General features: G+C 41.4%; 3 protein-coding genes, 2 long non-coding RNA genes and 1 pseudogene across 14 annotated transcripts; all 6 read left to right on the plus strand.

Annotated features, from left to right (window-relative positions):
* Window positions 1-5,646: 5,646 nt before the first annotated feature.
* LOC118392719 (uncharacterized) lies at window positions 5,647-6,813 on the plus strand. Its single transcript, XM_035784748.2, has 4 exons — window positions 5,647-5,988; window positions 6,099-6,227; window positions 6,329-6,378; window positions 6,473-6,813. The coding sequence occupies exons 1-4, from the start codon at window positions 5,655-5,657 to the stop codon at window positions 6,587-6,589; spliced, it is 630 nt and encodes a 209-aa protein (XP_035640641.2). The 5' UTR covers window positions 5,647-5,654; the 3' UTR covers window positions 6,590-6,813.
* A 12,167-nt stretch (window positions 6,814-18,980) lies between these two features.
* On the plus strand, window positions 18,981-20,805 carry LOC118392720 (uncharacterized; annotated as a pseudogene).
* Window positions 20,806-24,418: 3,613 nt separating this feature from the next.
* On the plus strand, window positions 24,419-25,510 carry LOC127906745 (uncharacterized). Its single transcript, XR_008062742.1, has 2 exons — window positions 24,419-24,773; window positions 24,923-25,510. It is a non-coding gene; the product is annotated as an uncharacterized LOC127906745 (long non-coding RNA).
* A 2,812-nt stretch (window positions 25,511-28,322) lies between these two features.
* LOC118392031 (uncharacterized) lies at window positions 28,323-30,246 on the plus strand. The gene is made up of 6 exons (XM_035783648.2): window positions 28,323-28,404; window positions 28,540-28,881; window positions 29,091-29,441; window positions 29,549-29,677; window positions 29,786-29,835; window positions 29,952-30,246. The coding sequence occupies exons 1-6, from the start codon at window positions 28,362-28,364 to the stop codon at window positions 30,066-30,068; spliced, it is 1,032 nt and encodes a 343-aa protein (XP_035639541.2). The 5' UTR covers window positions 28,323-28,361; the 3' UTR covers window positions 30,069-30,246.
* A 1,355-nt stretch (window positions 30,247-31,601) lies between these two features.
* LOC118392026 (uncharacterized) lies at window positions 31,602-87,908 on the plus strand. Of its 8 annotated transcripts, none has more exons than XM_035783644.2 (6): window positions 31,602-31,820; window positions 31,980-32,342; window positions 32,480-32,830; window positions 33,029-33,160; window positions 33,372-33,406; window positions 34,404-34,790. In XM_035783644.2, exons 1-6 carry the CDS (start codon window positions 31,667-31,669, stop codon window positions 34,539-34,541), a joined length of 1,173 nt encoding a protein of 390 aa, XP_035639537.2. In that variant the 5' UTR covers window positions 31,602-31,666; the 3' UTR covers window positions 34,542-34,790. The 8 variants fall into 8 exon arrangements, with proteins under 8 accessions (XP_035639537.2, XP_052315674.1, XP_052315675.1 ...); XM_052459714.1 differs by lacking the exon at window positions 34,404-34,790 and adding an exon at window positions 87,510-87,908 and having other exon boundaries at window positions 31,603-31,820; XM_052459715.1 differs by lacking the exons at window positions 31,980-32,342; window positions 32,480-32,830; window positions 33,029-33,160; window positions 33,372-33,406; window positions 34,404-34,790 and adding exons at window positions 47,891-48,253; window positions 48,391-48,741; window positions 48,940-49,071; window positions 49,281-49,315; window positions 87,510-87,908 and having other exon boundaries at window positions 31,605-31,820.
* Window positions 87,909-97,077: 9,169 nt separating this feature from the next.
* On the plus strand, window positions 97,078-101,586 carry LOC118392034 (uncharacterized). Of its 3 annotated transcripts, XR_004827285.1 has the most exons (4): window positions 97,078-97,352; window positions 97,855-98,291; window positions 100,755-100,878; window positions 101,215-101,586. It is a non-coding gene; the product is annotated as an uncharacterized LOC118392034 (long non-coding RNA). The 3 variants fall into 3 exon arrangements; XR_004827283.2 differs by lacking the exon at window positions 97,855-98,291 and having other exon boundaries at window positions 97,080-97,352; XR_004827284.2 differs by lacking the exon at window positions 97,855-98,291 and having other exon boundaries at window positions 97,082-97,245.
* Window positions 101,587-108,010: the final 6,424 nt, after the last annotated feature.

Consider the following 108,010-nt stretch of genomic DNA (forward strand, 5'->3'; position numbering starts at 1 on the left):
TGTACATCCCCCCTCAAGCCGATACCATGACGGCCCTCAAAGAACTTCACTGGACTTTATGCAAACTGGAAACCATATATTCTGACGCTGCATTTATTGTAGCTGGGGATTCTAACAAAGCAAATTTGAGAACAATCGTGCTTAAATTCTATCAGCATATTGACTGTAGTACTCACGCTGTTAAATCACTGGATCACTGCTACTCTAACTTCTGCGATGCATACAAGTCCCTCCCCCACCCTCCTTTCGGCAAATCTGACCACGACTCCATTTTGGTCCTCCCTTCCTATAGGCAGAAACTCAAACAGGTTATACCCGTGCTAAGGACTATTCAATGCTGGTCTGACCATTTGGAATCCACGCTTCAAGATTGGTTTGATCACGCGGACTGGGACATGTTCCGGGTAGCCTCAGAGAATAATATCAACATATACACTGATTCGGTGAATGAGTTTATAAGAAAGTGCATAGGAGATGTTGTACCCACTGTGACTATTAAAACCTACCCTAACCAGAAACCGTGGATAGATGGCTGCATTTGCGCAAAACTGAAAGCACGAACCACCACATTTAAACATGGAGAGGTGACTGGGAATGTAGCCAAATTCAAACAGTGTAGTTATTCCCTCTGCAAGGCAATCAAACAAGTGAAATGTCAGTATAGAGACAAGGTGGAGTCAGAATTCAATGGCTCAGACACGAGACGTACTGTATGTGGCAGGGTCTACAGACAATCACGGACTACAAAAGGAAAACCAGCCACGTACGGACACCGACGTCTTGCTTTCAGACAAATGAAACACCTTCTTTGTCCCCTTTGAGGATAATATAGTGCCACCGACGCGGCCTGCTACCAAGGACTGTGGGCTCTCCTTCTCCATGGCCGACGTGAGTCCGACAGTTAAACGTGTTAACCCTCGCAAGGCTGCCGGCCCAGATGGCATCCCTAGCCGCTTCCTCAGAACATGCACAGACCAGCTGGCTGGTGTGTTTACGGACATATTAAATCTCTCCCTATCCCAGTCTGCCGTCCTCACATGCTTCAAGATGGCCATCATCATGCATCGCGCCGAAAGAGATAATCACCTCTCTAGGAAGGACGGGGGTGTATGCTTTATGATTAACAACTAACAACCAAGTCCTTCTGCTCACCCGACCTAGAATTCCTTACAATCAAATGTCGGCCATGAGACTTCTAGTCATTTATAGTCACAGCTGTGTACATCCCCCCCTCAAGCAAACACCAAGACAGCCCTCAAGGAACTTCACTGGAAACTATATACGAGGAGGCTGCATTTATTGTAGCTAGGCATTAAAACAAAGCTAATTTGAGATCAATGTTATCTACATTTTATCAGCATATTGATTGCACGACACGTAGGGCTAATACTCCTGACCGCTGCTACTCTAACTTCTGCGATGCATACAAAGCCCTCCCACGCCCTCCCTTCGACAAATCCGACCACGACGCCATCTTGCTCGTCCCGGCTTTTGGGCAGAAACTCAAACAGGATGTGCCAGTGACGAGAGCCATTCAACGCCGGTCTGACCAATTGGAAGCCACGCTCCAAGATTGTTTTGATCACGCGGACTGGAATATGTTCCAGTCAACCTCCGAGAACGACATTGATCTATACGCTGACTCTGTGAGTGCGTTAATAAATAAGTGCATTGGAGATGTCATACCCACTGTGACTACTAAAACATACCCTAACCAAATTGATTATGGTGACTTGTTGTATATGCATGCAACCTCATCTATCTTACAGAGACTGGACTCTGTTTAACATGCTTTCTTGCGCTTTATTACAAATGCCACCCACCATAGCACATTGTACCAAATGGTAGGTTGGACCTGACTTTATATGCACAGAAAGATACATTTGTTTGTGTTCCTCGACAAACCCTTTTGGGCAAACTCCCTATTTACCTCTGCAGTCTGGTCTCCTTCACCACCAGCAGTTACCATACCTGGTGTGCTAGGTGGATGCTACTTAAAGTCCCCAGGACATTCCCAGTATTAGACAAGACAGCTTTCTCTTCTCGTGCACCAGACGCATGGAATAGTCTACAATCCTTCATCTAGATATGTTAGTGTCACTGAATTAATTTAAAATATTGATGGGAGACTCTGTTTTTTTAGGCTGGATCATGTTGTTGTATTGTAGTATGTTATAATTATGTAATGTATTGATTGTTGCTGCCTTCTTGGCCAGGTCTCCCTTGAAAAAGAGATTCTGGGTCTCAATGAGATTTTCCTGGTTAAATAAAGGTAAAAAAAAAAATAATAATAATACAGAAACCGTGGATGGGTGGCGGCATTCGCGAAAAACTGAAAGCGCAATCCATCGCATTTAACCATGGAAAGAGGTCTGGTGATATGGCTGAATATAAACAGTGTAGTTATTGCCTCCGCAAGGCAATCAAACAAGCAAAATGCCGTTACAGGGTGGAGTCGCAATTAAACGGCTCAGACACAAGACGTATGTGGCAGGGTCTACAGGAAATCACGGACAAACAGCATTGTCTTGTCTTGCTCGCTAACAAAGACTGCGCCCCCCCCTCTCCTTCTCAGTGGCCGACGTGAGTAAAACATTGAAACATATTAACCCTCGCAAGGCTGCTGGCCCAGACGGCATACCAAGCTGCGTCTTCAGAGCATGTGCAGACCAGCTGGCTGGTATGTTTCCGGACATATTTAAGCGCTCCCTATCCCAGTCTGTTGTCCCATATACTTCAAGATGGCTACCACCAAGAAGGCAAAGATAACTGAACTAAATGATTACCGCCCCGTAGCACTCACTTCTGTCATCATGAAGTGCTTTGAGAGGCTAGTCAAGGATCATATCACCGCCACCTTGCCGGACACCCTCGACCCACTTCAGTTTGCTTACCGCCCCAATAGGTCCACAGAAAACGCAATCGCCATCACACTGCACACTGCCCTATCCTATCTGGACAAGAGGAATACTTATGTAAAAATGCTGTTCATTGACTATAGCTCAGCATTCAACACCATAGTACCCTCCAAACTGATCATTAAGCTTGAGCCCCTGGGTCTCAACCCCGCCCTGTGCAATTGGGTCCTGGACATCCTGATGTGCCACCCCCAGGTGGTGAACGTAGGAAACAACATATCCACTTTGCTGATCCTCAACACTGGGGCCCCACATGGGTGCGTGCTCAGCCCCCTCCTGTTTGCAGGAGTTTGCAGATGACACAACAGTAGTAGGCTTGATTACCAACAATGACGAGACATCCTACAGGGAGGAGGTGAGGGCACTTGTAATGTGGTGTCAGGAAAACAACCCTTCACTCAACGTCAACAAAACAAAGGAGATGGTCATGGACTTCAGGAAACAGCAGCGGGAGCATCCCCCTATCCACATCGATGGGACAACAGTGGAGAAGATAAAGAGTTTTAAGTTCCTCGGCGTACACATCACGGACAAACTGAAACAGTTCACCCACACAGACAGTATGGTGAAGACAACGCCTCTTCGACCTCAGGAGGCTGACGAAATTTGGCTTGTCACCTAAAACCCTCACAAACCTTTACAGATGCACATTTGAGAGCATCTTGTCGGGCTGTATCACCGCCTAGTACGACAACTGCACCGCCCACAACCGCAAGGCTCTCCAGAGAGTGGTGCGGTATGCACATCGCATTACAGAAGACAAACTACCTGCCTTCCAGGACACCTACAGCACCTAATGTCACAGGAAGGACAAATATCATGAAGGATAACAACCACCCGAGACACTGCATGTTCACTCCGCTACCATCCAGAAGGTGACGTCAGTATAGGTGCATCAAAGCTGAGACCGAGAGACCGAAAAACAGCTTCTATCTCAAGGCCATCAGACTGTTAAACAGCAATCCCGAACACAGAGAGGCTGCTGCCTACATACAGACTTGAAATAATTGGCCCCTTTAATAAGTGGATCACTAGTCACTTTAGTATTGCCACTTTAATAATGCTTACATATCTTGCATTACTCGTCTCATCTGTATACACTACCGGTCAAAAGTTTTAGACCACCTACTCATTCAAGGATTTTTCTTTATTTTTTACTATTTTCTACATTGTAGAACAATAGTGAAGACATCAAAACTATGAAATAACACATATGCAATCTTGTACTAACCAAAAAAGTGTAAAACAAAACAAAATATATTCTTTATTTGAGTAGCCACCCTTTGCCTTGATGACAGCTTTGCACACTCCTAGCATTCTCTCAACCAGCTTCACATGGAATTATTTTCTACCAGTCTTGAAGAACTTCCCACATATGCTGAGCACTTATTGGCTGCTTTTCCTTCACTATGCAGTCCAACTCATCCCAAACCATCTTAATTTGGTTGAGGTCGGGGGATTGTGGAGGCCATGTCATCTGATGCAGCACTCCATCACTCTCCTTCTTGGTAAAATAGCCTTTACAGAGCCTGGAGTTGTGTTGGGTCATTGTCCTGTTGAAAAACAAATTATAGTCCCTCTAAGCACAAACCAGATGGGATAGCGCATCGGTGCAGAATGTTGTGGTAGCCATGTTGGTGAAGTGTGCATTGAATTCTAAATAAATCACAGACAGTGTGACCAGCAAAGCACCATAATTTGTCCTTAACTGACTTGCCGAGATAAATAAAGGTCAAATACACTGTTAAAAATCGAGCCAATATATGATTGCCTTGAGCCAGTAACTCTGAATTGCTTTATAATGTCTGAAATGTCATTCCCGGGAAGCTCAAGCTATGGTAAGCCAGAGGACACACTTCTAAGATTGTAGTCGGCCAATAAACTCTCTCGTTTCAGTGTTCCCTCCTACTGCATGAAAGGTACATGTAAAGTGCCGTCCTATATTAGGTGCATATAAAGTGTCCCACTGTCAGACCCACACACTATACAGTGCAGACGGGACTAATGTTACAATGATGAATAGAGAAGTATTTATGTTTTACATCAACTTGGGTAAGTGTAAGACATTTGAATTGAGTTCATACATTTATAGTATGTAGTTTGAATATGATAGGGGAAGTGGATGTTCTGTCTGTAACGGGTAGAAATGGTTTATCCATGTTTCTGTTTTTGATCCATTTTGTTTGTTTACTTTGACAGTTTGTGCTTTCACCAAACCAAAAGTAATCCAACCGACCCCTGTGATGGTTACTGAGCTGGGAGGCACTGTGACTCTCACTTGCTATTGTCCGGATGAGTCGGTGACCAGATTTATTTGGTTCAAGCAGAGTTTTGGACAGGAACCCCTCCACATGGCATCATCTCTTTATGTTGGCCAAGAGATGTATTATTCCAACAACTTTATCAAGGACTTTACTGAGACCAATCGTTTGAGTGTGAGGAGAGGAGACTACAGCTATAACTTGACCATATCCAAGACAGAGCCAGGGGACTCAGCTACATACTTTTGTTCCACTACAGACATCTATGAGCAAACATATGGAGAGGGAACTGTTTTATTTGTCAAAGGTAACTAAACATTTGCTTCTTTAATTTCAAAATGTGTGTCCCTGTATGTTGGTATGTTTGTACAGCTGCTTCATAAAATGCTAGTGATGAATACATGGCTTTTCATGTTTTTCACCCGCTTAGTCTTACATTAGTTACTCACTCTCTTCAGACTCAGAGTCCAACAGCATGTCTGTGCTCCAGCAGCCTGTGTCTGAGTCAATCCAGCCAGGAGGCTCTGTGACTCTGAACTGTACAATTCACACTGAGACCTGTGCAGGAGAACACAGTGTCCTTTGGTTCAGACATGGCTCAGGAGAATCCCGTCCAGGAATCATTTACACCCATGGAAACAGGAGTGATCAGTGTGAGAAGATCTCTGAGGCTGGGTCTCCTACACAGAGATGTGTCTACAACCTCCCCAAGAGGAACCTCAGCCTCTCTGATTCTGGGACTTACTACTGTGCTGTGGCCTCATGTGGGGAGATACTCTTTGGGAACGGGACCAAGTTGGACATTGACGGTAGGTGATACAGCTTACATTTTTGTTTATATCTACTGTATAGTCTACTGTGTAGAACATACATTTACTTGCTATTCTGGTTTCTTCTATTATTGTTTGAATTTCAACAGACTATAGAGCAGATCCTCTTCTCTTGGTGTCCTGCCTGGGTGTAGTATTGTGTGTCACGTTCACCTTGATCATTGTCCTGGTTTGCATCATGTACAAGATGAACAACACAACATGTGTGCAGTGCAGAGGTAAGTTACTATCCCTTGATATTCATTGATGTCACCATTTGTTGTTGTTTCAGTAGTGGAAGAAGTAGAAGTATCCTAATCTTTTTTGTCATTCGTTTTAGGACTCGTCTCACAGACCAGAGGTCCTGCAGTTACCAGGTCAGATGTAGGGGTAAGCAGAAATACTTTTATATTGTCTGTTGTGAAGCTTGTCTTTAACCAACTTAACTAATTGAATGTCAACAATGCTATTTTGTGCTTCACAGGACCAAGATGGAGACAGTCTCCATTACGTAGCTCTGAATCTGAGCAACAAGAAGAACAGGTCTAGAAGACAGAGAGGTCACATGGAGACAGTGGTGTATGCTGGGATCAGACAGTAGAATTGGATGAATGAACCAATGATAATTTTTTACTAGATAACTCTTTATTAACTAGTTCTAGCTTCATTAACTATCTATGAACGCATAAGCAGTCAAATGTGATGAAAACAGTGGTCATAGCTTTTTTGTTATTCAATGTTGAAAAAATTGAATGCATTGCTTCTCTGACAAACATTTTTTATTTTTTATTATAATAATAATAATAATTAGGGGTGGTGCTTATATTTGTCTTGGTACACAAGTGTGTAATGAAAATGTTTTTTTTATGTTTGTTGCTAACCCAACTCCCCCTGAGACACCCGCAGGGAGTGGGTTAACAGCCAGGGTCACCATTGTACAGCACACCGGGAGCAATTCGGGTTAAGTGCCTTGCTCAAGGGCACCTTTACAGATGATTATTATTTTATTGTTGTATTTGTTGTGACCATTTTAGCTACAGTAAACCAGTTGATTGCGTTTCCAACTGTTTGAATTTGAATACATTGAACCCACTGCATACTATGATGATATGGTGCGTTGTACAGACAGATGCTCTTAACTGTCTCAGACATTATGGTCTGTTTACAAAGCCTTGTGGTGAAGGTGGAAGTGTTGCAGTAACTTTCCACTGATGGAAACTAACCTCTTATAGACATTTAACACAGGAAGACTGACCTGCACCCACACTACTCTCCACTTTGTCCCTTAGGGCCCTGTATTGTTCACACACCTTAGTGTGAAACAGACTCTCAAGGGTCTCTCAACACAAATGTGTAGGTCAAAGTCTAGCAGTTCCACATTATGCTATGGTAAATGATTTAGGCTTCTTGCAACAGGACTACTCATAGTGAAAGTTGCACAATAGCCAATACCACAGAAGAATGGCAGGCCATAGTTAGGCCTCATTCTGTTGTAGTGTTAGTTTTTTTGTTTTTTTTGTTAAGACTACTGATTGCATGCCACACACAAACTCACATACACAGCAACCTATTTACAGGTAGTCTGTGGTCTGCTATGAACAAAACACGAGGTTGTAGCTAGATGTACTTTGGTGAGGCCTGTTGGGCTTCTGCACAGGACCTACCGGACTCTCTCTCTCTCTCTCTCTCTCTCTCTCTCTCTCTCTCTCTCTCTCTATGTGGTTTCCAGCAGGATGTCTCAGTGGTGTCAGTCAGTTGTTTCACATACTCTATACTTGCTCTTCAAGTTGCCCATTTGAGCAACAGTAGACCACTATTTTCATGATGCAGCTTGTTATCTGTATATATATTCAGATGAACTTTCTATTGGGTCATTTGACCAAGACATCTGAGGTACTTTGCCTAACACACATGACAGTTTTAAGTGTGATGTAAAGTATCATCATCATCTGGGACAAGAAGAAAGAGCCTCCTCATATTTATATCATGGGAGGGCTTTTATCTGTCCATACATTGGAGAATAAAATGTATATGAGATATTGCTGGCTAAGCAAATATCATATTTAAATCATGTGATGGGTGAGCTTCCTTTGCGTCCATACTTTGGAGAATAAATTGTATATGAGATAAGACTATTACCATGTTTTCTGTAGATGTTTCTCTGTGTTATGAAGTGACTGTGTGGTGGTCATAGAAGCCCTCGAGGATGACAGGGTCATAAAATGTGGCCAACAAGGTCACAACTACTGTATGACTCCCATGGACAACAACGGCAAGAACAACTGATAAGTGAAGTGATCCATTGATGCTTGTGGTTATGTCTTATACTTTCAGGTGGACAAGCGCTCAGGTGGACGGCTGTAGTACATAGTATTGTAGACAGTATGAGCTGTATTTAGGTCTAATAAAGGATGAATCCACACTAGTCACCTTCAGTTTCAAAAATAAAAAGTAACATAGTCATATTCAAACTTGCAATGTGATAAAGTTGTGCAACACATGTTCGAGCTGTACAACAACATGAATGGACAGTGTTTGTTGCATTCATGACCTACTGGCCAGCCAATCAAATCTGACCATCCAGATCAGACGGTACCGGAGATCAACCAATGAAAGCAAACACAAGTTTCCTTTCTCTTCTGTAGAGAGACTGCATTTCACACAGGTCAATATCATCACTTGAAGGAACAAGCAAGATGGACCAACTCTTCATCTTTCTTTTCATCTGCAAAGCTTGTAAGTAACATCTATCTCAATGTACTAATCTTATAACTGTTAAACATACCTCACAGGTTCTTAATATATTTGGTACATGTGCTTTCAACATGGTACATTTATTAGTAGAATTCAGGAGTATCTAAAACACAAATCATTTCTCAGCCTGCTTCTTTCCAGAAGGAGGCAATGTGACTATTGATTGCCACATGACCAGTGAGAACATAAACTACATGGTATGCTACAAACTCACCACTGACACTGTGCTTCAATACATTACTAAATCTTCAAAAAACCAGAGTGAAGTGCCATTCTACAATGAATTTGACGATGGGCAATTCTCTGTGTTGGCTGGCAATAACACATTTCAACACAACATTTCTGCCACAAAAAAAAATGACATTGGGAACTACTATTGTGGGAAGATAATCATGAATCATATACTGTTGGCTGATGGAACGTTGTTAATGCTGACAGGTGAAAATATGTACAAAATGATTTTGTTATTTTGTGTATATATGTACTCAAATATTTGTAATTAGTAATTTTATCACATTGTATCTGTTATTTAACTTTGTTATCAGGCACAACTTCAAAGAGAAAGACTGTTATACAGCAACCTGTGTCGGAGTCAGTCCAGCCAGGAGACTCTGTGACCTTGAACTGTACAATACACACAGGGTCTATTGGTTCAGACATGGCTCAGGAGAATCCCGTCCAGGAATCATTTACACCCATGGAGACAGGAGTGATCAGTGTGAGAAGATCTCTGAGGCTGGGTTTCCTACACAGAGCTGTGTCTACAACCTCCCCAAGAGGAACCTCAGCCTCTCTGATGCAGGGACTTACTACTGTGCTGTGGCCTCATGTGGGGAAATACTGTTACCAAGCTGGACATTCATGATAATTTCTTTCACTTAGTTTTTAATAGGAAACATTTGTCGTGTCATGTTACCTGAATAAATGATTATTACTATATTAATTTACTGTTGTATTGCTAGATAATGAGCACAATGAATCATGTAATTCTTTGGTTTCAGAGTATGATTTCCCCCTGACTCCCACTGCTCTTGCACTGGTCACACTAACCATTGTGTTTGTGATTGTCGTCATTCTACTGACATGTTGGATGTGCAAGGAAAGGACCAGAGGGCCTGAAGGTAGAGTCAGGCTTACTGTTGTTTTGCATGTTTCCTGCATATGACCAGTTACACTAATATCCTTGCTGTTGTTTTGCATGTGTCCTGCATATGAGTAGTTCCACTAACATACTTGCTGTTGTTTTGCATGTTTCCAGCATATGAGTAGTTCCACTAACATACTTGCTGTTGTTTTGCATGTTTCCAGCATATGACTAGTTCCACTAACATACTTGCTGTTGTTTTGCATGTTTCCAGCATATGACTAGTTCCACTAACATACTTGCTGTTGTTTTGCATGTTTCCAGCATATGACTAGTTACAGTAATATACTTGCTGTTGTGGAATTTTTCATTGACTATAGTTTTTTAAGATGTCCAAACCATATTGATGGTTTCAGCGAGATAGCTTGTATATGTAACAAGTTTTTATCTACTTGTTTTTAATTTGAAGATGCAACTGATAGATCACCAACCCCATCAGTCAATCAGGTAAACTCTTTGTTGTATCTCTTTTTTCCTCCATCTCAAATGGGTTTATCTAGTAGATGTGACCAGTATAATGTCTTGTTATGGCTCCACCTCTCTCACACAGAACCAAGACAGTGACGTGGTAAACTATGCAGCTGTGAGTTTCACCACCAAGAAAAGCCCCTCCTCCAGAAGAGAGAGAGCCCAGACCAGCAGAGAGGATGCAGAGTACTCTGAGGTCAGGTACCTTCAGCAGGAGTGAGATATGGGAAGAACCTCACCACATTGAACAGAATCCATATACACATCCATATCCACATCCATATACAATAGAACTAACTTTGAAGGCATTGTGATGACTGGTAAAACAACCGCTTTTAGTATGTAAATAATAGCTAAATAAAATAGGAAATAGCTCTACTTGTAACCTGGAGAAGCAACATGTATTAGAATATTCGAGGAGTAGACTTTCATTGTTTCTCCAATGTCTTAAATATGCAACTGACCTCTTAACTGAATAAATGTTGCTGATCAAAAATCACTGCTTAATTTACGAGTTTGTTGTTACATCCAAATGTATTTTCATCACATGTTATATGTTAACGTTTAGATATGTTAAACTGTCAACAATTTTTACCCTGAAGTTGAACTGTGAAGTCAAAGTGAAGACTGGGAAGTCCCTAAGTAGGTTTGAGTTTCCTTACTCACAACATGGGTTAGTTACCATCTGATCCAAACATCATATTTTCAGGTTGTATTTTCTTCTATCCAGTCTCGCAAAGTGACACTGATTCAATCTTCATAGAAGGACTGTTTCTGTTCCACATATGACCAACTGAACAGCCAATCAGGTGTTCAGCTGAACACATTTATTAGACCAATCAGACCCCACCTCGATCTAACCAATCAGACCACAGATGTGCGATTCAATGTCTTTTTACAAGTTGCACGCTACAAATCACCCCTGATCAGGAATAGCTAGGGGTGAGGACAAGATGGTTGAGCTCTTGGTCTTTCTTCTTCTCTGCAACTCTTGTAAGTGACACATTCCTAAGAAAGTCTACTTTCAATCTGGGTTCAATAATAAGTGTTTGGTATTCTGTCTTTTTCTCAATGGAAATACCTGATTTTGTTTCAGATGTGACTAAATCATCTGAGATTTCTCAGCCTGCTCCATTCCTAGCAGCAAAGTTGGAGGACAGCGTGACAGTTGAATGCCATGTAACCAGTAATGTTGATCACATGGTGAGGTACAAGATGACCACTGGCAAGAAACTCCAGTGTGTGGCAAAGGCAGAGATCGTTACCAAACATGCACATTATTTTGGTGACTTTATAAATGGCCGTTTTGGTGGATTGATAAAAGTTGGGATATTTCACCTAAATATGTCTTCAACAAAGCGGGAGGACATTGGAATGTACTACTGTGGAGTTTTGCACTTAAACTTCATAGAGGTTGGACCTGGAACCACCTTGATGCTTAAAGTTAATGCAATTACTTGTAAGAAGGGAACAAAGCTTGAAGTCATACGCTGAATAATGATATGCTGAAATATTCTTTACGATAAATCAGTTACATTTAATTTCAAAGGTGAGGAGTTGAATCGTAATACTGTTGTCCGGCAACCTGTGTCTGAGTCAGTCCAGCCAGGAGACAATACACACTGAGACCTGTGTTGGAGAACACAGTGTCTATTAGTTCAGACATGGCTCAGGAGAATCCCATCCTGATGCAGGGTAGCCTAGTAGTTGGAGCGTTGGACTAGTAACCCGGGCTGAGCTTCCTCGAGAAGGAGGCACAGGGGCTGAGCTTCGGTGGTGTGCCCGAGCAGTGAGAGAGCACGGCTCCAATCCCAGCCTTGGACGCGTCCACCTCCACTATGAATGCCAAAGAGGGATCCGGATGGGCCAGCACGGGAGCCAAGGTAAACAGAGCCCTCAGGTGCCCAAAGGCCCGGTCCGCCTCAACCGACCACTGCAACCATACCGGTCCCCCCTTCAGCAGTGAGGTAATAGGAGCCGCTACCTGACCAAAACCCCGGATAAATCTCCGGTAGTATTTGGCAAACCCTAGAAACCACTGCCCCTCCTTCACCGTGGTGGGTGTCGGCCAATTACGCACGGCTGAGATGCGGTCACTCTCCATCTCCACCCTTGAGGTGGAAATGCGGTACCGACATTTCTCAGCCTTGGCGTACAGGTCATGCTCCACAGTCGTCCAAGCACCTTGCGCCGCAGGGACACATGCTTGGCGCGTGTAACGAAGTATATCAGAATGTCATCAATATACACCACTACACCCTGCCCATGCAGGTCCCTGAAAATCTTTATCAACCCGTACGGCATGACAAGGTACTCATAATGCCCTGAGGTCATACTGAACGCCGTCTTCCAGTCGTCTCCCTCCCAGATATGCAGGTTGTAAGCACTCATGAGATCAAGTTTGGTGAAGTAGCGCACCTTGTGCATTGACTCAATCGCCTTGGCGATAAGAGGTAGCGGGTAACTGTACCTCACAGTTATCTGATTAAGGCCTTGATAGTCAATACACGGGTGCAGACCTCCCTCCTTCTTCTTCACAAAAAATAAACGCAAGGAGGCGGGGGAAGTGGAGGACCGAATGTACCACTGACGCAGATATTCGGAGACATATGTTTCCATAGTCATATATTCCATATATATTCCATATCCTCTGTCTGCCGGTGACAGAGGATACATGTAATTCCTGGGAAGTGCAGCGTCTACCAGGAGTTTTATCGCACAATCCTCCAGTCGATGGGGTGGTAAGTGAGTCGCCTTCTTTTTGGAGAAGGCGAGAGCCAAATCGTCATATTCGGGGAGAATGCGCAAGGTGGATATCTGGTCTGGACTTTCCACCGTAGTTGCACCTACGGAAACCCCTAAACACCTCCCCGAGCACTCTCGCGACCACCCCGTGAGAGCCCTCCGTTGCCGTGAAACAGTGGGATCATGACACACTAACCAGGGTAGGCCTAGCACCACGGGAAATGCAGAAGAGTCAATGAGAAAGAGACTGATTCTCTCTGTGTGACCCCCCCTGCGTCACCATGCCCAGAGGAGCGGTGGCCTCCCTAATCCATCCTGACCCTAATGGTTGACTATCTAAGGCGTGAACTGGGAAGGGCATAGCCTAAGGAACGATGGGGATCCCTAAACTATGGGCAAATGATCTGATTATGACTAAAACATCCTAAAGATTAATTCTATACATCGTTTGACATGTTTCTAAGAACTGTAATATAACTTTTTTGACATTTCGTCTGAACAAGTGATCGCACAATATGCATTTGGATTACTGGGCTAAACACGCAAACAAAAAAGAGGTATTTGGACATAAATGATGGACTTTATCCAACATAACAAACATATATTGTGGAACTGGGATTCTAGGGAGTGCATTCCGATCAATATCATCAAAGGTAAGTGAATATTTATAACGCTATTTCTGACTTTTCTGACACCTCTCCTTCTTTGGGAAATGGCTGGATGTTTTTCTGTGACTCGTGCTGAACTAACATAATCGCAAAGTGCGCTTTCGCTGTAAAGCCTTTTTGAAATCTGACACAGCGGTTGCATTAATTAAGGAGAAGTTTATCTATATTTCCATGCAAAACACTTGTATCTTTTATCAATGTTTATTTTGGGTATTTCTGTAATTTGATGTGGCTCTCTGCACTTTCACCGTATGTTTGTTTGAGACAATGCATTTCTGATCATAACACACCAATTTCAAATGAGGTTTTTGGAAATAAAGATGAACTTTTTTCAAACAAAACACACATTTATTGTGTAACATGAAGTCCTGTAAGTGCCATCTGATGAAGATCATCAAAGGTTATATTCGGGACGGGATATTCGGGATATTTGGGACGGTAGCGTCCCACCCAACAGCCCAAATTAAATTTAATTAATTAATTAAAATTCCTCAAGCATACAAGTATTTTACACCATTTTAAAGATAAGATTCTTATTAATCCAGCCACAGTGTCTGATTTCAAAAAGTATTTACAGCACCACAAACGATTATGTTAGGTCACCACCAATTCACAGAAAAACACAGCCATTTTTCCAGCCAAAGAGAGTCACAAAAAGCAGAAATATTGATAAAATGAATCACTAACCTTAGATGATCTTCATCAGATGACACTCATAGGACTTCATGTTACACAATACATGTATGTTTTGTTCGGTAAAGTGCATATTTATATCCAAAAATCTAATTTTACATTGGCATGTTATGTTCAGTAGTTCCAAACATGCGGTGATTTTGCAGAGAGCCACATCAATTCACAGAAATACTCATAATAAACATTGATAAAATACAGCTATTATACATGGAACTTTAGATAAACTTCTCCTTAATGCAACTACTGTGTCAGATTTCCCAAAAACGTTATAATAATCTGAGTATGGCGCTCCGAGCCCAAACCAGCCAGAGAAATATCCGCCATGTTGGGTAGTCAACATTATTCAGAAATAGCATTATAAATATTCACTTACCTTTGATCTTCATCAGAATGCACTCCCAGGAATCCCAGTTCCACAATAAATGTTTGATTTGTTAGATAATGTCCAAGAGAGCTGTGTCTACAACCTCCCCAAGAGGAACCTCAGCCTCTCTGATGCTGGGACTTACTACTGTGCTGTGGCCTCACGTGGGGAGATTCTGTTTGAGAACGGGACCAAGCTGGACATTCAAGGTAGGTGATATGGCTTGCATCTTTTTATATATTTTTCAAATCTACTGTCTAGAATATATATTTACTTGCTATTCTGAGTGTCCTCTATCAATGTTTGAATCTCCACAGGCCATAGGACAGACCCTCTTCTCTTGGTGTACTGCTTGGGTGTAGAATTGACTTTCTTGTTAATCCTGATCATTGTCCTTGCTTGCATCATGTACAAGATGAACCAGAGAAAGTGTCTGCAGTGCAGAGGTAAGTGACAACCTTTTAGAAGTTGCTCTTCTTTAACATTACCATCTACAGATATATCTGCATGGGAAGAAGGAGTTGCATCTTTATCTTTGAGGTGTTTCTTTTCAGGATCCATCTCTCTGACACCATGTCCAGCAGTCTCTTCTACAGATGCGGTAAGATGCGGTAAGGGGTAAGTAGAATTCCTTACATTTTGTATTACCATAAAAATATGTATGGACATGTTTATGTTAAATAATAACATATGGTATTATTTCCCCCTCCCACCATTACAATTGATTCTCACAGAACCAAGATGGAGACAGTCTCCATTACTTAGCTCTGAATCTGAGCAACAAGAAGAACAGGTAGAACTGGATGACTGAAACAGTCCAATGAATTCTCTTTTTATCAACTCTCCCTTTATTAACATTATTATCTGTATTACTGTAACACATAATTACTGTAGCTTCTTGACATGCCTAGTTAAATCAAGGTAAAATAAAGTGCATTGCTTCTCTGCCAAACTCATTTTATTTGTCACATGTGCTGAATTCAACAGGTTTAGACCTTACCGTGAAATGCTTTCTCACATGCCCTTAACCAACAATGCAGTTTGAAGAAAAATATGAGTTAAGAAAATAATATACAAAACTAAAGTAAAAAATAAAAGAGAAACAATAAAATAACACTAACGAGGCTATATACAGGGGCACCGGTACCGAGTCAATGTGCGGGGGTACAGTTTAGTCAAGCTAATTGAGGTAATATGTACATGTTGGTAGGGGTAAAGTGACTATGAATATATTATTGATTATAAACAGCGAGGAGCAGCAGCGTGATTAATGGGGGGATTAATGCAAATAGTCCGGGTGGCCATTTGATGAGCTTTTCAGCAGTCTGATTTCTTGGGGTAGTAGCTGTTAACTCTTAGAACTACCCATCCCTGATCTGGGAGAATTGTCATCAACTACACTAAATAGCATAGCGCAACGGTCAAAGAAAATTACTAGAAAATATTCATATTCATGAAACCACAAGTGAATTATAGTGAAACACAACTTAGCCTTTTGTTAATCACCCTGTCATCTCAGATTTTGAAATTATGCTTTATAGCCAAAGCAAGACAAGTGTTTGCGTAAGTTTATCGATAGCCTAGCATAGCATTATGTCCAGCTAGCAGCAGGAAGCTTGGTGACGAAAATCAGAAAAGCAATCAAATGAAATCATTTACCTTTGAGCTTCAGATGTTTTCACTCACGAGACTCCCAGTTAGACAGCAAATGTTCCTTTTGTTCCATAAAGATGATTTTTTTTTTATAGCCGAAATACCTCCGTTTCTTGTCCACTTATGAGTAATCCACCGGAAATTGCGGTCACGACAACGCCGAAATAAACTCCAAATTAGATCCATAATATCGACAAGAAACATGGCAAATGTTTCAATCGGGACAATTGGCTTTTCAGTAGGAGCGAGAGGAACAATGGCCGCCTTTGTCTATTACGCACAAATCACTCCGAGAGCCACCACCTGACCACTGACGCAATGTTGTCGTTCACGCTAATTTTTCTAAATAAAAGTCCGAAACTATGTCTAGTGGCTGTAGACACATTAGGTAAGCCATAGAAAAGGGAATCTGGTTGATATCCCTTTCAATGGGCAATAGGGATGCATAGGAACACAGGGGTTTCAAAATAAGAGTCACTTCCTGATTGGGCACAGGGACTATGGTGTTGTGCTTGAAACATGTAGGTATTACAGATTTGGTCAAGTACAGGTTGAAAATGTCAGTAAAAAAATATCTATAACTCAAATTTTGATGGGAAAAAGTTACACATGGTTGCTTTAAGAAAGGTAGATATAGCGCACACTGTTCTAACGCTTCATAGACTTATTTTCAATGAGAATGACATATCTATCACTCACATTTCTTTGTGAATTTGGTCAGGTCTCCAACATTTTGTACATATTGAAGCTTAAATGTATAGTGTTAAACAGTTTTTTTCTCTTCTCATGCCACTAACACGCCCTCAAATACACAGCAACCTATTTAAAGTTATTCTGCGGTCTGTGAACACAAGACAAGGATGTATCTGCGCTTTGTCAGGGCCTGCTGGCTTTGAACACAGGACCCTCTGCTCCCTCTTTCTCTCTCTCTCTCTCTCTCTCTCTCTCTCTCTCTCTCTCTCTCTCTCTCTCTTTCTCTTCTCTCTCTCTCTCTCTCTCTCACTTTCTCACTTTATCTTTTTCTCCCTCTCTGTCCCTCTCTCTCTCTTTCTCTGTTTCTCTCTTTCTGTGGCTTTCAGCCGGATGTCTCAGAACTCTTAGCTCTCTCATACTCTAGGCTATGCTACTTGCTCTTCAAGTTGACCATTTTAGCAACAGTAAACCAACTATTTTGATGAGGCAGCTTTTCTACACATAGTCGACTGAAATCTGTGAAAAAACACAATTAGCTATTTATTAGGTCATTTCACCAAGAGCTGTAGTTCTTAGTCAAACACAACACAGTTTTAACAGGGACGTATTATCATCACCTATAGGCCGAGAGGAATCTGCCTCCTCAATAACAACATCATGGGAAGGGATTATTTCCATCCAATCCAATTGAGCATAAATCCTGAATTAGAGATTTTTTCCCATTGATGCTTTTTAGTGAGGTGAAGTGACTGTGTGGTGATCAAGGCGGTGGCCCGTTCCTGTAGGTTCATGCTCTACAACATCCGCAGAGTATGACCCTGCCTCACACAGGAAGCGGTGCAGGTCCTAATCCAGGCACTTGTCATCTCCCGTCTGGATTACTGCAACTCGCTGTTGGCTGGGCTCCCTGCCTGTGCCATTAAACCCCTACAACTCATCCAGAACGCCGCAGCCCGTCTGGTGTTCAACCTTCCCAAGTTCTCCCACGTCACCCCGCTCCTCCGCTCTCTCCACTGGCTTCCAGTTGAAGCTCGCATCCGCTACAAGACCATGGTGCTTGCCTACGGAGCTGTGAGGGGAACGGCACCTCAGTACCTCCAGGCTCTGATCAGGCCCTACACCCAAACAAGGGCACTGCGTTCATCCACCTCTGGCCTGCTCGCCTCCCTACCACTGAGGAAGTACAGTTCCCGCTCAGCCCAGTCAAAACTGTTCGCTGCTCTGGCCCCCCAATGGTGGAACAAACTCCCTCACGACGCCAGGACAGCGGAGTCAATCACCACCTTCCGGAGACACCTGAAACCCCACCTCTTTAAGGAATACCTAGGATAGGATAGGTAATCCTTCTCACCCCCCCCCCCCTTTTAAGATTTAGATGCACTATTGTAAAGTGACTGTTCCACTGGATGTCATAAGGTGAATGCACCAATTTGTAAGTCGCTCTGGATAAGAGCGTCTGCTAAATGACTTAAATGTAATGTAAATGTCATTCTATGAATGCTCCCAACAAGTTCACAACTATGGGTCTCTTGACGTAGACAACAGTAGCTGTAGTGATGAAGATTAAGGGATGCCAAACTTGAATGATTATTTCAACATTTGTACTAAATCTATACTCTGTGACCCTGTACAATGTGAAGATTGTCCTTCCTGAATAAGGCGTCAACAAAAATGATGCGTCCAGTTCGGCCAATCACCTGTAACTCCATTGTCGAAGGGTTGTCTACACAGGTGTACTTTTTCCACTCAAGACAGGTTGTGAGGAGGATGACAACACAACTTGTGTCTGATATTTCCACTTCTTGTAGAGATGGGTAAGTGCAACTTTTATATTTCTCTGCTTATGAGATGTCTGCCCTTAATTTGGATGCTTGAGGTATCACATGTAATACTTTACAGACACTTTGAATATCTAAGTTGTATTTTGGGTATGTAACAGAATATACTACTGTATATTGTTAATGTTCCTTAATAGATGTAGTAGCTGGAGACACAGTGCACTGCTTCTATAAAGGCCATATGCATTTCTCCTGGTACAAGCAACCATTTGGAGATAAGCTTCAACTCTTCTCAACTGTCTTTAAGTTTGACAGGAACGCAACCTTTTACCATGAGTTTAAGGATAACCCTCGATTCTCAGTGGAAAATGGCCACGAAAAGAATCATCTAAGGATCTCAGACATGCAGCTCTCTGATTCAGGCACATATTACTGTGGAAGCGCTTATGGAAACAAGGTGGAGTTGGGAGAAGGAGCCATTATCTTAGTAAAAGGTATATTACCAGATATATTGTGAAAATATGAGCTATTATCTTAATCAGATTAGATTTTTATTTAGAAAACGTTGTGTTTGAACACAGTCTACAGTAATATTCTAGGGATTCAATGGGTTTATTGATCTTCTTGTCAGGTTCAGGGTCCAGAAACATGACTGTGCTCCAGCACAGTCAGTCCAGGAGTCAGTCCAGGAGAATCTGTGACTCTGAACTGTACAATACACACTGAGACCTGTGTGGGAGACCACAGTGTCTATTGGTTCAGACATGGCTCAAGAGAATCCCTTCCAGGAATCATTTACACCCATTGAGACATGAGTGATCAGTGTGAGAAGAGCCCCGAGGCTGGGTCTCCTACACAGAGCTGTGTCTTCAACCTCCCCAAGAGGAACCTCAGCCTCTCTGATGCTGGGACTTACTACTGTGCTGTGGCCCCATGTGGGGAGATACTCTTTGGCAACGGGACCAAGCTGGACATTCAAGGTAGGTGATACGTCTGACATTCTGTTTTATAATTATCTACATAATCAAAGTTCGGATACTTTTGTTTTCCTATATCCTTCAGATATCTTTGTATATGAGAGAATAAAATATGACTCCGATCAGGCCGAGTCTTGTTGGTGTCTCTAACATTGTCATAGCTTTATCCCTCAGTGTCTCAGTGTCTCCATCCCTATTTGATATTTCACAGATGGTTGTAAGGAGGACCATCTTCTGTTCATGTATTGCCTTGGCGCAGCGTTGGGTCTGTGTGTCCTCCTCATCATTGTCCTTAGTTGTGTTTTGTACAAGATGAGCAAGTGCATAGGTAAGTGACAATATTGTGCAAGATCCAGTATGCTTATCAATTGTTGGTACAGTTACATTAGTTGACATGTTTTGGTCAAAATTGGTCAAAGAAGCTCTTCATTGTATGATGATGATGATTATATTGATTAATGTGTTTTATTAAAAGGAACCCAACTTCATTCAAGTACTCCTGCAGTCCCCAGTCATGATAACCAGGTAACCTGACCTCACACTTGTTTAGTTGTTGCTGAATCAATGTATTTTTCCTTCAATCAAAATATGAAAATATAATTTTTTTAGAGGATTGTTTCACTATACCACAATATTTAGTATAATACCAAATATTTGGATTTACATTTTTGTTATCGCTCTCAGGATCAAGAGCGTGGTACACTCCATTACGCCGCTCTGAACGTTGTCCACAAGAAACCAAATGCCGGGAGACAGAGGAGTGCCACGGAGACAGACACTGTGTACTCTGGGGTGAGACGCCAAAACATGGACTGAAATGTCAACTTGTCCTCTTTAATAACTTGCACTGATTATGTGTTTTCTACACTGTATGTTTGACTGTGGCCTTTTTCATTGTAAGTTACAATTACTTCCATTGATACTGTTGTTCCATTTTGATCAAATAAAACATTCAACTACTTTCATAGAGAGGAATTGTTTGATTTTCATTCATATTTTCTCTGTCCTTAAATGTCACATTTTCACCCACAGATTCAGTGTGCAACAACCATATCAAGCCTATGCTCAGGTAAAAAAGGTTGGTTGCAAAATAACTGTAAATATGTATCTATTGCTGGTGTTTGAGCCTCTCAAACTGTCATATTTTAGCTGTATCCTGTATCTCAGATCTCTGTGGTTTTCTGACTGCCCTGAATAGATGTTCCACTCACGTAAACTCAACTCTAACCCCCAGCAATGACCATCAGTCCTCACCACACTCTCTTTTCACACTCCATCAAAACCACCAACATCCATATCACTTAGAGCCCAACTCTCTCTCTCTCTCCATAACAAAAGACTGAACTAAAAATGTACTTCTTAGCTAAATATACTTTGAACCGAATTGACATGGTTGAGAGATTGATTTCAAATATGACAATGTTCACATTGTAACAGAGCAGTTGTCACAAACCATGGACAAAATGAGAATTGGTATAAGTGCACCTTGCAGAACTGCAATCCGTTTCTTTTTCAACAGGGAGCAGCAGTGAATGTGGAAGTCCCCACAACTGCCTCAACAGTAGAGTTGGCAGCAACTAATTTGATGAAGTATCATTAACAGCGTGCTTTTCTGTGATAGTTCATGTGTCTAGCCGAAATTTGCAGTCAATCAAATTCCGGAAAATACTATATGCGGCTATGAAGAATCTATAACAAGGTAATATAGTTGTTACATGCTTATTACACATCTATAACATGATCGAAATCATTTCCAGCATCTTTAAATAGCAGCCACCAAACAGGCTAAACAGTCGTCATCCCTGGATCATGACTACTAACCTCAACATAGTTGTAATAAAGTGTAGCTTAGTAACAAGGAGCAACAATCACTCAAAATGAAACAGGCAGTAGAGAACTGTATGACGAAGACTCATTTGTTTGACTGTGTAGATTTGTAATATAGTTCCAGGGAGTCCTTGCATAAGTAAGGCCCACAACCTACTGTTTTAAAGTCATATCTCCAATGAAATGTCTTGACCTTCTTTTAGATGTGTTGATAGCATGACACACACATCCACCCACACACATCTAACAAGTTCACAGGTACTTGCAGTCTTCTCTAAGTACGAGGCTATATCTATTCTTTGGTCAGGCCTGTTGGCCTTGTACACACAGGACCCTCCTACCTGCTCTCTGTGTCTCTGTGGTTTTCAGCAGGATGTCTATTCTGGTGTCAGTCAGTTGTTTTCACATTTGTTATTGTTGTTCATGTTTCTACTGACAGCTTGCAGTCACAGCAAACCAGTTCTTTATAAAATTACTTGGATATATATAGTTATCTGAAATCAGTTACAAACCACAAAGAACTGCTAATGAACTCTATTTGAACTCTCCAAGTTTAGCATCTGTGCCATGTGCGTCATGTGTAATACAGAACCATCTATTCTATATTGATAGCCTCAGAGGAAGGGGCCATTTTATTATGATGTCATGGGAGAACTAGTGCGTTCTCAATCAGACAAGTGTTCTAGGACTACTGCAGGGTTCTCTGTAAGGAGACCAATAGAGGAGGATCCTCCTTCTGATAGATTGCCTCCTATGAGAACAACAGTAACCAGACCAGTGATACAGAGTGGATAAAGTGTGTCATGTGTATTGGTTATATTAGGCTGGTGAGTCCAATCAGTGATGTACTCACAGGTGTTACACTAAAGTTAATGCATGTTTCTGTGAATGATAGGCAATGAGACTGACATACAAAGAATGAGACTGACATGACTTGTTTCATTCTGTAGGTGTTTATCCCATATACACTTCCACTGTTCTACCCCTGGTCACCTTTCTACATTTACATGTTAGTCATTTAGAAGATGCTCTTATCCAGAGCAACTTACTGGATTGAGTAGAGTTAAGGGCCTTGCGCAAGGGCACATCCTCGGTGAGGGGATTCGAACCAGCAACCTTTCAGTTACTGTCCCAATGCTCTTAACAGCTAGACAACATGTTCAATGTATAGAAGCCCTCCTGGAGTACAGTAACTGTTGATTGGTCTGTTCAAAATAATAATAGTTTTCCTTCAAATACTATATGTACATTTGGTTTTGCTTGTCTTCTGCAATGGAGAAACATTTAATAGAGTGTAACTAAAGTAAGGGTGAAAAAACAAATAGCCTACTATTTTGACCCAGGGCTGTCCAGACAGGTGAGAAAACAAATAGCCTACTATTTTGACCCAGGGCTGTCCAGACAGGCGAGAAAACAAATAGCCTACTATTTTGACCCAGGGCTGTCCAGACAGGTGAGAAAACAAATAGCCTACTATTTTGACCCAGGGCTGTCCAGACAGGTGAGAAAACAAATAGCCTACTATTTTGACCCAGGGCTGTCCAGACAGGTGAGAAAACAAATAGCCTACTATTTTGACCCAGGGTTGTCCAGACAGGCGAGAAAACAAATAGCCTACTATTTTGACCCAGGGCTGTCCAGACAGGTGAGAAAACAAATAGCCTACTATTTTGACCCAGGGCTGTTCAGACAGGTGAGAAAACAAATAGCCTACTATTTTGACCCAGGTTTCTCTAAAGAGGTGAGAAATAAAATAGTCTAATATTTTGAACCAGGGTTATCCAAAGAGGTGAGAAACCCACAAACCACCTGTCGTGGAAATTTCCTGTATTACCAAATCATGAGAGAGCAAACAACACACAAGTCAGAGTATATTATAAAGTCCCATCTTTAATTATATATGAGCTTCACCATAGCCCTGTGACTCTCAGATCAATTCAGTGTCTATAAATGAATTCCCTGAGAGTGCTTACAAAACAGTTCTTAGTATCATTTATAGCCAAGACACACCCATCTCAACTCACATGACGAATAACAGATCTACAAGAACATTACACAAAGAAAGATGTTACTTGAGAGAGGAGTATCCCATAGCCAGACAGCATTAGCTATAAATTATCATTCAGTTTGGTCTCCTAAAGGAAGTTCCTATCTCGTTCTTGGTACCACTTAGGACCAAAACATTACCTCATCTAATGGCATATATCAATGGTCAATTATAGATACTCCCATCTTAAATACAACCCCTCCTGGACAAGCTCACAGAGGGGAGTGACTGGCACACAGACATTGTGGAGCCAACTAACTGGTTCCCCATTAATCACGCCATCCCTTCACATGGTTTAGGAATAGTTACAGACACATTCACAGATAAGACAAAGCTGACCTCTCCCCACTCTGGGCCCCAAGTAACTGAGCCCAAGCAGAGAAGGGATAACTGCAAACTGCCAACAGTATTATTCAAAAAGAAGACATTCTAATGACAATAAATAAGATAAAACATTTTAATTATCTATGTTACCGAACTAATTCTGATTCTGCTACCACACACCAAACAAGTAAAATCTTCAAGACAGTTACTTGCATTCTACAGCTTCCTGTATCTCAGTGAGTCCAGCCAGTAGACTGTGTGACTCTGTATGGTGCAATAGACCACAAGACCATGGTTGTCTGAATGAGGCGTCAACAAAGAAGATTGGGTCCAGTTCAACCAATCACCCATTAGCCCTTTGTTGAAGTGTTGTATACATGGGTAGACTTACTTCACTCAAGATGATCTATTCAAAGATGGTGTCCCTGTTGATGATGTTTCTAAGTCTCAAACAAATGGAAAAGTGATCTAACTTTACCAAGGACTTCAGTGGGACTAAACGTCTGAGTGTGAAGAGAGGAGTTGACAGCTTTAACCTGACCATATCGAAGACACAGTTTATTTATTTTTATTTAACCTTTATTTAACTAGTCAGTTAGGGGACTCAGCTACATACTACTCTGCTGCTATTTAAATGGACAAAGTCAAAGGTAACCTAACTCAGTTCTATATTTTGGATATTAATTTTTCATCCATGATATTCTAAATACACATTATAAATTGTGTATTGTAATTGTAATAAATCTAAGCAGGACAATACAATTTATAGACCATGATATTAATAAGTCACTCTTTTCAGATTTAGAGTCCAAGAGTATGTCTATTGTACAGCAGCCAGGAGACTTTGTGACTCTGAACTGTACAATACACACTGAGACCTGTGTAGGATAACAGTGTCTATTGGTTCAGACATGGCTCAGGAGAATCCTGCTCATGAATCACTTACACCCATGGAGACAGGAGTGATCAGTGTGAGAAGATCTCTGAGGCTGGGTCTCCTACACAGAGCTGTGTCTACAACCACCCCAAGAGGATCCTCAGCCTCTCTGATGCTGGGACATACTACTGTGCTGTGGGGAGATACTGTTTGGGAACAGGACCAAGCTGGACATTCATAAGAACTGCAGAGTGAAGGAAAAGCATCCAACAAGTGCTCAACATATGTGGGAACTCCTTCAAGACAGTTGGAATATCATTCCAGGTGAAGCTGGTTGAGAGTATGCCAATAGTGTGCCAAGCTGTCATCAAGGCAAAGGGTGGCTACTTTGAAGAATCTAAAATATTTTGGTTACTATATGATTCCATATGTGTTATTTCAATGTTTTATGTGTTCACTATTATTCTCCAATGTAGAAAATAGTAAAAATAAAGAAAAACCCTTGAATGAGTGCGTGTGTGCAAACCTTTGACTGGTAGTGTATGTCAGTAGAGTAAATTGCTCTTCTGAAATCCCTGCATATGTTGCTACTTTTAGCATCAATAAATGTCCATTAAACAACTGATACTGACTAAAATAGACATGTTCCTTCTCCTGTGTTCTGTACATAAAGTATGTCTGTATGAATGTGTGCAGAGGGCTTCTGCAGACACAACCTACTGATAAATGCTAAACCCACCCATGCATACACCCACACAGCGAGATGTTCACAGGTACCTGCACTCTGTGGTCTGCTGTGAACACAAAACAAGGCCGTCTCTACGCTTTGGACAGGCCTGCTGGCCTTTTACACACTCTGTGTCTCTATGTGGTTTTCAGCAGGATGTCTATGTGGTGTCACTGTTTTCTCTCATTCTTTCATTGTTGTTCACAACCATGACAATTAGCAACACAGTCCACATATATACTGTATGTCATGTAGCCTATATCTTGTCACGTACAAGATCATAGGTTTAATTCATTCAAACTACAATCATTTGTTTACAGAGTTTAAAGAAGAAATTGTATCAATGTAAACTAGGCTACAGTGAAGAGGCCTAACCACCGAGGTACACCCCTACTAAACTCTCAACTAGTAGCCTACATTTGAGTTAGCACATGAATGACAGGGATAACACTGACTTTCATTCTGTAGGTGTTTCCTCCACATACCCTCACAGTAATGCTTCACCCCTGTTCACTGTACAGTTGTGGCAAAAAGTTTTGAGAATGACACAAATATAAATTTTCACCAAGTCTGCTGCCTCGGTTTGTATGATGGCAATTTGCATATTCTCCAGAATGTTATGAAGAGTGATCAGATGAATTTCAATTAATTACAAAATCCCTCTTTGCCATGCAAATGAACTGAATCCTCCCAAAACATTTCCACTGCATTTCAGCCCTGACACAAAAGGAAGGGCTTACATCATGTCAGTGATTCTCTCGTTAACACAGACGTGAGTGTTGACGAGGACAAGGTTGGAGATCACTCTGTCATGCTGATTGAGTTTGAATAACAGATTGGAAGCTTCAAAAGGAGGGTGGTGCTTGGAATCATTGTTCTTCTGTCAGTCATGGTTACCTGCAAGGAAACACGTGCCGTCATCATTGCATTGCACAAAAATCGCTTCACAGGCAAGAGTATTGCTACCAGTAAGATTGCACCTAAATCAACCATTTATCGGATCATCAAGAACTTCAAGGAGCGCGGTTCAATTATTCTGAAGAAGGCTTCAGGGCGCCCAAGAAAGTCAGGCAAGCGCCAGGACCGTCTTCTAAAGTTGATTCAGCTGCGGGATCGGGGCACCACCAGTACAGAGCTTGCTCAGGAATGGCAGCAGGCAGGTGTGAGTGAATCTGCATGCACAGCGAGGTGAAGAGTTTTGGAGGATGGCCTGGTGTCAAGAAGGGCAGCAAAGAAGCCACTTCTCTCCAGGAAGAACATCAGGGACAGACTGATATTCTGCAAAAGGTACAGGGATTGGACTGCTGAAGACTGGGCTAAAGTCCTTTTCTCTGATGAATCCCCTTTCAAATTGTTTGGGGCATCTGGAAAAAAGATTGTACGGAGAAGACAAGGTGAGCGCTACCATCTGTGTGATGCGCTACTGTGTCATGCCAACAGTAAAGCATCCTGAGACCATTCATGCGTGGCGTTGCTTCTCAGCCAAGGGAGTGGGCTCACTCACAAATTTGCCTAACAACACAACCATGAATAAAGAATGGTACGAACACATCCTCCGAGAGCAACTTCTCTCAACCATCCAGGAACAGTTTGGTGACGAAAATGGCCTTTTCCAGCATGATGGAGCACCTTGCCATAAGGCAAAAGTGATAACTAAGTGGCTCGGGGAACAAAACATCAATATTTTTAGCAAGAAACTCCCCAGACCTTAATTCCATTGAGAACTTGTGGTCAATCCTCAAGAGTCGGGTGGACAAACCTGACAAACTCCAAGCATTGATTTTGCAACAATTGGCTGCCATCAGTCAGGATGTGGCCCAGAAATTAATTGACAGCATGCCAGGGGGGATTGCAGAGGTCTTGAAAATGAAGGGTCAACACTGCAAATATGAACTCTTTGCATCAACTTCATGTAATTGTCAATAAAAGCCTTTGACACTTATGAAATGCTTGTAATTATACATCAGTATCCCATAGTAACATCTGACAAAAATATCTAAAGACACTGAAGCAGCAAACTTTGTGAAAATGTATATTTGTGTCATTCTCAAACTTTTGGCCACTACTGTACATATCAGGATATGTTCTATGAATAACAGTCCCCCCTATAGGTCATCACGAGTACTGCCTGTAGCTGTTGCATGGGGTGGGGATAAATCTATTTAAAGCACACGTTTGATACCAAGAGCATGGAGGTAAATGATGTGTAATGTATTTATTTAAAATGTACTGCATAGTTACCAGATAACATTATATTTTCAACCCACTTTAATGAAGGACATACATTTATTCTCTTTAAACTCTGCATCGGTATTGGACATCTTTGATTCAGTTGGTGCCTAAATAGCAAACTAAACAATTTAGCAAATATATATTTATCATCTAGACACCGCAAAGTGTATATGCTTCACCCACCCTCTACATAATATCCTACACAGTAAGCATTGGTTCACTTTGCATGGATTAATTTAGTGATTTTCAGTTACGAAGACCATGGTTGGCTGAATAAGATGTTAACAAAAATGACGCGTCCAGTTCGACCAATCACCAATAACCCCATAGTTGAAGTGTTGTCTACATACAGTAGGTGGACTTTTTCCACTCAACACACAGGTTGTGAAGAGGACATCTTCAATGATTGCACTGTGTCTGATACTGGCACTTCTTGTAGAGATGGGTAAGTCCAACTTTGATATTTCTCTGCTTAAGGGATGTATACTCAGGTACTTAATTGATGCAATTCATCAATTCTTTTTTTTGGCATATAAAGGACTTGTGTAAGTAATGGATTATGTCTCTGTGTGTATTTTAGCTGCTGCACAATCCTCGGAAATTCATCTTGTTACAGCCAATGTTGGAGAGACTGTGACTTTGCACTGCTTCTATAAAGGCAACATGGCACGGTACTTTATGTGGTACAAGCAAACAATGGGTGACAATCCTCAACTCTTATCAACCTTTTACAAGTATAACAAGAATGCAACATTTTACCACGAATTTAAGGGTAACACTCGCTTCTCAGTGCAAAGCGGTGAAGGAATGAATCACCTAAAGATCTCAGACATGCAGCTCTCTGATTCAGCCACATATTACTGTGGGAACTCGTATGCCAACCAGGTGGAGTTTGGAGCAGGAGTCATTCTCACTGTGAAAGGTACAACATCTGAATTTACAAACAAATGAAATAGTAACTCATTTTCTGCACTTATAATGTTAAGGGATTTTTCCACATTACGTTTTGGATACAATGGCTTAATTATGCTGTATTTGCATAATCAGATATGACTGTGTGTGATTTCAACAATGTTAACTTGGGACACAACATTGCAGACAGTTGTACTGACTTATAAACATTCTTGTCAGGTTCAGGGTCCAGAAACATGACTGTGCTCCAGCAGCCTGTGTCTGAGTCAGTCCAGCCAGGAGACTCTGTGACTCTGAACTGTACAATACCCACTCAGACCTGTGTAGGAGAACACAGTGTCTATTGGTTCAGACATGGCTCAGGAGAATCCCTTCCAGGAATCATTTACACCCATGGAGACAGGAGTGATCAGTGTGAGAAGAGATCTGAGACTGTGTCTCCTACACAGAGCTGTGTCTTCAACCTCCCCAAGAGGAACCTAAGCCTCACTGATGCTGGGACTTACTACTGTGCTGTGGCCTCATGTGGGGAGATACTGTTTGGGAACGGGACCAAGCTGGACATTCAAGGTAGGTGATACGGCTTGTATCTTAATTATATTTTACTGATCTACTGTGTGGAATATACATTGCCTTGCTGTTCTGAAGGTCCTTTATCAATGTTTGAATGTCCACAGGCAATAGGGCAGATCTTCTTCTCTTGGTGTACTGCTTGGGTGTAGGATTGGCTTTTTTGTTAATCCTGATCATTGTCCTTGCTTGCATCATGTACAAGATGAACCAGAGAAAGTGTCTGCAGTGCAGAGGTAAGTGACAACCTTTTAGAAGTTGCTCTTCTTTAACATTACCGTCTACAGATGTATCTGCATGGGAAGAAGGAGTTGCATCTTTATCTTTGAGGTGTTTCTTTTCAGGATCCGTCTCTCTGACACCATGTCCAGTAGTCTCTTCTACAGATGCAGGGGTAAGTAGAATTCCTTACATTTTGTATTACCATAAAAATATGTATGGACATGTTTATGTTAAATAATAACATATGTTATTATTTCCCCCTCCCACCTTTATAATTGATTCTCACAGAACCAAGATGGAGACAGTCTCCATTACGTAGCTCTGAATCTGAGCAACAAGAAGAACAGGTCTAGAAGACAGAGAGGTCACATGGAGACAGTGGTGTATGCTGGGATCAGACAGTAGAACTGGATGAATGAAACAGTCCAATAAATTCTCTTTTTATCAACTCTCCCTTTATTAACATTATTATCTGAATTACTGTAACACATAATTACTGTAGCTTCTTGAATTAAGTGCATTGCTTCTCTGCCAAACTCATTTTAAATGGACTTGCTTGTGACAAGATGAATAAAGCATTTAACAGCAGTCAAGACAAAGGAAGTTGAATGTATTTATTAAGGCCAAACTCAGGATCTTTAAAGGTGCAATATGCAGAAATCACTATGCCATTTCCTGGTTGCTAAAATTCCAATAGTTCACCTAATTTCAGTTTATGTGACAAAACAACCAATGTGTAGAGAATCATTGTACCATCTAAACCACTGTGAAATATCTTTTCAATAAGCAATAATATTGTATTTTCAGCTGTTATAAACTAGTTTACAAAACCGAAAGTAAAAGATGCAAAAACTAAACTTAAGAACAGGAAGCTTAGAACTAGAGCGCCTAGAATAGATCTAATGCTTCTTAGACTTGCTTTCAATGAGAAGGAAAGATCTATAACTCACATTTCTATGGGAATTTGGTCAGGTCGCCCAAAAAGTTACATATTGCTGCTTTAATAGTAGTGTTAAACCGTTTTTTAATCTCTTCTCGTGCCACTAACATGCCCTCAAACACACAGCAACCTATTTACATTGTCTGCAGTCTGTGATGACCACAAGGTGAGGATGTATCTGCGCTTTGTTAGAGCCTGCTAGTTTTGTACACAGGACCCTCTACTCTCTCTCTCTCTCTCTCTCTCTCTCTCTCTCTCTCTCTCTCTCTCTCTCTCTCTCTCTCTCTCTCTCTCTCTCTCTCTCTCTCTCTCTCTCTCTCTCTCTCTCTCTCTCTCTCTCTCTCTCTGTGGTTTTCAGCCGGATGTCTCAGAACTCTTAGCTCTCCGATACTGTAGGCTATACTACTTGCTCTTCAATTTGACCATTTAACAACAGTAAACCAACTCTTTTGATGAGGCATCTTATCTATACATAGCTGACTGAAATCTGTGAAAAAACACAATAAGGTATTTATTCGATCCTTTCACCTAGAGCTGTAGTTCTTAGTCAAACACAACACCGTTTTAACAATTAAGTATTATGACCTATAGGCCTAGAGGAATCTGCCTCCTCAATAACAAAATCATGGGAAGGGATAGAATCCCTTATTGAGGAGGGATAGAATCCCTTGCCATGATGGTTTTCTTCATTGTTAAAACGGTGTTGTGTTTGACTAAGAACTACAGCTCTAGGTGAAATTACCAAATAATTACCTTAGTGTTTATTCACAGATTTCTGTCCAACTGAATGTCTTAAATTAGAGATTGTTTTCCATAGATATTTTTTAAGTGAGGTGAAGTTCACAACTATCAGACTCTTGACGTAGACAACAGTATCTGTAGTGATATAAGAATACGGGATTCCAAACTTGAATGATTAATACCTAAATTTGTCCGGAATATATCAGGATATGAATATACCTATAATAAAATCTTTCTGTGTCTGATTCAGTCCAGCCAGGAGACTCTGTGACTCTGGACAATGTGAAGAAGATTGTCGTAACGGAATAAGGCGTCAACAAAAATGATGCGTCCAGTTCGACCAATCACCTGTAACTCCATTGTTGAAGTGTTGTCTACATTGGTGGACTTTTTCCACTCAAGACAAGTTGTGAGGAGGATGACAACTGCAAAGAGGTTCACACTGTGTCTGATATTTCCACTTCTTGTAGAGATGGGTAAGTCCAACTTTTATATTTCTCTGCTTTTGACATGTTCGCCCTTGATTTGGATGCTTGAGATATCACATGTAATACTTTACAGACACTTTGAATATTCTAAGTTGTGTTTGGGGTATGTAACAGCAAATATACTATATTGTTCATGTTCCTTAATAGATGTGGTAACTGGTACTGAATCCTCATCCATACTTCAGGACAGTGGTCTCATATCAGCCAACGTTGGAGACACAGTGATTGTGCACTGCTTCTATAAAGACCACATGGACATGTATTTCTCCTGGTACAAGCAACCCTTTGGAGATAAGCTTCAACTCTTCTCAACTGTCTATAAGTTTGACAGGAACGCAACCTTTTACCATGAGTTTAAGGATAACCCTCGCTTCTCAGTGGAAAACGGCCAAGAAAAGAACCACCTAAAGATCTCAGACATGCAGCTCTCTGATTCAGGCACATACTACTGCGGAAGCGCTTATGGAAGCAAGATGGAGTTCGGAGAAGGAGCCATTCTCATAGTAAAAGGTACATTTTTGTATAACTTAATTTACATATATGCAGTGTAAATATGAGGTATTATCTTATTCAGATGAGATGTTGAATTGGAAAATGTCTACAGTAATATTCTAGAGATTCAATGGGTTTATTGATCTTCTTGTCAGGATCAGGGTCCAGAAACATGACTGTGCTCCAGCAGCCTGTCTCTGAGTCAGTCCAGCCAGGAGACTCTGTGACACTGAACTGTACAATACACACTGAGACCTATGTAGGAGACCACAGGGTCTATTGGTTCAGACATGGCTCAGGAGAATCCCTTCCAGGTATCCTTTACTCGCATGTAGACAGGAATGATCAGTGTGGGAAGAGCCCTGAGACTGGGTCTCCTACACAGAGCTGTGTCTACAACCTCCCCAAGAGGAACCTCAGCCTCTCTGATGCTGGGACTTACTACTGTGCTGTGGCCTCATGTGGGGAGATACTGTTTGGGAACGGGACCAAGCTGGACATTCAAGGTAAATCTCATTTAATCTGTAAATATCCCCAACAATACAGTATATTTGTGCAAACAGCCTACCTCCAAATGATCCCATACATTTGTCTCAACAAGCTATACAATATCACCATCAGCTTTTGATGGCATACTTTACTGTTTGGTGATCTTCCTAAGCGCTCATGAATACAATATGAATTCTCTGATACCCTTTCCACAGTTCCAGATTATCATCCTCCATTTCATCTGACTCCTACTGTTCTGGCCTTGGTCGTCTCCAATATCCTTCTGGGGATAGTGACCCTTCTACTTGTCTGGGCGCTGTGCAAGACTCTGAACAGAGACAGCAGAGGTATTACGTTATATGTAATGTATCCAATGTATATAATGTTATAGGTGATGTATCTAAAGTTTCATGCATCTCTATGCAATGTACATTCTGTAAATATCAGTTAAATGACAACGTATAAGCATGGTTAATTAACTACATGAGTTTAAAAGAGATAGATTGTCATATAAAATAATTGCTTATAAAATCTTCCTCTATTTCAATCTCTTTGAAGGGAGGACAGGTGTCCCATCGTCCCAGGGCAATCAGGTAAATTTTACAACATTTATAAATATAGTATATTTGATGTATTTTCAAGAAACTGCCATCTAACTTTCTTTACAGCTAGTATTCAGCTTATTAGTGCTTTTTATGTTATTAAGCTGTCACATCTGCTCCTGCAATGCCCTCTACTGCTCATCCTGTGTCTCCTTGACCTGCCGCCACTCCTCCAGTACTCTCTCTCTCTCTCTCTCTCTCTCTCTCTCTCTCTCTCTCTCTCTCTCTCTCTCTCTCTCTCTCTCTCTCTCTCTCTCTCTCTCTCTCTCTCTCTCTCTCTCTCTCTCTCTCTCTCTCTCTCTCTCGCTCTCGCTCTCGCTCTCTCTCACTCTCTCTCACTCTCTCTGTGTGTGTGTGATTGTGTTGGCGTAGACAGGTATACTGGAGTCAGAGCAGATCCCCACCAGCTGCAACCTGTTCCATAATCAAGACCTCTACAAATACGCAGCCCTGCCACTTCCATACTGCCAGATTGTAATCTCTGCCTATTCTGCCCGATCTGACTCTGGTCCCTGTCTCCTGTCCCATGTCTCGTTATCCTGCTTCTCTGTCCTTGATTTCCCACTCTACTACTCCCTTGAATTCCACCCCAGACCTGCTTACCCTGTCTCAACCCCTCCCGCTCCAGCCTCAGCCGCCGCACCTGGTTTCAGAACCCGACTGAGTCTCCCCTGACCTGCACTCCATCTCCCCCCTGTGTTTCAATAAATGCCTTGGTTGCTTCATCCCCGTCTCCTCATCTGAGTCTGCTCTTGGTTTCCCCTGTTCCACTCCGCGTAACATAAGCTTTCTCGGAAGCAATAGGTCACTGTACTAGATATAGCCTACTTATCTTCGTGATCATTGAACTTCTGTCTGTCACTGTTCCACTGGCTGTCAGGTCATTGTAGTGGGTGTACAGTGTTTTCTTCCACAGGAGAATAGAAACATTATATAGTAGATCATGCTGTCATCATAATGTATTTTCTCATGGCTCCACCCCCCTCAGAATCAAGACAGTGACGTGTTGAACTATGCAGCTGTCAGTTTCACCCCCAAGAAGAAGTCCTCCTCTAGAACAGTGAGAGAGAAGACCAGCAGAGAGGATGCAGTGTACTCTGATGTCAGATACCTTCAGCAGCAGTGAAATATATCACCACTGTGACAAAGACACCAAGAAGCAACATTTTATTATTTAGTAACTTAAATTACTTAGTAATTTACAAGTCAACAAAGAAAACTTTAACACTGTCTTTGTTAGATTTACATAATGATCCTGTCCAGCCTTAAATAGCCATAACTTTTGACAGTTTGTAAGAAATCATCTGATAGAGAATCCCATTTTTGCTGTATGACTGTGCATTTTTAACATAATAAACCATTCATTTATACACTCCGTTCATCTCTATTCTCTGTCTACAGAACATCTCTGCCACCACATATACAAATATACAAAATGATTAAAAGGAATATCAGTTTAGCTGAATATGTGTCAGGCTCCATCACACCACTAAAAATGGAGGAACACCAACACACATCTATTTCTTATCACAGAAGAGGTGCATTTTTTATTTAACCTTCATTTAATTATGTTTAGTCTCGTAGAGATACAAATACATTTTTTCAGGAGAGAACATGAGAATCTCTCTGACTCCACATACCGCACATATAGATATACACTTTGCTTTATAAGAAGTGAAGTGCCGGTTTACGCACCTACCAGGCAGTAGTGGTGCATGGGTAAAAATACTGGGGAAGCCAAACCATATTACAACCTATGTGTTGTGATAATTGCATTGTTTTCTCTATAACCTATAAATTCATATGCCTTGAGACCGTGATACACAAGCCTAACGGCCGAGACAATAGGGGGACACATTGGCAGCATAAATTCACATTTTCCGACCACGAAACAACTATTGATTTAGAACCACGGAGAGTTACCGCAAGTCGCAATGAAAACAGGAACTGCCTCCACCATTCCAGCACCATTTCAACTTCAACATTTCACCCCCAAGCCATACGACTCCTGAACAGGTAATAAAATGGCTACCCGGACTATTTGCATTGTGTCCCCCCCCCTCCACCCCTCTTTTACGCTGATGCTACTCTCCGTTTATCATGTATGCCTAGTCACTTTAACTATACATTCATGTATATACTACTTCAATTGGGCCGAGCAGCCAGTGCTCCCGCACATTGGTTAACTGGGATATCTGCATTGTGTCCCACCACCCGCCAACCCCTCTTTTACGCTACTGCTACTCTCTGTTCATCATATATGCATAGCCACTTTAACCATATCTACATGTACATACTACCTCAATCAGCCTGACTAACCGGTGTCTGTATGTAGCCTCGCTACTTTTATAGCCTCGCTACTGTATATAGCCTGTCTTTTTACTGTTGTTTTATTTCTTTACTTACCTATTGTTCACCTAATACCTTTATTGCACTATTGGTTAGAGCCTGTAAGTAAGCATTTCACTGTAAGGTTGTTGTATTACCTGTTGTATTCGGCACATGTGACAAATAAACCTTGATTTGAGTAGATTTGATCACCTCTGCTTAGTCTAATACAGTGACAACTAAAATATACCAAAAACGATTTAGTCCAATCAACATAAGCTAAATATGATGTGGCTGTCCATGGTTCTGATTTCTGTGTGATTCTGCATCTCACTAAGTACTGTACTGTATGTGCATATCTAGACTGCCTAGTCCATTTCTCCTGTGTTTTAGTAGCTATTTACTGGAAGATAACTGATAATGTCTTCTACCTTGACTCTGCAGGCAGTTAGATTTGGGTATGTCATTTTAGGGTAAAATGTAAACAGGGGCGGCGGATCTTTTACAAACTCAAACGCTAGATGCGGATGTAATAAATAGAGTGGTTTCAGTTTTCTTCGTACAAATGTTACTCTATCATTGGAATGCTTTAAACTACAAAATATTATGACCCCCATCACTGAAGGATAATACTCTCAGGAACACATATGCATCTTTTGTTTCCCTCTACAATTCCCAGATGTCAGAACAGACTGGACAAGACCAGGCACTAACTCAGACTGGGGGAAAAGGAACATCATCAATGATGATGAAAATGGATATGTGCAAAACTATTTGTGAAATATGACTCAGAGTCATGTTCTGGTTTCAAAACAGACTTCCAAACTCTCACAGTAGCTCAATGTATTGTAGTTACGTGGTAAGAAACTGAAGAAAAAAAACATAGCTCAATCAAAACAGTCTAATCTATAGCAGATAACTTTCAACACACCAACTCCTTTCCACTACTTTCCTTTCCACACACCCACTCACCATACTGGACAACAGCTACCTTCTCGCAAAAACCCCTGAAGAGACCTGTCTACCTTTGTAGCTGTAGCTTCAGACATTTTAGGGTTAGGATTAGGCTAGGGTTACAGCTAGGACTAGGGTTAGGGCTGAGGTTAAAGGTTAGAGTTAGGCTAGGCCTGGGGTTAAGGGTTAAGGCTGGTGAATAGTTCATTTGAACATGTATAATCCATCTGTAGGGTGAAGCCTTGCGGTCATCTAGGAACCCCAACAAACTGAAACACCTATGTCAGCTGTTCCCAAACCTTTTTGGCCTACGACCTCATTTTGAGATCCAACATCTTACGAGGCCCATCATGTAAAAAAAAAGTGATGCAATCAACTGCCAATGTTTATTTTTTAATTGTTGACAGTATTTTTTGACAGTATTTCAATCTGAAGGAAGTAAGGTTTGAAGTGACTGAAATGCGTCAGAAAGGTATTGGGAAGTTCAGAAGATCATCAGGCAATAAAGAAAAGAATGTCGGCGTTGATGATGTTTTTTCCCCCCAATCTTATTTAGTGCCTGGTCTTGTCCACTCTGTTCTAATGAGTCATTGGTGATTGTGGGCATTGTAAAGGGAAACAGAAGAGTATTACCTTTCAGTGATAGGGTCATAATAGTTTGTCACACATTTGTAAGAAGATAACAGAAACCGCTCTGTTTATTACAACAGCAACTCGTGGCTACAGGAGGTTACTGACGTAACCCCAGTTCTATGAGCCAAGAGCGATTTAGTACATTTTATTTCAGTTTTTTTCTGAAACACTGACCTATATGAACCCAACCGAACCCAAACACCTATTTCCATTTTGATTCAACAAAAATATGATACATTTCTGTTTTTACAATCCACAGAAAACATCTGTGTCAATTTTGCTTTCCGCAAATAGACATCATGGTCCAATACTAACTACCACGCACCCTACCAATGAAATCCCTTTTGATCTCACTGTGATCTCAGCGTGAATGACGAGGTGTTCTCTGACTCACAACCAGACAGAGCAGAATAGATTTACACACAGAATGGTGAGAACCTTCCTACCAGCTCTACTGCTCTATGAATTGAGTAAGCAAGCTACTGTTAAATCTATAATGGAGACAGAGTAAGATTGACTGCATCCATCAAGTATAACCAGAATGTTCAGTGCATCACTTCTTCCTCATTTCTAACATGTAAATGTGATATCAATGATTATAATCATTAATGTAGGACTTAGTGCTTTGTGTTTCAGGTTTGGTCTCTGTGTTGGTTTCTCAGTGTCAGACTATGGAGGTCCGTACTGGGGATACCATCACCTTGCAGTGCTCCAATCTTACAACGGCTGTGGGACACACAGCATGGTTCAAGCAAGTCAACGGATCAGAGCCTGTGTGTATCTCGTCTATGTACGGCTTTAACTCAACACCTGATCTCCACAATGGTTTTCAAAGGAGCCATTTGGAAATGTTCAGCAACAACACCACTATCTTTCTCAAAATCACTGAATTTGAAATAACTGATTGTGGCCTGTGTTTCTGTGGATTGTATCCACATAGTCACGTGCTCTTTGTCAATGCAACAGTTCGAAAGAATTCAGGTTAAGTGTCCAGCTTTTTATCTGTCTTTTGTTACATTTGAACATGTTTATAGAGCCTTGTCAGGAGTTATCATGAAACAAAGGCAAACCGTTGGTGGACATCTTTTTTTTAATATTATATTTTTGAGGAAAAATACTTCTTTATTTTTTACTCATCTCAATGTTATAGGGTACAATGGAGGTGAGGAATTACCAGAGTCATCTAAAGAGAGTGAGTTTATCTTTCTTTCTCATGTAGATTTAAAAAAAAAAGAATAATTAAGAAACAATAACGCAACATTTTTTTAGTCTTTCATTAAAGGACCATCAAGTGATTTAATAAAATGTCATCTAATAGGACACTGTAATGGAACTATCAGTCTAGTAGGAGAGGATGATGATGGAACCATGTACCTCCTTCCCCTGGTTGATATCCTGGGTGTTGTGACTGCTGTTCTACTGATAGTCATCCTCATCCTGGTCATCAAGATCAGACGAGACTCAAACAGACACAACGCAGGTAGGAACCCACTTCATGATAATATGGGACCTGTGAACTACACTTCAAATGTGGATGTTTTTCCCATGACAAACTGTACACTGATGATCCGAGTCAGTGTGTACACTGAATGGAATGATCCATTACACCGTTCTCTCGTCTCTCTTTTATATCATATTTAGGACCTGGTTCTCAAAGGCAATCACACAATGATCAGGTAAATACTGCATGATTAAATACTGAAATATTAGCAGTTCAGAAATCGTGGAAATAACATATCTTGGTTATGTCATGGTGTTTGCAAATCTACAAAACCACGATCCAGATGCATTGAATTATGCCGCCCTGAATTTCACATCCAAGAAGAGGATGATGGAGAGGAGAAGAGAGAAGGAGCTGGACCCCCATGTAGTGTATGCTGCTACAAGATGATAAAGTGGAGGAGGATGGAAGAGGAGGACAATTAGTTGAATACATTGATTTGCCATATCTTAGAATACAAGTTTAAATCTTGCTGTATTGTATCTGTGTAGTTAAGTTAAATCTATTGAAACATAAAACAATCTCTGTAGTGTTACTTTGTTAGTTGTACCTTAGGCCTACTGTAGCCTTCTGCAAAGTAGTTAGGCCACACAGCTCAGTGGTACAGGGTGTGGTTAGAGAGGAGGAGTTAGAAATCAAATCACATCAAATCAAATCACATTTCATTGGCCACATACACATGGTAAGCTGATGTTATTGTAAGTGTAGCGAAATGCTTGTGCTTCTAGCTTTGACAGTGCAGCAATATCTAACAAGTAATCTAACAATTTCACAACAACTACTGTACCTAATACACACAAATCTAAGTAAAGGGATGGAATAAGAATATATACATATAAATATACGGATGAGCGATGACCGAGCGGAATAGAGAAAATGCAATTGATTGTATTAAATACAATGAGATGAGTAATGCAAGTGACTAGTGATCCATTTATTAACGAGGTCAATGATTTCAAGTCTGTATGTAGGCAGCAGCCTCTCTGTGTTAGTGATGGCTGTTTAACAGTCTGATAGAAGCTGTTTTTCAGTATCTCGGTCCCAGCTTTGATGCACCTGGACTGACCTCGGCCTCTGGATGGTAACGGGGTAAACAGGCAGTGGCACTGGTGGTTGTTGTCCTTGATGATCTTTTGGGCCTTCCTGTGACATCGGGTGCTGTAGGTGTCCTGGAGGGCGGGTAATTTGCTCCCGGTGATGCGATGTGCAGACTGCACCACCCTTTGGACAGCCCTGCGGTTGTTGGGGTGCAGTTGCCGTACCAGGCGGTGATACAGCCCGACAGGATGTTCTCAGTTGTGCATCTGTAAAAGTTTGTGAGGGTTTTAGGTGACAAGCCAAATTTATTCAGCTTCCTGAGGTTGAAGAGGCGCTGTTGCGCATTCTTCACCACACTGTCTGTGTGTGTGGACCATTTCAGTTTGTCCGTGATGTGTATGCAGAGGAACTTTCCACCTTCTCCACTGCTGTCCCGTCAATGTGGATAGGGGGGTGCTCCCTCTGCTGTTTCCTGAAGTCCACGATAATCTCCTTTGTTTTGTTGATGTTGAGTGAGAGGTTGTTTTCCTGACACCACACTCCGAGTGCCCCCACCTCCTCCCTATAGGATATCTCGTTGTTGTTGGTAATTAAGCCCACTACTGTTATTGTCATCTGCAAACTTCATGATTGAGATGGAGGCGTGCATGGCCACACAGTCTTGGATGAACATGGAGTACAGGAGGGGGCTGAGCACATACATTTGTGGGGACCAGTTTTAAGGATCAGCAAAGTGGAAATGTTGTTTTCTACCTTCACCACCTGGGAGCGGCCCGTCAGGAAGTCCAGGACCCAGTTGCACAGGGCGGGGTTGAGACCCAGTGAAGTAACAACTGTTTAATGGCGGCAGAGGAGTAGTTGCCTCTTTTGGCCTCTCTTAACTTAGATCTCTGTTGTGTGTATGTCAGTGATTTGGCCATTTTTATATTGGGTGACCATGAGGGGCAAAGAACCCAACAGTAGACAATTGCATTATACTGATCACTTCTAAAGACAAATAAAGAGTTAAACCAAAATTGCCTTTATCATGATGTTATTCCCCCCATAGTATTTCCTGTCTTGGCTTTGCACTGGTCACAGCCCCCTATTCCGAGAAGCCCCTTATAAGGAGAATATGATTGAGGTCTGAAGTAGAGGAGGGGCCAGTGAAGGTACACATGACTTCCTGTGGTGTGAGTGACAGGAAGGAGCAGCTCAGTGTAAAGTGAGACCTGCTGAGGTGAACATCACTGTGTCTCTCATAGACTGACACTGGGGGGTGAAATGTCCCTTATGTGCTCTCTCTCTCTCTCTCTGCTCTTTATATCTCAAAGTCTCTCTACTCATTTTTAATCTATCTCATTTCAGATCTTTTCTCCTCTCTCAGTCTCTCTGCTCATTTATATGTGCAAAGTATGTAAAGAATACAAACCATTTTTCAAACCCTAAACTGTGCAGGGTTTCTTCAACTATGGGTCCTGAGTTATGAGAATACATCTATAATACACTGCGGTCTGCTGTGAGCACAAAACACGCACCCTCTACATGCACCCTCTACATGCACCCTCTACATGCACCCTCTACACACCTGAATAAGGTGTTCACAAAAATGACGTGTCCAGTTCGACCAATCACCAATAACCCCATAGTAGAAGTGTTGTCTACATGGGTGGACTTTTTCCACTCGATACACAGGTTGTGAAGAGGACATCTTCAAAGATGATGGCACTGTGTCTGATACTGGCATTTCTTGTAGAGATGGGTAAGGCTCTCTGATGCTGGGACATACTTCTGTGCTGTGGCCTCGTGGGGAGCTCTGTTTGGGAATGGGATCAAGCTGGATGTTGAGTGTGGTCACTCTGATGATCCACAGATGAGAATCCTGGTCCTTCTCTCCATCATAAGAACTGGAGTTCTCCTCTGCTGTCTGACCATCTTCATCATCATCTACACCACCAGGAAATACATCAATCTAAGACAATGTCGATGGACTTTTGCAGTAAAAGTCGGAAATATCATCACTATGTATTGAAAATGTGTATTTGTTGAGATTGCTGAGTTGTTTCATATTGCATTTTCTTTAATTAATGGCCTGTGACCTCGTTTAAAAAGTTGGATGTCAGTTGGTTAAATTGCTCTTCTGAAATTCCCTGTATATGCTGCTTCTTATAGCATTTATAAATATCCATTTAAACAACTGATACTGACTAAAATAGACTTGTCCCTTCTCCTCTGGTCTGTACATACAGTATGTCTGTATGAATGTGTGCAGAGGGCTTCTGCAGACCCAACCTACTGATAAATGCTAAACCCACCCATGCATACACCCACACAGCGAGATGTTCACAGGTACCTACACACTGCGGTCTGCTGTGAACACAAAACAAGGCCGTCTCTACGCTTTGGACAGGCCTGCTGGCCTTTTACACACTCTGTGCCTCTATGTGGTTTTCAGCAGGATGTCTATGTGGTGTCACTGTTTTCTCTCATTCTTTCATTGTTGTTCACAACCATGACAATAAGCAACATAGTCCACTTATATACTGTATGTCATGTAGCCTATATCTTGTCACTTACAAGGTCATAGGTTAAATTAATTAAAACTACAATCATTTGTTGACTGAGTTAATTGTTTTTGTTAATGTATACTAGGCTACAGTGAAGAGGCCTATCCATTAGGTACACCCCTACTAAACACTCAACTAGTAGCCTACACTTGAGTTAGTACCTGAATGACAGAGATGAGACTGACTTTCATTCTGTAGGTGTTTCCTTGACATAGCCTCACAGTAATGCTCATCCACCCCTGTTCACCCTACATGTCAGGATATGTTCTATCCCTATAGGTCATCAGGAGTACTGCCTGTAACTGTTGCATGGGGAGGGGCTAAATCGATCTAAGGCACACAACTGAGTTTAATAACAAGAGGATACAGGTATATGTATGTGTAATGTATGCTTGAAAATGTACTGCATACTTACCAGATAACATTATACTTTTCACCCAATTAAATTAAGGATATTCATATATTCTCTTTAAACACTGCCTCGGTATTGGACATCTTTGATTCAGCTGGAGCCTAAATAGCAAACTATACAAAGTTGAAAAAATATATATAATTATCATCTAGACACCACAAAGTGTATATGCTTTACCCACCCTCTACACAATATCCTACACAGTAAGCATTGGTTCACTTTGCATGGATTATATGAGTGATTTTCAGTTACGAAGACCATGGTTGGCTGAATAAGGTGTTAACAAAAATGACGCGTCCAGTTCGACCAATCACCAATAACCCCATAGTTGAAGTGTTGTCTACATACAGTAGGTGGACTTTTTCCACTCAACACACAGGTTGTGAAGAGGACATCGTCAAAGATGATAGCACTGTGTCTGATACTGGCACTTCTTGTAGAGATGGGTAAGTCCAACTTTGATATTTCTCTGCTTAAGGGATGTAGACTCAGGTACTTAATTGATGCAATTCATATAGGTATTTTTGGGGTATATTAAGGACTTGTGTAAGTAATGGATCATGTCTCTGTGTGTATTCTAGCTGCTGCACAATCCTCGGAAATTCATCTTGTTACAGCCAATGTTGGAGAGACTGTGACTTTGCACTGCTTCTATAAAGGCAACCTGGCACTGTACTTTATGTGGTACAAGCAAACATTGGGTGACAATCCTCAACTCTTATCAGTCTTTTACAAGTATAACAAGAATGCAACATTTTACCATGAATTTAAGGGTAACACTCGCTTCTCATTGCAAAGCGGTGAAGGAATGAATCACCTAAAGATCTCAGACATGCAGCTCTCTGATTCAGCCACATATTACTGTGGGAACTCGTATGCCAACCAGGTGGAGTTTGGAGCAGGAGTCATTCTCACTGTGAAAGGTACAACATCTGTATTTACAAACAAAGGAAATAGTAACTCATTTTCTGAACTTATAATGTTAAGGGATTTTTCCACATTACATTTTGGATACAATGGCTTAATTATGCTGTATTTGCATAATCAGATATAACTGTGTATGATTTCAACAATGTTAACTTGGGACACAACATTGGGAACTGATTTACTGACTTATAAATCCTCTTGTCAGGTTCAGGGTCAAGACACATGACTGTGCTCCAGCAGCCTGTGTCTGAGTCAGTCCAGCTAGGAGACTCTGTGGCTCTGAACTGTACAGTACACACTGAGACCTGTGCAGGAGAACACAGTGTCTATTGGTTCAGACATGGCTCAGGAGAATCCCATCCAGGAATCATTTACACCCATGGAGACAGGACTGATCAGTGTGAGAAGAGCCCTGAGGCTGGGACTCCTACACAGAGCTGTGTCTACAACCTCCCCAAGAGGAACCTCAGCCTCTCTGATGCTGGGACTTACTACTGTGCTGTGGCCTCATGTGGGGAGATACTGTTTGGGAACGGGACCAAGCTGGACATTCAAGGTAGGTGATACTGCTTGCAACTTTTGATATATTTTACTAATCTACAGTGTAGAATATTAATTTACTTGCTATTCTGAGTGTCCTTTATCAATATTTGAATGTTCACAGGCAATAGGGCAGATCTTCTTCTCTTGGTGTACTGCCTGGGTGTAGGATTGGCTTTCTCGTTAATCCTGATCATTGTCCTTGCTTGCATCATGTACAAGATGAACCAGAGAAAGTGTCTGCAGTGCAGAGGTAAGTGACAACCTTTTAGAAGTTGCTCTTCTTTAACATTACCGTCTACAGATGTATCTGCATGGGAAGAAGGAGTTGCATCTTGATCTTTGAGGTGTTTCTTTTCAGGATCCGTCTCTCTGACACCATGTCCAGTAGTCTCTTCTACAGATGCAGGGGTAAGTAGAATTCCTTACAATTTGAATGACCATAAAAATATGTATGAAGATGTTTATATTGAATAATAACATATGGAATTATTTCCCCCTCCCCCTTTGTAATTGTTTCTCACAGGACCCAGACGGAGACAGTCTCCATTACGTAGCTCTGAATCTGAGCAACAAGAAGAACAGGTCTAGAAGACAGAGAGGTCACATGGAGACAGTGGTGTATGCTGGGATCAGACAGTAGAACTGGATGCATGAAACAGTCCAATGAATTCTCTTTTTATCAACTCTCCCTTTATTAACATTATTATCTGAATTACTGTAACATATAATTACTGTAGCTACTTGAATTAAGTGCATTGCTTCTCTGCCAAACTCATTTTAAATGGACTTGCTTGTGATAAGATGAATAAAGCATTTAACAGCAGTCAAGACAAAGGAAGTTGAATGTATTTATTAAGGCCAAACTCAGGATCTTTAAAGGTGCAATATGCAGAAATCACTATGCCATTTCCTGGTTGCTAAAATTCTAATAGTTCACCTACTTTCAGTTTATGTGACAAAGCCATCAATGCATGTCTAGAGAATCATTGTACCATCTAAACTCATTTCAAATATCTTTTCAATAACCGCAAATATTGTATTTTCAGCTGTTTAAAGCTGGTGTACAAAACAAAAGAAAAATACGCAAAAACTAGACTTAAGAACGGGAAGCTTAGAAATATAGACCATAGAACAGGTCTACCATTTCTTAGACTTGCGTTAATTGAGAACTAATCAAATCAAATATATTTTTATTTGTCACATGCGCCAAATACAACAGTGAAATGCTTACTCACAAGCCCTTCACCAACAAGGAACTTGAAGCTCTCAACCTGCTCCACTACTGCCCTGTCGATGAGAATGGGGGCATGCTTGGCCCTCCTTTACCTGTAGTCCACCATCATCTCCTTTGTCTTGATCACGTTGAGGGAGAGGTTGTTGTCCTGGCACCACACTTCCTGGTCTATGACCTCCTCCCTATAGGTTATCTCAACATTGTCGGTGATCAGGCCTACCACTGTTGTGTCATTGGCAAACTTAATGATGGTGTTGGAGTCATGGTTGGCCAAGCAGTCATGGGTAAACAGGGAGTACAGGAGGGGACTAAGCACGCACCCCTGAGTGGCCCCCATGTTTAGGATCAGCGGGGCAGATGTGTTGTTTTCTACCCTTGCCACCTGGGGGCGGCCCATCAGGAAGTCCAGGATCCAGTTGCAGAGGGAGGTGTTTAGTCCCAGAGTCCTTAGCTTAGTGATGAGATTTGAGGGCAATATGGTGTTGAACGCTGAGCTGTAGTCAATGAACAGCATTCTCACATAGGTATTCATTTTGTCCAGGTGGGAAAGGGCAATGCTGAGTGGAATAGAGATTGTGTCATCTGTGGATCATTTGGGGCGGTATGCAAATTCGAGTGGTTCTAGGATTTCTGGGAAGATGGTGTTGATGTGAGCCATGACCAGCCTTTCAAAGCACTTCATGGCCACAGACGTGAGTGCTACGGGTTAGTAGTCATTTAGGCAGGTTAACATGGAGTTATTGGGCATAGGGACTATGGTGTTCTGCTTGAAACATGTAGGTATTACAGACTTGTCCAGGGACAGGTTGAAAATGTCAGTAAAGAAAGATCTATAACTCAAATTTCGATGTGAATTTGGTTGGGTCGCACGAAAGTTACACATTGTTGCGTTAAGAATGGGAAGCATAGAAATAGCGCACTTAGAACAGAACTACCGCTTCATAGACTTGCTTGCAATGAAAATGACAGACCTATAACTCACATGTCTATGTGAATTTGGTCAGGTCGCCAAATAAAGTGACAAATTACAGCTTTAATTTGTAGTGTTAAACCGTTCTCATGCCACTAACACACCCTCAAACACACAGCAACATATTTACAGTTACTCTGTGGTTTGTGATGAACACGAGATGAGGATGTATCTGAGCTTTGTTAGGGCCTGTTGGCTTTGTACACAGGACCCTCTGCTCCCTCTCTTTTTCTCTGCTCTTCTCTTTCTCTCCTCTCTCTCTCTGATCTCTCTCTCTCTACTTCTCCCTCCAATCTCTCTCTGATTCTCCTCTGTCTCCCCCTCTCTTCTTTCTTTTTCTCTCTCTCTCTCTTGCTCTCTCTTTCTCTTTCTCTCTCTGTCCCTCTCTCTCTCTCTCTCTCTCTCTTTCTCTGTTTCTTTCTTTCTGTGGTTTTCAGCCGGATGTCTCAGAACTCTTAGCTCTCTCATACTGTATACTATACTACTTGCTCTTCAAGTTGACCATTTTAACAACAGTAAACCAACTCTTTTGATGAGGCAGCTGTTCTATACATAGTCGACTGAAATCTGTGAAAAAAGACAAAACAAAAGACTACTTTTTCGGTTATTTCAACTAGATCTGTAGTTCTAGATCTGTAGTCAAAAAAACCCAGTTTAGTGAAGTATTTTCATCACCTATAGGCCTAGAGGAATCTCTCTCCTCAATAACAACATCATGGGAATGGATTCAACCCATCCAATCCAAATTAGTGTACATTCTGAATTAGAGACTTTTTTCCATTGATATTGATGTTTTTTAGTGAGGTGAAGTGACTGTGTGGTGATAGAAGTCGTAGTGGATGACAGTGTCATTCTATGAATGCTCCCAACAAATTCACAACTATGGGTCTCTTGACGTAGACAACAGTAGATGTAGTGATTAAGAATGAGGGCAAATTTGAATGATTAATACAGCATTTTTACTAAATCTATAATGATAAGAATATAATACACTCTTTGTATGTCTGATTCAGTCCAGCCTGTGACTCTGTACAATGTGAAGAAGATTGTCCTTCCTGAATAAGGCGTCAACAAAAATGATGCGTCCAGTTCGACCAATCACCTGTAACTCCATTGTTGAAGTGTTGTCTACATAGGTGGACTTTTTCCACTCAAGACAAGTTGTGAGGAGGATGACAACTTCAAAGAGGATGACACTTTGTCTGATATTTCCACTTCTTGTAGAGATGGGTAAGTCCAACTTTTATATTTCTCTGCTTTTGACATGTTCGCCCTTGATTTGGATGCTTGAGATATCACATGTAATACTTTACAGACACTTTGAATATTCTAAGTTGTATTTGGGGTAAGTAACAGCAAATATACTGCATTGTTCATGTTCTATAATAGATGTGGTAGCTGGTACTGAATCCTCATCCATACTTCAGGACAGTGCTTACATATCAGCCAACGTTGGAGACACAGTGATTGTGCACTGCTTCTATAAAGGCCACATAGCCATGCATTTCTCCTGGTACAAGCAACCCTTTGGAGATAAGCTTCAACTCTGCTCAACTGTCTATAAGTTTGACAGGAACGCAACCTTTTACCATGAGTTTAAGGATAACCCTCGCTTCTCAGTGGAAAACGGCCAAGAAAAGAACCACCTAAAGATCTCAGACATGCAGCTCTCTGATTCAGGCACATACTACTGTGGAAGCGCTTATGGCAACAAGGTGGAGTTGGGAGAAGGAGCCATTCTCTTAGTAAAAGGTAAACTTACAGATATATGGTGAAAATATGAGTTAATATCCTAATCAGATTAGATTTTTTTTTAGAAAATGTTGAGTTTGAACATAGTCGACAGTAATATTCTAGAGATGCAATGGGTTTATTGATCTTCTTGTCAGGTTCAGGGTCCAGAAACATATCTGTGCTCCAGCAGCCTGGGTCTGAGTCAGTCCAGCCAGGAGACTCTGTGACTCTGAACTGTACAATTCACACTGAGACCTATGTAGGAGACCACAGGGTCTATTGGTTCAGACATGGCTCAGGAGAATCCCTTCCAGGAATCATTTACACCCATGGAGACAGGAGTGATCAGTGTGAGAAGAGCCCTGAGGCTGGGTCTCCTACACAGAGCTGTGTCCACAACCTCCCCAAGAGGAACCTCAGCCTCTCTGATGCTGGGACTTACTACTGTGCTGTGGCCTCATGTGGGGAGATTCTGTTTGGAAACGGGACCAAGCTGGACATTCAAGGTAAATCCCATTTAATCCGTAAATATCCCCAACAATACTGTATCTTCATGCAAACAGCCTACCTCCAAATTACCTCATTATATTGTCTCAACAAGCTATACAATATCACCATTAGCTTTTGATTCCATATTTTACTGTTTGATGATCTTCCTAAGTGTTCATGAATACAATATGAGTTCTCTGATACCGTTTCCACAGTTCCAGAACATGACTCTCCATTTGATCTGAGTCCTACTGTTCTGGCCTTGGTCGTCTCCAACATCGTTCTGGGGATAGTGACCCTTCTACTGGTCTGGGCGCTGTGCAAGACTCAGAACAGAGACAGCAGAGGTATTACTTTATATCTAATGTATACAATATATCTAATGATACAACTGATGTATCTAATGTTTCATGCATCTCTATGCAATGTACATTCTGTAAATATCAGTTCAATGTCCATCATATAAGCATTGTTAATTAACTGCATGAGGTTAAAAAGAGATGGGATTGTCATAAAAAATAATAGCTGGCCTTCCTCTATTTCAATCTCTATGAAGGGAGGACTGATGTCCCAACGTCCCAGGGCAATCAGGTAAATGTGTCAACATTTATAAATATAGTATGTTTTTAGTTTTTACAAGAAACTGCCATTTAACTTTCCTTACAGCTAGAAGTCAGCTTATTTGTGCATTTTATGTTATTAAGCTTTTTTGGACGTAATACGTCACTGTACTAGATGAAGCCTTCTAATCTTTGTGATCGTTGTTGATTTTGGAACTTCTGTCTCTGTTCCACTGACTGTCAGGTCATTGTAGTGGGTGTACAGTCTGAACAGTCATGTCTTTTGTAGAGTGTTGTAGAGGAGAATAGAAACATTATATAGTAGTTCATGCTGTCATCATAATGTATTTTCTCATGGCTCCACCCCCTCAGAATCAAGAAAGTGACGTGTTGAACTATGCAGCTGTCAGTTTCACCCCCAAGAAGAAGTCCTCCTCTAGAACAGTGAGAGAGAAGACCAGCAGAGAGGATGCAGTGTACTCTGATGTCAGATACCTTCAGCAGCAGTGAAATATATCACCAGTGTCACAGACTACAAAAATAAGTTTGACTATTTGTAGCATAATAAAACTGCTTTTAGTACCAAAAATTACTATGGAATTTTCAATGTAACAAATAAACTGTTGTTTTAACATGGTCTGTATGCTAGATGTATATAAAGATCATGTGACGTCTTAAATAGCTTCACTTTTTACAGCTTGTTATTGTAAGAAATCATATGATAGAGAATCCCATTTTCGCTCTATTACTATGTGTTTTTAACATAATAAACCATACATTTTTACGTTCTGTACATCTCTATTCTCTGTCTACAGTAAATCTCTGCGACCACATATACAATGTGATTAAAAGGAATAGCAGTGCCTTTTTATTTAACCGCTTTTTAGTTATGTTTTGTCTTGTTGATGTACAAATTTGATGTAAAACCTGGTTCTCGCAGACCGTGAGAATCTCTCTGACTCCACATACCGCATAGATATACATGTACAGTTGAAGTCGGAATTTTACATACACCTTAGTCAAGTACATTTATACTCAGTTTTTTTTTACAATTCCTGACATATAATCCCAGTAAAAATGTCCTTTCTTAGGTCAGTTAGGATCACACCTTTATGAAAAAGATAGCGCCATTAGCCAGGAGCAAGAGGACCTGTTCCCCCCCCCGAGGCCCAACGAATGCCAACCTTGCACTCTGTCGAAGACATCCTTTCTGAGTTGAGATCCCAACGTACAGAACTCAACCTGTTAGACCTATAGGGGCAGTATTTCATTTTTGGATAAAAAGACGTGCCCGTTTTTAGCGCAATATTTTGTCACGAAAAGATGCTCGACTATGCTTGGAATTGATAGTTTTGGAAAGAAGACACTCTGACGTTTCCAGAACTGCAAAGATTTTCACTGTGAGTGCCATAGAACAATATCTACAGGCAAAACCAAGATGTTTGAGTGACCAGGAAATCAACAGGATTTCTGAAGGCACGTTTTCCATGATCTCCTTATATGGCTGTGAATGCGACAGGAATGAACGGACACTTCCTATCGTTTCCCCCAGGTGTCTGCAGCATTGTGACGTATTTGTAGGCATATCATTGGAAGATTGGCCATAAGAGCCTACAATTACCAAGTGTCCCGCATGGTGTCTGCGTGGAAATTGGTGCGCAAAAGTCAGGTCCCAGTATTTTTCCATCCGAATCAGAGAAGAATGCACGCTTCTAGGACTGGCATTTCAATGAAGAGATATATGACAAAACACCTTGAGGATTGATTCAAACAACGTTTTCCATGTTTCAGTCGATATTATGGAGTTAATTCGGAAAAAGTTTGACGTTTAGGTGACTGAATTTTCGGTTAGTTTCGGTAGCCAAATGCATAGTAACAAAACGGAACGTTGTGTCCTACACAAGCATCTTTCAGGAAAAACTGGACATCTGCTATGTAACTGAGAGTCTCCTCATTGAAACATCTGAAGTTCTTCAAAGGTAAATTATTTTATTTGATCCCTTTGCTGGTTTTTGTGAATGTTGCGTGCTAAATGCTAACGCTAAATGCTAAGCTAGCTATCACCACTCTTACACAAATTATTGTTTTTCTCTGGTTCTAAAGCATATTTTGAAAATCTGAGATGACAGGATTGTTAAGAAAAGGATAAGCTTGAGGACAGGCATATTTATTTCATTTATTTTGCGATTTTTAGAAATCGTTAACGTTGCGTTATGGTAATGAGCCTGAGGGTGTATTCACGATCCCGGATCCGGGATGGGTAGGATCAAGAAGTTAAAGTGGCTAGTGATATATTTTACATCATTTCCCATCAATTCCCATTATTAAAGTGGCTAGAGTTGGGTCAGTGTGTTGGCAGCAGCCACTCAATGTTAGTGGTGGCTGTTTAACAGTCTGATGGCCTTGAGATAGAAGCTGTTTTTCAGTCTCTCGGTCCCAGCTTTGATGCACCTGTACTGACCTCGCCTTCTGGATGATAGCGGGGTGAACAGGCAGTGGCTCCAGTGGTTGATGTCCTTGATGATCTTTATGGCCTTCCTGTAACATCGGGTGGTGTAGGTGTCCTGGAGGGCAGGTAGTTTGCCCCCGGTGATGCGTTGTGCAGACCTCACTACCCTCTGAAGAGCCTCACGGTTGAGGGCGGAGCAGTTGCCGTACCAGGCGGTGATACAGCCCGCCAGGATGCTCTCGATTGTGCATCTGTAGAAGTTTGTGAGTGCTTTTGGTGACAAGCCGAATTTCTTCAGCCTCCTGAGGTTGAAGAGGCGCTGCTGCGCCTTCTTAATATTATAATATAATAATAATAATATTTGCAATTTAGCAGAAGCTTTTATCCAAAGCGACTTACAGTCATGTGTGCATACATTCTACGTATGGGTGGTCCCGGGGATCGAACCCACTACCCTGGCGTTACAAGCGCCATGCTCTACCAACTGAGCTACAGACGCTTCACGACGCTATCAGTGTGAGTGGACCAATTCAGTTTGTCTGTGATGTGTATGCCGAGGAACTTAAAACTTGCTACCATCTCCACTACTGTTCCATCGATGTGGATAGGGGGGTGTTCCCTCTGCTGTTTCCTGAAGTCCACAATCATCTCCTTAGTTTTGTTGACGTTGAGTGTGAGGTTATTTTCCTGACACCACACATCTCAGATTTTCAAAATATGCTTTTGAACCATAGAAAATCAAGCATTTGTGTAAGAGTATTGATAGCTAGCTTAGCATTTAGCGTAGCATTTAGCACGCAACATTTTCACAAAAACCAGAAAAGCAATCAAATAAAATAATTTACCTTTGAAGAACTTCGAATGTTTTCAATGAGGAGATTCTCAGTTACATAGCAGATGTCCAGTTTTTCCTGAAAGATTCTTTGTGTAGGACAAATCGCTCCGTTTTGTACATCACATTTGGCTACCGAAAACGAACCGAAAATTCAGTCACCAAAACGTCGAACTTTTTTCCAAATTAACTCCATAATATCGACCGAAACATGGCAAACGTTGTTTAGAATCAATCCTCAAGGTGTTTTTCACATATCTCTTCATTGATATGCCGTTCGTGGAAGCCTGCTTTCATCTCAGAATCCCATGGAAAAATACCAGCAGCTGAGTTTTGCGCACCAATTTCCACGCAGGACACCGTGCGGACACTTGGCAAATGTAGTCTCCTATGGTCAATCTTCCTATCATTATATGCCTACAAATACGTCAAATACGTCAAAATGCCGCAGACACCTTGGGGAAACGATAGATAGGGCAGGCTCATTCCTGTCGCATTCACAGCCATATAAGGAGATAATGAAAAACAGAGCCTCAGAAATCCTGCTCATTTCCTGGTTGCAGTTTCATCTTGGTTTTGCCTGAAGCTTCTGTTCTAGGGCACTCACAGATAATATCTTTGCAGTTCTGGAAACGTCAGAGTGTTTTCTTTCCAAAGCTATCAATTATATGCATAGTCAAGCATCTTTTTGTGACAAAATATTGCACTTAAAACGGGCACGTCTTTTTATCCAATAATGACACAGCGCCCCCATAGGATGAACTGGTTAAACAATGCTACCTAATATAATGTTTACATACCCTACATTGTTCATCTCATATGTATATGTCACGGTTCATGAATCCACTGCCTCCCTCTCTCTTTCTCTTTCTCTCTCTCTCTCTCTCTCGTGTTTGTGTGGGCGTGGTTCCCAATCTCGGCCTGATTGTCTGCGCCAGCTGGAACCACTTATCTTCCCTTTATATGTTCTGTAACCAGTGTTTCTTGTTGTCAGATCGTTGTTACTTCCCTGAGGTTGTGTCGTGTGTCTGTGCTCTTCTCTCGCCGCCCTTGTGTGGATTATCTGCTGTGCTCCTTCCTACCCATCCGGACACACTCCCCTGGATTTCTCAGCACGCTATCATTGGAAGATGCGCCCTAGTCCCTGGGTCGGATTCCGTCTGAGTACAGTCTGTCTGTCCTGTTGCTGTTGTAAACTGTATTCATTAAACCATCGTTGCTTGCATCTTGCATCCGCCTCTGTGTTGTCACAGAACGACAGCGGTTGGAGTAACCCATCTGGATTCAAATACCCAAACGAGCTCAGGATTCTTCACCAACAAGCCCTGCGACACTCCAGAAGAGGCAAAAAGTTTTTTTGAAAGACAAATGGTGTACAATATTTTATGTACACCATTTATTTTAATTTTATGTGAACGCAGCTGTAACTATTATCCACTTTTACCCAGAGATGACTTGCACTAAAGTGCGATTACTGTTCGATGACGATGACTAGCACCTTAAATCTATTGACATGGAACTGCCATGGTGTAGGGCATGCAATAAAACGGAAAAGGATACTATGTGATCTAAAAAATTACAAGAGACACACCTCTGTGATGCCGAACTTGCCAAACTCCGCAGAGCTTGGGTGGGAGAGGTGTATTTCTCATCTTTCAAATCAAACAGTAGAGGTACAGCCATACTTATCTATAAGAATGTTCCATTCATAAATGCCAAAAACATATCTGATCTGGAGGGGAGATTTATTTTGATAACTGTGTCACTTCATGGTCAACTAATTACTATCTTAAATTTATACGCCCTTAACACAGATACTCCTGCTTTCATGTCAAAAATGATAACCCTGTTCAATGAGTATTGTGTTTCCTTTGGCGTGGTGGCTGATTGTACCCTTAACCCAACCCTAGACAAATCATCTCAAGTACCCTCCACAAATCCGAGATCTGCAAAGATGTTGAACTCTCTTACTAAAGAGATGGGACTGATAGATATCTGGAGAAAGACTAATAGCTCATCTATGGACTATACATATTACTCTAATGTCCATAACACCTACTCCCGTATAGATTACATTTTTATCCAAAAGAGTTTAATCAATTCAGCCACGTGTACAATCGGACGCATAGCACGTTCAGATCACGCCTTTGTCCACCTCCGCTTTGACCTCTGCACAAACATCCCGAGGTCAAAGAGCCGGAAATTCAACACCTCCTAGTTATCAAACGAAGCGTTCCATACATTTGTAACTACATGGATAGACAACTACACACAAGACAACAAAGATTCTCCTGTTTCTCCGGCCACAATGTGGACGCTGCTAAAGCCACACTAAGAGGTCATATAGTTGCATATGCTTCCTCTAAGAAAAAAGCAATGAAAGCACACAGGCTAGATCTCGAGAGGGAGCTGGAATGCTGTGAATAAGTACATAAACAATCCCCAGACAGCACCTCCTGGAGTCAACTTAAAGCAGCCTAAGTCAAACTGATTTTGGACTACACTCGGGATGTGTAGTAAATGTGATTTTCTGGATTTTTTAAATCATATTGTCTGTCGTAGTTGAAGTGTAAATATGATAAAAATTACAGGCCTCTTTAATCTTTTTAAGTGGGAGAACTTGCACAATTGGTGGCTGACTAAATACCTTTTTGCTCCACTGTATGTAGGATATGTGTGTGTATGTGTATGTATGTGTGTATGTATGTGTGTATGTATATGTGTATATATATATACATATATATATATATATATATATATATATATATATATATATAAATAACTATTATTTATTATTTTTATTATTCTTTTTTTAATTTTATTTATTTTATAGCCTGTCACATCTGTGAATGTGCAATGTGTTGTTGGTTGATTTGAAAAACAAGAAAACTTCATAAAACTTTAAATTGAAAAAAATATGTGAAATGTCAGAATAATAGCAGAGAGAATGATTTATTCCAGCTTTTAGTTCTTTCATCACATTCCCAGTGGGTCAGAAGTTTACATACACTCAATTAGTATTTGGTAGCATTGCCTTTAAATTGTTTAACTTGGGTCAAACGTTTCAGGTAGCCTTCCACAAGCTTCCCACAATACATTGGGTGAATTTTGGCCCATTCCTCCTGAAGGAGCTGGTGTAACTGAGTCAGGTTTGTATGCCTTCTTGCTCGCACATGCTTTTTCAGTTCTGCCCACAAATGTTCTATAGGATTGAGGTCAGGGCTTTGTGATAGCCACTCCAGTACCTTGACTTGGCTGTCCTTAAGCCATTTTGCCACAACTTTGAAAGTATGCTTGGGGTCATTGTTGACTTGGAAGACCCATTTGCAACCAAGCTTTAACTTCCTGACTGATGTCTTGAGATGTTGCTTTTTTCCCCCTCGTGTTGCCATCTATTTTGTGAAGTGCACCAGTCCCTCCTGCAACAAAGCACCTCCACAACATGATGCTGCCACCCCCGTGCTTCACGGTTGGGATGGTGTTCTTCGGCTTGCAAGCCTCCCCCTTTGTCCTCCAAACATAATGATGGTCATTATGGCCAAACTGTTCTACTTTTGTTTCATCAGACCAGAGGACATTTCTCCAAAAAGTACAATCTTTGTCCCCATGTGCAGTTGCAAACTGTAGTCTGGCTTTTTTTATGGCGGTTTTGGAGTAGTGGCTTCTTCATTGCTGAGCAGCCTTTCAGGTTATGTCGATATAGGACTCGTTTTACTGTGGATATAGATACTTTTGTACCTCTTTTCTCCAGCATCTTCACAAGGTCCTTTGCTGTTGTTCTGGGATTGATTTGCACATTTCACACCAAAGTACGTTCATCTCTAGGAGACAGAGCTGAGCTGAGCCTTCCTGAGCTGTATGACGGCTGCGTTGTCCCATGGTGTTTACACTTGCGTACTATTGTTTGTACAGATGAATGTGGTACTTTCAGGTGTTTGGAAATTTCTCCCAAGGATGAACCAGACTTGTGGAGGTCTACACATTTTTTTCTGAGGTCTTGACTGATTTATTTTGATTTTCCCATGTCAAGCAAAGAGGCACCTAGTTTGAATGTAGGCCTTGAAACACATCCACAGGTATATGTCCAATTGACTCAAATGATGTCAATTACCCGATCAGAATCTTCTAAAGCCATACCATCATTTTCTGGAATTTTCCAAGCTGTTTTAAGGCACAGTCAACTTAGTGTATGTAAACTTCTGACCCACTAGAATTGTGATACAGTGACTTATAAGTGAAATAATATGTCTGTAAACAATTGTTGGAAAAAGTAGATGTCCTAACCGACTTGCCAAAACTAGAGCTTGTTAACAAGACATTTGTGGAGTGTATGTAAACTTCCGACTTCAACTGTATATGATTTACATTAAATGCTCTCTTTGTAAGAAGTGCAGTGTCAGTTCACACACCTACCAGGAAGGGTTTTATTTGTTGTATCTCCCACAAATCAGAGAAAAAAGGTTCGTTTCTCCGTAACTGTCAGGCAAGAAGTCTACTGATGACAGTACTGCACCAGTCCATTTGGTTCAGGGAAGGCGAGAGTAACCACTCAGGAGGGACTGCAAGATGACCCCACTATTCATCTGTATGGGGATTCTGCATCTCACTAAGTACTTACTGTATGTGCATATCTAGACTTCCTAGTCCATTTCTCCTCTGTTTCAGTAGGTATTTACAGTAAGATAATGACATTGTCCTGTACCTTGACTCAACTTATTGACATGGCTTTACTGTAACTTTTACGCACATTTCAAATGTATTGATTTATGTCTACATCATTTTGCCAAACATGAGCCCTTTACCTCAGAATGATTTACACCATGAGCAAATATTTCCATCTCCAACTTTGTCCTCTATCCAGTGTGTTCTAGATGGTACCATGTATCCCATTATATCTCAGCCTGTGCTGGCAGAATTGGTACCTCTAAGGGGATCTGTGAGTATGGAGTGCTTCTCCATGGTAGACACAGTGCTACCCTGGAAATGGCTGAAACACATACTGGGGCATAGACTTCCATCTAGTAGGTGGCAAATAAATGTTGTGCAGGGGTATTTTGTGCAACGTCTATTTGCGCCTCTACAGGATGGAAACTACAAGTGTAATGGCTGCGCTCAATGCAATGGCACTTAAAAATGTAGATCTTTCAAACACCCCCAAACAGGGAAAGATACCCCAATCACATTCTCCACTAAGGCAGTTTATCTTCTAACTTGTCCTTGTGGTGAAAATGATGTGGGTAAAAACCATGCGCGAATTTAAAGTATGAATCTCAGAGCATTGTATCTCTGTTAGGTACTCATACTTTTTTTTTTTTTTGGTGGGGGGTCTTATATTTAAAGACCATTGCTCTATTCGGTGTCAACGTAGACTTTGATCTGAAGCGATTCTTGTTATTTTGATCTTTTTTAAATGTTCTATTTATATCTGTAAATTAACCAATGATATCAAGCCACACCCGGCCATGCTTACAGACACCTGTATGTGTCCTTTGACAATCTATAAACTAGTGACAAGTAGTGTTTGTCATTATATGTCACGTGTGCTCCCTCTAGGTCACCAGGCTGCTCGTTATGGTGTACACCTGGCACCATCGTTACTCGCAACTGCGCGTCATCTGACTCACATCACTTCCCTTATTACCTTCCCTATATATGTCATTGCCTTTGGTTCTTTCCCCAGTCGCTCTGTGTTGTTCGTGTTATGTTGCGTTTTTTTATTAAAACACTCACTCCTTGCACTTGCTTCCCGGCTCTCAGCGCATGTCGTTACAGAATAACGTCAGGGAGTGTTTCTTGTATTGATTGTGTCATTATTAACATTATTGTTGTCTATCAACAATGACAAGCCACCAGGGTCTGAAAATATAGATGGAAAATTACTGAGGAGAAAAGCAGATGACATTGCCACTCCTATTTGCCACATCTTCAATTTAAGCCTACTAGACAGCGTGTGCCCTCAAGCCTGGAAGAAATCTAAAGTCATTCCGATACCCAAGAATAGGAAAGCCCCCTTTACTGGCTTAAATAGCTGAACAATCAGCCGGTTAGCAACCCTTAGTAAACTTCTGGAAAAAAATGTGTTTGACCAGATACAATGCTATTTTACAGTAAACAAATTGATAACAGAATTTTAGCATGCACAGCACTTACACAAATGACTGATGATTGATCTTGATAGACTTCAGTGCAGCTTTTGACATTATTGATCGTAGTCTACTACTGGAAAATCGTATTGGTTATGGCTTTACACCCCCCTGCTATAATGTAGATAAAGAGTTACTTGTCTAACAGAACACAGAGGGTGTTCTTTAATGGAAGCCTCTCAAATATAATTGTTACTGTAATTTCATTATGCCAATGTGCTTTCATTAATTGAAAACCCTTTTTTTGAATTTGTAAGATTTTGTAAGATTATTGTTTACAATAATTAAATAGACGGAGGCCAGTTTTTCAATAATGGGTAACAGAATTTATTCTCGGAGCGTGCTGTCATTTCACCACGAGCAACAGTTTATATACAAATCATGACGTCATTTCATTGCTTTAACAGAATCCCCTCCTCTTGACCGGGACAAAGTGAGATGAAAAGTTCATTCTAACTTACTAACACACTCCCAGGTAACTTTTGACCCCTCAACATTATCGATCACCACTGAGTTGACAGTTCTAATTAACAGAAAACTTAGGAATGCACTCACTGTCTTATCTAAAAACCCCAGAGCTCAGTTCCGTAGGTTCAACCATAGGCTAACGACCTTATGTGTTTACACAGTCCACAACCCATTAGTTTCTTCTTAGTTGGAATGGTGTTCATTAACTTTAATTACTCCTTGTCCGTGTCTCACAATCCCTTCTTATGAACTCATATTGTTAATCAGATATAATAAAACAGAGTATAAGTTTTACTTAGTTACAGTTCCATTTTAAATGATTTGTTCAGTCATTTAATCATAACTTTCCCAACAATGATCCAGTTAGAATCAGGAATTCCCCAGGGTAGCTGTTTAGGCCTCATTCTTTTTTCATTTTTTTGCTACTGACTTTGAGTAAAGCCAGAGTTTCTATATATGCGGATGACTCAACACTATACACGTCAGCTACTACAGTGACTGAAATGACTGCAACACTCAACAAAGAGCTGCAGTTAGTTTCAGAGTGGGTGGCAAGGAATAAGTTAGCGCAAAATATTTCTAAAACTAAAAGCATTGTATTTGGAACAAAACACTCACTAAACCCTAAACCTCAACTAAATTTTGTAATAAATAATGTGGAAATTGAGTAAGTTGAGATGACTAAACTGCTTGGAGTAACACCAGACTCTAAACTGTCATGGTTAAAATATATTGACGCAATAATAGCTAAAATGGGGATAAGTGCTCTGCCTACTTAACAACACAAGGCAGGTCCTACAGGCCATAGTTTTGTCCCACCTTGACTACTGTTCAGTTGTCTGGTCAGGTGCCACAAAAAAAGGACTTGGCTGAGAACAGGGCAGCACTGCTGGCCCTTGGATGTACACAGAGAGCTAATATTAATAATATGCATGTCAATCTCTCCTGGCTGAAAGTGGAATAGAGATTGACTTCATCACTACTTTTATTTATGAGAGGTATTGACATGTTGGATGTACCGAGCTGTCTGTCTAAACTACTGGTACACAGCTCGGACACTCGGACACCCTCTTCACAGTCCGCAAGCCCAAAACAGACAATGGGAGGCACACGATACTACATAGAGCCATGACTACATGGAACTATATTCCACATCAAGTAACTGACGCAAGCCGTACAATTAGATTTAAAAAACAGATTAAAAAACACCTTATGGAACAGCGGGGACTGTGAAGCAACACATACATTGGCCCAGACACATGCATACACACACACACAAACGATAACATACGCACTACACATACTACATGGAGTTGCAACCTTTAGTTTAGGAAACGCTGACCTGAACCCAACCGAACCCAAACACCATTTCCATTTTGATTGAACACAAATATGCTACATTTCTGTTTTTACATTCCACATAAAACGTCTGTGTCAATTCTGCTTTCTGTAAATAGACATTGTGGTCCAATACTACCACTCCCCCTACCAATAAAATCCCCTTGGATCTCACTGTGATCTCAACGTGAATGAAGAGGCTTTCTCTGATTCACAACCATACAGAGAAGAATAGATCTACACACAGAATGACCAGAAACTTCCTACAAGTTCTACTTCTCTATGTACTAAGTAAATAAGCGACTTACTGTTTAAGCTAACATGGAGACTGAGAGTAAGATTGACTGGATCCATCAAGTATAACCAGAATGTTCAGTGCAGCACTTCTTCCTGATTTCTAACATATGCATGTGATGTCAGCAATAATAATAACTAACTTTGTTCTCTGTGTTTCATGTTTGGTCTCAGCTTTGGTTTCTCAGTGTCAGACTATGGAGGTCCATACTGGGGATACCATCATCTTGCAGTGCTCCAATGTCTACAAAGGCTTTGGGACACACAGTATGGTTCGAGCAAGTCAATGGATCAGAGCCTGTGTATCTCGTCTCTGTACGATTGTAATTCAAATCAAATCAAATCAAATCAAATGTATTTATATAGCCCTTCGTACATCAGCTGATATCTCAAAGTGCTGTACAGAAACCCAGCCTAAAACCCCAAACAGCAAGCAATGCAGGTGTAGAAGCACGGTGGCTAGGAAAAACTCCCTAGAAAGGCCAAAACCTAGGAAGAAACCTAGAGAGGAACCAGGCTATGTGGGGTGGCCAGTCCTCTTCTGGCTGTGCCGGGTGGAGATTATAACAGAACATGGCCAAGATGTTGAAATGTTCATAAATTACCAGCATGGTCGAATAATAATAAGGCAGTACAGTTGAAACTGGAGCAGCAGCACGGCCAGGTGGACTGGGGACAGCAAGGAGTCATCATGTCAGGTAGTCCTGGGGCATGGTCCTAGGGCTCAGGTCCTCCGAGAGAGAGAAAGAAAGAGAGAAGGAGAGAATTAGAGAACGCACACTTAGATTCACACAGGACACCGAATAGGACAGGAGAAGTACTCCAGATATAACAAACTGACCCTAGCCCCCCGACACATAAACTACTGCAGCATAAATACTGGAGGCTGAGACAGGAGGTGTCAGGAGACACTGTGGCCCCATCCGAGGACACCCCCGGACAGGGCCAAACAGGAAGGATATAACCCCACCCACTTTGCCAGAGCACAGCCCCCACACCACTAGAGGGATATCTTCAACCACCAACTTACCATCCTGAGACAAGGCTGAGTATAGCCCACAAAGATCTCCACCACGGCACAACCCAAGGGGGGCGCCAACCCAGACAGGATGACCACATCAGTAAATCAACTCACTCAGGTGACGCACCCCTTCCAGGGACGGCATGAGAGAGCCCCAGTAAGCCAGTGACTCAGCCCCTGTAATAGGGTTAGAGGCAGAGAATCCCAGTGGAAAGAGGCTGAACCGGCCAGGCAGAGACAGCAAGGGCGGTTCGTTGCTCCAGAGCCTTTCCGTTCACCTTCCCGCTCCTGGGCCAGACTACACTCAATCATATGACCCACTGAAGAGATGAGTCTTCAGTAAAGACTTAAAGGTTGAGACCGAGTTTGCGTCTCTGACATGGGTTGGCAGACCGTTCCATAAAAATGGAGCTCTCTTTCTGATTTTTGCAATGTTACGTAGATGGAAAAAAGCTGTCCTTGAAATGGTCTTGATATGTTCTTCAAAAGAGAGATCAGGGTCCAGAGTAACGCCGAGGTCCTTCACAGTTTTATTTGAGACGACTGTACAACCATTAAGATTAATTGTCAGATTCAACAGAATATCTCTTTGTTTCTTGGGACCTAGAACAAGCATCTGTGTTTTGTTCGAGTTTAAAAGTAGAAAGTTTGCAGACATCCACTTCCTTATGTCTGAAACACATGCTTCTAGCAAGGGCAATTTTGGGGCTTCACCATGTTTCATTGAAATGTACAGCTGTGTGTCATCCGCATAGCAGTGAAAGTTAACATTATGTTTTCGAATAACATCCCCAAGAGGTAAAATATATAGTGAAAACAATAGTGGTCCTAAAACGGAACCTTGAGGAACACCGAAATGTACAGTTGATTTGTCAGAGGACAAACCATTCACAGAGACAAACTGATATCTTTCCGACAGATAAGATCTAAACCAGGCCAGAATTTGTCTGTGTAGATCAATTTGGGTTTCCAATCTCTCCAAAAGAATGTGGTGATCGATGGTATCAAAAGCAGCACTAAGGTCTAGGAGCACGAGGACAGATGCAGAGCCTTGGTCCGATGCCATTAAAATTGACCACCTTCACAAGTGCCGTCTCAGTGCTATGATTGGGTCTAAAACCAGACTGAAGCATTTCGTATAAATTGTTTGTCTTCAGGAAGGCAGTGAGTTGCTGCGCAACAGCCTTCTCTAACATTTTTGAGAGGAATGGAAGATTCGATATAGGCCGATAGTTTTTTAAATATTTTCTGGGTCATGGTTTGGTTTTTTCAAGAGAGGCTTTATTACTGCCACTTTTAGTGAGTTTGGTACACATCCGGTGGATAGAGAGCCGTTTATTATGTTCAACATAGGAGGGCCAAGCACAGGAAGCAGCTCTTTCAGTAGTTTAGTTGGAATAGGGTCCAGTATGCAGCTTGAAGGTTTAGAGGCCATGATTATTTTCATCATTGTGTCAAGAGATATAGTACTAAAACACTTGAGCGTCTCTCTTGATCCTAGGTCCTGGCAGAGTTGTGCAGACTCAGGACAACTGAGCTTTGAAGGAATACGCAGATTTAAAGAGGAGTCCGTAATTTGCTTTCTAATAATCATAATATTTTCCTCAAAGAAGTTCATGAATTTATCATTGCTAAAGTGATCCTCTCCAGGGGAATGCTGCTTTTTAGTTAGCTTTGTGACAGTATCAAAAAGGAATTTTGGATTGTTCTTATTTTCCTCAATTAAGTTACAAAAATAGGATGATCGAGCAGCAGTAAGGGCTCCAGTTTGGTGTGGCGGCATTTCCGTTCCAATTTTCTGGAAGCTTGCTTCAGAGCTCGGGTATTTTCTGTGTACCAGGGAGCTAGTTTCTTATGAGAAATGTTTTTAGTTTTTAGGGGTGCAACTGCATCTAAGGTATTGCGCAAGGTTAAATTGAGTTCCTCAGTTAGGTGGTTAACTGATTTTTGTCCTCTGGCGTCCTTGGGTAGACAGAGGGAATCTGGAAGGACATCAAGGAATCTTTGTGTTGTCTGTGAATTTATAGCACGACTTTTGATGTTCCTTGGTTGGGGTCTGAGCAGATTATTTGTTGCAATTGCAAACGTAATAAAATGGTTGTCCGATAGTCCAGGATTATGAGGAAAAACATTAAGATCCACAACATTTATTCCACGAGACAAAACTAGGTCCAGCGTATGACTGTGACAGTGAGTGGGTCCAGAGACATGTTGGACAAAACCCAGTCGATGATGGCTCCGAAAGCCTTTTGGAGTGGGTCTGTGGACTTTTCCATGTGAATATTAAAGTCACCAAAGATTAGAATATTATCTGCTATGACTACAAGGTCCGATAGGAATTCAGGGAACTCAGTGAGAAATGCTGTATATGGCCCAGGAGGCCTGTAAACAGTAGCTATAAAAAGTGATTGAGTAGGCTGCATAGATTTCATGACTAGAAGCTCAAAAGACGAAAACGTCTTTTTTTTTTGTAAATTGAAATTTGCTATTGTAAATGTTAGCAACACCTCCGCCTTTGCGGGATGCACGGGGGATATGGTCACTAGTGGAGCCAGGAGGTGAGGCCTCATTTAACACAGTAAATCCATCAGGCTTAAGCCATGTTTCAGTCAGGCCAATCACATCAAGATTATGATCAGTGATTAGTTCATTGACTATAATTGCCTTTGAAGTAAGGGATCTAACATTAAGTAGCCCTATTTTGAGATGTGAGGTATCATGATCTCTTTCAATAATGACAGGAATGGAGGTGGTCTTTAATCCTAGTGAGATTGCTAAGGCGAACAGCGCCATATTTAGTTATGCCCAACCTAGGTGGAGGCACAGACACGGTCTCAATGGTGATAGCTGAGCTGACTACACTGACTACACTGACTGTGCTAGTGGCAGACTCCACAGCCGCCTGGCCTGCACCCTATTTCATTGTGGAGCTAGAGGAGTTAGAGCCCTGTCTATGTTGGTAGATAAGATGAGAGCACCCCTCCAGCTAGGATGGAATCCGTCACTCCTCAGCAGGTCAGGCTTGGTCCTGTTTGTGGGTGAGTCCCAGAAAGAGGGCTAATTATCTACAAATTCTATCTTTTGGGAGGGGCAGAAAACAGTTTTCAACCAGCGATTGAGTTGTGAGACTGCTGTAGAGCTCATCACTCCCCCTAACTGGGAGGGGGCCAGAGACAATTACTCGATGCCGACACATCTTTCTAGCTGATTTACACGCAGAAGCTATGTTGCGCTTGGTGATCTCTGACTGTTTCATCCTAACATCGTTGGTGCCAATGTGGATAACAATATCTTTATACTCTCTACACTCGCCAGTTTTAGCTTTAGCCAGCACCATCTTCAGATTAGCCTTAACGTCGGTAGCCCTGCCCCCTGGTAAACAGTGTATGATCGCTGGATGATTCATTTTAAGTCTAATACTGCGGGTAATGGAGTCGCCAATGACTAGAGTTTTCAATTTGTTAGAGCTAATGGTGGGAAGCTTCGGCGTCTCAGACCTCGTAACGGGAGGAGTAGAGACCAGAGAAGACTAGGCCTCTGACTCCAACCCGCTGCTTAATGGGGAAAACCGGTTGAAAGTTTCTGTCGGCTGAATGAGCTACACCGGTTGAGCGTTCCTACAGCATTTCCTTCCAGAAACCGTGAGAAAGTTGTTTGGCTGCGGGGACTGTGCCAGGGGATTTATACTACTATCTGTACTTACTGGTGGCACAGACGCTGTTTCATCCTTTCCTACACTGAAATTACCCTTGCCTAACGATTGCGTCTGAAGCTGGGCTTGTAGCACAGCTATCCTCGCCGTAAGGAGAGGACAGCGACTGCAATTAGAAGGCATCATGTTAATGTTACTACTTAGCTTCGGCTGTTGGAGGTCCTGACAAATCGTGTCCAGATAAAGCGTCCGGAGTGAAAAAGTTGAGGGAAAAAAACAAAAATATAAACGGTAATTAAAAAGTAAAAACCGTAAAGTTGTCAGGTAGCAAAATAGGTTGGCAACAAAACGCACAGCAACTCGAAAACTCAACTCCTGATCTCCACAATGGTTTTCAAAGGAGCCATTTGGAAATGTTCAGCAACAGCACCATTATCTTTCTCAAAATCATAAAAAGTGAAAATACAGTTGAAGTCGGAAGTTTACATACACTTAGGTTGGAGTCATTAAAACTCGTTTTTCAACCACTCCACAAATGTCTTGCTAACAAACTATAGTTTTAGCAAGTCGGTTAGGACATCTACTTTGTGCATGACACAAGTAATTTTTTCAACAATTGTTTGCAGGCCACTCAAGGCCGCTCAGCAAGGAAGAAGCCACTGCTCCAAAACCACCATAAAAAAGCCACACTATGGTTTGACACTGCACATGGGGTCAAAGATCGTACTTTTTGGAGAAATGTCCTCTGGTCTGATGAAACACAAATAGAACTGTTTGGCCATAATGACCATTGTTATTTGGAAGAAAAAGGGAGAAGCTTGCAAGCCGAAGAAAACCATCCCAACCGTGAAGCACGGGGGTGGCAGCATCATGTTGTGGGGGTGCTTTGCTGCAGGAGGGACTGGTGCACTTCACAAAATAGATGGCATCATGAAAGTGGAAAATTATGTGGATATATTGAAGCAATCTCACGAAATCAGTCAGGAAGTTAAAGCTTGGTTGCAAATGGGTCTTCCAAATGGGCAATGACCCCAAGCATACTTCCAAAGTTGTGGCAAAATGGCTTAAGGACAACAAAGTTAAGGTATTGGAGTGGCCATCACAAAGCTCTGACCTCAATCCTATCGAACATGTGTGGGCAGAACTGAAAAAGCATGTGCAAGCAAGGAGGCCTTCAAATCTGACTCAGTTACACCAGCTCTGTCAGGAGGAATTGGTCAAGATTCATCCAACTTATTGTGGGAAGGCTGTGGAAGGCTACCTGCAATGTTTGACCCAAGTTAAACAATGAATACTAATTAAGTGTATGTAAACTTCTGACCCACTGGGAATGTGATGAAAGAACTAAAAGCTGGAATAAATAATTCTCTTTAATATTATTCTGACATTTAGCATCTTAAAATAAAGTGGTGATCCTAACTGACCTATGTGTATGACAGGGTATTTTTACTAGGATTCAATGTCAGGAATTGTGAAAAACTGAGTTTAAATGTATTTGGCTAAAGTGTATGTAAACTTCCGACTTCAACTGTAGCTGACTGTGTCCTGTGTTTCTGTGGATTGTATCCAAATAGCTTCTTTGTCAGTACAACAGTTCTAAAAATTCAACATACTTTTTCAACTATTTATCTGGTGTTTTGATACATTTGAAACTGTTCATCAACCTAATCAGGAGTTAACATGAAAGAAAGGCAAACCATTGACAACATATATTTAAAAAAATCTTTATACGTTTGAGAATAAATACTGATTTAGGGCACAAAGGAGTTGAGGAAATATCACAGTCATCTAAAGAGAGTGAGTTTATTTAAAAATAAATACTTGAGAAACAAATTAAAGGACCACCAAGTGATTTAATAAAAAGTCTAAAATCTAAAAGGACATTGTAATGGAGCTATCACTCTGGAGAGGATGATGATGGAACCATGTAACTCCATCCCTTGGTTGTGATCCTGGGTGTTGTACTGATAGTCATTCTCATCCTGCTCCTCAAGATCCGACGAGACACAAACAGACACAACACAGGTAGGACTCCATTTCATGATAACATGCGGCCTGTGAACTAAACCTTTAATGTGGATGTTTTTCCCATGACATACTGTAGACTGACGTTCAGAAGAGACAGTGTGCTCACTAGAATGGAATGATCTGTTAATCCGTTCTCTCGTCTCTCTTTTATATCATATTCAGGACATGATTCTCAAAGACAACCACAAAACGATCGTGTAAATACTGCATGATTAAATACTGAAATATAAGCAATTCAGAAATCGTGAAAATAACATATGTTGGTTAAGTCGTGATGTTTGTAAATCTATTGAACCATGATCTATTGAATTATGCCACCCTGAAATTCACCTCCATGAAGAGGAAGATGGAGAGGAGAAGGAGCTGGACCACCATGTAGTGTATGCTGCTACAAGATGATAAAGTGGAGGAGGATGGAAGAGGAGGAAAATGTGTTGTCCATATCTTTGAATACATTGATTTCCCATATCTTCGAATACAATTTTAAATCCTACTATATTTTATGTGTAGGACAGAACACTCGGATCAACCCTTAAAAGAGATGGGTGGGGCTAAAACATAATATGGTGTGAACTATGCTGAATGGGTGTAGACAAAGAATAATTCTCCAGTATGGACCAAAACATTCAAAGTGTCAAAGCTCAGGAGAAGACCCAGATGCAGACAGTTTCGAAGTAACTAAAGTTTATTACAAAACAAGGAGGGGGGCAAACACCAAACCTGTCATTAGTCCAGAGCAGATTCCGAAATGTACAGAACGGCAGGCAGGCTCAGGGTCAGGGCAGGCAGAGGTCAGTAACCGGGAAAGCTAGAAAACAGGAACTAGAGACATACAGAACCACTGGAAAAACGCTGGTAGACTTGACAAAACAAAATGAACTGGCAACAGATAAACATAGAACACAGTCATAAGAAAACTGATGATAATGGGGAAGATGGGCAACACCTGGAGGGGGTGGAGACAGGCACAAAGACAGGTGAAACAGATCAGTGTGTGACAGTACACCCCTCTAGGGGCTTCACCTGGCATCCTACCTGGGTGCATACCTGGTTGACAGGGGTGCCGGCGTTGGAACTCAGCCATGAGGCCTGAGACCAGGATGTCCCTGGTGGGGACCCAGCACCTCTCCTCCAGGCCAAAACCCTCCCAGTCAACCAGGTACTGGAATCCCCTGCCTCACTGTCAAACCTTCAGGAGGCGCCTCACCATGTACACCGGTTAGCCGTCGATGAGACAGGAGGGTCTTAGAGATGGGGCAAGGGCTGATAAAGCGGGGGGAAAGTTTGCGGGACTCCACCCGGAGGGGAATGTTGAGTGGACAGCCATACCCTCTGCCCGAGACTATACCGGGGAGCCGAGGGTCTGGTGGTAGACCGCTTGTCGTCAATACCTGGAGGTGGTCTTGAAACGAGCCGACCGGGCTGTCTTCTAGGTACGGCGACAGCGGCGGACAAACATCTGGGTCAAGGGTATGCCGACCTCTTCCTCCAGGAAGAGCGGGGGCTGATAACCCAGGGAACACTCGAAAGGCGAGAGTCCAGTGGCAGAGCAGAGGAGGGTGTTACGGGCGAATTGAACCCACACTAGTTGCTGGCTCCAGGTGGCGGGGTATGGCCTAGACAAGGCAGTGAAGAGTTGTCTCCAGGTCTTGATTGGCTCGCTCTGACTGGCCGGCGACGTCGGGGACTTCCGTGATGCCTCGGAGGTGAGTTGGAATTCTTGGGTGAGAGAGTGGAATCGGACCTCCTCTTCTTCTTACGTTCCCATAGCCGCGCATCGATCTGGATGGTCAAGGCAATGAGCGAGTTAAGATCCATCGGTAGTTCCCGGGCTGCTAATTCGTCGTTAACCTCCTCTGATACTCTGTACAGGAATGTGTCGAACAGCGATTCCGGGTTCCAGGCACTCTCAGCTGTCAATGTGCGGGAATCCATCGCATAGTCCATCGCATAGTCTGCCACACTGTGGGAGTCTTACCAAAGCTGGAGTAACTTCCGGTCAGCCTCTCTCCTAGATTATTGGGAATCAAAAACCTTCTTCACCTCCGCCACAAACTCCTCTAGACCGAAGCATACGGCCGACTGTTGCTCCCACACCGCCGTAGCACAGACGAGAGCCCTCCCGGACCTCATCGTGATGAGGTACGCTATCTTCGAGAGGTCCGAGGGGTAGGAAGGCTGCAGCTCGATGATGAGAGAACACTACATGACAAATGCCCGATAGGTTCCCGACTCTCCAGCGAAGTGTTCCGGGGGAGGTAAGCAGGGCTCTTGGGAAACTGAAGAGGCCGCTCAGCTAACTGCCCAGGTTACCATTTTGTAGCTCTGTGTCTCTGCTTTAATCCAACGTAAAAAACACAATTTCAATTTTGCGACATAAGATCGAATCAAGGCAATCAGTCACATTTGGTAATTTTTTTATAGGGTGGCCTTGAGGGGCAAAGAACCCAACAGTAGACTATTGCACTATACTGATCACTTCAAAAGACAAATAAAGAGTTAAACCAAAATTGCCTTTATCATGATGTTATTCCCCACTTAGTATTTCCCTTCTTGGCTTTGCACTAATCACAGCCCCCTATTCTGAGAAGCACCTTATAAAGAGAATATGTTTGGGGTCTGAGGTAGAGGAGGGGCCAGTGAGGGTACGCATGACTTCCTGTGGTGTGAGTGACAGGAAGGAGCAGCTCAGTGTAGAGTGAGACCTGCTGAGGTGAACATCACTGGGTCTCTCATGGACAAACACTTTGGGATGAAATGTCCTTTATGCTTTTATCTCTCTCTCTCTCTCTCTCTCTCTGATTCGAGGGGGGGGGGTCTTTACACACCTCTCTTCACCTGTTCATCTGGACAGTAAACACCAGACCCCTGCCGCTCAGTTACATGTACAAAGTATGTCAAGAATACAAATAACAAGCAAAAGCATTTTCCAAATGCTAAACTGTGCAGGGTTTCTTAAACTATAGGTCCTGAGGTATTAGAATACATCTTTAATCACAGACTATTTATTTTTCACTTGGGGTCATTGGAGGACGATTTGGGTCACGGGAGGACAGTCAATTTCTCATTTGGGTCTCGAGTTGAAAACATTTAAGAACCCTAAAGGATTCAACAAGGGTTGAGGTCGGAGGTATTAGCAGCACTAGAGATCATTCACCATTTCCTAGTTAAACCTTAATTTTCACTAGGCATGTCAGTTTAAGAACAAATTCTTATTCACAATGACGTCCTATTTCAGTCTATGTTTAATTTCTCTCAAAAAATAATCAGCAGTATCAAGGAAATATTTGATTGCCTTGATCCAGTTACTCTGACCTGCTTTAAAATGTATTTTTAATAAGTAATTCCTGAGAAGCTCAGACTATGGTAAGCCAGGGGACATACGTGTAAGATTGTAGTCAGCCAATAAAATCTCTTGTTTCAGTGTTCCCTCCTACTGCATGAAAGGTACATGTAAAGTGCCATCCTATATTAGGTCCATATAAAGTGTCCCACTGTCAGACCCACACTCTATACAGTGCAGAAGGGAGTAATGCTACAATGATGAATAGAGAAGTATTTATATTTTACATCAACTTGGGTAAGAGTAAGACATTTTAATTGAGTTCCTTATTTAATCATTTGTAGTATGCAGTTTGAATATAATAAGTGAAGTTGATGTTCTGTCTGTAATGTGTAGAAATGCCTGTGACTTTGTTCCATTTTGTTTGTTTGCTTTGACAGTTTGTGCTTTTACCAAACCAAATGTAATCCAACCAACACCTGTGATGGTTACTGAGCTGGGAGGCTCTGTGACTTTTACTTGTCTTAGTTCAGATGAGTCAGTGACCAGATTTAATTGGTTCAAGCAGAGTTTTGGACAGAAACCCCTCCTCATGGCATCATCTCTTTATGTTGGCCAAGATAGTTATTATTCCATCAACTTTATCAAGGACTTTACTGAGACCCAACGTTTGGGTGTGAGGAGAGGAGACTACAGCTATAACTTGACCATATCCAAGACAGAGCCAGGGGACTCAGCTACGTACTTTTGTTTTACTACAGACATCTATGAGCAAACATTTGGAGAGGGAACTGTTTTATTTGTCAAAGGTAACTAAACATTTGCTTCTTCATTTTTGAATTGTGTGGCCCTGTATGTTGGTATGTTTGTACAGCTGCTTCATCAAATGCTAGTGATGAATACATGGCTTTTCGTGTTTTCACCCACTTAGTTTTACATTAGTTACTCACTCTCTTCAGACTCAGAGTCCAACATCTGTACTCCAGCAGCCTGTGTCTGAGTCAGTCCAGCCAGGAGACTCTGTGACTCTGAACTGTACAATTCACACTGAGACCTGTGCAGAACACAGTGTCCTTTGGTTCAGACATGGCTCAGGAGAATCCCGTCCAGGAATAATTTACACCCATGGAAACTGGAGTGATCAGTGTAAGAAAAGCACTGAGACTGAGAAAAGCTGCATCTACAACCTCCCCAAGAGGAACCTCAGCCTCTCTGATGCTGGGACTTACTACTGTGCTGTGGCCTCATGTGGGGAGATACTCAAGTTGGACATTGACGGTAGGTGATACAGCTTCTATTTGATTTTATATCTACTGTATAGTCTACTATGTAGAACATACATTTACTTGCTATTCTGGGTTTCTTCTATTACTGTTTGAATTTCAACAGACCATAGAGCAGATCCTCTTCTCTTGGTGTCCTGCCTGGGTGTAGTATTGTGTGTCACGTTCACCTTGATCATTGTCCTGGTTTGCATCATGTACAAGATGAACAACACAACATGTGTGCAGTGCAGAGGTAAGTTACTATCCCTTGATATTCATTGACGTCACCATTTGTTGTTGTTTCAGTAGTGGAAGAAGTAGAAGTATCCTAATCTGTTTTGTCATTTGTTTTAGGACTCGTCTCTCAGACCAGAGGTCCTTCAGTTACCAGATCAGATGTAGGGGTAAGCAGAAATACTTTTATATTGTCTGAAGTCTATTGTGAAGCTTGTCTTCAAACAACGTAACTAATTGCATGTCAACAATTCTATTTTGTGCTTCACAGGACCAAGATGGAGACAGTCTCCATTACGTAGCTCTGAATCTGAGCAACAAGAAGAACAGGTCTAGAAGACAGAGAGGTCACATGGAGACAGTGGTGTATGCTGGGATCAGACAGTAGAACTGGATGAATGAAACAATGATACTTTTATACTAGATAACTCTTTATTAACTAGTTCTAGCTTCATTAACTATCTATGAACGCATAAGCAGTCAAATGTGATGAAAACAGTGGTCTTAGTTTTTTTTGTTATACAAAGTTGAAATAATTGATTGCATTGCTTCTCTGACAAACCTATTTTTACATTTGAATAATATTAATAATAATAATAATAATTTGGGGGATGCTTATATTTGTCTTGGTACACATCTGTGTATTTAAAATGTTTTTGTTGTTGTTGTTGTTGCTAACCCAACTCCCCCTGAGACACCCGCAGGGAGTGGGTTCACAGTCAGGGTCACCATTGTACAGCACCCCCTGAGCAATTAGGGTTAAGTGCCTTGCTCAAGGGCACAGTGACAGATTATTATTATTTTTATTGTATTTGTTGTGCCTATTTTAGCAACAGTAAACCAGTTGATTCTGTAAAGAAAAATAAAGTATTTCCAACTGTTTGAATTTGAATACATTGAACCCACTGCATACTATGATGATATGGTGCGTTGTACAGACAGATGCTCTTAACTGTCTCAGACATTATGGTCTGTTTACAAAGCCTTGTGGTGAAGGTGGAAGTGTTGCAGTAACTTTCCACTGATGGAAACTAACCTCTTATAGACATTTAACACAGGAAGACTGACCTGCACCCACACTACTCTCCACTTTGTCCCTTAGGGCCCTGTATTGTTCACACAAGTTAGTGGGTGTGAAACAGACACTTCGTCCAGCAAAGACCAATCAACACAAATGTGTAGGTCAAAGTTGACTAAGTTATGTGAAGTCTAGCAGCACCACATCATGTTACGATAAATGATTTAGGCCGCTTGCAACAGATCTACTCATAGTGAAAGTTGCACAACAGCCACCACCACAGAAGGAGGACAGGCCATCGCCAGGCATCATTCTGTCGTAGCTTGTTTAAAAAAAAGTGTTTTAAGTCATAGGTCTACTTATTGCATCCTACACACCCCCTCACATACACAGCACCCTATTTACAGGTAGGCTGTGGTCTGCTGTCAACAAATCACAACATTGTAACTAGCTACACTTTCGTGAGGCCTGCAGATCTTCTGCACAGCACCCTCTGTCTGTCTGTCTGTCTGTCTGTCTGTCTGTCTGTCTGTCTGTCTGTCTGTCTGTCTGTCTGTCTGTCTGTCTCAATTCAAGGGCTTTATTGGCATGGGTAACATATGTTAACATTGCAAAAGCAATGGAAATAGGTAGTAAACAAAAGTGAAATAAACAATAAAAATCTCTCTCTCAAATCAAGGAGCTTTATTGGCATGGGAAACATATGTTAACATTGCCAAAGCAAGTGAAGTAAATAATATACAAAAGTGAAATAAACAATAAAAATGAAAGGAAATATTACACTCACAGAGCGTACAGGTCGCAGTGGTGGGTAGTATATGGGGCTTTGGTGACAAAACTGATGCCACTGTGATAGACTGCATCCAACTATTTTGTAAATGACAGGATCGGTAGGATGGTCAGTTTCACAAGGGTATGTTTGGCAGCTTGAGTAAAGGATGCTTTGATGCGAAATAGGAAGCTGATTCTAGATTTAATTTTGGATTGGAGATGCTTAACTTCTTGCGTCGAGCCATCCCGGATCCGGTATCGTGACTACAGCCTCAAGCTCATTACCATAACTAACGCAACGTTAACTATTCATGAAAATCGCAAATGAAATGAAATGAATCTATTTGCTCTCAAGCTTAGCCTTTTGTTAACAACACTGTCATCTCAGATTTTGAAAATATGCTTCTCAATCCTTGCAAAACAAGCATTTGTGTAACAGTATTGATAGCTAGCGTAGCATTTAGCGTAGCATTTAGCGTTAGCATTCAGCAGGCAACATTTTCACAAAAAACAGAAAAGCATTCAAATAAAATCATTTACCTTTGAAGAACTTTGGATGTTTTCAATGAGGAGACTCTCAGATAGCAAATGTTCAGTTTTTCCTGAAAGATTATTTGTTTAGGACAAATCGCTCTGTTTTCTGCATCACGTTTAGCTACGAAAAAAACCTGTATCCAGGATTGTGTAAATCTATCCGCAAGCTCATTAGCATAACACAACGTTAACTATTCATGAAAATCACAAATGAAATGAAATGAATCTATTTGCTCTCAAGCTTAGCCTTTTGTTAACAACACTGTCATCTCAGATTTTCAAAATATGCTTATTGAACCATAGCTAAACAAGCATTTGTGTAACAGTATTGACAGCCTAGCATAGGATTATGCCTGTCTTTCAGCATGCAACATTTTCACAAAAACCAGAAAAGGATTCAAATAAAATCATTTACCTTTGAAGAACTTCAGATGTTTTCAATGAGGAGACTCTCAGTTAGATAGCAAATGTTCCATTTTTACAAAAAATATTATTTGTGTCGACTAATCGCTCCGTTTTGTTCATTACGTTTGGGTAAGGAAAAAAATATATATATAATAATATATATATATATATATATATATATATATAAAGTCATTAAAACGCTAACTTTTTTCCAAATTAACTCCATAATATTGACAGAAACATGGCAAACCGATGTTTAGAATCAATCCTCAAGGTCCTCACATATCTATCGACGATAAAATCCTTCGTGGCAGTTGACTTTCTCTTCTGAAGAAATGGAATGCGCATGGACCTCCAGATTACGCAATAATTTCGACACAGGACACCGGGCGGGACACCAGGTAAATGTAGTCTCTTATCCAGTTAGAGCTAGGCAGAATACTGCCCCCTTTGGAGGAATTGCATGCCCATAGTAAACAGAAAAAAAATCTGTCCAAAATTGCTAATATATGCATATAATAATTATTATTGAATAGAAAACACTATAAAGCTTCTAAAACCGTTCAAATTATGTCTGTATGTAAAGCAGAACTCTCAGGGCAGCCATTCTCCCAAACTCTCTCTTGTCATCAGGAAATTTGGGCCAACTTTGACGTCATCGCTCCCACCCTTCCCAACCAGCTACGGATCTGGGAACAGTTTCTATCTCTTCAGGGCGATGTCTCCTTTCAATGGGGTGTTTCATTGTGAAAATCGCGCGCTCCCTCACCCTTTGGCGGGCTAAAACCTTGGGGTCACGCGAAAATACATGTACTCTCATGCGCGCGTCGCGTCTGGAGCTCTCTTTGTTCCAGGATTCACCAAACGATGTCAGTTTGTCTGTTCGAGCTGAGAATTGTTTTGCACGTTTATAACATCCTGAAGCTTGATTCTGCACTTAGTTTGACCAGTTTAGTCGACATATAATATGTAATTTTGAAGTTTTGATGTGCATCCCCTAGAATTTTGGCTGCATTTCAGCCGGAATTTGTCGCGTTTGATAACCCAAAGACACAAACTTGAAAGCCAAACGCAGTTTTTGGTAAGTATGACTCCTTCCACGACTTCTGATCGAAGAACATCAAAGGTAAGGGAATATTTATGTGGTAATTTTGTGTTTCTGTGGACTCCAACATAGCGTAGACATATTGCTAATGTCTGAGCGCCGTCTCATATTATTGCCTAGTGAACGAATTATGTAACGTTAAAAATAAATGTAACAGAGCGGTTGTAGAACATGTATATTTAGTCAAAGTTTATGATGTGTATTGCTTGTTATCTGACGTTATCTGGCGGCGCTATCATAATTTCTCCGGACATTTGAGTAGCATTTTTTGAACATGGCGTCATTGTAAACAGAGATTTATGGATATATTATTTTTTTTTACCTTTATTTAACCAGGCAAGTCAGTTAAGAACATATTCTTATTTTCAATGACGGCCTGGGAACAGTGGGTTAACTGCCTGTTCAGGGGCAGAACGACAGATTTGTACCTTGTCAGCTCGGGGGTTTGAACTCTCAATCTTCCGGTTACTAGTCCAACGCTCTAACCACTAGGCTACGCTGCCTAAATTGCATATTATTGAAAAAAACATAAATGTACTGTGTAACATGTCCTATTACTGTCATCTGATGAAGATTTTCAAAAGGTTAGTGAATTATTTTTCTTTTAACCTCATAGTCTACCAATACCGGATCCGGGTTCGTGACTACGGCTCAAGCTCATTAGCATAACGCACAATGCGAAAAGATATTCCTACAAATATTTAACCTCCACACATTAACAAGTAAAATAGCTCAAATGAAAGATAAACAAGTTGTTTATCTATCCAGCAAGTCAGATTTCTAAAATGTTTTACGGCGAAAACATAGCACATATTTATGTCAAACCACCACCACAGACATAGCTCATTTGCATAGCCAAGTAGGAAAAAATATGCAATCAACAAACGCAGGATTAAAAGAAAAATCATTTCACTAACCTTTTGAAGTCTTCATCAGATGACAGTAATATAACATGTTACACAGTACATTCATTTTTTTTCAATAATCTGCAATATATATCCATAAATCTCTGTTTACAATGATGCATCGTTCAAAAAATGCTACTAAAATGTCAGGAGAAATGCCGATAGCTCCGGCAGATAACGTCAGCTAACAAGGAATACACATCATAAACTTTGACTAAATATGCATGTTCTACATATGTATAGGAAGATACACTTCTTCTAAATGCAATCGCTGTGTTACATTTATTTTTAACGTTACAGGTTGCGTTCACTAGGTTATACTAGGAGTCAGCGCTCCAAAAGTAGCATTATCGCTCCTCTATCTTGGAGTCGACAGAAACCCAAATTTACCACATAAATATTCCCTTACCTTTGCTGTTCTTCCATCAAAAGACCTGGAAGGGATTATACTTACCAAAACAGCGTTTAGTTTTCAAGTCTGCGTCTTTCGGTTCTCAAACACGACACTTTTCGGTCAAAATGTAGCCAAAAGTCAAGTGGATGCGCACCAAAACGTCGAACTTACATATTATATGTCGAGTAAACTTGTCAAACTAACTTCATAATCAAGCTTTAACATGTTATAAAGGTGTACAGCAAACGTGAGAACGAACAGAAACACAGGCACCGTTCAATCGATCTTGGAAAAAAGACAGGACCTGAGCAGAGCGCGCATAAAAGTGACCGTTTTTTTTGAGTGACGGAGAGCTTTCGGCATGCTCAAACTCTCGCGAGCGCGCGATTCTCACAATGAGAAGCCCCATTGAAAGCTGAGATCGCGCTGAACACGTAGGGACTGTTCCCAGAGCTGTAGCTGTTTGGGAAGGGTGTTTGCGATGACGTCAAAGCTGGGCCAACTTTTATCATGACAAGAGATAGTTTGGGAGAATGCATGCTCTGAGAGTTCTGCTTTACATAGAGACAAATTTTAAACGGTTTTAGAAGCTTTAGAGTGTTTTCTATTCGATAATATTTTTTATATGCATATATTAGCAATTTTGGGGAAAATATTTTCAGTTTACTATGGGCACGCACTTTCTCCAACAGGGGCAGTATAGAGCAAGAGTTCTAAGAGGTTAATCCTGCGTTTGTTGGTTGCATCTTTTGTTCAACATGGCTATTCAAATTAGCTGTGACTTTGGTGGTGGTTTGACATAAATATGTGCTATGTTTTCGCCGTAAAACATTTTAGAACTCTTGCTGGGTAGATGAACAAGGTGTTTATCTTTCATTTGAGCTATTGGACTTGTTAAATATTTCTAAGAATATTTTTGCATTCTGTGCGCCATCTTTTGAGTTGAGCGTGGGGGGGGCTAGGGGAACGTGGTAGCGTGAACAAGTTATGGTCAATCTTCCAATGATATGCCTACAAATACGTCACAATGCTGCAGACACCTTGGAGAAACGACACAGATGGCAGGCTCATTGCTGGCGCATTGACAGCCATATAAGGAGACATTGGAACAGCGCCTTCAGAATCTGGGGCATTTCCAGTATGAAACTTCATCTTGGTTTCGCCTGTAGCATTAGTTCTGGGGCACTCACAGATAATATCTTTGCAGTTTTGGAAACGTCAGAGTTTTGTCTTTCCAAGGCTGTCAATTCCATGCATAGTCGAGCATCTTTTCGTGACAAAATATTGCGCTTAAAACGGGCACGTCTTTTTATCCAATAATGACATAGCGCCCCCATAGGTTGAAGAGGTTAATATGAGTCTGGAAGGAGAGTTTACAGTCTAACTGGACACCTAGGTATTTGTAGTTGTCCACATATTCTAAGTCAGAGCCGTCCAGAGTAGTGATGCTGGGCAGGCGGGCAGGTGTGGGTAGAGATCGGTTGAAGAGCATGCATTTAGTTTTACTTGCATTTAAGAGCAGTTGGAGGCCACGGAAGGAGAGTTGTATGGCATTGAAGCTCGCCTGGAAGTTAGTTAACTTCTTACGGCTGAGATCTCGTTAACGGGATCGACATGACAAATTCAAATAACAGAAATCTCATAATTAAAATTCCTCAAACATATAAGTATTTTACACCATTTTAAAGATAAGCTTGTTGTTAATCCCACCACAGTGTCCGATTTCAAAAAGGCTTTACGAAGAAAGCAAACCATCTGATTATGTTAGGTCAGTACCAAGTCACAGAAAAACACAGCCATTTTTTCCAGCCAAAGAGAGAAGTCACAAAAAGCAGAAATAGAGATAAAATTAAGCACTAACCTTTGATGATCTTCATCAGATGACACTCATAGGACTTCATGTTTCACAATACATGTATGTTTTGTTTGATACAGTTCATATTTATATCCAAAAATCTTAGTTTACATTGGCGCGTTATGTTCTGTAATGTTTTGCCTCCAAAACATCCGGTGATTTTCCAGAGAGCCACATCAATTTACAGAAATACTCATAATAAACATTGATAGAAGATACAAGTGTTATACATGAAACTTTAAAACTTTACGGAAAAAGCACACCTCTTCATTGTGGATCTGTGTAATCTGAGGGGAGTAAGTGTCTCTCACTCTCTCTTTATTTTTCTCTATTTTTCTCTCTCTTTTTCTCTGTCTTTCTCTCTCTCTCTATGTCCTTCTCTTCTCTTTTTGTCTTTCGCTCTTTCTCTGCTCTTTCTTTCTTTCTTTCTTTCTTTCTTTCTTTCTTTCAGCTTAAGAATACAAGAAAAAATTGACATATTCAAACTTGCAATGTGATAAAGTTGTAACACATGTTCAAGCTGTACAACAACATGAATGCACAGTGTTTGTTGCATTCATGACCTACCGGGCCAATCAATCAAATCTGAACATCCAGATCAGATGGTACCGGAGATCAACCAATGAAAGCAAACACAAGTTTCCATTCTCTTCTGTAGAGAGACTGCATTTCACACAGGTCAATATCATCACTTGAAGGAACAAGCCAGATGAACAAACTCTCTATTTCATCTTTTTTTTCATCTGGAAAGCTTGTAAGTTACATCTATCTCAATTTACTAATCTTATAACTGTTAAACATACATTACAGGTTCTTACTATATTTGGTGCATGTGCTTTCAACATGGTACATTTATTATTATAATTCAGGAGTATCTAAAACACAAATAATTGCTCAGCCTGCTTCTTTCCAGAAGGAGGCAATGTGACTATTGATTGCCACATGACCAGTGAGAACATCAACTACATGGTATGGTACAAACTCACCACTGACATGGTGCTTCAATACATTGCTAAATCTTCAAAGTACCAGAGTGATGTACCATTCTACAATGAATTTGATGATGGGTGATTCTCTGTGCTGGCTGGCAAAAACACATTTCACCTCAATGTTTCTGACACAAAGCAAGAGGACATTGGGATCTACTTCACATACAGTATGTTCTCCGAATATTTGTAAATTGTTATTTTATCACATTTGATCTGTTATTTAACTTTGTTATCAGACACAACTTTAAAGAGAAAGACTGTTATACAGCAACCTGTGTCGGAGTCAGTCCAGCCAGGAGACTCTGTGACTCTGAACTGTACAATACACACTGTGTCTATTGGATCAGACATGGCTCAGGAGAATCCCATACAGGAATCATTTACACCCATGGAAACAGGAGTGATCAGTGTGAGAAGAGCCCTAAGGCTGGGTCTCCTACACAGAGCTGTGTCTACAACCTCCCCAAGAGGAACCTCAGCCTCTCTGATGCTGGGACTTACTACTGTGCTGTGGCCTCATGTTGGGAGATACTGTTTGGGAACTGGACCAAGCTGGACGTTGAAGGTCATTTCTTTCACTTCGTTTTTCACAGAAACTAATTTGGGAATGTCATTTTAGGCTAAAATTGAGAAAAGGGTCAGATCCTTAGTAAAGGCTTTTACCTGACGAAATGATTATTATATTAATTTAAGGTTGTATTGCTAGATGCTGAGCATAATAAATCATGTAATTCTTTGGTTTCAGAGTATGATTTCCCCCTGACTCCCACTGCTCTTGCACTGGTCACATCAAGCATTGTGTTTGTGATTGTCGTCATTCTACTGACATGTTGGATATGCAAGGAAAGGACCAGAGGGCCTGAAGGTAGAGTCAGGCTTACTGTTGTTTTGCATGTGTCCAGCATATGACTAGTTACAGTAATATCCTTGCTGTTGTTTTGCATGTTTCCTGCATATGACTAGTTACACTAATATACTTGCTGTTGTTTTGCATGTTTCCAGCATATGACTAGTTACACTAATATACTTGCTGTTGTTTTGCATGTTTCCAGCATATGACTAGTTACACTAATATCCTTGCTGTTGTTTTGCATGTTTCCAGCATATGACTAGTTACACTAATATCCTTGCTGTTGTTTTGCATGTTTCCAGCATATGACTAGTTACACTAATATCCTTGCTGTTGTTTTGCATGTTTCCAGCATATGACTAGTTACACTAATATCCTTGCTGTGTTTTGCATGTTTCCAGCATATGACTAGTTACACTAATATCCTTGCTGTTGTTTTGCATGTGTCCTGCATATGACTAGTTACACTAATATCCTTGCTGTTGTTTTGCATGTGTCCTGCATATGACTAGTTACACTAATATCCTTGCTGTGTTTTGCATGTTTCCAGCATATGACTAGTTACACTAATATCCTTGCTGTGTTTTGCATGTTTCCAGCATATGACTAGTTACACTAATATCCTTGCTGTTGTTTTGCATGTGTCCAGCATATGACTAGTTACACTAATATCCTTGCTGTTGTTTTGCATGTTTCCTGCATATGACTAGTTACACTAATATCCTTGCTGTTGTTTTGCATGTTTCCAGCATATGACTAGTTACACTAATATCCTTGCTGTGTTTTGCATGTTTCCAGCATATGACTAGTTACACTAATATCCTTGCTGTTGTTTTGCATGTTTCCAGCATATGACTAGTTACACTAATATCCTTGCTGTGTTTTGCATGTTTCCAGCATATGACTAGTTACACTAATATCCTTGCTGTTGTTTTGCATGTGTCCTGCATATGACTAGTTACACTAATATCCTTGCTGTTGTTTTGCATGTTTCCAGCATATGACTAGTTACACTAATATCCTTGCTGTGTTTTGCATGTTTCCAGCATATGACTAGTTACACTAATATCCTTGCTGTTGTTTTGCATGTTTCCAGCATATGACTAGTTACACTAATATCCTTGCTGTTGTTTTGCATGTTTCCAGCATATGACTAGTTACACTAATATCCTTGCTGTTGTTTTGCATGTGTCCTGCATATGACTAGTTACACTAATATCCTTGCTGTTGTTTTGCATGTGTCCTGCATATGACTAGTTACACTAATATCCTTGCTGTTGTTTTGCATGTTTCCAGCATATGACTAGTTACACTAATATCCTTGCTGTGTTTTGCATGTTTCCAGCATATGACTAGTTACACTAATATCCTTGCTGTTGTTTTGCATGTTTCCAGCATATGACTAGTTACACTAATATCCTTGCTGTTGTTTTGCATGTTTCCTGCATATGACTAGTTACACTAATATCCTTGCTGTGCATGTGTCCTGCATATGACTAGTTACACTAATATCCTTGCTGTTGTTTTGCATGTTTCCTGCATATGACTAGTTACACTAATATCCTTGCTGTTGTTTTGCATGTGTCCTGCATATGACTAGTTACACTAATATCCTTACTGTTGTTTTGCATGTTTCCTGCATATGACTAGTTACACTAATATCCTTACTGTTGTTTTGCATGTTTCCTGCATATGACTAGTTACACTAATATCCTTACTGTTGTTTTGCATGTGTCCTGCATATGACTAGTTACACTAATATCCTTGCTGTGTTTTGCATGTTTCCAGCATATGACTAGTTACACTAATATCCTTGCTGTTGTTTTGCATGTTTCCTTCATATGACTAGTTACACTAATATCCTTGCTGTGTTTTGCATGTGTCCTGCATATGACTAGTTACACTAATATCCTTGCTGTTGTTTTGCATGTTTCCTGCATATGACTAGTTACACTAATATCCTTGCTGTTGTTTTGCATGTGTCCTGCATATGACTAGTTACACTAATATCCTTACTGTTGTTTTGCATGTTTCCTGCATATGACTAGTTACACTAATATCCTTGCTGTGTTTTGCATGTTTCCAGCATATGACTAGTTACACTAATATCCTTGCTGTTGTTTTGCATGTTTCCTTCATATGACTAGTTACACTAATATCCTTGCTGTGTTTTGCATGTGTCCTGCATATGACTAGTTACACTAATATCCTTGCTGTTGTTTTGCATGTTTCCTGCATATGACTAGTTACACTAATATCCTTGCTGTTGTTTTGCATGTGTCCTGCATATGACTAGTTACACTAATATCCTTACTGTTGTTTTGCATGTTTCCTGCATATGACTAGTTACACTAATATCCTTGCTGTTGTTTTGCATGTTTCCTGCATATGACTAGTTACACTAATATCCTTGCTGTTGTTTTGCATGTTTCCTGCATATGACTAGTTACACTAATATCCTTGCTGTTGTTTTGCATGTGTCCAGCATATGACTAGTTACACTAATATCCTTGCTGTTGTTTTGCATGTGTCCTGCATATGACTAGTTACACTAATATCCTTGCTGTTGTTTTGCATGTGTCCTGCATATGACTAGTTACAGTAATATTCTGCTGTGGGATTTTTCATGGACTATAGTTTTTTACGATGTCCAAGCCATATTGATTGTTTCAGCGAGATATCTTGTATATGTAACAGGTTTTTATCTACTTGTTTTTAATTTGAAGATGAAACTGATAGATCACCAACCCCATCAGTCAATCAGGTAAACTCTTTGTTGTATCTCTTTTTTCCTCCATCTCAAATGGGTTTATCTAGTAGATGTGACCAGTATAATGTCTTGTTATGGCTCCACCTCTCTCACACAGAACCAAGACAGTGATGTGGTAAACTATGCAGCTGTGAGTTTCACCACCAAGAAAAGACCCTCCTCCAGAAGAGAGAGAGCCTAGACCAGCAGAGAGGATGCAGAGTACTCCGAGGTCAGGTACCTTCAGCAGGAGTGAGATATGGGAAGAACCTCACCACATTGAACAGAAACCACATCCATATACAATAGAGATAACTTTGAAGGCCTTGTGATGACTGGTAAAACAACTGCTTTTAGTATGTAAATAATAGGATTCTTCCGTCGAAGGAGAGGACCAAAATGCAGCGTGGTTGAAATTCATGTATTTTTTTAATAAGAAAACTATACATGAATAAACTACAAAAAACAACTAACGTGTAAACCCGAAACAGTCCCGTGTGGAACAAACACTGACACAGGAGACAATCACCCACAAACCCCAACACCAAACAGGCTACCTGAATATGGTTCCCAATCAGAGACAATGACTAACACCTGCCTCTGATTGAGAACCGTATCAGGCCAAACACAGAAACAGACAAACTAGACACACAACATAGAATTCCCACTCAGATCACACCAAACAAAACATAGAAACATACAAAGCAAACTATGGTCAGGGTGTGACATAAATAAAATAGGAAATAGCTCTACTTGTAACCTGGAGAAGCTATTCGTATTAGAATATTTGATGAGTAGGCTTTCATTGTATCTCTAATGTCTTAAATATGCTAATTGAATAAAGGTTTCTGATCAGAAATCACTGCTTCCTTCATGAGCTTGTTATTACATTCTAGTTTTTTTTTCATCATGTTATATGTTAATGCTTAGATATATTAAACTGTTAAAAAATTACCCTCTAGGTGAACTGTGAAGTCAAAGTAAAGACAGGGAAGTCCTTAAGTAGTTTTGATTTTACTAACTCACAACATGGGTGATCCTCTGATCCAAACATCATATGTTCAGATTGTCTTGTATTGTATTTGTATCCATTCTTGCAAAGTGACACTGATTCAAACTTCATAGAAAGACTGTTCCTGTTTCCACATATGACCTACTCGGCAGCCAATCAGATGATGTGCCGAACATACAAATCTGACAGACCAATCAGATGCCACCTAGATCTGACCAATCAGACATAAGATATGTGAGTCTGACTTTGTACAGGATGCACTTAACAAATCACCCCTGTACCAGAAAAGCTAGGGGTGAGGACAACATGGTTGAGCTCTTGGTCTTTCTTCTTCTCTGCAACTCTTGTAAGTGACACATTCCTAAGAAAGTCTAGTTTCAATCTGGGTTCAATAATAAGTGTTTGGTATTCTGTCTTTTTCTCAATTGAAATACCTGATTTTGTTTCAGATGTGACTAAATCATCTGAGATTTCTCAGCCTGCTCCATTCCTAGCAGCAAAGTTGGGGGACAACGTGACAGTTGAATGCCATGTAACCAGTAATGTTGATCACATGGTGTGGTACAAGATGACCACTGGCAAGAAACTCCAGTGTGTGGCAAAGGCAGAGATCTTTTACAAACATGTACAATATTTTGGTAACTTTAGAAACGGGCGTTTTGGTGTATTGATAGAAAAAAGAAAATGTCACCTAACTATATCTGCTACAAAGCCAGAGGACATTGGAATATACTACTGTGGAGTTTTGCACTTAAACTTTGTAGAGTTTGGACCTGGAACCGCCTTGATGGTTAAAGGTAATGATAACACAGTATTTACAACAAGTACGTTTACATGCACACTAGTAATTTGTTATTAAACTGATTATGGCAGAAGGCTGAGAATGGTGTTAGTCATGTCGACACCTGACTTGGCGTAAGGTCGTGATCGTAGTACGCACACGCCGATTAAAACACCTGGTTATCTGAGAAGTCCGTAGAGTTATTAGGACATGTCATCACCTTCATTGGCGGTGTATTTGATCTGTGCATGTGCTAGCACCAGTCGAGCACGTCTAGCCCTTTAGCACGAGGAAAGTCAGTTCGGAACAACAATGTATGTGTCTTAAAAGTTGTTTTCACGTAGCAACAAACTTTCTATGTCTTAACACAGAATGAAATATGCTCTCCAAAATTAACATGCTCCTTCTGGTATACATTTTATTTTGATTGCCAATGTAAACAGGATTATTAGGAAAATTGTTGTTCTTGCAAAGCATATAAACATTTTAATCTAACTACTATATTACTCGGACAATCCACAACAATCACATTAATGTAAGAGGAAAACAAATGCTGGTTAATTAAAACAAATGTATTTGTGGATGTAATATTGAATAATTATTTATTAATTTCAAAGGTGCTCAGTTGAACAGTGATACTGTTGTACAGCAGCCTGCTACTGAGTCAGTCCAGCTAGGAGACTCTGTGACTCTGAACTGTACAATACACACTAAGACCTGTGTAGGAGACCACAGTGTCTATTGGTTCAGACATGTCTCAGGAGAATCCCTTCCAGGAATCATTTACACCCATGGAGACAGGAGTGATCAGTGTGAGAAGAGCCCTGAGGCTGGGTCTCATACACAGAGCTGTGTCTACAACCTCCCCAAGAGGAACCTCAGCCTCTCTGATGCAGGGACTTACTACTGTGCTGTGGCCTCATGTGGGGACATACTGTTTGGGAACGGGACCAATATGGATATTGAAGGTAATTCCCATTTAATCTGTAAATCAGCACAATGATATATTCATAAAAATGAACCTAAAAAAAGTACATACTTTTGTCACAACAAGATAGAGCTGTACCACCATTCGATTATTGGTGCATTGTTTTATTGTTTGATGGTCAGACTACTAAGGGTTAATTAATACAAAATACCAGTACATTCTCCACAGTTCCAGAGCAAGATTCTCCATTTCATCTGAGTCCTACTGTTGTGGCCTTGGTCGTCTCCAACATCGTTCTGGGGATAGTGACCCTTCTACTGGTCTGGGCGCTGTGCAAGACTCAGAACAGAGACAGCAGAGGTATTACTTTATATCAAGTCTAATGTTTCATGTCAATAAAATGTACATTCTGCAAACATCATTTCAATTTCCAAGTTATAAGCATAGTTAACTAACTACACGAGGTTAAACAGAAAAATGTATTGTCTTCAAATTAATTGCTGGCATTCCTCTATTTCAATCTTTCAAGGGAAGACAGATGTCCCAAAGTCGTTTGGCAATCAGGTAATTTTGTCAAAATGTATAAATACAGTATATTTTCAATTTTTACAAGTGTTTCTTTACAACTGCTATTTAACTTTCCTTACAGCTAGAAGTCAGCTTATTTGTGCTTTTTATGTTATTAAGCTTTTTTGGAAGTTATAAGTCACTGTACTAGATGTAGCCTTCTAATCTTTGTGATCGTTGATTTTTCCATGGAACGTCTGTCTGTCTCTGTTCCACTGACTGTCAGGTCATTGTAGTGGTTGTACAGTCTGAACAGTCATGTCTTTTGTAGAGTGTTGTAGAGGAGAATAGAAACATTATATAGTAGATCATGCTGTCATCATAATGTATTTCCTCATGGCTCCACCCCCCTCAGAATCAAGACAGTGACGTGTTGAACTATGCAGCTGTCAGTTTCACCCCCAAGAAGAAGTCCTCCTCTAGAACAGTGAGAGAGAAGACCAGCAGAGAGGATGCAGTGTACTCTGATGTCAGGAACCTGGAGCAGCAGTGAAATATATCACCACTGTCACAAGACTCCAAGTACTATTGGTAGCCTAATAAAACTGCTTTTGGTAACTGACATTAGTATGGCATTTTACACACAACAAAGAAACTGCAATTTGAACATTGTCTATATGTTAGATTTATTTAATGATCCTGTCCAGCCTTAAATAGCCATCACTTTTGACAGCTTGTAAGAAATAATCTAATAGAGAATCCTGTTTTTGTTGTATGACTGTCTGTTTTTAACCTAATAAACCATTCATTTATACACACTGTACATCTCTTCATACACGCTGTCTACAGAACATCTCTGCGACCACATACACAAATATTTAGGAGAGACCTGGTACTTGCACACCATGAGAATATATCTGACTACACATACTGCATATGTTTATTGTAAATAATAATATATATATTATTTACAATAAATGCTCTCTTTGTAAGAAGTGCAGTGTCAGTTCACACACCTACCAGGAAGGGTGTTATTTGTTGTATTTTCCCACAAATCAGAGAAAAAAGGTTCCTACTGATCACAGTACTGCACCAGTCCCCAGTCCATTTGGTTCAGGGCAGGCGAGAGTAACCACTCAGGATGGACTGCAAGATGACCCCACTACTCATCTGTATGGTGATTCTGCATCTCACTTGTACTTACAGTGCGTGAATATCTAGACTGTCTAGTCCATTTCTCCTCTGTTTCAGTAGGTATTTACTGTAAGATAATGACATTGTCCTCTAACTTATTGACATGGCTTTACTGTAACTCTTATGCAAATTAGGATGTGAATTAATTAATTTGACATCTACGTCAATTTGCCAAACATGAGTCCTTTCTCTATGAAAGATTTACATCTTGGGCAAATACAGGTGGACTGGGACCATAAATGGGCTTTGGCATTTCTGACAATCCAGATTTTTCTTCCTTCGAGGACCCCATTATTAGCCAGATAATTATCATTTTGCAAAAAAAAACAACAAGTTAGACAGGCACATTAGGCAATAAATGTACCAGCACATCTGGCATTTGGCCGAAATGCCAGATGGCCAGTCCTCACCCGTGGAAATATTTTTCACTCCAACTATGTCCTCTCTCCTGTGTGTTCCAGATTGTACCATGCATCCCATTATATTACAGCCTGTGCGGACAGAATCGGTGCATATATGGCGATCTGCGACTCTAGAGTGCTTCTCCACGGTAGACTCAGTGCTATCCTGGATATGGCTGAAACACACCGGGACATTCCCGGTGCAATTCCAGAGAGATTTTGCAAATAAATACATCTCGTTTTGAGCTACATTAGGATAATTTGAGTTTTAATTTGACCCTATGGAATGTTGCCCATACTGATGTTGGATCATATCATTGTAGAATATTCTTGTATAATTAATACTATTTTGGAGATGGTTGTTACGGTTTTCTTCCGACGAAGGAGAGTCGGACCAAAATGCAGCGTGGTTAGTTCGATACATCTTTAATGAAGAAAAACCACGAACAATACAAAAACAACAAACGGAATGTGAAAACCTATACAGCCTATCTGGTGACAACTAACACAGAGACAGGAACAATCACCCACGAAACACTCAAAGAATATGGCTGCCTAAATATGGTTCCCAATCAGAGACAACGATAATCAACTGCCTCTGATTAAGAACCGCCTCAGGCAACCATAGACTTTCCTAGACAACCCTACTCAGCCACAATCCCAATACCTACTAAAAAACCCAATACAAAAACACACCACAAAATAAACCCATGTCAAACCCTGGCCTGACCAAATAAATAAAGAAAACACAAAATACTAAGACCAAGGCGTGACAGAACCCCCCCCCCAAGGTGCGGACTCCCGGCCACACACTTTAACCCATAGGGGAGGGTCCGGGTATAGGGGAGGGTCACCAAGGAACCCACTGGACTGAGGGGCAGCTCGGGACTGAGGTAGAAGCTCGGGACTGAGGGGAAGCTCGGGACTGAGGCGAAGCTCGGGACTGAGGGGAAGCTCAGCCCTGAGAGGAAGCCCAGTACTGAGAGGAAGCCCAGTACTGAGAGGAAGCTCAGGCAGGTAGTTGGCTCTGGCAGATCCTGGCTAGCTGGTGGTTCTGGCAGATCCTGGCTGACTGGCGGATCCTGGCTGACTGGCGGATCTGGAAGATCCTGGCTGACTGGCGGATCCTGGCTGACTGGTGGATCTGGAAGATCATGGCTGACTGGCGGATCCTGGCTGACTGGCGGATCTGGAAGATCATGGCTGACTGGTGGATCCTGACCTACTGGTGGATCCTGGCTGACTGGCGGCTCTAGCTGCTCTGGCTGCTCCATGCAGACTGACAGCCCTGGCTGATCCATGCAGACTGGCAGCTCCATGCAGACTGGCAGCTCAAGCTGCTCCATGCAGACTGGCAGCTCTGGCTGCTCCATGCAGACTGGCACCTCTGGCTACTCCATGCAGACTGACAGCTCTGGCTGCTCCATGCAGACTGGCGGCTCTGAACAGGCAGGAGACTCCGGCAGCGCTGGAGAGAAGGAAGGCTCTGGCAGCGCTAAACAGGCGGGAGACTCCGGCAGCGCTGGAGAGGAGGAAGGCTCTGATAGCGCTAAACAGGCGGGAGACTCCAGCAGCACTGTGGAGGAGGAAGGCTCTGGCTGCACTGAACAGGCGGGAGACTCCGGCAGCGCAGGAGAGGAGAAAGGTTCCGACAGTGCTGAACAGGCGGGAGGCTCCGGCAGCGCAGGAGAGGAGGAAGGCTCTGGCTGCGCTAAACAGGCGGGAGACTCCAGCAGCGCTGTAGAGGAGGAAGGCTCCGACAGCGCTAAACAAGCGGGAGACAAAATAAACCCATGTCACACCCTGGCCTGACCAAATAAATAAAGAAAACACAAAATACTAAGACCAAGGCGTGACAATGGTGTGTATCTCGTGATTCAAGATCAGTGAAGAAACAGAACGTTTCGTAGAAAACTGTGTTTCAAATTTTCTTCCATCAGAATGTCTAAATGTTGCGTGGTTCTCTTTAGCAAATGAAGGAACTCAAGTGAACGGAACCAAGCTGGGCATTGAGGGTAAGACTGTGTAAGAGCTGATAAAAAAAGATGCACACATTTTATGCAATTCTGAAAATTATGTATTGTCCTCACACGGGGTCTGATAGAAAAAATTAATATTCACCTGATTTATTTGATATTAATAGTTAAGGATTTTTTCCTTAACAAATAGTAGGACATTTCTGTTCTGTTTAATTCTGTGTTTCTGTAAAGAGATGGTGGTTTCCACTCTAGCTTCCTGCAGTCTGGGCGTATGGTCATGTTAATGGGTTTTGCTAGAGAAAGCGTGAGCTGACAATGACTTGGCAATAAAAACCTAAAGCTGGCATTCCATAGACAGGATGTGGTGTGTGTGTGACCCTAGATAGATATTGCCTGGAAGAGTTTAGAACGATCTCTCGTTGCGCATCTTCCTGGTGTAACAGTTGAGCTTCTGTCCTTCCCATCGCCCCTACCTGGGCTTGAACCAGGGACCCTCTGCACACATCAACAACTGCCTCCCACGAAGCATCATTACCCATTGCTCCAGAAAAGCGACTACTTCAAGGTCTCAGAGCGAGTGACGTCACCGATTGAAACGCTATTAGCGTGCACCCCGCCAACTACACTGGCATCTGGGAAACTAAGACGGTTTTGGGATAAAACATCCCGTGCAGATAACCAGGAGATGGACCAAAGTGGCTTTTGAGAGGGGTGGAACCAGCCCTGACTCAGCATTTTAGGTCATATATAATATCTGTTTTTCTATTAGCGGTTACGCTCTGGGCCCAAAAGTCAAGACTGTTGGGTTTTTAATTTCTTCAAGTGCAGTCGCAAAAACCATCAAGCGCTATGATGAAACTGGCTCTCATGAGGACCGCCACAGGAATGGAAGATCCAGAATTACCTCTGTTGCAGAGGATAAGTTCATTAGAGTTACCAGCCTCAGACATTCTTGCCCAAATAAATGCTTCACATAGTTCAAGTAACAGACACATCTTAACAACAAGTGTTCAGAATAGACTGTGTGAATCAGGCCTTCATTGCCTTATTCAAGGAAACTGCTGCAAAGAAACCACTACTACAGGACACCAATATGAAAAGACTTGCTTGGGCCAAGAAACACAAGCAACGGACAATAGACCGGTGGAAATTTGCCCTTTGGTCTGGAGTCCAAATGGGAGATTTTTGGTTCCAACCACCGTGTCTTTGTGAGACGCTGCGTTGGTGAACGGATGATTTCCCACCGTAAAGCATGGAGGAGGTGGAGTTATGTTGTGGGGGTGCTTTGCTGCTGATGCTGTCTGTGATTTATTTAGAATTCAAGGCACACTTAACCAGCATGGCTACCACAGCATTCTGCAGCGATAAGCCATCCCATCTGGTTTGGGCTTAGTGGCACTATAATTTGTTTTTTAATTAAACAGGACAATGACTCAACACACCTCCAGGCTGTGTAAGGACTATTTGACCTAGACGAAGAGTGATGGAGTGCTGCATCAGTTGACCTGGCCTCCCCAATCACCCGACCTCAACCAAATTGAGATTGTTTGGGATGAGTCAGCATATGTGGGAACACCTTCAAGGCTGTTGGAAAAGCATTTCAGGTGAAGCTGGTCGAGACCATGCCAAGAGTGTGCAAAGCTGTCATCAAGGCAAAGGGTGGCTATTTGAAGAATCTCAAATATAAAATATATTTTCATGTTTAACATTTTTGGGGTACTATATGATTCCACATGTGTTATTTAAAAGTTTTGATGTCTTCACTCTAATTATACAATGTAGAAAACAGTTTAAAAAAAAGAAAAACCCTTGACTGGGTAGGTATTCTAAAACCTTTGACCGGTAGTGTAATTATGCAATCTAACCATGCTGGGCATCATCATTGAGAAAACAGATTCAGATTTGAAATATTTGCTTTCATCCAAACTTACTTTAAAATGGACACCATTAACTTACTTACCAAACTTACCAAACTTACTTTAAAATGGACACCAAACTTACTTTAATATGTGTAACCAACTGGTCTATTGCAATAAATTTGATCAATTCTGAGTATTTACAATATTATATTCTGGGAACCTCTATGATAATGATATACGACAGTACGGCAGTCTACAACTTAAATATCTTCGCATTCTCTCTCTCAAACCAAATGCGAGAGTGGAAAACCCGTGGCTTGTTATCAATCTGGGGTGTATGCAGCTATATGGTTGTCACACTATGTACCGCCCATAATTTCAAGTTACTTTCATCTCTCATCTTTGAAGATTCAGTCCTTCCTTAATTGTCTGGCAGTGTAGATGTACACACAGAATGGCACAAATATATGTATCAGCTCTGGTCCTCTACGGCTTCTGTAAGATACTTTATCTTCATCTCAGACTTTAATAGATTTGGTCTGTCAAATAGTTGTGACTGTGTCTAGTGTGCAAAAGTATGTGTGTGAACAATAGCTTTTTATTCAATCACACCAGATATACATTCCATGAGAATTACACAGAAAGTTATGTTTCTAAATCTGTTTTCTCTCCTTCAGGTTTGACCCCTGTCATCTTGGTCTCTCCGCCACCCTCAGTGGTGGTCCATCCAGGGGATAATGTCACCCTACAGTGCACTGATGTCCTTAAAGGACCAGGACACGTTGCCTGGTTCAAACAAGTCAACGTCTCAGAGCCTCTGTGCATTGCGCCGATGTACAGCTCTCAGCCATATGTCAAGCATCACAATGGTTTTCAGCCCAACCATATGGAAATGTTCATCAGCAATAGAATAATCTTCCTCAAAATCACAGAGGTGAATGTAGCTGATTCTGGTCTGTACTGCTGTGGAATGTACGATCAGTACTTCATCTTCACCAACATGACTTTCCTGATGGTTCCAGGTAATCATTTCTCAGCTGTGACTACCACAAGTTAACTTTCAATCAACTTTATGTGGTAGGAATATTCAACTCTCCTATTCATCCAAAAGGTTACAAGGATTCTGACAAAGAGCCAGAGAAATGTCCTGAAGGTACGCTTAGTCTGTTATTGTATGGTGAAAATCATTTCAAACATCAATTTTAACCCATATCTTCAATATAAGCTAGTACTTGTTAGATCAAATGGTTCTAGTTTTTATACTTGTGATTCTAAATGAATTGTTTTGATAGGAAAGGATGATTGATCAATGAACCTTTTCCCACTGGTTGTGATGGGTGGTAGTGTAATGGAACTATCGGTATTGTAGGAGAGGATGATGAACCCATCATGTACCCCCTTCCCCTGGTTGATATCCTGGGTGTTGTGACTGCTGTCCTCCTGATAGTCTTCCTCATCTTGGTCCTCAGGATCATACAAGATGCAAAAAGACAAAACACAGGTAGGATCATGTCATTTCATGATTATATGTGGCCTGTGAACTACAGTCAGTGTGTCTGTCAGTGTGTACGGACTATTTGTGGCCTGTGAAGAGTCACTGTGTACACTGGAATAGAATGATCCGTTAATCTTTTCTCTCGTCTCTCTTTAATGTCATATTCAGAACGTGATTCTCAAAGACAACTACAAAATTCTCAGGTAAATGCTGTATGATTAAATACTGAAATATAAGCAATTCAGAAATAGTGAAAATGACAACAGTAGCCTATTTCATGATGTTCACAAATCCACAGATCCAAGATTCAGATGCATTGAAATATGCCAACCTGAATTTCACCTCCAAGAAGAGGAAGATGGAGAAGAGAAGAGAGAAGGAGCTGGACACCCATGTAGTGTATGCTGCTTCAAGATGACAACGTGGAGGAGGATGGAAGAGGAGGAAAATTGGTTGGCCATATCTTTGATTATATTGATTTGCCATATCTTTCAATACAAGTTTGAATCTTGCTACATTGTATCTGTGTAGATAAATTACATGTATTGAAATGTAAATCAGCAAATATCTCTGTAGTGTTTCTTAGTTGTACCTTGGGGCCACTCTAGCTCTCTCTGACTCAGTTTGGTCACACAGCTCAGGTGGTACAGGGTGTGGTTAGAGAGTTAGAACTAAAAACACTGTTTAATGGCCGCAGAGGATCAGTTGCCGCTTTTCGCCTCTCTTAAATTAGATCTCTGTTGTGTGTGTGTTAGTGACATGGTATTTTTTTGTTTAAAGGGTGTACCCAGCAGTAGACAATTGCATAATACTGATCACATAGAAAGATAAAGAGATAAATCAAAATGGCCTTTCTCATGATGTTATTCACCCCTTAGTATTTCCTGTCTTGGATTTGCACTGATCACATACCCCTATTGTGAGAAGCACCTTATAAGGAGAATATGATTTGGGTCTGAGGTAGAGGAGGGGCCAGTGAGGGTACACATCACTTCTGGTGGTATGAGTGAGAGGAAGGAGTAGCTCATTGTAAAGTGAGACCTATTGAGGTCAACATCACCGGGTCTCTCATAGACAAACACTGGGGGATTAAATGTCCCTTATGATCTCTCTCTCTCTCGTCAGATTTCCAGTCCTAAAGCATTCAACAAGATGACAAAGTGCAGATAAAGATTGAGTGTCTCAATAGTTTTGTCAACTCTTCCTTTATGAACGAGGTACTGGTAACAAACAAAGGTTTGAAATTAGGCCAACAAGACTATACAGTTGATGTCAGAATACATACACCTTAGCCAAATACATTTAAACTCAGTTTTTCACAATTCCTGACATTTAATCCAAGTAAAAATTCTCTGTCTAAGGCCAGCTAGGATCACCACTTTATTTAAAAAATGTGAAATGTCAGAATAATAGTGGAGAGAATTATTTATTTCAGCTTTTATTTCTTTCATCACATTCCCAGAGTGTCAGAAGTTTACATACACTCAATTAGTATTTGGTAGCATTGTCTTTAAATTGTTTAACTTGGGTCAAACATTTCGGGTAGCCTTCCACAAGCTTCCCACAATAAGTTGGGTGAATTTTGGCCCATTCCTCCTGACAGAGCTGGTGTAACAGAGTCAGGTTTGTAGGCCTCCTTGCTCGCACACGCTTTTTCAGTTCTGCCCAAAAATGTTCTATAGGATTGCTGTCAGGGCTTTGTGATGGCCACTCCAATACCTTGATTTTGTTGTCCATCAGCCATTTTGCCACAACTTTGGAAGCATGCTTGGGTTATTGTCCATTTGGAATACCCATTTGCGATCAAGTTTTAACTTCCTGACTGACGTCTTGAGATCTTGCTTCAATATTTCCACATAAGGGCCTCCCGGGTGGCGCTGTGGTGAAGGGTGCTGTACTGCAGCGCCAGCTGTGCCACCAGAGACCCTGGGTTCGCGCCCAGGCTCTGTCGTCACCGGCCACGACCGGGAGGTCCGTGGGGCGACGCACAATTGGTCTAGTGTCGTCCGGTTTAGGGAGGGCTTGGCCGGTAGGGATACATCTGTCTCATCACGGACGCTAACCAAGCTTGCACTGTGTTTCCTCCGACACATTGGTGCGGCTGGCTTCCGGGTTGGATGCACGCTGTGTGAAGAAGCAGTGTGGCTTGGTTGGGTTGTGTATCGGAGGATGCATGACCTTCAACCTTCGTCTCTCCCGAGCCCATAGTGTAGCAATGAGACAAGATAGTAGCTACTAACAATTGGGCACCACGAAATTGGGGAGAAAAAAATGGGTCAAATTTAAAAAATAAAAATGTATATATATATCCACATAATTTTCCTCCCTTATCTATTTTGTGAAGTGCACCAGTCCCTCCTGCAGCAAAGTACCCCCACAACATGATGCTGCCACTCCCGTGCGTCAAGGTTGGGATGGTGTTCTTCAGCTTGCTAGCCTCCCCCTTTTTCCTCCAAACACAGCAATGGCCAAATAGTTATTTTTTTTGTTTAATCAGACAAGAGGACATTTCTCCAAAAAGTACGATCTTTGTCCCCATGTGCAGCTGCAAATCATAGTCTGGCTTTTTTAGGGTGGTTTTGGAGCAGTGGCTTCTTCCTTGCTGAGCGGCCTTTCAGGTTATGTCAATATAGTAATTGTTTTACTATGGATATAGATACTTTTGTACCTGTTTCCTCCAACCCCTTCACAAGGTCCTTTCCTGTTGTTCTGGGATTGATTTGCACTTCTCACAAGGGGGAGTTAGATCAATGATTATGCTTTTGGGTCTCAATGCACTACTGAGTCTCTAACTGACAATGAATGGGTAATAAAAAACAAATATTAACTGATAATTGTGTACAACTTCAAATGAAACAAGCAGGATTCAAACCCTCAACCTTCTTGCCCGAAGTCCAGCACGCTATCGACAGTGTTGCACCCCCTGACAAGGTGAGTGGAGGAAATTTCTGGTTGCGACAACCAATCATATCGCCGTCTGCAACCAAAAATTAACCAAGAATTGCACTCAACCAATCCGAGTTGGCAGTGCAACCAGGAAGTAGCCAAGATTTGACCAATGAGGATAGAGCTACGGTGGGACCTTTAAACTCTTGTCAAGCGATATTTCCTTTTAGGTCATTTGTTTGCAAGTTTTCTTTCTTTTCTGAAGTAACGTTAGCTATGAGCTTTGGCGGGACCTTTAAACGCTAGAAGAGGATCATTGAAAAATATATTTCCTCAGGTAATTTTGTTCGCAAATTATCTTTGTTTTCGGAAGTAACGTTAGCTACAATTTTTTGTTGTCTACTGTTTTCATTGATCATCATCATCGATCGGAATATCTAGCAGGTAAGATCAGTGTATTAGGCTACAGTAATATGTTAGCTCGGTTCAGTTAACAAGATTGACAGTGTAGCTTTAGTAACGCTATCTAACGCGTTAGTAAACTGGTGTTTTGACACTGACACAGGTTAATTTAATGAAGTAACGTTAGCTAGTTTAACGTCCGATGACTCTGACCATCAAAATAGTCTGTTAACCCCACTATTTTCATACTATTCTAGAGTTATTATTTTCATTAATGATGATGTTTAGTTTATGGAGATAATAGACAAGTAAAACAAAATATCGTCTTTTGATGGTGTTTAATCTATTGATTTAATTAAATTAATAGTTCTACTTTTCATCCCATCCAGCCTGTATTTGAAGTATTTACAGTGAGCACTTGCATTTTAAACAATATACTAGGCCTACACAGTATGTTTCATGTGATATGATGACCTGTTCCCTGGGGAATTGATCATCAATACATTATTTCTCATGTGGGGATGTTGTTGTCTTCGGATTTCAGGGAGAGCTGTATGCCTTACCAAGGGATGGCAACGCATTTTGCCTGGGAATGGGATTCCAGAGATGGACTTTGTCAGGGTTGACAAAATGTGGTGGGACCGCCCTCCACCACCATCTGCAGCTCAGTAGAGATGGAGAGGAACTTTGCCCATCCTCTGCTGCTCTATAGGCCCAGGAAGCTCTGGCAGGTTCAACTGTATTGCCCACATTCTGTGCAATAGGAAGGTCATCAGTTGGAACATATGGTTCCTTATAATAATAATAATATATGCCATTTAGCAGACGCTTTTATCCAAAGCGACTTACAGTCATGCGTGCATACATTCTACGTATGGGTGGTCCCGGGGATCGAACCCACTACCCTGGCGTTACAAGCGCCATGCTCTACCAACTGAGCTACAGAAGGACCACCTTACAATGTTTCACGCAAATATACTGGTAATGACAATGTAATTTTAATGTCATTAATAATCTAATGCAGCCTTGGCACAGGATAAAGCTCATCAGTCGAGGTTGCTACACCAGGAATTAATGAGTGTAGCGAATTCGGAGGGCATTTTCAACCAAGAATGAACATACTCGCCAATGATACCGTGGAACGAATCCCGACACGGCTGTATTTAGCCGTTTTTAATGCTTTCTTTTCCTTACTGTGACAATCTGAGAGTAGAGAAGTATCGGGCTTCATCCGACAATCCTCGTTCCTCTCAGCCTGTAAATCTGTCATCATCATCATCACTTTTTATTATGAAAACCTGTCCCTTTGTGTCAAGCCGCTCACACTCTTCAGGATTCGAATTTATAGAAATGAATGTATAGCCTAAACACCACAGGAGTTGTTTATCTCAAATAAGAGAAATGGCTTAAATTATAAATGTAATATCAAGTTCACAATCGAAAAACTAATGTTGGCAAAATTGTTTTGATTGTAAATCAAGGAAGTAATTGAAGACACCGAATTGGAGGAGGACGTGAGAATGACAAATATACTCTAATTGTTTGCACAAGGCACGCAAGCTGGAAATTTAATAGTTTATACAATGGAGCATTCAAAGACTGACATTAATTGATCAAAATGTAATTTGAGAATTCAGCTAAGGGCTTTTGTTCCCTTGGTGAATTAAGGGGAGAATACTTTTGACACCACAGAGGGACAATTGAACACAAATAATTACAATTATATATAATTAACTGAAAATGGAGAGTGACTCATCGCCTGTGTCACGATCCTCGTTGTAAGCATACTCAGACCAAAGAGCAGCATGATATGGGTGCCACATGTTTATTGAATGAGATGCACAAAAACATTAAATAGCGAACGAAACATGAAGAAAATGAAGTGCTCACAGGCAACTACACATAAACAAGATCCCACAAAACACAGTGGGGAAATGGCTGCCTAAATATGATCCCCAATCAGAGACAACGATAAACAGCTGCCTCTGATTGGGAACCATACCAGGCCAACATAGAAATAAACAACCTAGATTACCCACCCTAGTCACACACCGACCGAACCAAAATAGAGAGGCTGATGGAACAGCCTGTTCCATCAGAATGCCCAGCCTGTAAGGAGCAGAGGACGGGGCTGACTGAGTGTCAGCCGAGCATAGGTGTCGGGCACGGACAGAGACCCAGCAGGGCCCCGGTTGTGGAGATCATGAACAGAGGCCCAGCCGGGCACAGGTTTGGAGATCATGAACACAGGCCCAGCAGGGCACAGGTTTGGAGATCATGAACAGTGGCCCAGCCGAGCACGGGTGTGGAGATCATGAACAGAGAGGCCCAGCAGGGCACAGTTGTGGAGATCATGAACAGAGACCCAGCCGGGCACAGGTTTGAAGATCATAAACAGAGGCCCAGCAGGGCACAGGTGTCAAGGCCATGGACAGAGAACCAGCTGGTGGTGGAGTAGTCCGTACAGGAATGGAGGACTGATGCGGTTAGAGGTGTGGAATGGACGCGGGATGGTGGGCCTCCTACAAAGTCATCTGATTGGCAGCATGTTTTTTTGCATCACTCTTCATCAATGCCACCAAATACCCAACATACCACAGAGCATTTCCAACAACCTACTTGAAGGTCTGCTTCCTCTAAAGGCTGAACTGCATCTCGTGTTGACACAACAAGTGTGCCTTGTTGCTGGGTTGCCAACTCTGAGCAATACAGCCCTCCTGGCCAAATTTATCTGGAGATATAACCCTGGTGTACTTTCTTTTAGAACTATGTCTCCTGAAATGGCAAGCATCCTTACTGTCAAAAATCAAATCCAATTTTATTCATCATATATACAGAATACAGTGGGGCGTAACCAGTGCTATGAAATGTTTACTTGTAAGCTACCTCTCAACATAACCCTTGTCATACAGCATGTCTTGGGGTTATGATATTTGTGCGTCTGTAACTTTCTCATTCATCATTATTCACAATCCATCAGGACTGTCCGTAATCCTGGTAGCACACACATTCATGTAATAGTGTTTAGAAACGTATTCTATTCTCATTTATGTATTTACTTCTAAGTAAGTCAGAATATATGCGCAATTTGTAGATTATAACGATTGAATACAACAACATGTTTTTTAAATGCTGAGCGCTTTATGAGTGCTTACCAGCCTGTTGTGTCGGACTTGCAAATCCTTCACAATGTATTTCTTTGTCGGCTTCAACCTTGAAATAATTTAAATAATATAGCCTAAATAATTCAGGCTCCCTGTCTGGCTCCTGACCTATTGTGTTTCTATGCTTTTTAATATGACATGTAGCCGATTTAACATTTCTCAGACTCTATTCTCCAGTATCTATTCTGCAATAGTCTATGTGCCAGGGGGATAGGTTCAGTCTGTTTTATCTGGTGTAATTCTCCTGTCTTATCTGGTGTCTCTCCCTCCCGTCCCGAAGGACCTGAGCCCTAGGATAAGGCATCTGGACTGCCTGGCCTGTTTTCGACTCTCTCTCTACCGCACCTGCTGTCTCGACCTCTGAATTCTCGACTATGAAAAGCCAACTGACATTTAATCCTGAGGTACTGACCTGTTGCACCCTCTACAACCACTGTGGTTATTATTTGACCCTGCTGGTCATCTATGAACGTTTGAACATCTTGATAGTATATATGGCCTTAAATGCTTGCGTGTCCCGTACTGGTAAGAAATTTTATCTACTTTCACCCCTGACCCGAGATAGCTTATATATGTAATGCGTTTTTCATCTTGTTTTTAATTTGAAGATGCAACTGATAGGTCACCAGTCGGTCAGGTAAACTCTTTGTTATGTCACTTTTTTCCTCCATCTCAAAAGGGTTTATCTAGTAGATGTGACCAGCATAATGTCTTGTTATGGCTCCACCTCTCTCACACAGAACCAAGACAGTGACGTGGTAAACTATGCAGCTGTGAGTTTCACCACCAAGAAAAGCCCCTCCTCCAGAAGAGAGAGAGCCCAGACCATCAGAGAGGATGCAGAGTACTCTGAGGTCAGGTACCTTCAGCAGGAGTGAGATATGGGAAGAACCTCACCACATTGAACAGAAACCACATCCATATACAATAGAGATAACTTTGAAGGCCTTGTGACGACTGGTAAAAAAAAATTAGTACGTAACTAATAGCTCAATAAAATAGAAAATACATGTACTTGTAACCCATAAAAGCATATTCGATGAGTAGCCTTTCATTGTTTCTCTAATGTCTTAGATGTACAAATTGCCTCATAACTGAATAAATGTTGCTGATAAAAATTCACTGCTTCCATTATGAGTTTGTTGTTACTCCCCAGTGTACTTTAATCACATGTTATATGTTACGTTTAGATATATTCAACTGTTAAAAACAATGAGAATTGTAAAGTAAAAGGAAAGACATGAAACTGACAACATGGGTGACCAAACATCATATTTTCAGGTTGTATTTTCTTGTATCCTTTCTTGCAAAGTGACGCTGATTCAAACTTCATAGAAAGACTGTTCCTGTTCCACAAAAGACCTACTGGGCAGCCGTTCGGGTGTTCAGCTAAACAAATCTGACAGACCAATCAGATGCCATCTAGATCTAACCAATCAGACATAAGATGTGTGATTCTGAGACTTAGCACAGGATGCACTTAACAAATCACTCCTGATCCAGAAAAGCTAGAGGCGAGGACCAGATTGTTGAGCTCTTGCTCTTTCTTCTTCTCTGCAACTCCTGTAAGTGACACATTTCCTTAGAAAGTCTACTTTCAATCTGGGTTCAATAATAAGTGTTTGGTATTCTGTCTTTTTCTCAATGGAAATACCTGATTTTGTTTCAGATGTGACCAAATCATCTGAGATTTCTCAGCCTGCTCCATTCCTAGTTGCAAATTTGCGGGACAACGTGACAATTGAATGCCGTTTCACCAGTAATCTTGATCACATGTTCTAGCAATGGGCTTTTAGTGTATTGATGAAAGGAGGGATATTTCACCTAAATATATATTCTACAAAGCAAGACGACATTGTCTGCTGTGGATCGGTGCTACTTTGGACCTGTAATGTATCAACTTAACTCAGACTCACGGGAATCATTGACTTTATTTCTCGTCTTCCCAAGCATCGCCCCCCTCCGTTCCTCACAAGTGGCTCCTAGTGCTCCGCTGGTATTGCACTACTAGGTATCGCTAATACACTACATCCCTCCTTTTCTTAGATGTTTTTCTATTCACTATGATAACACATCTCCAAACTGCAGATCTATGCTTTATAACGTAACAAAACATGATCTAGTACTCAAAATATGGTATTTCTTGTATACACTATTATCATATTTTTTACAACAACAACATACTTTAATGTTTACTTCTACTTTCTTTAAACTACTAGACTACTTGGGCGGCAGGTAACCTAGTGGTTAGAGCATTGGACTAATAACCAAAAGGTTGCCAGATCAAATACCCGAGCCGACAAGGTAAAAATCTGTCGTTCTGAACAAGGCAGTTAACTCACTGTTTCTAGACCGTCATTGAAAATAAGAATTTGTTCTTAACTGACTTGCCTAGTTAAATATTTGTGGAACTCTTTTGTTAACAACGTTTCTTTGACAATAATTCTTACCGGAACTTTTCTGTGATGACTAGGGGTAGACTGCCCTGCCATTGAGACTGTGCCAGAGATTATTCTGCTCCATTCTGGCAACATGTCTATCTAACATAGTCCTTCAGATGCACAGCTTGTTTTGGGATCGGGGCTCGGGGCTGTAGTTGAATGGCCTCAGCAGGTGCAGGCACTTGTCTAGGCAGTTTCTCAGGCTCTGCCCTGCTCTGTCACTAGTAGTCCATTGTCCTGACTGTGTTTGTTTCCACAGCTTCACAAAATAAACACGTTGCATGGCCCTCTTTCTATTCTTTTCCAGACCAACAGATTTCCCCTTCCTGTGCTCTCCCAGATCTGTCAGCGTTCTGTCGGCCTCTCTCCTTTCAGCATCGGCAAGCAGAATGGCGTTGTCGTGTGGTTCAGCTCCAAGCTGCATGTCGGCTGACAGCTCTGGCAGTTTGGTTCTAATTTGGCGGTTGAAGAACAGTTTAGCTGGACTGCGGCCTGTGACTGAGTGTGGCGTACTCCTGTAGGCCATGAGAAACGTCTGTAGTTCTGTGAGCTAATCCTTCCCCTCTAATTGAGTGGTGTGAATTGCTTTCACAAGAGTCCTGTTCTGTGTTTCAACTTCGCCGTTGACCTGTGGCTAGTATGGAGTGATGCGGCGGTGTCGGATCCCGTTTTCCTCCACGTATGCTCAGAAATCACTCCATTATCTGTCACAATAGACTCAGGATACCCATGGACTGTGAACGTTACCCTTAGGCTTTTGATTAAATTAGCAGTGATGATGCGGTTTAAGATACTTACATCAACCCATCTTAAGTAGTAGTCCGTTACGAGAAGGGTGTTCTCCTGTTGGAAACGGCACACACATGTCAATGGCTAGGATCTGCCATGGTTTAGCTGGTAGCATTGTTCTGACTGTGGGGACCTGCTTTGGCAGTGTGCCATTGACTTGACATGCTGGACAGGACTTCACCAGCAGTTCAACCTCTTTATCAATGTTTGGCCACCACACTTTTGTATGCAGTCTCTGTTTTGTTTTTACTATCCCCTGATGCCCTTTGTATGCTGACATCAAAGTCAGTTTCTGAGCTGCTCGTGGCATTATAATGCGGTTGCCTCGTGGAACTGTCTGTCCAACAATAGCGAGTTCTTCTTGAACACGTCGGTATGCAGTGTCGCATGTTCTCTAGTCACCCTGTCTGACGCTTGCTCATAGAGTAGCTAGAACTAGGATCTTTGCTGAAATTTCCTCCAGCTCTCGTGAGGTGAATACACATGGCACTGCGTGTTTGGCTATGTAGTAGATGTGGTCGTCCCCCGTAGTGTAGAGATGCCGGAGGGTTCAGAGTCAACCATGACAGTGAGTCGGCTGCATTCTGAGGCCCAGGCTTGTATACAACCTTGAATCTGTAAGGCTGCATTCTCAGTGCCCATCTCTCTCGATCCTCGCTGGTGGTTTGGATTTTGGAGAATAAATTGTCTCTAAAGGCTGGTGGTCGGTTACCATTACAAAGTCTTAGCCATAGAGACACATATGACATTTCTCACACGCCCATACTATGGCGAGTGCCTCTCTCTCAGTCTTAGAATAGCATCGCTCTACATCTGTGAGAGCACAGCTAGCGTAGTACACTGGCCTTTGTGAACCATCTTTTTGCTTCTTGTTCTGCACCGCTTCCACCTTTGATTGAGCTGCTCCAATGCCATTCTTTGAGAGAACGTGGCCCATGAACTCCATCACCGTCAGTCGAAATTCACATTTGTTACAGTTGATGGTGAGTTCCCTCTCCTGTAGTCGTGTCAGGACTTTGTTGTGGTCTTGTGTGTTCTTCCCAAATACAATAATATAATCTGAGATGTTGTGGAACCCATCAATGCCATGTAGGACTTGGCAGATGATGTGCTGATATGTCGCTGGAGCAGAGGAGACACCGAACATTAGTCTCCAGTAGCGCCACAAACCTGTGTGAGTCACAAATGTGGCCAGGGAACGAGACTCAGGTTTCAGTTCGATCTGATGATATCCCCACTTTAGGTTCAGCTTTGAGAAGACCACAGCTCCTGACATGTCCTCCAGGATCTCGTCGATGGTGGGGATGGGGTGTCGCTCCCGCACAACAGCTTCATTTGCTCTATGCATGTCAACACATACTCTGATGTCACCGGTTTTATTGTTTAGTACAACTAATGGGGACAAACATGGTGTAGGTCCGTTCACTTTCTCAATAACATCAATGTCCTCTAGCTCGTTCGTCTTCTCTTCAACTAGCTTCCTGACATTGAATGGTATTCTGCATACTGGCTGTGCAGCAGGTGTGACAGTCTCATCTACATGAATTCCTAACTGGAAGTCTTTCAGTTTTCCCAGGCCTTTGAAACAGTCTTTGCGTTCCTGTGCTGCTTTGAATGTCTGTGTCATCACCTTGGACTGAGCTTATGTGTACCTTTGACCCTATGTGCAAAATGCCAAGAGCAACTGCTGATATCATTCGCAGTACAGATGTCTGTGCATCTTTCGCGACTAGAATGTCTGCAGTGACTGACTCAGAACAAACAACTGCTGTAATGTTGGCAGTGAACAAGCCCTCAACTGCTAATGGTTGTGTTGAACCATATGGGTAAAGTCTCTTGGATGTTGGTTTCAATTGCGTTTGGTCTGCAAATGACTGAATGTTGCTGTGCCTGTCACGCCTTGGTCATTGTATTTTGTGTTTTCGTTATATATTTGTTCAGGCCAGGGTGTGACATGGGTTTATTGTGTTGTCGTATTGGGTTTTTTGTAGGCATTGGGATTGTGGTTGTTTAGGGGTGTGTCTAGTATAGGCTTGGCTGCCTGAGGCGGTTCTCAATCAGAGTCAGGTGATTCTCGTTGTCTCTGATTGGGAACCGTATTTAGGTAGCAGGGGTTTCACTGTGTATTTCGTGGGTGATTGTTCCTGTCTCTGTGTAGTGTTCACCAGATTGGCTGTAATAGGTTTTCACGTTCCGTTTGTTGTTTTTGTATTTATTAAGTTATTTCATGTATCGTCATTTGTTTCATTAAAGACATGAGTAACCACCACGCTGCATTTCGGTCCGACTCTCTTTCGACGAACGAACGCCGTTACAGTGCCCACAATACCACAGCTAGCCCCAGAGTCAATTAACATGTTAACTGGCTGGCCATTGACTAATAACTGCATTTTAGCATCATCAGTACAGCTGGTAGGTGTGAACACATGTTCATCATTGTCATTGTCTGGTTTGTCATCTTGTGTAGCAGGTGTTTTGCATTGACATTCAGTCTTTCCATTCTTGCCGCATGCTGGTCAACAGCCTCCATTGCTCTTGCTATATCCATTAGAGCGGTGAGAGTGAGGTCCCTCTTTCACAGAAACTATTTGCGCAACACATTTGAGTGACGCTTGTCAATCACTTGGTCCCTTATGAAATCATCTTTGAAATCTCCATAATCACATGTAGCAGGGGGAAGGGTACAACATTTCTGCAGCATTGAAGGTCCCCAAGAACACAGTGGCCTCCATCATTCTTAAACTGAAGAGGTTTGTAACCACCAAGACTCTTCCTAGAGATGGACGCCCGGCCAAACTGAGCAATTGGAGGAGAGATTCCGTGGTCAGGGAGGTGACAAAGAACCCGATAGTGATAGAGGAAATTATAGTTGAAATGATTAATTATGTATACATTATTGATTAGAACCATTTATTCTAATACTATTATGTTATGGTATGGAAGGCATGGGTTCTTGGTTCTTGGCTGTTACTGAAAATGTAAGCAGAACGAATTAATTGTCTGTGCCTCTCGGGCAGTTTAAGGGGGAGAGATGATATAGCTTTTTAGACAGATAAGAATGTTTGGGTTATGTTCCATTAGTGGAGAAAAGTATATCTTTTAGACAGATTGGAATGTCTGGTTTATGAGGGGAGTAGAAAGCATCTCCGGACCTAAAAACACGGGGCTATTGTGGGAAACTGATGACGTCATTTTCAGTTTATAACCTGTGGAAATATGTGTATGCGTTCAGTACTCATCAAGAATAAATGCTGAACTTGTTTTTAAGACTGGTCTCTTGCTAATTCATGCAAATGATAAACTTACAACTTATCATGAAATAGATAAGAGTGTGAATTTGGTTTTGGCTACAAAACACACAGGAATTTAGAATTCCTCTATCAGATAGTCACTCTGACAGAGCTCCAGAGTTCCTCTGTGGAGATGGAAGAACCTTCCAGAAGGACAGTCATCTCTGCAGCACTCCACCAATCAGGCCTTTATGATAGAGTGGCCAGACAGAAGCCACTCTTCAGTAGAAGGCACATGACAGCTCGCTTGGAGTTTGGCAAAAGTCAACTAAAGGACATTCAAACCATGAGAAACATTCTCTGGTCTGATGAAACCAAGATTGAACTCTTTGGCCTGAATGTCAAACATCACGTCTGGAGGAAACCCGACACCATCCCTATGGTGATGCACGGTTGTGGCAGCATCATGCTGTGGGGATGTTTTTCAGCGGCAGGGACTGGGAAACTAGTCAGGATCGATGAAAACATGAAAGATGAATGTTTCAAAGAACAGAGAAATCCTTTACATACAGTGCCTTGCAAAAGTATTCGCCCCCCTTGAACTTTGCGACCTTTTGCCACATTTCAGGCTTCAAACATAAAGATATAAAACTGTATTTTTTTTGTGAAGAATCAACAACAAGTGGGACACAATCATGAAGTGGAACGACATTTATTGGATATTTCAAACTTTTTTAACAAATTAAAAACGGAAGTCCAATAATCCTGATTGCGCTGCTCCTCCTGCCGCTGCCTGTCACCACGCGGCTTGGTCCTGTTTTGGTGGGTGATTCTGTAACGGTTTTCTTCCGCTGAAGGAGAAGAGGAGCAAAATGCTGCGTGGTTAGTGTTCAACATCTTTAATATAGACAATAACCGAGAACACTACCAAATTAACAATGTGAAAACCGAAACAGTCCTATCTGGTGCAATGACACAAAGACAGAAGACAATCACCCACAAAATACCCACAGAATATGACTGCCTAAATATGGTTACCAATCAGAGACAACGATAGACAGCTGCCTCTAATTGAG

The sequence above is a fragment of the Oncorhynchus keta genome, chromosome 13, assembly GCF_023373465.1.
Source record: "Oncorhynchus keta strain PuntledgeMale-10-30-2019 chromosome 13, Oket_V2, whole genome shotgun sequence".
NCBI lineage: Eukaryota > Metazoa > Chordata > Actinopteri > Salmoniformes > Salmonidae > Oncorhynchus > Oncorhynchus keta.

Excerpts from the sequence above, each read along its gene's own strand:
- LOC118392031 (XM_035783648.2), top strand. The coding sequence starts at position 28,362 with ATGATTGCACTGTGTCTGATACTGGCACTTCTTGTAGAGATGG. Across the intron at positions 28,405-28,539 it reads GGCACTTCTTGTAGAGATGG|CTGCTGCACAATCCTCGGAA; the intron begins GTAAGTCCAACT and ends TGTGTATTTTAG. Across the intron at positions 29,442-29,548 it reads GACCAAGCTGGACATTCAAG|GCAATAGGGCAGATCTTCTT; the intron begins GTAGGTGATACG and ends GAATGTCCACAG.
- LOC118392719 (XM_035784748.2), top strand. The coding sequence starts at position 5,655 with ATGTCTGTGCTCCAGCAGCCTGTGTCTGAGTCAATCCAGCCAGGAGGC. Across the intron at positions 6,228-6,328 it reads AACATGTGTGCAGTGCAGAG|GACTCGTCTCACAGACCAGA; the intron begins GTAAGTTACTAT and ends CATTCGTTTTAG. Across the intron at positions 6,379-6,472 it reads TTACCAGGTCAGATGTAGGG|GACCAAGATGGAGACAGTCT; the intron begins GTAAGCAGAAAT and ends TGTGCTTCACAG.
- LOC118392026 (XM_035783644.2), top strand. The coding sequence starts at position 31,667 with ATGATGCGTCCAGTTCGACCAATCACCTGTAACTCCATTGTTGAAGTG. Across the intron at positions 32,831-33,028 it reads GACCAAGCTGGACATTCAAG|TTCCAGATTATCATCCTCCA; the intron begins GTAAATCTCATT and ends CCCTTTCCACAG. Across the intron at positions 33,161-33,371 it reads TCTGAACAGAGACAGCAGAG|GGAGGACAGGTGTCCCATCG; the intron begins GTATTACGTTAT and ends ATCTCTTTGAAG.